The sequence below is a fragment of the Lygodium microphyllum genome, chromosome 1, assembly GCF_053477565.2.
Source record: "Lygodium microphyllum isolate KBCC chromosome 1, Lygodium_microphyllum_v1.1.10, whole genome shotgun sequence".
NCBI classification, from domain to species: domain Eukaryota; kingdom Viridiplantae; phylum Streptophyta; class Polypodiopsida; order Schizaeales; family Lygodiaceae; genus Lygodium; species Lygodium microphyllum.
In genome coordinates, this window is record NC_141135.1 from 31137758 (window position 1) to 31281936 (window position 144179).

General features: G+C 41.2%; 1 protein-coding gene across 2 annotated transcripts; it reads right to left on the minus strand.

The window, feature by feature from the left end:
- Window positions 1-16348: 16348 nt before the first annotated feature.
- On the minus strand, window positions 16349-98947 carry LOC148040964 (uncharacterized). 2 transcript variants are annotated; one of them, XM_087675229.1, is made up of 8 exons: window positions 98197-98947; window positions 81216-81286; window positions 80857-81113; window positions 60834-60885; window positions 60643-60710; window positions 38327-39298; window positions 37841-38059; window positions 16349-16770 (listed from the first exon to the last, which is right to left on the minus strand). In XM_087675229.1, exons 3-8 carry the CDS (start codon window positions 81034-81036, stop codon window positions 16606-16608), a joined length of 1656 nt encoding a protein of 551 aa, XP_087531355.1. In that variant the 5' UTR covers window positions 81037-81113; window positions 81216-81286; window positions 98197-98947; the 3' UTR covers window positions 16349-16605. The 2 variants fall into 2 exon arrangements, with proteins under 2 accessions (XP_087531355.1, XP_087531352.1); XM_087675226.1 differs by lacking the exon at window positions 81216-81286.
- Window positions 98948-144179: the final 45232 nt, after the last annotated feature.

Here is a 144179-nt window from a genome sequence, read left to right on the forward strand (position 1 = left end):
TATTTCATTCACGTATCTTGTCTTGTCTTCGACCACCTATTTATCTTATAAGCATCACAAGCCAAACCAAGAATATGCTTATAAGAAACTATTTATTCTCACGAGCAAGGCTTACAAATATCAGGTATCACACTTTTCTTAATATTTTTCTTTGCAATCCTCAATTTTGAGGCATTGTTAATGTTAGTTGTTTTAAAAGGAGAAGGATACATCATGGACTAAGAAATTCTATAATGGTTTTACTTTGTTTTTCTAGCAATATTGATTTGGCAAACATGTAAAACAATGGGATTTTATGTTCTTGAGGCATTGTTTTGTTCAAATTTTTCAAATGTATAAAACGCGAATTCATCAAGTTTTTTTTATGAGTGACGTGTGAAACGCAATTTTGTGAAGTGTGAGGCGGTCTAAATCATTGTTTTCGTGTTTCATGAGTCGAAAATGTTAAACAAAGTTTGATCAATGAGACTTGGAATTTCATGCTTTCTCTCTTGCATAAATTTTTACTTCATTTCTTTCATCTTGAATTTCTTAAATTTTCTTAGCAATATTTCTTTAGTCCACTGTATATGAGCAAATGCGGATTTGTATATTATGACCCTTATTTTTGTTTTTTGGATTTTCTTTTGTGAGTAACCAGGATAACTAAAAGGAAGTTTTCTTTAGAGGGAATGGAGGAGGAGGATCTGGAGGTCACCTGTGATGAAAAGCTATTTAATTTTCTTCATGCAATTGGAAATTCATCTAGATTTATTTACATCAGAGATATGCTCAATGTTCCCTTTGATTTGTAAGAGCTTTTGAAAGATCTTGAAGATAAACTAAAAGATTTTAAGGTGTTTTATGATAGACATGTGGAAGGCCTAGAGATTGAGGGATTTGTCCATTATAGTGATGTAATGGAAGCTTCTAATGCTGCTAGAACAACTTTGCAAACAAGGTTTAGTCTTATTGATGAAGAATTCAGGAAGTGGAACGTGGATTTCCCTTTTCATCAGAATCAATAACAATGTCTTCTTGTACAGAAGGATGTTGGATTTCTTGTATATCTTCAATATATTGATAGTTGTTCTTTAGATACAATACAAGAGAAGAAGATGGAGGATATTGCATGCAAAGACAAAGAAGTTGAAGAGAAGGGTGAAATGTTTCAGGAGGACATTATGAACCACTTAGTGCAGGGATTTGATGTTGCTTTGTTTAAAAGTGAGAACATTACAAAAGTGGAATAAAAGGAGATAGAGTTGAGTGCAGAGATTGAAACAGGTCCTTTTGAATGTGTCCCAACATTTCCCAGTTATCTCATCAACAAAAAGAGATATGTATTGCTAAATGATATTCAATACCTCTTTTGATCTTAGAGAAGATTAGTGCTTGGCAATCCTTGCTGCATGGGGTCAAAATGACAAGAATTTGATAGGTTATGAAGAGAAATTGCTAACAACTCTTGATGTTGAGGGAGAGAATTTTCAAGACAGTTCTGTAGCCTTGCATTCTTGTATTAATCAGATCGTGGAATATGAAAAAGGGGGGATACCTTCAGAGAAAGAGTACTTACAAATTGAACAAAGACTTGGTATTGATAACATGGGGTATGAAGAGAAACTGAAGTCTCCATTAGAGGGGAAACCAAAAAGTTCAATAAATCTATATGATGATAGTCTTCTTGAAGAAGATGAAAACCCTAAGGTATGAAAGATAATTCTAAGATATCCGTTATGATTTATATTAGAGTATGTTATGCATTATAAAAAAATATTTTTAGATATTTATCTACTGATATCTTATACTATTTGTGGTTTATTGTGTAGCTAGAAATTAAAGATGCAGACAACTTTCTTGGAAGATCAAAGGGCTCAAGGCCATTAAAGCCTGGCAAAAGTCAAGGCCTTGGTCATTATATTGGAAGCTTAAATAATCAAACAATTACAATTTATCATAGCAGGTTGTCAAGCTCTCCAAGCTTACCAATAATGGCTTTGAAAGCTATCTCCAAGGTGATTGGATCCCAAGCTTTCAATAGAGGTTCAGACAAGATAATTTTGGTGGAGAAGGAAGAACCTGTAAGAGTTTTTGGATTCATGCCTGGATACAGTGGATCTAGGGCAAGATAATTTGGAGTTCTTGCCTCTTATTTGCTCTCCCATATAGGAGATGCCAAGAATTTGAAGCCCCTTCCTAGCTATAGGAAACAAGATTTTCTGAAATGTAGAGGTCTCATCGAGTGGGATGAAACAAAAGATTCCCTTAGAGGACCCAATGAATTTCGTGAAACTAAAGACTCTTCTGCAACAAAGTCAAACTGAAAGATGTAAGGGTTTCTTGAAACCCATCTTTTTCCATCTCTTTGTCTAGTTTGTAACCATTTAGAATATCTTTGCTTTGCATAAGAGTTTAAATATCCCTCTTTTCTTCGTTGGGTAATAGTGGATATAGTCCTTGCCAAAGATGATGTATTACATGATGCGATTGTGTCTTTCAGCTTGAATTTGTGCCAAATTTTTTTGTAGGACCATTGAAAGACCTCTAATAAACTATTTGCTTTGTATCTTCCACCTCCATGTCTTGTGTGCCTAAAGTATTTTGATCTTGCTTGATAATGTGATTTTTCCATACCTTGGGTTGACCAAATAGATAGAGATCCATATTTCTTGATAAAATAGGAAGCATGGTTGTATAAAATATACTGCATAGTTAATAAATAAAGAAATTCAATTAGAAAATCCTATATGAGTCAGACAATAAAGAGATATACGTATGCAAACTTCTTACCATATAGTGAGTGAAGTGTTGATTACCCCAAGCTTCTGTCATTGCCTTTTTAAAAAGGTTCAATTGGTTTTTGAAGTCTTTGAGATCATCATCATTTCACTCTATTTTATCACAATAAAAGAATACTTTGTCTAGTGTTTCCCAAACATTGGTTATTCTATTCCGAGCTTGTCCATTATCAGCATGATCCTTAACTGCATTATGTAGGCACTTCCATTGATTGTATCTAATAGTTGAGCCACCATTCCTAGAGTTTATCTTACCAAGTCTCCCATGAAAGTCTAGGAACCTTCTAGCCTTCACTCCACCAATAGATGGCTTTTTGGGGACACAATTGTCATCCTTAGACTTTTGAAGATTTGGTTCAATAACAACATTACCACCATGCAAACCAATTGCAGATAAGACTTTTTCAATCTTTGTTATAGCATTTGTTCTACCTGATAATGGCTTCAACTTCCATGCAAATCCTACATAAAGATGAACAAGCTTTTCAATTATCCTACAAAGCGCATGAAGTGTACAAATATGGGCATTCACTAAAGCAATATTTAGGATTGGCTTAAACTATGGATCCTTGTTGTGCCTAGAGGGAGCTCTATTCCAATTGCTTGAGTTCAACTCTCTGGCTGCTGGGGACATGCAATATAGGCAAGGAGATCTAGAGTTGACTCCCTTTGATACATTATACATACATTTAAGTGTCTTTAAGTCACCAGCTATGTGTCACTCAATCTTATAGTTCCCAAATCCTTCAACAATAGCTCTTCTCCTGCTTGTTGTCTCTTAATAACATTAAGTATTGGTGTTCGATGAAAAACCCAATATAATATATCAAAATCCTCTGTATCTACTTCGAATACTCCTAGCCCCACTAGATATTGTGTTCCGATTGAACACTGAATGACATTGAGTGATTGTAATGATATGATGAAAGTGCTCTATTCATCAAGGTAATAGAGACCCTCTCTAGTTTTGTACATTTTAGAATCTCACATTCATCAAGTTTAACCACAAATCTAGCTACTCCTTGTGCCTCTTCTAGTAACAAGTCATAGAATCTAATCATTAAGCATTGTAGGGTGGGCAAGTCAAGGAAAATATTATTAAATTCATTGAATACAACTTCCTTTTTCTTGCCCTTGAAGCTAGCCTTGATATGGAAAGGCTCACCCATAATCTCCATTACCTTGTTATTCACTCTCTGTCTAATAGTTCTAATCACAGATGGCCTTGGAAGTATGCAATTACGTACTTGTCTTTGCTTCATATTTGAATGTAAAAGCTAGAAAAGTTGTATATAAGCATCTCGACTGATACCAATATTATCTAGTGTCTTCTGCACTAACTCAGTATCCAAAGAGAAATCCTTTATAAATGATACCAAGCATTATTTCTTTGCCTTTTTAAAATTCTTCTTCTCCAAAATATCTTTTGAAACTACTGAAGGAAGAATATGATAATAAAACTAAGATACTTTGAAAGAATCTCTTTCACTTGCATTCGGTTGAAGAAGAAAATCAACATCACAAATCAATAAAATTAATTATAAACAAAGTCATATTTCATATTTTTTAAGTGAAAAAAAATGTACCTGTACTGCTTGGATTATTTTACTACAACCATCTCCTCCTCATCTGAGACTCTCAATATTTGTAAGAGTCTTTTGTCAATTTTGAATTCCTAAAATAGTTTGCTTTCGTTGATAAGATTTGATACGTTTCTCCAACAAATGAATCCTCTATTGATAGCCTTCTAGCTTCTATAATAACTCGTTGTTATGTTTTGATAAAAGATAGTTATGCAATTTGAGAACATCCTTTTCTGCAACCAAGTTAAGTGTATAGCCTAGAAACCCATTATAACCATCACCAATGCACCTCAACAATGAAGAGCTATTGTAGAAAGGCAGAGTGCTATTTTTGCTAGGATCTTTGGGATATAGCCTACCATCTAACCAAAGATCAAGACTCTTCTTTCCTTCAAACTTGAGTATATGTTTTGTAGACTCTATAACAGTAATGGGTTTTGTTATGTTCATTATTGGTTCATACTCACTATCCAGCTCAATATGAAGATGATAGAGAGACCTTTTACTAGAGCCACAGATATCACTGGATGACTAATCCATAGCTAAGGATGTGATTAGAAGATTGGATTGAAAAAAAAATGCAAATTAGAAAAAAGAATGAAAATGAAGAAGAAATTAATAAGGATGGGAAAGAGAGAAGAGAGTGAGAATGGAGGGAAGTAATCAAACGTTGAAAAAAATTCAAATTGAATATTAGTTTTCACTTTAATGAGGATGAGTAAGATAATGATTATGACAATCATTGTCACCTTAATGGTGGCCTAGATTTCTAGGTTTCATGTGACCACGAGAATATCGCGACAATGACTTATTAACAATTTTTTATATATTTACTTACCAAAATATAAAAAATTTTAAAAATAAAAAATAATAATTTTATTTCTTAAAATATTTTCTCTCTCTAAGATCGCTTACAAGGCATTTTCATGACCTCAAAACTCCCCTAATGCAAGTATGCTCCTCGTATCTCCTCAAAACAACAATTCACTCACTTTTGTCAAGGCCTTAATCTACCCCTTTATTCTTTCCTTAGAGTGATGATGCATATCTCTTTGGTTGATTTCCTTATTATAGCCAAACAAGCCTCTAGTAAAGAAGATCTCTAAATCTAGATAAGAAGAAAGATTATTTTCAACACAAAATTAGTGGAAGAAACTACTCTTAGAGAACAACTCGCCCTAAATTATCAAGGTTTATATCCCAAACATCAAAATACTTGTGCACATGCAACTACACCATATTAAAGAATGTTTCTAGTGTAACAAAGTGGGTTATTTGAAGGCACAAAGCTCAAATCAAGCTAAGTCTATCAGTCTCAATACTTCTATCATAGCTCAAGGAATAGGAAATCCAACAAATAGTGAAGGATGAAGAAAGAAAGGACACTATAGATGTAGAGCAAATATAGCTCAAACTCAAGCCATGATTGGATAACCTATAGTGGATCCAACCTTAGGGGGAGTAGAGTACACACTACACATGTTGTACTAGATCACAAAAGAGTTGATTGACCATTTTTAGAAAGTTGATCTTTGGCCCATTACTAGAGTAAGCCATTCCAAATTCTACTTACTCATATGTATCCTCATCTCCAACTTGGTGGTCTAACTCAAGAAGGCTACATCACATAGACTATATCCCTACCTAATCTCCTTAGATCCCACTATAATCTATATAGGGGCCTCCTTTGATAGGCTCATTGCCTCCATCCATTAATCAGGAAAGTACATGGGTCTAAATCTACATATCATCTCCTCTAGTGTGCAACTATTTGATACTCTATGTGGATCCCTCTCTCTAAATTTGGTGGTCATCCTCGATCATGAGAATAAAAATCCTATCTCTAGTAGTCACAAAAATGCCAAGTAGGATGTTCCATCTCTAGAGAAGAGACATATCCAAGTCTAAGAGGTGAATGTACTTGTTCTCTACTTGGAAGGGACTCCCTCCATCACTATCTCTACCATAAGTCTTGCATATCTAATACCTTAAAATCTTTACCTCTACATCTCCTCTGGTAGCTCCTAAAAAGTAAACTAGTCCCCCCTAAGGACACAATCTCGTGGAGGACACAATCTCGTGGAGAATCTCCCCCAAGAAAGATGGGCCCTCTATCTATGGGTGTGGATTGACTCTAACCTCAAGTAATGATTTAAAATAAGAGATGCCCCCCCTTCTCTTGAATTGTGGCTTGTTGTAGCTAATGACAGCCAAGAAAATAAGATTTCTAAGCTCTATTCTTGATCTCCTATAAATTTTGATGAATGCTTGGTTGCCACAAATCTCAAACTATAGGTCTAGTAGATTATAACCTCCATATCAATAGGATCTTCCAAGACTCCTTGCTTGGAAGAAGACTCCTAACAATTAGACTCCTATCTCCTTCTAACCAACTAATTTCATGATGGCTTTGGTTTGATTGCCTATAGTGTCAAATATCCAAAAACCATAAGACTTGTGTTGATTGTGATGAGAGCACTAGAAGCTCCATTGAAGGTTTGCATAACTATAACAAAGTCCATAAAGGTGATCTCATCCTTATCTAACTATTACTGCTTTGTCATCTGCAAACTCCAAATGAAGGATCTTCTCAAACACTGGAATGGGCAATAGAATGCCTTTAATACCAATGAACCTATCGGTCAAAAAGAAACTCATTACCCCTCTACTATAAATAGAAATAGGAAGAGAGCTATTTAGTAGAGACTCTTTTCACACATTGCTTTAGAAATCCATCCTTCACATGGTACCCTCCAAGAACTCCTATGCCTTCTCAAAATTAAAGAGAAGCACAATGACATCCTAATTCTTGGATTAGAAGTTCAAGACATTATCCAAGGTACTACACTCTCAAAGAAAAGTTGTTTGAGTGAGATAAATAATGTATAGCATTAAGAAGGCCAATCTAAGGCTGATCACCTTCAAGGATCTTATAAGAAATTTCAAGCAAATGGATCGATCTCCACTATGTATTCTTCAATTTGCCCCTACAATGCCACTTACCAACAAAGCATTTGCACCTTTACAAGTTTTGTATGAAAAAGAGTATTTGTTTCCCTTAAATTTCTCAAATCCAAGCCTAAGAGTAGAAGCCCCTTGGGTGATGCTTTACAAAATGGATGGCAAGTGAAGGCCATTTGTGAAGACATTAAAGTAGCTCAAGAGCAATAGAAAAGCTACGCCAACACATTGAGATCAAATTAAGGATTCTAGCAAGGAGAAAAAGTATTTCTCAAAGTCAAGCCTAAGCATAACTCACTTTCATTAGGGAATTTTGAGAAACTTATCCCTAGGTATTGTCACTCTTATGAAATTTTTGAGCACCTACATAAGCAAGCTTACAAGTTGAAGCTACCTAGTTATCTCAAAATTCATATCAACTTATTATAATCTTACATGCCCAAATCCTAATTATTTTTTTAAAGAATAAGAAAATGGCTATGCCTACTCAATGAGTATTTAAAATGCAACCTGATGGAATTTTAAACACTCATCAATAGAGCCTCTTAAAGCCCATGTACTTTATGAACTCCTAGTCAGATGAAAAGATTCTCATCATGAAGATGTGACATGGATAGATGAGATGAGGACATCTCAATTTTTCTAAGGGTAAAGGATGGAACATACTCCCTTCACAGGCAAACCCCCTTAGTTTCTACATTTGTAAATGAATAAATTTAAATTTTAAAGCTTTTCTCCCTCTATCCCTTTAAGTAGCCATGGTTGAGATATATATATATATAATAAACTCTAAAAGGCATAACATGTTTGGGACTTGTTTTTTGAGCTTTCAACTTTCATACTATTGCCATTAAATTGTATGTCATCAATTGCCAATGAATCAAATTTGTAGGCCTTATGGAGGACGGTGAGGCAATTATGAAGCAATCAAGAAGGGAAAGTGAATGGACTATCTATTTAAAGAAAAAAGTGGACTTTAAATTTTATTGTGTATTCCTCTTCATATAGGCAAATGAGTACGTCTAATACATTGTATTTAGTCTAGTTCAACCTAGCAACTTGAATTCATATCCATCCAATGCACCATCCTTATCTCTCCACACTCTAAAGCCTAGTTTCTATTAGATTTGTATACAAAGAAGACACCACCCTTAGATACACACAACAAATGTTTCAACACCCCCCTTTGTGTCTTATTTAGCTACTAAAAGGTGGTCATGTGAATTACAAGATTGGTTTCACAATGATCAATTGTCCTCCCCCCCCCCCCCCCTACGTGCATTCTATGGCTACTGCTAGTGGTTTGTCAAGCTCTTTGTCTTCTTGTCTTTAGAAAAGCTGCCCTTCTGCCTTTTTGTCTTTGTTCTTTTCCTCCATGAAATTTCATTGTCTTTTGAATCTACATGCATCTTCATGATTTCCAATATTCTTAAAGTGATTGCATTTGGGTAAGTATTTTAGTATGCATTCTATGTTGATGTGTCCTTTCTTCTACAATGGTAACATTCCTTAATATCCTTCTTCATAAAGAACACATTATCCTTCCTTGTAGATAGCTCAACCTGTCCTTTAAGTTCTTTCTCTTTCAAAAGAATTGAAGATATATGGCCTTCAAGGTTAAGTGTTTCATGCATAGGGAGTGAATCTTTCAAGGATGCATATTCTCTAGATAGGCTTATAAGTAGCATTGTTATTGCGTCTCTCTTGAGAATTTGACTTGAATTTCTTCGATTTGCTTGATTAAGCTTTTTTATACATGCTCTACACGTGAATCCTTGTATTCATGATGCAAACTATAGAGATCCATCTTCAAATACATCTCTTGAGTGTTAACTTTAGCACTAAAAATTTTACTCAACTCCACCCATTCTTTCTTTGTTGTTCCTTTGATATTAATGTGCTTGATAAGGCCCAAAGCAAGATGTAGACCAATTAATGCAAGTGTTTTGTTCATCCTTTTCCTACCCACTATATTCAATTATCTGTGATGATGCATTATCCCGAGTTACCATCCATATTTTTTTGTGCAATTGAGTTGCCTAAGTGTGATACTTCTTACCTTGAAAGGGGTTTGAAGGCGAGCAAGGGGTTTATGATCTTTAATAAGCTCTTTATTTTTTTGGTTTTCTTGAAAGGTCATGTGTGCAACTACCACCAACTGAATGGGCATGGTGGACAAATCAAGGCGCAAGCCTCGATCTTCAGGCATGTTGTTGATCGTGTCGATGATGGAGTCGCTTGATGCTGTAGTTGTGAGTGTCAGTACAATTGGACTTGTACATGAAGCTGTGCCTCTCATCCCACATGAAGCAACCAAGGAGGATAAGCGAATGAACCATTCATTTTAAGGAAAATGTGGATTTTCAAATTGTATTGCTTCTGCCTCTTCATATACGCAAATAAGTATGTCATCCAATACTTTGTTTTTGGTCTAGTTTTCCTTGCCGACTTGGATTCTTATCCACCCAACTTATCATCCTCATCTCTCCACACTCTAAAGCCTAGTTCATATTACATTTGCATATAACAAAGGCACCACCCATACATATGCACGACAAATGTTTCAGAACATTCCACATGACAATGCTGGTGGATAACGTCTAGTGGGTTAACCTTCAATGTTGATCTACAACCTAAATAGTTGCTACAATGGACTTCTTAAAAGTTGGAAGCTAAGTTTCTTCATCCGAAATCTTACGCTTTGCATTTCCATGTGCACCTCAAAGTGGCACAAACTATAGTGCCCCTTATGATTACTTATTACTGGCCTCTTTTGCCTTGATTCAAGAGCAGTTTGAATGCCATTACACAACATATATTTTTCATGCTATGGGAAAAAGATTCTATGCATGCTGGTATTTCTTGGATTTCATGGAGCCATGTCTATACTCCAAAAAGCACTTATATGGTTGATCTCCATTCTTCATTATCACAAGCCATGTGTGATGCTCAACATCCCTAAGTCTCTATTGTTTGTTTTCTCTTAAAGTTTAGGGAGTGGTGCATGGAAATACTAAAATTTAGGGTTTGTAGTGGCACATGCTCAACAATGGCTCCTAGCTCTTTCTCTTGACCTATTTGATATGCTCATGGAAGGTTGTCCTTCAAAAAGTGAATTAGCACCCAATGGAGGATAGATTGCATGCTAATTCTTTATGGGCCAAGTTGTCAACTGTGTCTTGGTTACTCTCATGGGAAAGAAAACAAGGTGATTGCTCTAGGTTCAATTACATGGCATGTTTGGGCTTGGTTTCCATTTCCAATCCAACTCTATCAACCCATAGTGTGCTCTTTTTATTCACATAGTCACGTGGGTTTTTCGGATTCCTCACAAGTACCATGATTTTTAAGATGATCTAAACGAAATTGTGAGATCAATGGCACTTCCCCACCCTTCATTGTGATCATCATTGATAGGATTGGAGACTTGTGGGTCGATTGTGTTTGGAGTGTACTTCGATTAACCAAATCTACCATATTTTGGTTATAGACCATACTTTGGGGGCTCCATCAAAGTAAGGCCTGGTAGAAAGTGACAATGATGGAAGGATGGATCAATAAGACATGTATTTTTCCCACCTGCTAACCTTTTCTTTTCACCTCCCATTTCTGTTAAGTATTCACTTTTGAACCCTCCCCAAAGTTATTCCTAAATATCTCCCCCTCAGGACATATTCATCCACCCCATCCCAGAAACTTAAATCACTTGTCCCTTCTTGCAACCCTAGTTCATCAAGATTTGTCCTCAAAAGCACAACTAGTACACCATCTAACAATGACCCTATTAGGCATTCAAGGATTTGACCATTTTTAAAACTCATGGAAGACCTTATGTCTCCTATCCACTTGTATTAGTTGATGCCACAATGGAAAGGTGCCAATGGTCAAGGATGTCATGAGTAAACGTACAAACAACAAAATGTTCAATCATACCCTTTATTTACAAGCATATAAAACAAGCAACAATAACCAAAGGTATCTCTTTCAATTTTGATAAATAAATAAATCTCTCATTTGATATAAGCATAAATCCTAATTTGGTAAAACCACTTTATCTAGTTTTCTTTTAGTTTAGTACTAATGTTAATGCTATTGTAATTTAGTACAATTGCTTTTTCTACAAATGCTATCACATAAAAAATCCACAAGAAGTTGACTTGGCTTGATCAAACATTTTGTTATTTGTAGGTTCACTCATGACATCCTTGACCATTGGGACTTTCCCATTGTTGTGGTTTCTTTAAGGTCTTCTATTGCAATTTAGTCCAATTTCTTTTACTACAAATGCTATCACATAAAAAATTTGGACGAAGTTGACTTGACTTGTTCTAATGCCTAATTCCACATATGAGAAATTAGAATGTGGTATTTAATAAAAGACAAACAAATAATAGTTGGTGCCCCAAATTAATAGTCTCTTGTTCACGTGGAGAGGTGATGGGAAATTTTAATTTCTCGATATCAATGGACACAAACAAAGTGGTAGGATAGGCTAGCATGCATTTTCAATTATGTATGAGGGCCTTAAAGGAGCTTTGAGCTAGTAAATCCCTCATATGGCCCTATGATAAGAGTGTGACCATACATGTTCTAACTTAGACTTGGTTAGAAGGCCTTATTCTAGATGAAGGTAGGATGGCCAATCAATAAAGATCTTGTGAAGACTCTTAATAAATGAGCTTATATATTTGATTAGCAATCTATTGTTTGTTGAGGGATCACCTTCAAAGAAACAATACATAAAGGATTAAGTAAAGGAAGCTATTTTTATATGTCTTGGACCATGGTAGTATATGATCATGTTTTGTGGATGAGTAAACTTCATACGTGAGATAGCTTATAATTAATAAAGACCTAGACGTTAGGTCTAACACCTAATCCACTCCATTTTAGGAAATGCTTTGATGAATCTGTCTCACCCCTCAAGTAAAAGCATTTACAACCTTGAACAAAGTGCAAAGTTGGTTTGCCCTAATAGCACTTGCAAAGTGTCAAGTGATTTAGCTTGAGATATGGGTTGAATGATACTAAAAATGTGTATATTTCCATGCAACATTTGCCTCATCAATTAAGTTTGTAACTTTGACAATTCTGATAGTTGTAAATCAAGAATTCAAGCTTCAACCCCTACGAAGAGGCACTCTTTTTGCATAATCAAGGCAGTACATCATCAAACAATCTATCCATTAAAGCGTCAAGGTCACGAGTCATTAGCTATTCAAGGATCAAAATTGCACCTCCTAATACATAAGTATTATGCCCAAAATAGCTTAAGTGTTACATCTTTAAAGGTAAAACCTTGGATTTGAAGTTTAGTCCTTGTATAAAGAAAATGCTTCATAAAATATAATAAATAGGTCACAATGTAGGTATGAAAATTTCATAACCACAATACCTCTCATATCACCCATAAACCTCTTAGGTCTCATGTATCTAGAATCTAGTGGAGAACAATATGAAGTAATGGGTTCTGCTATGCTTTAAATGCCCTCTCAAAACAATGGAGAATGACATCAATACTGGTGTAATTAGACTAGAGAAAAATATTGATTTCCATGTAGAAATCAAAAAGCGCAAATATCAATTTTCATATCGCAATCGGAACGTGGGTTCCCAATTAAGAAAAGGTTCTAAGCTATTGTAATCTCTATTATAGGTTGTAAGCGCCTAACTTTGCTTTTACAACCCTAACTAAGTCATTCCTCTTTCAAATGTAACTCCTACTACTACAAAAATTCAAACTCATTGATTGGTAGTGTTATGCAAACTCAAAGGAAGTTTGTTCAACATTCGTTCTGTATTCGAGTCTATGCATCAAGCATCTACTTGTTCCAAATACCACAATAGACATTTCCTTGAGATTGATCTTCTATTTTGCACATGTTTTTATTAGAGAAGATTTCTTATCAATCATGATAGCATGCCAAATGCATTCATGATTGTATGACTTAACTAACTCCTCATACTAGTATAGAGGACATATGTATGTCAACAAGTGTTCTATATCCCTAGTCAACACATCTATTTGTTGTGTAAGTAAATCCAATAATTTTTAATGTGTATGGTATAGGATTACAAAAAGAATATTGGTTGTCGAGACTCAACTTGTTCCTTGATCCTTGGTGCATTGGTGGTAAGAGTTTAATCAAAATCACCTAATCACTTTACAAACACACATGCATGTATGCATGTAATGGGTAATGAATTTATATAACACTTACTGCTTTTTTATCAATTCACCAAATTTAAATGCATGATTATGTTGATTTCAATGCACAAGAAGTACATGATCCAAAAACCCCTTTGACAACTTTTGAGCTCACTAACACAACAAACCATATAAATATCACGATTGTCAATGCTAAGATTCATTTAATAGTTTTGAGTCTTACTTGATTATTAGTTGTTGCTTATCCTAATAAGTTGATTGTAGGACCTAAGATTCATGTCAACTTCATGGGAATGACTAGTGAGCCTATTATGAAAAAAAAGCCATGACAAAAATATACTGCAAATAAACATAGCATTTAGTTCCTACATCAAAGATAGCAAATTGCATGTTCTGTTCAACAAGGGCTTATGGACTATGTGACTAATGTGCACATTTATTAAGAAGGCCCTCAAGTGCATTGTTATATACCATGGCAATTAACCATTGCATGTAGTAAATGAGTTGTCATATCAATACCATGCGCGTGAAAAAATATGCAATTTAACACTTAGATCAATCAAGATCAATCTCCTAAATATATTTATCATTCAACTTCAATATGTAATACTATTAGCATAGTAGATAGCCATCAAAATCAACAATTACCATGCTCAAATTCTATGATCAAGTTAAAGATATATAATCTTGAACACTAAGAGGCCAAAACATGTGCTTAAGCCCTAGAAAGATGAACTGTGCCTACTTATGCAACTCTCCAATTGTTCGAAAAAACACCAAAGTTCAAAATCACTCCAAAATATGATTCGCATAGTACCCTATGGCCATCCATACATTAAATTATTAAAAATCCAAGATTTCCAAGGTGACTATGACTCAACACATTGCTTAAAGCATGCAATCAATCAAAGCAACTTACATTTGTTTTTTCTTGTATTGAGTCTTACAACCACCTCATTTATGCCTACATAGATAGAAATACCAAAACTAATCAAGACAACTTTTTGCTGAATGTGTGGATAGATATACATACTAAATGCAAGGATGTGTACAAACTGACTCCTTTTTATTGGATAAGATCATCACGTGAACACTCCTACCTCTTTGTCGATTATTAATTGGAAACAAGCTGCATGGGTTTTTGCAACAATGACAAACCACAAGTATTGGAGGCATACAAAAAGACAGTAAAGAATTGATTAGGAGTTCAACTGTTTTGAGCTCCAATATACAAGGTATTATATATGAAATCTAGTACCCCTAAATTACCCCAAGAAATATCGAGTATTGAACCATAAATAGCACAATTTTTTTCAATAAGAAATTGCCTTTAAAATCCTATATACACAATGAGGACATCCTTGATACATCTAGCTTAAGGGTAGCTAACACATCTATTTTCAAGAAAATTGAGATCCGTAAGTGTATAATCAAATGCAACCCTATTTTATGTGTCTAGATATACTAGCAAACTATTGCCCTAGACAAAGAAGAGACATTGTCTTCTATATACTAGAAAGTATGGATAGTTTCGAGTTTTGTGATTTACCTCCCAACTTTAAGGATGCCCACACCATTTTATGTAGTTCACAATGTGTAATAAATTTGATCAAATGTACCAAATCAAATACGTTACAACTTTCTTAGAAACTCTTAGAAGACCACGAAAGTGTCTTGTTCTACTACAATCTTAATCTTCATGTCTTTATGACAACAATATTTTAACTAGGTTTTACCACTTTGTACATTTGGGTTGCCATGTGCAGCCATGCCATAGATATCCAAGATGTCTTCACTACACAAACTCTTTCAATGATTCGAACAAAGATCATCCATATTGTTCGTAAGAGATGGGAGAGGCTACAAGGTGGCTTTGCAACGATGAGCAAGAGAGATGCCTTCTTGTGAACCTCAAACTCTCGCACCTCATTTCACACAGTACCTCAAATGATTTGCCATTAAAGCCCCCCAAATTGGCTAGTCACCCCACATTATACTTATAATGTACTTATCTACTCTTCACATGGTTTTTTGTACTTTGTATTTTACCTCAGGGGGGATTTTCTTCAAGGTGCTACTAGTAGAATTTTCTTTTCTTTGGAAGAAAAAGCTTGCTCAGTTCAACTTCCAAAACTCGCTTAAAGTTGGCAAGCTCGCTTTGATCAAGTCAATGTAACCGTGAAGGTTATCAAATAAGGATTATCAAGATAATTTTTTTCACAAGTCATAAACTCAATGCAAACTAAACTTACCAAATTGGTCATTTCTTTGACCTAAGAAAGACACACATACAATCTTGTAAAAAGATGATATGATGGAAACAAAGACTTCAAGAAATGAAAACATGTCCCACATGTGTCCTCATACCAAAGATGTGAAGTGCATAATCCTTATACCGGCAATAGAAGTTATTAGTCAAAATAAGTTGAGGTTCTTTATAGCTAATAGCTAGATTTCTTGTAAAAACTTTCTCCTCCAACTTTTAGGTTTCTAGAAATCTGAGATCAAAGGCAATATGCATGCTTTTTCACATGGACTTGCTTCTACTTCTTAGTTAGCTGAGCATAAGATCAACATCATCTATTTCTGCACTATATTGTGTGCTAGGATATAACACTCCTATCACAATGGGACACTCCTCAAATAGATTGTTCCTTTGTATAAAGTAACAGGACATTGCACTAATATCCATAAATACAACTACAAATATACAACTCAAAAGAGACCTTTCTTTTCTTAACACTTAAAATTAAAAACTATAGGGAACAAACCCCCCCCCCCCCCCCCCCCCCCAAAAAAAAAGAAAAACAATACAGGGAATGAGAAAAAGAAAAGAAAACTGAGAGATTATGGCCATCAAGTTTCATCCACGTGTCCAACGGTCTACCTAAATCTCCACTCCTCTTACATCCCACCAAACTACGTGATTTCTTAGTTTCATGGATTGAAAATGTTGTGTGTTTCCCAAACTAAAAGTAACTTACAAATACAAAACAATATATCCAAGAAAAGCAAGGAAATATGTACAAACTGCAACCTTTCAACCAAACAATATTGGAGTCAAAACAAAACTATACAGACTAGTATGGCCAAAATTAGTATGTACAACAGGCTACAATGGAATCCTGCAATGAGCTGTAGGTGTTGTCAGCATGCTCTCAAAAGATTCACTTTCAATTCGCATATTGTAACCATGACGCATGCGATCCAGACTTACAGCCACTGACTTTGTTTCTTCCCGAAGTCGCTCCAATGTTTTTAGCAACTGTTCTGATTTCTGGAAAGGACAAACAAATCTCCTTTTTTTTCATGGAGGGTAACAAACAAATCTCTCTTTTTTTTTTTTCAAAATGAGTAATTATACTAATCACAAACATCTCTCTCTCTCTCTCTTTTTTTTTTCGTAAAATCTCTCTCTCTCTCTCTCTCTCTCTCTCTCTCTCTCTCTCTCTCTCTCCTACCTATTGCGCCACTAATATTAGGGTTTGTACTTAGATATAATTATGATGCATTTATTCCTAGTTTAGTCTACTTAAAACAGCCCCAAAAAGCAATTAATGAAAAATTACCAAAAAAAGGCTTTATTTTTTACAATAGAACAAATGCACCCCCAATCCTCTATAAATAGGAATCTTGTATTTGTATAGGGTTTGTACTTAGATATAATTATGATGCATTTATTCCTAGTTTAGTCTACTTAAAACAGCCCCAAAAAGCAATTAATGAAAAATTACCAAAAAAAGGCTTTATTTTTTACAATAGAACAAATGCACCCCCAATCCTCTATAAATAGGAATCTTGTATTTGTCCATATTTCATCCCTACCCATTACCACCCTTAGCCATCAGCAACCAGCCTCTCCTCTTCATTTGGCTACCCACAGCGCTTACAAAGCATAGCACCCCAAATCAGTGTTTCAGACCCTTGTTTCAGAAACGCCGTTTCAGGAACATTTCCAAAGCTTTGAAATGCATTTCTGGAACAACTTTTTTTTCCTTTTTTTTGGTGGGCTAGGGGGGGAGGGGGTTGGATTGGTGGGTGAAAAAAGGTTTTTGTTTGGGGGGGGAGGCCTTGAAATTTACACACCTATGTTTCAGTTTTTGGCTAATTGTCAATGTGTTTTAATTCTCAGCTTTCAAGTCTAGCCTTCAATTACACTATTATTGCATGTGTTTGCATGCCTATTTCTCTTTAGTAAAGCCATCTATAGAGGATGCAAGCAGCCACACAGATTTGTGTTCCTAAGAAGGCCGCACATGCAGCAGAGACAGCCATAGTCAAAGCATGAGTCAAAGGCTGAGGTAGAGGCTGCTTCATTACCCTCTCAATCAAGGAGGGAGTCCTTGGATAAAGAGATAATGCACGGATACTCAAATGATGCTTAGAGTCTAGTGTGGGTGACGTGTCATAGTGCCATAATCCATCATCCAGATTCCATGTTCCTATCATTCTATGATGGCAGGTGGCGCAAATGCACATGTGACATTGCACATAGACTATAGCTTTTTGATTACATGATCGTTGATGTTGACACTTAGCACTGGAGTCTGGGCAAATATATGTACCTGGATTTTACTTAGTACTATTATGTGTCTTGGTTCTTGATGTCAATCTTCAAATGCTTCATGAGTCGTAACTCATAACTCATAATTCATCTTGTTGTTTTGAAAATTGAGTCTTAATTTTAACATTTTGTTGTTTTGAGTTTTAACTTGTAAATGGTGAGTCAATGATAAATATTTTATGTTCTTCAATCATGTAGTGATTGTGTTTGATATAAGTTGTAACATGTTCAACTTCAAACTTCATGAATTCAATCATGTGACATGAAGACTTGAAAATTTGCGTGAAATTTGGGTAGATATTGCTGTAAGCATTGATTTACTTAGATACCTATGCATTCATTTTAGAGTAAAATCCAAAACTCCTTCCCCCGTTTCCAAAGCTGTCCAAAATTCCAAAACTCTGTTTTTTGCCATTTCTGTTTCCCCCATTTGCAAAACTCCCTTGTGCTATGTTATAGAGGACATTGCCAGACAATGGACCTTCACCAGCTACTACCACACATCTAGGAGTTGTCCAGCCTGCCACTACCTTTCAAAGGGCTGGCTACAGCAGGCAACATCATTCCTCAGCTGGCTACTTTATCCAGAGTGCTCCAGCTGCTATGTTTGATAAGTCTTCTGGCCGCCCTTCCGTTATTGATCATTTCCTACCTATTGATTTTTTTTTTTGCAAATAAAAAGTGGCTAATTATATTACTTCAAAAAAACCCTTGAATACAAGGAACTGCTTGTGCTCAACAGACTAGCTGGAGCTGATGCAGAGTCGCAAATATATCAGATGTACAAGCCTCTCAGGGTGGTCTAGGGGGGATGGGAGAAGAAGCCATGGAGGGGGGTGTAACGCCATTTGGGGCTGCCTACCTGCATCTTGAAAAACAGGTCCTAGCCGCCCCAAGTGTGCATGAAAATGAAAACGGAGCTCTTGACGAGCCCTGGACTCACCTTGCACCTGATCCCATCGGCCGCAAAGGGAGTGGATGATGGAGGTCCAAAGCTCTGCTAAGGTCTCTTGTAATGAAAGTCTCTCTCCGCCAAAAACCTCCTGACACCATGCCTTCCAGATATGCCATCCAGTAAGACTCCCTATGATCTCCCATACTTCAAAGCGGTCTATTGTGGGCTCCAATACTTTGCGGATGGGTAGAGCCTCCAAACCAACCACTGCACACGACCCTGCCTCGATAATGAATATCGTGTCCTACATCCCAGCCTCATACAGAAGATGACGGCCCTGGCTAACTGCCTACTAGCAGAAAGTTCCCCTCGAGATCCATCCAAGGCTGGGAGCCATGCAGCGAAGGATGCGGCATGCTCCTCTCCACACTAGCTGCGCCGACTCGCACGACCAAAGGTAGTGTTTTGGGGTTTCCAAAGGCTGCCCTGTGCAGCGCTTACAACCTCCCTCTTGCATCTAGGCAAGCCAACTTCCCACCGCCCAGCTTCCATGTGCCACCAGCCATAAGAAATACGATACCCTCCTCGGTCTCCAGCTATCCCATAGGCCGCGCCAGAAGGTCTGTCGGAAAGGCTTCGTGATGCCGTACTCCGCCTAGTGCCTGCTACGTGACGGCGCCCAATCCATATCCTCTTGCATCAGTACATGTCTTCCAATCCTGGCAGTCTACTCCAGGAGCCTCAGTAGCTTCTTGGCGACTACAGTGGCCGGCCATAGCCACTCCCCTGGATCCCACTCCAGCTCATCAAGTGGCCTACCCTCCCAGATCCAAAGGAAAGAACAGCAATCCCCTCATCCTACTGCCCCTTGTCAAGAGCCAGCCGCCCCCCCTCCTACACAGTGAAAAAGGTCCCAGGTGGAGTGCAGCCCACTCTACCTGCCACCTGGAGGGGATGCCTGCTAGTGAAAACCTAGCGGCCCATACCTCCCCAAGCTCTATCGGCTCTTATATCGGGGGAGCAAGCCACTCCTGAGGTATTGTTGCATCTATCTTCCTTCTCCTCGGCTCCACTTCTCTCTGGCAGCTTGATACTCGCTGCAGCACCTCATGGAAGGCCTCCTCTAGTTCCTTCTTTGTGAAGAGGGCTAGGAGGTAGCGTCCCATCCCGTCTGTGACGAGGGACAAGATATGATCCCAAACCTGCTGTCTACATAGTTGTCCTCTGGCTGAGGTTGTATCCTACTAGAATAGGCACCTGTAGTAGTCAGTGGCAATCTCCATCACCTCGTATGGGCTAGAAAGAGTCCTCCCATATTGATCTCGAAGACGGCATATCTGCTCTCCTAAGGTGCGATGCTAGTGCACTTGGAAAAACTCCATGCACATGTGTCCCCTTTCTGTGCCCAAAAAGCTGTTGAGGTGCGAAAAGAGAACTCCAAGCGCTTGTCCTCAAGGCCAGCAATAGCTGCTCATGCGCGCACCTCTTGTGCATGGAGCATGGAATCCCCTAGTGCCTCCTGTAATAATCTCTGCATGGCTACAAGGTCCCGCCGAAGTGCTCTCTCCTCCTCATTCTGCTGCCTGGCCTGTATGATTGCCTCTTGTTGACAGATACTGCTCAACTCAGTTAGGACCTCTGCAACCTCCTCTGCGATCCGGTCCCTCCTGCCCCACTCCCTGGTCCAAATCTGCTCAATCTGTCTCGTCACCTCCTCCCTCCTATAGATTGAGTCCAAGATCCGACAGGATCATGCGTCAAGGGCAGATGCTGGAGAATCAAGTGTCAGGAGAACCGGGCAATGATCGGACAACATGGTGCCCACCAACTGCCCAATCTAGCCTCCTTGAGAGCATCCCCACTCTCCCACATAAAACCTATCCAACCGCTCCAACAAGGCTCCACCTAGCCGCTTGTATTCCTAAGAGAAATCCAGCGACCTCTCCTCTTATGGAAGGCATGATCTCTCCATGCATCGCGTGCTCCTACTACCAATAGGAAGACCTCCCATGCCTCCTGCTCCTCCCCAGTCATACCCTAGTAGTTTCTACCTTTGCCCTATTGGTTCTCTAAAGCCTCCAAGTTTTTGAAGTCTCCTCCAACGATCCAAGAGTCCACCTCTAGGAGTCCATCCGCGATCTCCACCCAGAACCTGCTGCGTGCCCTAACCTCAATAGGGGCATAGACATTGAGGACTCCAAGGCATGAGTCCCCAATATCCAGTCTGATCCATAAAACCCTCCCTGGCACTATCGTCCCATGGTCTTACGCAGGCGGTGAGACTCGAGCCAATAGAGGTGGATACGCCTCCGCTCCTACCGTGGGCACTGATGGCGTGGTCCCAATAAGTGTGCGAGCTGCCTAAGAGTACCTTCCCTACCCTATGGACTTGGGTGGGAGTGAGCTTGAGCTCTTGTAGAAGTAAGATGTTGATCCGTCCAGCAAGGGCAGACTGCAGCTCCTACCGAACAATCAACTTCCTGAAACAATGCAAGGTACACAAGTTTCTACTTTTGTCCCTTCATCTTTTTTTTTTTCTTCATCGCCTTTGTAGCATGTTGATAAAGAACAAGTTCAAGCAAGAGTGCCATATGTTGATCACAGTAAATCTCCCATTGAAGATCCACTCATGTACATTAATATAAGGTGTGATGTGACTATAGGAAAAAGTCGAGTATCTCTTCTTCTTCCCTTCTTTCTTTTCATTATGCTTCTCAAAGTCAAAACAAGTCTCTTACATTCACATTCCAATGCCTCCACCATCGGCACCATATGGATACTCACAATCTATTTTTGCCTACCCACCTCCTATTCCTTCTTATCCCTCTCTCTCCTATCCACCTTATCCTACTTACCCATCTTATCCGACACTTCAAGGTTCATATCCCTCATCAATTAAGCACGTCTTTTCTAATAAGACTCGTTTCAACAAGTCTAATTACACCACTTGGTCAAACTTGATGAGCCATGTACTTGACTCTCAAAAACCTATGGGACCTTGTCAAGGGTTGGAATCCCAACCCAATCCCGCACTTGTTCCATATGAGGTTGTCTACTCATGGAAGGCTATGAATGCCTCCGCCATAGACGGTTTGATGCAAGGTTCTCTCTTTAAGCTTTACTCCTAGTTACCGTAGTTCTCAACCTAGCATCCAAGCAATGGGCACACTTAACTAACCACTATGCAGCTTGGGATAGGACCCATTATACCACACTTGACCATGAACACCAAAACTTCAAAATCACTGACCAGGATAACCTTAAGGTCAAGTTGGTTGACTATCGGCAACTTCTCATTGAGTTCTCTACCACAAGAGCTCCTAAGTCCTCTGATGACCAGGCCACATTGTCTCTAAACAAACTGCCGAGGAAATACTTCTATTTTTCACAACATGTGATCTCACAACCTACTACCATGTCCACTTTCTACGAACTCAAGTATCAACTCTTCTATTAGGCTCAGCTATTTGATCAAATTCATAGTCCATCTTTAGAGGAAGCCCTCATACCATCTTCTGAGAAGGGCCAACAAGGGAAGAGCAGACAAAACCAATAGTACGGTCAAACCCACATTGCCACCTATCAGCCATCATAGTCAACTTCCTTCTCAATTCCAAAGGGCTTCTCTAGTTGGTCTACTGAGGCTCGCCTTGTCTTTTTAAAGACATCCAAGGATACAAGTCTCATCCACATCTGCAAGTTATCTCCCAACAAGGTGACTGCAAAGGCCCACTCTTCACAACCACACAATGCTTGTCCTGTTTGGATTGTGGACAATGAAGCTATACATCACATGACTCCCATCCAAGACATTTTTCTAACCTAAGCCTCTATAGCCACACATATCCGAGTTAGAAATCCTTAGTCAAGATTCAAACTCATGGTCGCATCAGTTTTGCCAATGATCAGGGTCTAGATCTCGCTACATTAGACGATGGCTACCATGTCCCCCAGCTTGGGATGAGCATGTTATCCATTCAATATCTTTGCCAATTGGGGTAAGTGGTTCTCTTCACAGCGACTATAGTCAAGGTCCTTCACTCTCAAATTGGTTTGGTGATTGCTTGTAGTGAGACATAGCCTAGTGGCCTTTACCACATGACCCAGTTTCTTTCCAAGCCTTAGCCACCACACGGGAGCCTAAGAACAATGACCATCTTTGGCATTTCTGATTGGGGCATCTTGGATACAACTCTCTCTATGCATAGCAACATGGAACGGGAAATGGGAACAGGGAACGAGAATGGGGAATACCATAATTTTCCATTCCATATGGCTATATAATCACATGGAATAGATATGGAACAAGGAATAGGGACTGGGAATAAGAATAGGGAACCCAAAACTAGTCGTTTCATGTTGCTATGTCTCAATGAGTTGTTCCATTTACAAATGGTTGAGGGCCTTCCACGCATGAAACTGTCTAGAGATGTCTCTAAAGCCTATTAGCTAAGAAAACACTATACTCCATTCCCTCACCAATCTACACATAGAGTTAACGCACCGCTTAGATTGATCTATATTGATCTTTCGGCTAACATCCACTATCGCCTTGAACAGCATATTATACTTCTTTTCAATCATGGGTGATTCCTTTAGATACATGAGGGTAGACTTCTTAACGCATAAATCTGAGCATTCACCTACTTCTTTGCTTGGGTATTCTTGGTACATAACTAGACTAGTCATCCTGTAGGTTGTGTGAGGAGTGACAATGGTGGAGAGTTTCTCTCCCATGAGTTCACGAAGTTTTTACCTTTATATAGGAGCATGTTATTTCTTGCCAACTCACCTCTACCAACTAGTCTTTCTAGAATGGAGTTGTAGAGTGTAGGTACTGAACAGTCATGAATATGGTACGCTCTATGCTATTCGCAACAAATCTTCCTTAGCACCTTTGGGTCAAGGCTATTAACACTTTGGTCTATATCCTCAATCAGTGCCCCACTGTGGTGGTCTCTTAAATAACCCCATATCAAGCATTTTTGGGCTCTCGGCCTGTAGTTTTCCACTCTAGAGTCTTCGCGTATCATGCTTACACACATACTCCTGATGGTAAGATAGGAAAGCTCACTCCTCGAGCTGATCTCCTTGTTTTTGTAGGATACTCTTCCCGAGGCAAAAGCCTATCATTTGTTCAATCCTTGGACAAACAAGATGATCGTGGGGAGAGATGTCATTTTTTTATAGGAGGGACATTATGCAATCTTCTACGCCAAACTCCGAGCCGGTTCCTCAAGATATACCATCGGAGATAGTGCCGTATAAGCCACGTCTACTACTAGCTCCTAATCTTCCCGCAAATTCTTCAACCCCCAAGCCCCCTTCACGACACTTGTTACCTCACTAGTACCAGCTGAGGTAACAGTGAGTCTATTGGAGGCATCTCTATTTACAATAGACTATATAGCGCATTCCAAGCCAGAAAATTGGCAAGAGGCTCTTCAACACCCCCAATGGTAAGAGGCCATCGCAAAGGAGCTAGAGAGTATTGACCAAAATGAAATTTAGACCTTGGTGATGGTCCGAGTGACAAGAAAGTTATTGAGACCAAGTGGATTTTTAGAACCAAGTTAAAAGCTTATGGGACTTTAGACAAGTACAAGGCTCACCTTGTAGTACAAGGGTTTTGACCATAATCACCAGAAACATTTTGTCATGTTTCATGTTTCGAGGTTTCGAAGTTTCGTTTCACATTTTGTTTCATTAGCTACCTTGAGGTTTCAAGGTTTCGAAAATATTGTTTATAATAATTAAAATGGTTATATATAGTATTCATATCTTACTACTATATTATTTTTGTTGTAGGTTCAAAAAGCCCCGAACCTCCAGAGGGCTTCCCGAAACTACCCCCTCGTCGATGTAGACTACCGCTGAAGGAGCTCCTCACGATCCTGGAAAGCCCCCTCTAAAACACTAGGGGCCAGGGAATCCACAGCCGCATCACCGAGATCGTCCCCCTCTGAAAGGGATGGGGGGTACGAGGGAACCACCGGAGGAGAGGGTGGGGGATGGGAAGGAACCTGTGGAATAGAAGGTGCACAAGCGGGAACGGGTGTAGCAATAGACTGCCTCGGAGGACCCTGCATCAAAGAAGGGGAATGGAGCCTGTAAAGCCCGCTCTCCTGCCAACCTGTAAATAAGACAGCTCCGGTAAAAGAATCCTCAATAACAATAGCATGCTCGGTGAAGATCGCTCGTGTGCCAAGCCTCGTAAGGCCATAAACTGAGAGGAGGGGAAGGCCCAAATCCGGAACATGCAGGGCCTGTGAAAAGGAGCTCGAAGGTCGGTCGGTAAACAAAGGCAATGTGCCAACACCACTAATAGGCACCGATAAAATGTCACCAACAGTGACTGAACCCTCGGATGGACGGAGATCCTGTAACAAATCACCTCGGGGAGTCATATGACTCGAAGCACCACTGTCCACTAACCAAGGCTGCGCAGAAGACACTGCAGCCACGGAAGAAGAAGGATCCTCCTCCAAAGCATGGATATGAAGGAACACTAACTCATGGGTAACAGCTGGTGTAGAGGTAGAAGAAGGCTCCGAGGTAGATCCACCCTTCGCTCCCGAACGAAGGTGAGGGTACTTCTTCCAGCATTTCTCCTCGGGATGTGTCCCTTTCCCACAGTGTGGGCACTTCGGTCTCTCTGAATCTGAGTCAGAGCCTGAAGAACTGTCCTTCTTCTTAGCCTTTGACTTCTTCTTCTTCTTCTGTCCTCCCGAACCTGCAACAAAGGCTCTAGTGGAGGCGGATCCACTAGCACTGACCTCTCTGAGTCGCTCGTCATGCTCCAAGACAAGCGGGGATAGCTCCTCCCATAGAAGCTTCTCACGGGTCCTCGATATAAGAAGGCTGGTGTAGAAGACATCAAACCGAGGCGATGGCAGTTGAGTCAAGAGAATCATAGCCATGTCTTCAGAAGATATCGTCCGACCGAGGGATGCAAGCTCATCCCTCATATCCTGTAATATGTTGATGTGGTCCTTCATGGAAGGACTATCATCAATAGCGAGCATCCACAACTTCTTTTCGAGAGATATCCGGTGGGCAAACGTCTTCTGCTGATAGAGAGACGCTAGCTTCTGCCACACATCCACTGCAGTCTTCAACCTGTGAACATGAACAAGGACAGAATCCTGCAAACTCAGAAAGAGGAAAGATCGGGCTCTAGAATTGGGCCGATCCCATAAGGCTGCGCGATCCATAGATGTCCCATCTGCGGGATCCACCTTAGGCCGGGGAATAGGAACAGAAACAAGCTCCCAAAGATCGAAGGAGTCCAAGATACACTCCACCTTACAGGACCATAGAGAAAAGTTGAAGCCATCCAACCGGTCCTCTTTGGGCAGCTGAGGAAGTACGGGTACCTGTACAGGGGGTACCAAAGGCTGCATCTTCGGCCCACTGGAAGGGGCTCGCCGAGATACATGAATAGAAGGGGGACGGGAAAGAGGAATAGACTCCGGATGACGATCCTCGCGATAGAAATCACGCCTCCGTTCAGATGAATGTTGAGACAACAGCTCATCATCTGAGTCATCAAAACCTGTAAACTGATGATAAGACATCTTCCAATCTGCAAAATACGAAACACCAAGGAAAACTGTGTCGATGCCGAAGTTTGACCACCAGAAGGGTCCAGGAAATCAGGTCGCCTATCACTAGGAGGTGAAAATGCAGCTGTATAGGGCACAAAATCCGGAGGAAAAGTTGCCAGGCACCAAAACGCAGCCAAGAAAAGAAGCGCCAGCTGGAGATGAGCCGCCAGGAGGGAATACTACCACCTTGGATGCAAAACGCAGCCTGTAGTGGAGTCGCCCAGCTGAAGAGAAGGCCACCCAGCTGAAAACGCAAGGAGACAGGGCTGGTTGATGACGTGGCAGCCTCTGGAAGGGGCTGATGCAGCAAACGCAAATATTCAGACCACCTATGCAGCAAACGCAAATATTCAGACCACCTGGAGGGGCCGCCTGGCTGTTGGAGAGAAGGGGGGCAGCAACAGATAATAGGTGTGGTGTCTCTCCAGTCGATGAAGACCTCCGTGCTCTCAGTTTGGCGATGATACCATGTGAGAGTGCGCAACGGAAGAGGAAATACGAACACGGAGGGAGAGAGAGAGAGAGAGAGAAAGCAGAAAATAAGGAAGAGAAATCTGCACTGACTGAAATGAATGCTGAATACACTGAAATGGACTGATCAGTCCCTGCACGCAGCCCACAGCGTCATTGAGGGCACCAGATCAGGCTGATGATGATGGCAGCACCACCACAGGGGAGAAGGAGTGTCGAAATCTGCAAGAAGACAACTGACCAAGTGGGGAGGGGGGCTGCCTATAAATAGGCAATGGACAAACCCTAACCCTAACCCTAAAATGGGCGCAAACCCTAAAAATGGCCTAAAATGGGCGCCCCACAACAGTGACCAAAAAGGTGGCCGGGCAGCCAGTGGCTGCCCACTAAAAGAGGCCAAAAAGAAATACACAACCTAAGATAGCCAGTCGAGAGTGACTAGCTTCCCCCATCATAACACATGACAGACATGTCAGAGCTCCTAATGTCCTCGTCTGACTCAGACTGAGCCTCACAGGCAGGAGATGACAAGGCATGACAAACATGACTGCTAACATTTCCAAACCTCGCTTTTTCAATCAAAACCCTCTCCCCTCCCCTCTTTCTCACGTGTAATCTCTCCTTTTCTCTTCCCCCTCCCTTTTTTTTTATTAAAAGGTCCCCCCCCCCCCCTTCTATATGTAAAAATTGTGTAAAATTGGTATTGAAAAAGTCCATCCTTTTGAACCCACATGATATACTTACATATCTATGAGTAACCCCTTGAGGGTCAATTGCAAGTCTCTTTATCAAATTATTTTTGCTAACTCTCAAGTCTCTTGATTTAAAAATTCAAACTTGAAAGACAAGATGAGCCTTTTAGTAGGCAAATCTTGATATGCCTAGGATTTGATTTCCTTGAGCCTTTGGCATAGGTATCATTTGTGTGTATTATGGCTAATGCATAAGCACCTTCATATAACTACATGCTTGCACATCATTTCAATAATTCTTTTGATATGGAAACAATGTTTTGCTTTATTGTTATATGTTTAAAAAAAGAATGTTGTTTTTTAATTGGTTGTATAGCTATGTAAAATATTGTCGAATGGCAACAATGTCACATATTGGTTGTACACTTCATGCAGATGCAAGGTTCCACATGTTGATTTAATGGTGTATACTTAATCAAATGATAAGTTAGTTTGCATTTATGACTGCATAGTTATGAAAAGACATGCCTTTGGAGTGATCTTCCACTAAAAGTATGGCAATACTTAAATGTATATGATTGAGATGTTCAAATTTGTAAATAATGCAACGAGAATCAAAACATTTAAAGTTAAAACTACGTTCGTTATTCTCTTTGATAAGCTACTTGGTACTCTCAAAAGTATTAATTAGTTAATTGATATGATTTAGCAAGTTACACGCATGAGCAATCGACCCAACAACATGGGTGAGAGAACATTAATTTTTCTTCAATCAATTGAGAGAGGTAACATGGACCTTGAGTGCCCTGGTAGCTCACAAAAGGTTTCTTCTTGTTCACTTGTTTTATAGTTTTTTGTTGCTTGGTTACAAGAAGGCAAATTGGTTGACCTAGTGCGAACAATGCTAAGAGGGCACCCTATTGTACCTCAGAAATGTGAAGCCTTTAATCTAGGATTATAGAAATGCTACTCAGTGAGGCTAAATAGCTTTCTTATTTTATGTCACGTGTAGTATTGATTTTTGACTTTTTGGACAATGCTCATGGAAACCAAGGTATAATCTAAAATGGATTGCAATATGCCAGAGGTAGCCTCTCGAACCTGAGTAGTCGAGGGTGGGAAAGGGTGGGGCTCAAAATGAGCAAGAGGTGGGCAACAATCGCCGTCTCTCAGTAGAGCCGAATGGGTAGCCAAAGAAGATGAAGGAGTTGAGCAGCCAGTGTCTCTCAAAGGAGCGGACTGACGAGGAGACGGTATCAAACAATCATTATCTCTCAATGGAGCGGACTGCAGAGCCGTAGGTCGTGGAAGCCACTATACCTAAAAATAAGGGGGAGAAGACTGCCATTGGCATTGCGACAATCTCCAAGAGGTCATAGCGTCAATCAATCCTCCATGTGCTCGAAAGGACTTAGTGCGCATCGGATGCATCTTATTGCCTTGAGCATAGTATTTTGATAGCCGATACACAATGATCTCTGTGGCCCAAAAAAGAGAGGTGGCACAAGGAGTGCTTGGTGGAAAACGCATATACTCCAGGGGGATGGGAAGCAAAGGTGAAATTCGGCAAGCATCGGTGGTGTGTTCGGTGATGCCACAGTAGGAGCACCCAATAGTCTAGTCATCTGTTGGTAAAGAAGCCATGGATACCACTGTGCCTTGATGAAGAAGGAAGAGGTTAACCACCATGAACCACGAACCGCAATGTCCGCCTCAAGGGGTATGAGGGCAATGTGAAGTACGAACCGCAATGTATGCCTCAAGGGATGGGAAGGCAGTGGAAGGGCTGGAGGTGAGCTGCTAGTGAAAGGAGGATGCGACCAGCAATAAGAGGTTGCAACCAGTAGAAAAACGCAGGTGAGGAGAGAGAAAGACTAAAAACGTAGGCAAGACAGCTTGTAGGAGAGAGAAATACTAAAAACGTAGGCAGCAGGTGAGAGAAAGACTAAAAACGCAGACAGGATAGCTTGCAAGAGAGAGAAAGACTAAAAACGTAGGCAGCAGGACTGTGATGACGTGGCAAGCTGTACGGCAACAGGTCTGTACAGAAACAACAGTCGCCTCGCTAGAATCAGTCCCAAACTGCGTGAAGAGGGTTGGAAATAAGGCGCCAACTAATGGAGACATCAATGGACAGCTTCGGCTGAGGTGTCCTCCACGAACAGGGTGTGAGCAGCAAGCCGAAACACCTAAAATCTGCAAAAACGAGATTTTGATGTAACGGAAGAAGAAGAGAAGTGGATGCCGAACCCGCCACCGGTCTTTGCCTTCACTAGAGTGGAGGATCTTTGCCACTGTCTAAGTAGAACCGGCTCTAATACCATGTCAAAAGATGACGTACCAGCGAGATAGTAGGGTTTGCAAAGAGGAACACGGAGTGAACTTGGCAAACATGAAGAAGAGAAGATAAGAGAGAAGAAACTCTAATGAATGGAAGGATGAAGTTATGAATCATGGAGTGAATGTGATACGAGGGAACAAGGGTGCCGTAGCACAAGAAAGATGATGAAGACAGCCACGAATCACGAACCGCATGTCAAGATTGTGGGAGAGAAGGAAGGAGTCTCACTTGTAGCTTTCTTGCTTGCACAATGGGGGAATACACACAAAGGTGAAGGCTGAAAACAGTTTTTCTCTTCTTAGTTGTGTAAGCCAAAAAGAACACTAGTACAAAGAAATAGAAGAACCCTATATATGGGTCTCAAACCAAACTCAACTAACTAAGGTGGCATACTAACTGAGCCACGAACTAGAGTAGATAAGGATAGCTGTCATCTAGCTATTATTCATGGGCGGTGTACCAACCGCATCTGCAGCTAACAAGTCGGTGACATAAATGCACAACGGTCACCCTGGCATATCACGAGTGGAGCTCGATATCTCAACACTCCCCCTCGAGCTCGACCCCAATTCCTGCACACCAAGCAGGTCTCTGAACTTGCGCAGCTTCTCTGCGCCCAATGCCTTCGTGAATATGTCAGCTACCTGATCCTCTGTGTTGACATAAACTAGATCAATAAGACCTAGTAAAACCCTCTCCCGCACATAGTGATAATGCACCTCAATGTGCTTTGTTCTAGCATGATAGACTGGGTTATTTGCCAAGTGTATACTACTCATGTTGTCACAATAAATGACAACTGGCCCATCTGTAGGCTGATGCATATCATAAAGTAGCTTATGCAACCAAGCTACCTCACATGCAACCATTGCTGCACCCCTGTACTCAGCCTCTATGCTCAACAAGGCAACTGTAGGCTGTTTCTTGCTGCTCCAAGTGACAGTAGTACTCCCAAAAGAAAACACATATCCACTGGTAGATCGTCTATCAGAAATACTACCAGCCTAATCAGCATCAGTGTATCCATGCAACCGTATCTGAACCCCAGTCTCATAAAATAGTCCATACTGCAATGTGGACTTCACATACCTGAGTATGCGTCTAGCCGCATCCAAATGCGGTTTCCTTGGAGCCTGCATAAATTGACTTACCAATCCAACAGCATAGCTCAAATCTGGCCTAGTAATAGTCATATAAATCAAACTTCCTACTATGCGTCTGTACATAGTAGGGTCTTCGATAAGCTCACCTGCATCTGCGCTCAGCTTCACATTCTGCTCCAAAGGAACTGAAATAGGCTTACAGCCTGTCATCCCATATTTGGACAACATGTCCAATCCATACTGCCTCTGCAAGAGCCGTATCCCACTTGGTGATCTAATCACCTCAACGCCCAAGAAATAACGCAGCTCTCCCAAATCCTTCATCTCAAACTTCTGCTTCAATAGCATTTTCACATGAAGGATATCTTCATCACTATCACCTGTGATAATCAAATCATTAACATAAATGACAAGCAGCATAATACCTTTCTCTGTTTTTCTCACATAAAGTGAGAAATCTGCCTTGGAAATTTGAGAGCCAATAGTGATAAGATACTGTCCTATCTTGTCAGACCATGCTCTAGGTGCTTGCTTCAAGCCATACAAGGCTTTCTTCAACCTGCAAACAAACTCAGGATGAACAGCATGCACATAACCTGGTGGCTGCTCCATATAGACCTCTTCTTGCAAATCACCATGCAAGAAGGCATTCTTTACATCCATCTGATGTAAAGACCATCCCTTTGATGCAGCCATAGCAATGACTGCTCTTACGGTTGCCATCCTTGCAACCGGACTGAATGTTTTTTCATAATCAATGCCATATATTTGTGAATATCCCTTGAGTACTAATATTGCCTTGTATCTGTTCACAGAACCATCTGCATTGTGCTTTACCTTATAAACCCACTTACAACCAATTGTATTCTTATCTTTAGGCAAAGATACCAATTCCCATGTAGCATTTGCTTCCAAGGCATCCATTTCTTCATCCATGGCTTTCTCCCATTTTTCTTTTCCCATGGCTTGCTCAAAAGAAGTGGGTTCTGGTTCCTATATCACTTTGACCATATAGGCATAGTGAATGGCTGTAAATCCATCATATTTCAGCCTATCCACAGGATACCTAGCTCTGGTAGACCTGCGCAAAGTAGGCTCACTCCCAGATGCTCTCAAAACATCCCTGGTCTTCCTTACTCCAGGTGTAACAATAGAAGGAATACCCAACTCATCATCAATGCTCTGTTCTGAGCCACTGGATTCACCATCCACATAAGAGTGACCTGCATTCACATCAAACATGGGCTGATCTACCTTCTCTTTTCCTTTTCGTGATACCTGCATACCACTATCTGCATTGCTTTGAGAGGATTCTCCTGATCTCAATCTGCCTGTCCATAGCGAAGAATGTGAACCACTGATAGAGGACGCTCCAGGTCCACTAATATCTTGTGACTGCTGCTGTGAATTCTGTGCAGCATTACCATTTTGTGCATCTACATTATCAATCACATTTACTAGTTTATACCAACTACTCATCTCATCAAAAACATCTCTGCTCACTGTAAACTTACGAGTAGAAGGGTTATAGCATCTATACCCTTTTTGCTGCAGAGAATAACCAATAAAGATGCACTTCTCAGCTTTTGGATCCAACTTGGATCTCAACTCATCTGGCACATGAACATAGGCAATGCAACCAAAAATTTTCAAATGAGAAATATCTCGTTTCCTACCAGTATACCTCTCCTCTGGAGTCATGCCATGTATTGCTGCAGTGGGAGTCCTGTTCATTATATAGACTGCTATAGCAACTGCCTCAGCCCAGTAAAAATCTAATAGGTCTTTTTCATTGAGCATGGCACGAGATACCTCTCCAATATGCCTGTTTTTTCTTTCTGCAATTCCATTTTGCTGTGGGGTATGACTACATGAATATTGCTGTTTTATGCCATGCTCCTGCAAGAACCTTGCAAACTCATTTGAGAGGTACTCTCCCCCTCCATCTGACCTTAGGCATTTTTATTTCCAAGCCTGTTTCTTTTTCAACCATAGCTTTAAGAGTTTTGAAATGCCCAAACACTTCACTTTTCTTTTTCATAAAATACATCCAAACTTTTCTGCTATAGTCATCAATAAAAGTGACAAAATAATGACAGCCTCCAAGAGATGTAGCTTTAGTAGTCCACACATCAGAGTGGATTAATTCCAATGGCTTCTTTTTCTCTTGAACATGTCTAGGAAATGGTTTCCTTGCCTGTTTTCCAAATTGACAAGCTTCACATACCTTATGCATTTCTACAACCTTGAATTTAGGCAATCTTGCAACAATATTTTAGGCTTGCATTGATTTAAGTCGCTGTACATTAACATGACCAATGCGTTTATGCTAGATATCAATATCTGCAACACCGGTCCCATGTGCAAATATTATTGCACTCAATTCAGGCATGTCTGCATCCAACGTAAACATTCTGTCCTTCTTCTTTTCTTTTGCTATCAAGCGACCTTTATTTTTCATATCCTCAACAAAGCATCCATGAGAATTAAATCTGACCTGCAAGCCCTGCTCAACCATTTGACCAACAGAAACTAGGTTCTTAGTGATATTCGGGACATGAAATACATCCGACAGGTATTTCTTTTTCCCATCCTGCATAGACAAAGTAATTTTTCCAATCTGCACAATAGGATGTGCAGTATCATCACCAGTCTCCACAAATCCTGGTTTTTCCATTTTCCTTGCATCCTGCATTCATTCTGCATGACCTATCATGTGGTTTGATACACCTGAGTCAACATACCACACATCGTTTCTTTCTTCTGCACTTGTCACAGAATTGGTCATGTGCTGCACCATAAACAAATGCTCATTTCTGTCATCACCCTGTCTACTAGAAGATGCATAATTCCCTTGTTGTAATTTTCCATTCATGATGTCATTCTGTTTTTTATAGCAGTTTTTAGCCATATGACCCATTTTACCACAGTAGTAGCATTCAACATTGTTGTTTGCATTTTGGCCTCTTTGCCATCCACCACGACCTCTTTGGCTCCCCCTGCCTCTAGAGTTACCACGTCCTCCTCCATAGGACTGGTTTTCTTGAGTTTACTGCATATTCTGATTTCTACCACAGCCTCCAGATCGGCCTCCTCTACCTCTGCCTCTACCTCTTCCAGCATTTGAGTAGAAGACAGCTTCTTTTGAAGTTCCTCCTGAAAAAGATGTACCACCATTTCTCTGTTCCTCAGAAATTAGAAGAGCAATCAACTCCTCAAAATCAGAAAATCTTTCACGGACGGAAATGGATGTTCGGAACTGTGCATAATCCTTTCCTAGACCATTCAAGGTCACAGAAACTAAATCATCATCTTCCACTAGCGACCCAATGGAAGCAAGTACATCTGCAATCTTCTTCACCTTCATGTGGTAGTCATTGATGCTCATACTTTCTCTTTGCACATTGTGCAACTCTTGCTTGAGCTGCATTTTCTTGGCTTGTGTATTTGTGCTATACATTTTTGACAAAGTATCCAATGCCTCCTTTGGCGTACTTGCATCTTGAATATGCACAATCATAGAGTTTGAAATGCTGATAGACAGCCAGTACATAACTTTCTTGGCTCTCTCATGCCATGCTTTAAATGCCTGCATTTGCTGTTGATTGGGAACATCAGGAAGAACTGGTTCTTCTTCATTTCCTATAACGAATTCCCAATATCCTTTTCCCATAAGGAAATTCGTCATTCTGAACTTTCATGCTTGGAAGTTGTTCTTGTCAAGCTTTTCAGTGACAATCTGTGAAAGAGAATCAGACGTCATTACAGAACACTGCAAAAAATGCTGTCACTGCAAAGAACACAGCTTCAGCCTCACAAGGACAAATCTGGCAAACTGACGAAAGTGGTATTTGACCACACAGTCACTTCCTAGTGACGATTTTGCATCAACAGGCAACAAGGATGATTCTGTAACTCCCAATGTCTCTGCGCACAGGCATACGATGCAATTTCTACAGTAACTTTTCACCGACTTGTAGAACAGTGGTCGCACAGCATAAACAGGGACTTTTCTTGAGTGCGTACAGAAAACTTCCGTCTCCAAAACAGGCCTCGAAATGGCCTCAAATCAAAAAAACACAGCAACCAAGGGCTAAAGTCATTTCCCGTAGCATATACTCCCTCTTGCTACACCGCAAAGGGCGTCTCAATCTGAGACAATGCACTCTTGCACTTTCCGACTGTGCTACCTGCTCCCAAACAGAAAAATGAAAGCAACACTGGTCCTCTTACTAGAACACCGCGAACTTGGTTTGCTTTCTTGAGCTCCTTACCACGAACAAGGCTCTGATACCATGTCAAGATTGTGGGAGAGAAGGAAGGAGTCTCACTTGTAGCTTTCTTGCGTGCACAATGGGGGAATACACACAAAGGTGGAGGCTGAAAACAGTTTTTCTCTTCTTAGTTGTGTAAGCCAAAAAGAACACTAGTACAAAGAAATAGAAGAACCCTATATATGGGTCTCAAACCAAACTCAACTAACTAAGGTGGCATACTAACTGAGCCACGAACTAGAGTAGATAAGGATAGCTGTCATCTAGCTATTATTCATGGGCAGTGTACCAACCGCATCTGCAGCTAACAAGTCAGTGACATAAATGCACAACGGTCACCCTGGCATATCACGAGTGGAGCTCAATATCTCAACACCGCAATGTCCTCTTAAAGGGGTGTGAGGGTACTGGAGAGGCTAGAGAGAAGAGGTGACGGACTGAATGAATCAGCCCGTAAGGAATGAATGAGAGAGTGGCCTATAAATAGGCATAGTTAGTCTAGGATGGAGCCTCTTTTTGAGGCTGCAAACCCTAAATGCAAAACACAGAAACACAAAAACGCAAACTGCAGGTGAAGGGTAAAGGGTTTCTCAACAAACTCCTCCAAAACGCAATCTACATATGAAGAGACATGGCGCCTAGCAACAAACAACAAGGAAGAATACTCCACAAACTATAATGTCCCCCAAGTCAGGATGCAAACAGCAATGGAGAGGCTGAGGAGTAAAGAGAAGAATGATGGATGACGACATTGATCTGATGGATGTAAGTTAGTGAATGTGTCTAAGAAAGAGAGTCTGTGCCCTATTTGTAGACACTAGGGTGTCTCGGGAGGCACCCCAAAATGTGGACGCCCAGCCTTTTTTCCAGCTGTGAGTGTGAAACCAAAAAAATTTAACGAAAGAAATGAACTCAATGAATGGGTTTCTCAACACACCCCCCCCAAAAGGGAAAGGCCTTGCCACTATCGAAACCAACAACAAGGCTTTCCCCTTGAGAGCAATACCTACTAGATATGGTCTAGTGGCTACAACAAGAAAGCAAAACATTAAAGGAGGAGCTGAAGGAAACAAGGAAGAAAGTTCAAGAGCTGGAAGAGCACAATAGCTACAAGACAAGACTATCCATCACGTACAATAATCTAAACCACAAAAGAGATTCCAGTAAAGGAAGTAATAACACATATTTAAGAAAAACAATAGCAAATTTGGCTTGCCAAGGAAATCAGGGTAGGAGGCTTTGGATGATGGATGGGACAAGGTCAAGGTCTTGGAAGATAACGAGATCGTGAAAGATATTTTAGTTTCAAAAATATGAAATCATACAAAGAAAGGTGTGTAGAGACATCCCTTTCATTAACATTGGGGATCCTTCAATCATGGTCAAAGGAAAGCATTTGGTTCTGAGATACACAATCATGCAAGAAAAAATAGGAGTAATGAGGCAGACTAGATCCTTGCAAGGAACCAAGATATGGATGGTAGATGAGCTCACACCCACCCAATTCAAGAATAAGAAACAAGAACTAACTAAAGTACATGAAGCCCAAGGATGGGGAGAACATGCAGTCTACAAACAAGGCAAAGCCATCATTGCAGCATTCCGAACATCCAAAATAGAAAGGAATTGACCATCTGAAAATGTTTACGTGGACCTTTTGACACATTGTACACCTATCTTACAATGATAGGCTGATTGTAGAGTTCACTTTTACTTTTTCCTTTTAATTTCCAGTTGATTATGCCTTTTTGACACCCAAAGTGGAATGTATAAAAGATGATTGATGTAGTTGATTGTGTCTTTTAGGTCAGTTTTGGCCTCCACAGGACATTGATATAACTTTCTTCCTTTCTTACTTTCTTTCTCTCCCCCCCCCTTCCCCAACAACCATCTAAATGGGTTGTGCCTCTTGGCTGTCAACCCATAGATGTAGATTCAAATCTCCCACTTTTTCTTATCTTTTTCTACATTGTAGACAACCCAGATACATGAATTCACCCAAAGACCTGCAGATGATTATGCATTTAGACTAACCAGCTGAGCCATACCCCTTTGCTCCCGCTTCCTCCCTCCTCTCAAAAAGTTAATTCTTGTCAGGGCTTAGAATGAGTTACTTTTGCTGCACACAGGTTATCTTCTTTCATCTTTGCCAAGTTCACAAGTCCCATCATTTCTCCATTTCTTCCTCCTTATGAGAAATGATTCAAAAATTCTAAGTCACTCTGCAACTTATCATTCCTAAGCACAAAACTGTGATCATCTTTCATACTATTGAATTCATCAGCCCCTACCCCACCTATGTTCATATACAAGAGAAAGAGCATCACTCTTTCAGCTGTGGGCATAATCAATCCAAACACTACTCATCTAAAAAAACCAATATTCAAAGAAGGCACAGACCTCTTTTTGTGTCTGCAGGATTTTCTCCTCCATGTCAAGACTGTCTCCTCTACAAGAACGCCTTTGTGACATTGGTTTTTCAGAAAGAACTCCCTCATAATTCTCTGTAATCCCATGAGAATCTAAGACATTAATGTTTCGCCTTAAAGATCGGGTAAGCTTCCCTTCTGCTTTTTCTCTGCTGTTATTGAATGCAGAGGCAACACTGCCATCCTGTACCTGCATAGTTCAGTAGCATGAGAAGGAATAACAGGTAAGGGAGCATGATGAAGCCAGGCAATACATGCACATATGCATGTATACATGTATGTACATGCATGCACATGGACTGGAGACTCTGCATCCCTGAGAAGCAAACTTAATGAAACTTCGAAAAAATTTGTTCTCTAGTGAATACAATTCAACCAGTTCTACTTGACAAAAACATGTCCATCTGGATTCCTCTTTAGAGCTCAGCATCTCCAAAATCTAGAAGATGAGAAGTACCTGCAAAAGCTTCCAGCTTTCAAAATCGGTTGAAGGGATATTATCCTTTGATTCAAGAGGACACTGAACTGCTGAATCATTGAGATGCAAATGCCCCTCTGAGCCACATAAATGGCTTTCTCTGTCAGGTGCACATGATGCCTCTTGTTTCATAATAGTTTGAAGTTTATCAGTGCTCTTGTGTGTGACTCCTAATAAACCTCTTGTGTCTTTAACAGAAGTGTTTTCTGCAACTTCAGTCTTTTCTTGTGTATGTCCCAATCTTGAGCTGCTATCTGGCACAGCATTTTTCAAATTTCTGAGAGACTTTCTCTTGGACTTAGCATAAGCAGACTTATCCTGCCATTGGTCATGATCACTTGGTTTGCCTACACTTGGAACCAAACGTGCCCGCAAATCCCTTATTAAAGTGTCTAAGGTTTTGCAGGGACTTGCCAATTGTCTAGAGTGAGATGAGCTTTGCTTGTCAGAACTTAAACTCCAAGATATGTTTTGAGGCTTTTTCATCAATTTGTAAAAAGCTTGGGGATTCAAATCAGATTTGGTCTGATTATTCTTCACATTCCTGCTGCTACTTTCATTAGCATTTATCCTTTGTCGATGGTGCTTGAGATCCTTCCCTTCCCAGTCCCATGTCCTTTTATTGGACTCACTTCCTTCATCAAACTCTTCTAAACCTTTTGACATCCTCTCTTTCCATACCTTAGCCAAATTACCAAGTACCCTGGCACGTGCCCGCTCTCTGAAAGTCTTCAATTTCTCCTGATCTGACAGCCAAGCAGCCCGGTTCAAATCAGGAACACTGTCAGCCCTCTGGAAAGCTGCTTTTTGTATGCCAAAAAGATCATGAGTGGTCCAACGTTCAGAACCTAAAGGAAATGAACCATCATGTAAACACCATCGACATTGGATCACTGCTCTTTCAGTGTTGAAAGTTCCACGCTTTTTCTCATCACCAAGGCACGCATAAGCCTGCAAGCAGAAGATGAATAGATTATCTTCATTACAATCTGATTGCAAATGGAATCAAAGCAAAGAAAATGCCATGCATGACAGTGATGAAGCACAAAACATGCTCTAAACATGAACGATCAAGTTATTATAGAATTCATGAGTTTCATTGTCCTGGCTGCAATTCTACCATAGTCAACTGAAAAATGTAGCTTTCAGACAAAGACCTTTTCTCTTGTTCAGTTTCCAATCCATGCATCTTCCACTTCTATTGAGCATCCAATGTAAGATCAATATGAATTTCAAGCATCCCACATGCAGAGTAAAATTTCAACATAAGCCATCACATGCTTGTGCTAATCCCAAATCTTTAAACTGCTAGAAAACCTCCCATACATTGGGATCATGCCCAGCAGATACCTCAGTTGTAGTGCATCCCTAAGTAGTGCCTCACAGTCCTACAGCCTGGCAACCTGATTCGGGGAGCTTCCTTTGCATCTTCGGCATCAAAGAGACATCGCCCAGCTGTCCATCTGTTCCAAGACAGGTAACCTGTTTCAGCACCCACATCAGGCTGCTTTTTTATCTTCTGATTTGCTGCCACAGCTGTGTTTCTGCTCCTCCAGGCCACCCAGCATAGTTGGACATTCCCGCAGCCATCGCGTACAGTTTCAAAACTAGTGAAAAAGCTCAAGAATACCAAACAGCTGCAAAAAATCTGTAAAAAGTATCAAAGTATGCGACAATAGAGAGACAATAGGGTTTGCGAGCAAAAACACAGTGTGTGTATGGCAAACACTGAGAGAGAAGAAAAACTCAGAAACACAAGAACACAGTGATGATACACTGAATCATGCTATGAGAAGAAAAGCCGAAACAATGCATCCGAAGCTCAAAAGATGACTACATTGTCCTGTCTGAATCACACGGTAGCACCTATGGGAATTTGCACAACGAAAGGAGCAAAATGCAGTCCTCCAGGCAATGAGCTATTGAAATAATCACTAGAAGGTGAATGACAGTTACTGAGGGAGAGAACCGCAATCCTCTAATGCCATCAAAAATGAAGAAGATGATCAACGGCTGTCAAGGGAGCGAACCATAGTCCTCAAATGTCAGGGAGTGAGCCTAGGTAGCAAAACGCAAATCCCAAAGTGTGTCGGAGCTGTCAAACATAGGGAGAGATAAGCCCAAATGTTGATGAATGAGGATGGTCGCCAAGGTGGAAGAAGCGTCCCAAACAATCAAACGCAAAAAAGTAATGACGCCTGGAGAAAGAGAAGCTAATGCCAGGGTGTGGGTGCTGCCGCAAAAAGGGGGCCTCCAAACAACAAAACGCAAATCCAAAAATAGTCTGATTGAAGAAGTTGACACCAATGCTCGAGCAAAGGACGCCAGGCTGGGAGAGCTCCAAACACAAGACCTGAGTAATGGAACACGATACTTGAAGGAGAAGGGGAAGCGTGACCACAAACTACGATGTCCTTCACTAGGGGTATGGGTAGAAGTGGAGAGAAGAGTGTTGGAGTGACGAAGAAAGAGGGGGTGAAGAATGACTGAAGTGGTATAGAATGAATGAAGTGGCTGCCTATTTATAGGCATAAACTATCTAGGGTGGCACACCACTAAGTGGGTGCCCACTAAAAAGGTGACCAAAATGTGGACACCAACCCTTCATGGGGTTGTCAGTGTGAAACCCTAAACGAAGAGTATAAACTAAAGAAGTGGTCTCTCAAAACTCCCTCTCAAGCCCAAAAAGGGATGAAGAAAGAGGAGCGAAGAGAGATACGATGAAGATGTATAGGATCTTGGAGGTCCAAGATGTCCACTTGAAAGGTAACTTGTAGTTAGGAACGGTAGATGGGATGAACTATAGAACCTAGCTCCACCTTGGAAGAGAAGCCACTAGCTTCATAACTCCATGCTGGAAGGAATTCCAAGGCCTCATCACCAAGTCGCAGCTAAATCTTCAAGGCCCCGATCTAAGAGTGGTACCTAAGGATCCTAGGTATCAATAGGAGAAATGATTGCTCGAAGACAGCCATCCCCAAAGAGTAAATGGTGGGCGACGAACTTCATGAAAGGTGAGAAGGATTGAAGCTTGCTTAGAAGAGCTATGGTGGGAGAGCAAGAGCAAGAAAGAGAGAGACACAAAATAGGAACTCCAACAATCACAATGTGTGACCGGCGGGCCTTCCTTTATTCAAACTATCACTAAAAGAATAAAGAATAAAGTGATGGTGACGGGCACTTGCCACCTGCAGTGTGCAATGGCGGATACTATTAGTGTAGTAACACACGAGCGGCTAGGTGAAGGCGCCTTTACTCCCAACAACCTCCCACTTAAAGGCGAATCTGCCCTAGTAAGAAGTGAAAAGAAAAAAAAAAGACAATATAATGTACACATGTACAACAGGACGAGGAAAAAAAACGCCATGTCATCCAACGCCCATCAATCTCCTGAGGAAGGCAAAGCGCTCAATAGTGAGGCTTTTCGTGAGCAGATCTGCAAGATTTTCGTCAGTGGAGATCTTGACAAGGTCAACAGACTTGTCCTCCACAACTCCACGTATGAAGTGATGCCTCACCTCAATGTGTTTCGTCTTTGCATGGAAGACAGGATTCTTGGCTAGCTGAATAGTACTCATAGAATCCGAATGCAGCGTAGGTATAGTATTAATCCCAAGGTCATGAACCAAACGGCCCAACCATATGGCCTCCTTGCAAGCCTCAGTGGTTGCAACATGCTCGGCCTCAATGGTTGCAACATACTCGGCCTCAATGGTAGAGAGAGTCGTACACTTCTGAACCTTGGACATCCAAGAGACAGCACCTCCAACACAGGTGAATACATAGCCAAAAGTGGACTTCCTACTATCTGTATGTCTTGCATAATCAGAGTCTGTGTATCCCACAACTCCAGTATCTTGGCTGCCATTGCAAATACACATATTTGCTATGCCTTTCAGGTATCTCATGATACCCTTCACCACATTCCAATGTTTCTTGTGAGGTGTAGCCATACGTACCACAACACCAACTACAAAGGAAATATCTGGACGAGTGGCTATCATGGCATACATCAAACTGTCCACATCTGATGCATAAGGGATCTTGGCCATCTCGGCCCTCTGCTTATCTGTCTATGGACAATCGGCCTATGAGACCTTCACATAAGAAGGTAATGGACAACCAATAGACTTCACATCCTGCATGCGGAAACGCTCAAGGATCAAGGACTTTATGACTGTACTCCCTCTGTAAGAGGTAGACCCCGATGCCTGTCGCACTTAATGGGCATACCAAGAATGTGAGAGGCCTGTTTCAAATCCTTCATCTCAAAGCTCATCATGAGTTTTTCCTGCTATCAACATATCATCCACATAAAGTACCAAAATAAGCAAAGAGCCATCACGTGCTTTCTTCGTGTAAAGACACGAATCCATAGCACTCTTGTTGTAGCCATGTGACTGCATAAAGGCATCGAACTTATAATATCGTTCCCTAGATGCCTGCTTCAAGCCGCCACAAAGACTTTTCTTCAACTTGCGCACTAGGTGCTCCCTGCCAAGTTCTGCAAAGCCCTTAGACTGCTCCATGTAAATCTCATCATACAAATCCCCGTACAAGAATGCAATCTTGACATCTATCTAATACATATCCAAGTCAAGTTGCGCAACTAAGGCCAAAACCAAGCATAGGGTGGTCATCTTAACCACATGAGAAAAGACTTCATCAAAGTCAACTCCATGCTCCTGTTTAAAACCCTTAGCAACAAGTATTGCCTTATAGGCTGGCTTGGGGTTTCCAGGGGGTACTTTTTAGCTTATACACCCATTTGCACGGCAAAGCCTTCTTGCCCTTAGGCAATGCAACCAAATCCCAAGTCATATTCTTATGCAAGGAGTCCATCTCAGACTACATAGCCCTCTCCTAAGAGTGATTGTCACCCCTGCGCATAGCCTCATCATAGGTGAGAGGCTCTCCTGCATTTATAGCCAAGACATAATGCATTGAGGGCTCAAATCTATCAAGCGGATGTCTAGCTCTAGTAGATTGTCGCACTACAGGCTCTGCTACATGTCCAGCATCCTATCCAACACCTTGGCCATGTGTACCAACTGTTGTTGCAGGCTATCCAACTAGTTGTGCAGGAGCACGTGGCTCCTCCTAGAATATAACCCTACATATCTCTACCACCTTCTCAGGCTGTCAATGCATCTTGTCTTCATGGAAGACAACATCATGGCTGCAGATAACTTTCCGCGTCTGCGGATCCCAAAGGCAGTAACCCATCTTGCATGCATCTCCATAGCCAAGGAAAATGCATTTGACACTCTTAGGATGCAGCTTACTATGCTTATCCTTGGACACATGGCAGTATGCCTCACATCCAAAGACACGTAGATGCGCATAACACAGAGGTTTCCAAGTCCATATCTTCTCTGCAACCTTAAAATCCAAACCACTGGAAGGTGTCCTATTTATGATATGCACAGTTGTACTGACTACCTCAACCCAAAAGCTCTGTGGTAGGCCTGCATAACTACGCATACTGCATACACGCTCTTGGATGGTTCTATTCATCCGCCAAGCCAAACCATTCTGAGGTGGGATATGTGGGGCGGTGAGCTGATGCTTAATACCCCTCTCGTCACATGGCTGCTCAAAGGAACGTGACACATATTCTCCCCCATTGTCAGTCCTAAGGCATTTCAACCTATGCCCAGTCTCGTTCTCAACCAATGCAAGCCATCTCTAAAACACATTCAAGACATCTGACTTAAGCTTAATGGGATAAGCCCAGACTTTACACAAAAAATCGTCAATAAACGTCACAAAATACTTTGCACTGACAAAGCATGGACCCATAGACATCCAAATATACCAATGCCAAGGGCTCACTCATGCATGTCCTACCAGACTTATTATGCGTATTCCTAGTCTGTCTATCATAAAGACAATGCTCACATGAATCAAAACATACATAGTCAAGGGGCGGTAAGTACTGCAAACCAAAAAGCATTTTCATTCCCTTCAAGGACATATGGCCCAAACGGACATGCCAAAGAGATACATGTGGGATGGAACCCACAGACAAAATATGATCAACAGAGGAGCCATCAACAGAGAGTCGGCTATGACTGCCGGGAGGAAAACCCAATGAGTGTAGGTAATCAATAGGAAGTTGAAGAAGCCACGAACCAAGTCGAAATGCTCGAGCAACCATGCTCTAATATCAGTTGAAAGGTGAGAAGAATCAAAGCTTGATTGGAAGAGCTATGGTGGGAGAGCAAGAATAAGAAAGAGAGAGACACAAAATGGAAACTCCAACAGTCACAATGTGTGACCGGGCCTTCCTTTATTCAAATTGTCACTAAAAGAATAAAGAATAAAGTGACAGTGACGGGCGCCCGCCACCTGCAATGTGCAATGGCGGGTATTGTCAGTGTAGTAATACACGGGCGGCTAGGCGGAGGCACCTTTACTCCCAACACTTCATGATGAGTAGGTGCCCCCCTTGAGGTGGAGACGCAAGGGCCTCCTCTAAAGCTGAAAAAGTAGAAGCCCGCTCCAAGGGGAAAAAGAGTACATTCCCCTCTAAATCCCACTTTGTGAGAGAGGAAATCTAAAAACTCATGGATTGCGGAATCCGAATCATCTGATGACAAAGAAAGTGCCATTGGTCATACCAAAGAAGGTATCTGGGGTATCAAAGATGTCGAAGAACTCCCAAAGGTCACCTCTCAAACCTGAGTAGTTGAGGGTAAGGAAAGGTGAGGCTAAAGTGGAGCCAAGGACCAATCTCTCTCAATGGAGTGGACTATGGAGCCAAACCACTATCTCACGAAAAAGCAGACTACTGAGGGGATGGTAGCCAACAATCCTTGTCTCTCGGTGGAGCAAACTAGAAAATCAAGGATTGTCAAGGAGGCATTCCCGAAACCCTAGAAGAAGAAGAAGAAGCAACCTCCCTAGCGCATTGCAACAGTCGCGAGGAGCTTGTGGCACCAAACGATCCTCCTTTTGCTCGGAGGACTTAGTGCGCATTGGATACGTCTTATTCCCTTGAGCATAAAAATCTAAATGCCGATGTAGAATAAACTCCGTGGCCTAGAAGGGAGAGGTGGCACAACGAGTGCTTGGGGGTAAATGCATATACTCCGGTGGTGTAGGGAGCAAAGGTCCATGTCGGCAAGCATCGGTGTGAGGTCCGATGATGCTGAAAGAGGAACATCCAATGATCCGTCCATTTGCCTGTGGAGAAGTCATAGCACAAAAGTGTCAACTTGTAAAAGGGAGGGTGGGTGGGAGAGGAAGATAAGGGTATCTTTCTCTCCTAGTGATGTAGCAAAAGTGAAGGGGAAAATCAATAGATAATGCCTCACCCACAACCTATCTTTGCCTTCTCTAAAGAACAAGGTCTTTAACTCTCTGAGCTCCTACACTCTAGTACCATGTCAAAATATGTGACAGTGCAGAGAGACAATAGGGTTTGGGGGAAGAAACACAAAGTGTGTACAACAAGCACTGAGAGAGAAGAAAAACTCAAAGACACAAGAAGAACACGATGATGATACACAAAATCATGCTATGAGAAGAAAAGCTGATATAGCACAGCAAAAGTTCAATAGATGACTGCATTGTCTTGTCTAAATTAGACAACAGCACCTATTGAAATTTGCACAGTGAAGGAAGCGAAACACAATGCTCCAAGCAATGGAATATCGAAGTAATCACATGAAGGTGGAGAACAGTTGTTGAGGGAGCGACCACAATCCTCTAATGCCGTCGGAAATGAAGATGATCACCAACTGTCAAGGTAGTGAACCACAATCCTCAAATACAGGGAAGTGAGCCTAGACAACAAAACGCAAATCGAGAGTGTGTTGGAGCTGTTAAACGCAGGAAGAGATCAACCCACATACTGATGACTAATGCCAAGGATGGTCGCCAAGGTGGAAGAAGCCTCACAGACAATCAAACGCGGAAAAGTGATGACGCCTAAAGGAAGAGAAGCTAATGCCGAGGTGTGGGTGTTGTTGCAGAGTGAAGACTGCTGACACCAGACTGCACGAGGAGATGCCAAACAAGAAGAAGGCCTCAAGACAACAAAACGCAAATCCAAAGAGAGCCTTGATGAAAGAAGTTGACGTCAATGCTAGAGAAGATGACATCAGGCTAGGAGAGCTCCAAATGCAAGACTTAAGTGATGGAACAAGGTGCCTGAAGGAGAAGGGGAAGGGTGATCACGAACTACGATGTCCTCCAATACAGGTATGGGTAGTAGTGGAGAGAAGAGGGAAGAGAGTCACACTGACGGAGGAAGAGGGGTGAAGGATGACTGAAGTGGTATAGAATGAATGAAGTGACTATCTATTTATAGGCATAAGCTATCCAGGGTGGCACACCACTGAAAAAGTAACCAAAATGTGAACATCAGCCCTTTTTGGGATTGTCACTGCAAAACCCTAAATGAAGTATGTAAACTGAAGAAGTCGTTTCTCAACAAAAAGGATACCAGACACGTCAATGAGAGGCATCTTGATTTGGATGCAACTCATCCTCTCATATTCTATGGATCTCTTCTTAATAGAAATTGTGTAGTTGCTTCTATGGAAAGATTCTACTTCTTGAACCTTGTGGAAACTTAAGTCTCAATATGGAAAATTACAATGAGACCTCTTTCATAGAAGGAGATTTCTTATCTTTGTTTGGCATTGGATTGAAACTTCTAGTAAGAAGCTACTTTATGTTTTGTCCTAAATGACCAAATAAAGGTTGAAATTCACTAACATGTTTTCTCATCCTTGTCTTGTTTCTCCATTAATTGGTATGAAGATGTTTGTTAAGATTTTTCCCTTAAAAGTTCTAGAAGACCCTACAAAATCTTGACTCGTCCATACAGTTCTAGGAAATACTAAAAGCCTTGGCATTCCTATGAGATCCCACCTTATTTCTAAAGTGATTACCTTTAATACCTCAAATTTAGGAAAGGACAGGTTTGCTTCATCTAGAGTCAATTCAAGTCCCAATGAAGCCTTCTAAAATTTGTGTGGAAAAGACAAATGCTTTCCAAAAGTAGCTAGTTCCAAATATATGAAGAACTTCAACTCTACAAAGTCCTCCTTTGTGTGACATGAGATGCACTTATATATGCCTCAACAAACCACATTTCTGAAACCCTTCTCTGCAGCATAGTTCAGCTAACAAGGCAACAAACTAGAGTGCTTATCGTCTTATCTTACCTTGGAGTCACCCTCTTCGAACCCATATCTTCTATGAGGACAGTTATAGATGCTACTCACATAGAGGACAGCAAGAGTTCAAAGCCCTTGCCGCCATAGAAAGAGAGTGCAAAAAGGACAAAGCCACAATCTAGTAACCCCATCCCTAATGTATGGAGTTGCTCTCTAGGGATACAGACCTCACAATCACTGGTGATAAATGGAGACGTTAGCAGTAAGAATCTCATTCGTGTCCTTTCTATGTATCATCAAGCCTGAGTCTAACTCAAACAGGGACATTTGGAGCTCTAGTAGTGTCTCTCTTTGTCTAGTGTATCCTTTCTATCTATTGTGTTCAAGTAGAGTGGGAGGAAATAATAAAAGAGAGGGTAGGAAATGACAAAGCATAGACACAATTTGCATGTAAGTCTACCTCGCTTAAGCGAGAGTAAAATGGATGGTACAAACTCTAAAGTATATAAGCTACAGCCAAACTAGGACTACAAAAGATGTAACAAATCCCCTTGAAGTAAATTCTGTGAACATGAACAAGTATTTAGTGGATCAATCCCCAAATAATAGTAGGCCCAAAGCCTTGCAAAAGACTTAAACCTTGTCTCTAGATAGAGCTTTTATCAATATACCACAACCATGGAATACTGAATTTCTTGCAATTGCCAATACACTTTGATTGTTAGTGAAAACATGTGTAGAAGACTTGTATTCAATGTACAACTCAGCTACAAGTTGTTTGACTTAAACACATTACTATGGTTGCGCACGCTGCCTCTTATTCAACTTCATAGCTTGAGGTGGACTCCAATGTTTGAGTGCCTTTCAAGTAATGGAGACATGTTTGACCCCTTGTCAATGCCATGAACCCAGATGCATAAATCTGCTAAACTAGGAAACTTACATACTGGATATTCGACCTTCTATTGCATTTAAAAATCAAACATCAGACAGCATGTTGATGGAGCAAAGCATCAAAGGGATATCCAGCGTCCCTAATGGAAGAGTGAAAACCAGTTTTCACACATGTAGAAATACATTTGCTGTCCTCAACTGATACCGCTGAACTAATTGTCCAATGTACCTAGATTGTTGCATAGCAGTACCCCCTCAACAGCAGCAAACTAAATGCCAAGCAAATAAAGCAAATGACCAAGATATATGGAAGCAAAGGCTTGATGTAAATCATCTTAAAAAGCTGCAATTTTCTGCTCATTCCCCTAGTATCATCAACGTACAATATGAGAATGACAAGGCCCTTTCCATCATGTGTGATGTAGAGGGTGTTCTCCATCAGACTATTTTCAAAAGCCAAGGGTAATCAAAAGGTATCTTTTTGTATCAAAATCACAGAGCCCATTTTAGGCCATACAAAGCCATATCAATTGACACACTTTTCTTGTTTGACCTTTTTGAATGAAACCAAGTGGTTGAGCAACATAAGCCTCTTCAAACCATTTCCAACTGATACACATGTCATCCATAGTGTGCAACTAGAGCAATGATCATGTGTATGGTCATCATATGTGAAGTGGGTGTGCAGACATTTCTTTGTAGTCAATCCCTTGTTATTGGACATACCAGTTTGCAACCAATCAAGCTTTGCAACGATCAATGCTACCATCTGCAATATGCTTCAGCTTGAAAACCTGCTTTGTGCTGATGGAAGACTTGTGCTGTGGCAAATCACATAACTTCCTAGTATAACCATGCATGTTGTCTAGCTTCGACTTCATGGCAGCCAACTTTCATCCTTGAATGCACCTTCAACGCACAATGCTCTTTATTACATGCAAAGGCAATGAAAATTACCCTAATGCATTATGAGTTCCTCCTCTTTTTCTTCCAAGAAGTGGAGCAAGTTGTTATTTGCCCTAAAAAGTGTATAATAGACATCTAGGCACTATTTTTGCTTCCCAGATAGTAGCCCTCTCTTTAGTTTTTGCATTGTAATGTTCAGCCTGATCAACTAGTGACCAATCTTGTCGTAGTGAGACGAACTTGGCGGCCCATGAAGAGATATTCCTAAGTGACACCACCCAGTACTCCTTAGAATAAAATGGGGTCTATCACCTAAGTTCGCTTAAGTCCACTTCACAACAGAAGGTTCTGCCCATAACTACAAGGATCAACCTGAATCTACATTCTGAGGCGGATTACAATTGCTAGTTCCTATTAACATGTGTCCCGAGCCAACATTTTCACAAAAATTCAGTGTAAGGTATAAATTTCTTCAATTTCTTTAAAATTTTGGGAAGAAATTTGGACCTTTTGCTCGGCATGCATTCCAAGGCAGACAATAGGTGTTGCAACAGCATTATCTTGTTGCACCAGTCAAATCTAGTAGTGAATTTTGGGGATTTCAGTAAAATTTGGGGAGATTCAGCATTAAATTGCTGTAAATTGTCTTTTTGGACACTCATTTCAAGGCAAAAGCGGTACAACAATGTATCACTGTAAATTGCAGGCTGACTGTTGATGTGTGCAACCTTGGGCACAATTTGGGACTTGCATTTTAATCCCATGTGGGGATTTTTGGTACTTAGCAAAGTACATTCTATACTTCAGCATGAAGTATTTGGCTGCTGATTTTTGTGCATCACAGGTAGCATAGCATATCAAGGGCATAATGACCAGAGTAACATATTTAGTGTCCCCACTCAATAGGACAAGCTTGATGGCACCAACTACCCTCTGTGGAGTTTTATGGTGCGTAATCTTCTTGTGACAAAGGATTTGTGAAACTATGTCACTGGTGATTTGTAGCGACCAGGTGGTCTTGCACCTCAGACACCTAAGCGTAATGATAGAGGACAGGCTACTGCTGCTGCTACTACATGCCCTCCCCCTCCTACCAAGAATCAACAAAGGTGGGACTCGAAGGATGCACACGCCCTATCTTTGATTGCCTTGTCATGTGCATCTATCTTTGATTGCCTTGTCAGTAAAAAGAGCTATTATTCTGCATATTTTGACAACAAGGCATCCGGGCATATCACTTCTAGGAAGTGTTTCTTCACATATTTGCATTCAGCCCCACCAAGGAAGCATGTTACATGTGCCAATAGCAATAGTTATCGTGTATATGGCACTAGTTCAATCATGATACTACTACAGATGGTTCCACTTTCATACTTTTAAATATTGTGTTTGTGCCTAGCATCACAAAAAATCTATTGTCTATATCTGCCTTCAATAAGCATGGCTTTTGGGCCACCTTTGAAGATGACAAATGCATTGTGAAAGACACAGAGATGGATTATACACTTTGGCTATCCGGCACCCTGTATAAGGGTCTCTTCTTGTTGGATACGTATGACAGACGGTCTCATGATGCTCTCACAGTTAGTACTCTTTCACCCACAATGCAGAATGTAGAGCTATGGCATGCCCACTATAGACATATGAGTTATGGCAAGACTGATGACCCTTAAATGGTGTCAGATGGTAGATACATTGCCTCTAGTGGAGACCCCACCTCCCCATGCATGTGAGGGATGTATTTTGGGCAAAATGCACAAGTTTGCTTTCAAGAAGGATAGTGCAATGCATGCTGTCTGGAAAATGCAACTTATTCACTCCGATGTTTGTGGTCCCATGAGGACGCGCGCTTCGGGGCCATCTTTATTTTCACTTTTATTGATGGCTACTCAAGGTATACATGGATGTATGGGCTGAAAGCAAAGTCTAATGTGTTTATGCATTTTAAACATCTTGTTGCAAAGCTTGAGGCTGAAACTGGCTTGAAAGTGCACACACTTCACATCGATAGAGAGAAGGAATACATGTCTCGTGCTTTTTGAGACATTTTTGCTTAAAAATGGCATTATGCATCAAGCCACAATTAGAATGACACCTTAGCAAAATGGTATTGCTGAAAGGAAAAATTAAACACTTATGCAAATAACTCGTCGTATACTTAACAGCAAGGGGTTACCACGCAAATTTTGGTTTGAAGGCCTTTAGTGTGTGAATCATGTCTTAAATCATACACCCATCAAAGCACTAAAGATGATCACACCATTTGAAGTTTGGCATGGCAAGAAGCCCAAGGTTGATTACTTTCCAGTGTTTGGATGCATAACCTATGTATACACGTGTTCCGAAAGAGCTTTGTAGAAAGCTCCATGACAAAGCTATAAAATGTATTTTTATTGGCTACAGTTCTAGAGAGCAAAGATAATCGTTTGTATGATCCACGCACAAAGAAAGTATTTGTTAGTCAGGATATTATATTTGCTGAAAATGTTGCATCTTCACATGATCTATTGAGATGCCAACCACCCATGACATTGGTGATGTCTTTGAGGGTCTTATGCCACTTTCTTTGGAGTCCATACCAGCTGGAAATGGCCGAACAAAATACTACAGCAAGCCATTGCTACACCACATGCTCTTGAACACCATGCACTTGATCTTCGATTGCCTCATGCAATGGAAAATGCAATACGGCATAAAAGGGCTGCTATGAATGCAGCTCAAAGAGTCCCTAAATGGTTGTTAAGAACTCTCCAAGAGAGTAGGATGGATGCTTCCTTGCCTCGGCCCTCAGCACACTAGAAGGGCTACTAGGCATGTAGCACATGATGTGGGGGGGCACATTTGGCTAATTTTATGGAAGTAGATGATGTCTGTGATGAGCATATGTTCATGAGCTCACTGTTGGATCATGATGAGCCTACTTCCTTGGACGAAGCTCAACAAATGTACATTGGATGCAAGCCATGCAGGAAGAGTTGGACTCTGTTGCCACTAACTCTACATGGGATCTTATGGATTTACCTTGTAAAAAGGCTATTGGCATAAAATGGGTTTTTAAACTCAAACGAAGGTTGATAGCACCATTGACAGAGAAGAAAACCTTTGCTCCTACATCTCGTATGTGTACAATCAGATATGTCATTGCTATGGCTACAAATTATGGCTTGAAAGTACATCAGTTGGACATAAAGACAGCATTCTTGAATGGGGATCTACATGAGAATGTTTGTGTGTCACAATCTCTAGAGTTTATGGTTAAGGAAAAAGAGTTCAAAAATAGTCCAACTGCTCCCACTCTATACATTAAGAATAAAGGGGGAGGCTTGTTGATTATCATTCTTTATGTGGATGACATGCTACTCATTGGACCTAAAGAGGATAAATTGCAAATTTCAAAGATGAATTGAAACATGCATTTGATATGTCAGATATGAGCTCTCTACACTACTATTTGGGGATTCAATTCACCCAAAATCAGCACGGTATCATCATGTCACAATCACAATATGTGGGCAAGCTTTTACATAGGTCTAACATGCAAGGCTGCAAACCTATGTGCACTCCTATGGAGCCAAGTCTAAAGTTGTATATGGATGATGGTGAAGAGATGTTTGATGTTGTAATTTACAACAAGGCTATTAGTTGTCTTGTTTATCTTTGCAATACACGCCCCAACATGCAATATACCATATCTCAAGTGAGGAGGTATTGTTAGCAGTCATGTTTGTCATGCCTTGTCATCTCCTGCCTGTGAGCCTCAATCTGAGTCAGACGAGGACATTAGGAGCTCTGACATGTCTGTCATGTGTTATGATGGGGGAGGCTAGTCACTCTCGACTGGCTATCTTAGGTTGTGTATTTCTTTTTGGCCTCTTTTAGTGGGCAGCCACTGGCTGCCCGGCCACTTTTTGGTCACTGTTGTGGGGCGCCCATTTTAGGGCATTTTTAGGGTTTGCGCCCATTTTAGGGTTTGTGCCCATTTTAGGGTTAGGGTTAGGGTTTGTCCTTTGCCTATTTATAGGCAGCCCCCCTCCCCACTTGATCACTTGTCTTCTTGCAGATTCCGACACTCCTCCCCCGTGGTGGTGCTGCCATCATCATCAGCCTGATCTGGTGCCCTCACTGACGCTTCGGGCTGCGTGCAGGGACTGATCAGTCCATTTCAGTGTATTCAGCATTCATTTCAGTCAGTGCAGATTTCTCTTCCTTATTTTCTGCTTTCTCTCTCTCTCCCCCTCCGTGTTCGTATTTCCTCTTCCGCAGCGCACTCTCACATGGTATCAGAGCCGAAGGCGAGTACACGGAGCTGAGTTTTACGCGGGAGAACACCCACAACTTTGTGTTTGCTGGTCAAGACGTCTCCAACAGCTGAGGCGTCACCTTTTGCACCATCTCCTTGATCAAGGCGGCCTGTTTTGGTGTCACATATTTGCGTTTGCTGCTGGCGCCTTCTCCAGTGGCTGCCACGTCATCACCAACCTCTTCCTGCTTGCGTTTTCAGCCTGGGCGGCCCTCCTCCAGCTGGGCGACACTCCTCCAGCCTGCGCCTTGCTGTTCTGGCCGTTGTTCCATCTTCAGGCGGCTCTTTTCCTGCTGGCGACCTATTCCCAGGCTGCGTTTTGAGGCAGGAGCCTGTTTTTCTGTGGTGACTGCATCGTTAGCATTTGCGTTTGACATCATCCTTGCGTTCTGTGCAAGGCGGCCAGCTCAGGAGCCTTTGGTGTTTGTGTTTCGGCACCAGCAACCTTCCCTTGTTGTGTTTTGGTGTTTGCAGATTGGAAGATGTCTTCTCATCAGTTTACGGGCTTTGATGACTCAGATGACGAGCTTTTGTCTCGACACTCATCTGAACGGAGGCGTGATTTCTATCACGAGGACCGTCGTCCGGAGTCTATTCCTCTTTCCCGTCCCCCTTCTATTCATGTATCTCGGCGATTCCCTTCCAGTGGGCCGAAGATGCAGCCTTTGGTACCCCCTGTACAGGTACCCGTACTTCCTCAGCTGCCCAAAGAGGACCGGTTGGATGGCTCCAACTTTTCTCTATGGTCCTGCAAGGTGGAGTGTATCTTGGACTCCTTCGATCTTTGGGAGCTTGTTTCTGTTCCTATTCCCCGGCCTCAGGTGGATCCTGCAGATGGGACATCTATGGATCGTGCAGCATTATGGGATCGGCTCAATTCTAGAGCCAGATCTTTCCTCTTTCTGAGTTTGCAGGATTCTATCCTTGTTCATGTTCACAGGTTGAAGACTGCAGCAGATCTGTGGAGAAAGCTTGCGTCTCTCTATCAACAGAAGACGTTTGCCCACCGGATATCTCTCGAAAAGAAGTTGCGGATGCTCGCTATTGATGATAGTCCTTCCCTGAAGGACCACATCAACAGATTACAGGATATGAGGGATGAACTTGCATCCCTCGGTCGGACGATATCTTCTGAAGACATGGCTATGATTCTTTTGACTCAGCTGCAATCGCCACGGATTGATGTCTTCTACACCAGCCTACTTACATCGAGGACCCGTGAGAAGCTTCTATGGGAGGAGCTATCCCCGCTTGTCTTGGAGCATGACGAGCGACTCAGAGAGGTCAGTGCTAGTGGATCCCACTCCACTAGAGCCTTTGTTGCAGGTTCGAGAGGACAGAAGAAGAAGAAGAAGTCAAAGGCTAAGAAGAAGGACAGTTCTTCAGGCTCTGACTCAGATTCAGAGAGACCGAAGTGCCCACACTGTGGGAAAGGGACACATCCCGAGGAGAAACGCTGAAAGAAGTACCCTCACCTTCGTCCGGGAGCGAAGGGTGGATCTACATCGGAGCCTTCTTCTACCTCTACACCAGCTGTTACCCATGAGTCAGTGTTCCTTCATATCCATGCTTTGGAGGAGGATCCTTCTTCCGTGGCTGCAGTGTCTTCTGCGCAGCCTTGGTTAATGGACAGTGGTGCTTCGAGTCATATGACTCCCCGAGGTGATTTGTTACAGGATCTCCGTCCATCAAAGGGTTCAGTCACTGTTGGTGACATTTTATCGGTGCCTATTAGTGGTGTTGGCACATTGCCTTTGTTTACCGACCGACCTTCGAGCTCCTTTTCACAGGCCCTACATGTTCCGGATTTGGGCCTTCCCCTCCTCTCACTTTATGGCCTTACGAGGCTTGGCACACGAGTGATCTTCACCGAGCATGCTATTGTTATTGAGGATTCTTTTACCGGAGCTGTCTTATTTACAGGTTGGCAGGAGAGCGGGCTTTACAGGCTCCATTCCCCTTCTTTGATGCAGGGTCCTCCGAGGCAGTCTATTGCTACACCCGTTCCCGCTTGTGCACCTTCTATTCCACAGGTTCCTTCCCATCCCCCACCTTCTCCTCCGGTGGTTCCCTCGTACCCCCCATCCCTTTCAGAGGGGGACGATCTCGGTGATGCGGCTGTGGATTCCCTGGCCCCTAGTGTTTTAGAGGGGGATTCCCAGGATTGTGAGGAGCTCCTTCAGCAGCAGTCTACATCGACGGACTTCATCGACCTTGGCATTCCTCTTGCCACCCTAGGATCCGTTTCTCCCTTGGCCTTCAGCCACATCCAGGATCTGAGAGGGGGTGTTAGCAGTCATGTTTGTCATGCCTTGTCACCTCCTGCCTGTGAGCCTCAATCTGAGTCAGACGAGGACATTAGAAGCTCTGACATGTCTGTCATGTGTTATGATGGGGGAGGCTAGTCACTCTCGACTGGCTATCTTAGGTTGTGTATTTCTTTTTGGCCTCTTTTAGTGGGCAGCCACTGGCTGCCTGGCCACTTTTTGGTCACTGTTGTGGGACGCCCATTTTAGGGCATTTTTAGGGTTTGCGCCCATTTTAGGGTTTGTGCCCATTTTAGGGTTAGGGTTAGGGTTTGTCCTTTGCCTATTTATAGGCAGCCCCCCTCCCCACTTGATCACTTGTCTTCTTGCAGATTCCGACACTCCTTCTCCCCCGTGGTGGTGCTGCCATCATCATCAGCCTGATCTGGTGCCCTCACTAACGCTTCGGGCTACGTGCAGGGACTGATCAGTCCATTTCAGTGTATTCAGCATTCATTTCAGTCAGTGCAGATTTCTCTTCCTTATTTTCTGCTTTCAATGGAATGTGTATGCCTACATAGATTGTTGGCTGAACTACATATACCATTGGAGGGTCCCACGCCCATTCTTTCTGATAGTCAAAGTACTATTGCACTGGCACAAAATCTTGTGTTTCATGCTCGCACAAAATACATTGAACTGCATTACCATTATGTCAGAGAGAGATGTATGCAAGAGAGATCAGCTTGATGTATGTATCCACACAAGAAAATGTTGTAGACGTTTTCACCAAAGCACTACCACGTGAAAAGTTTCAGGCTTTTAGAAAGTCCTTAAACTTATTACCCTTTAATGAAGGATCATCCTTGTACTTCATCACATTGACATTGCAAGGGGGTGTTAGAATTTGTCAATTCTAGGCAAACCCAAGAAAAGCTTATTTTATTGCCAAAAAAGGCATTTATCATATTGATGATTTTGTTGACAACTAGGGTCATGTGCTTTGCTTTGAAGCTACTTCAGCTAAATATGATCTAGGGATGCACTATCAGCTAGTTAGAATGGAATATCTTCTATGTTTGTTAGAGCCCATCCTACCTTGCATCAATATTTCACGCTCTCAGATTGGAGTTTCTCCAAACCTTTACCTCTTTCTAATTGGTATAACTTCTTGTCCTTTCTCCACCATGGATCCCTAACCATGTCAAGGCTTTGTGGCAAGTAGATAAAACATTAACATAGTGGCACAAACATCTTCACTGGATCTGCAAAGGCAAGCTTTCTCTCCAATCAAGATTTTGCTTTGGCACTCTTTAGTAGGTGCCTTGCCAATGGGCAGTTTCCTTGCTAAGCATAATTTGGGGGATCACATTGTGCATGTGCATGGCAGTTCACAGAAAAATCCAACATGTTTTTTGGCATTGCCCTATCTCTTGGTCCCTCCTTGATCACGTCTCAGCATACTTGAGAGCTCCCTCTACCACTTTTGGGAAGTTCTTCCAGCTCCCTGGCATTGTTCCTGTTGCCTTACTTTCTCACTTGTACTTTTTTCATTGAGTTAGATATGGGGCTTCATGGATGGTTTGGCATCTTGCAATCATGTTGTTTTTGGTATCACCTACCATTGGGCACTTAACAATTTCATTCACAGATCCCTTCAACATCCTTTGTTTGATTGTCTCTCTTCATGAGCTTGGCCACCATATGTATTCACTTTTTTCAGAGTGTTTTGATCTATTGGATCTTGACTAAATGCAACACCTGTTGTACATCAATATAATAGATCAACTTGTTTCACCAAGAAGAATGCCCACACATGTGATTCATGGATCTTGACTAAATGCAACACTTGTTGTACATCAATATAATAGATCAACTTGTTTCACCAAGAAAAAAAGAATGCCCACACATGTGATTCATCATTTGGAACAAGGCAAATATTGATAAATTTGTGTGTATGGCCATGGATATTTAATGAAATATTAAAAAGTCACAAGAAGGGACTCAAATTGACCGCTCTTGCTAAAGTGTGTTCTCCCACAGTGCATGGTGACTTGAACATCCTGAGTATTCAGGATCATATATTGGTAAGAAAAGCTACAATAGTCTTGAAAATTGTGCTAGTTAAACAACCTTGGTCTATCATGTTTGCCGCATTGGTCTACAATAGTCTTGAAAATTGTGCAAGTTAAACAACCTTGGTCTATCATGTTTGCCGCATTGTGCACACAAATCTCATTTTTGTCTTTAGCCATTGGACAATCACTCATTGGAAAGCTATTTTTAGCCACTTTGAGAGAGAGTCCCTAGTTATCCATTTTCCACAAAGCTCATTGTCAATTGGAGAGAGTTTCGGATGTATAAAAATGGATTCCTCAACAAATGTAGCAAGGAAATTCCATGCACCTAGAATGCATTCATTGGAGTAGACTTTAGGACAGCATAGTTCATTGCAAAGAAAGGTATTGCCACCATAAAAGATGTTATGCAAGGTATACGGTTTGGGCATGCATTATAAGCCACCATGGCATGAGATTAAAGATCTTTTGCTTTCCTTCCAACCAGTTCTGCCACTTGGTTCACAATTAGATTGGCTGATTGGAGTTAGTAGTATCCTTTGCCAAATACCAAACTCTTATCTTCATTTTCTATGATTGGCAAAGTGGTGTATCTACGTGTTTTTCCTTTGTCATGGACAAAAGATCAACCTAATTCTCTCTAGCATTTGTCAAAAGATATCCTAGTGGAGGAAAATTTTATGAAGCTTTAGGGTTTAGTTTCATTGCACACCAGAGTCTATGGTTGTGACTTGGGGGACAGTCGGGTGGGTCACGGACAAAGATCCAGCCTGTGGATATGAGGATATACAAGGGAGTCACACCTATCTCATCTCAGGGAAGCTCTTGAGCAAGATTGCCACATCATATTTTTCACAAGTAGCGTGTACCCAAGGACTCTGCTATAGATGTGAGCTCATAGCTAGCATCATTGTTTGGTATATTTGGAACCACCAGAAGCCATGCTATAGACCTATTGGATGCATCCACTGTTGGAGAAAGTACTTCCATACTGTCCACTGGAGATGGGAGAGAATATAGCACAACTTTGTTTTGGAAGTCCCTTACAAGGCTACTTTTAACTCTCATTTGGGATACTTTTCTCTGAGAAAAAACATTGGAAAGTTTATGGAAAAATAAGCTTCCTCTTAAATTGAGACTTTTCCTCTGGAGATGCCTAGTGGTTGTGTTGGCTTTTGGAGTGCTTCTTGCAAGGACAAGCATTGTTGGTTCAGCATGTCAATGATGTGGTGTACCAATGGAAATAATCCCTCACATGTTGTGGTTTTGGCCTGCAGCCCGTGGCTTTCTAGATAGTTTGTCACCATATTTGAGGGTGTCAGAGTGAAGCAATGCGGAAGCGAATGACCATGACAAAGAGTGAATGGAGAGAGAAGAGAGAGAGACAAAAAGACAGTGAAACACAGAAAATCTGCAGTGAAGAATGCTGTATAAGAATGCAGAATTATACATGGGTGTAGAGAGAATATCTGCGTATGTCTCCGCCTTGAGGACCTTGATCTCCGTCACCCCAATTGCTATCTCCGTCACCAGCAGGCTGTAATCTGTCAGATACAAGTGATAGACAAGGTGCTGGAGGGCTGCTATAAATAGCAGAAAAGAAATGCCAAATAATGACCAGGTTGGCTGCATTAAATGCAGCCGACTGGTGCAGAACTGTCCAACTGCACCTGGCCGACTGCAGACTGCCACATGTGGCATCTGCCCTGGCAGCGATGACATGGCTGCTGACGTGGCTGCTGCTCTGTCCTGCTCTGCACACTGTAACACTCCTGGCTGTCCAGGGAATGACAATCTCTAACAGAGGGATCATCCCTGCCCACAGATTCTGCATGTTGGGTCTTGCTTCTGTTTTGAGGAGCTACTTTTACTTTTCTTTTGGGCCAGATTTTGGGCTCTCGAACCATTTAAAAATCTCAACATTGTATGATCTTCAATGACTTTGCTATTGATCCTCTTACCTTTTTAAGGAGATCTCTGCAACAGTCTTTATATGACTCCCTTAGACTTCATGATATTGATCAGGATCAGTACTCCCTTTTGTCAATGTTTTTTATATTAGCATATTTTTTTATATAATATTATTCAGTTGACTAAAATGTGTATGTGTGTGTTTGTATGTGCACGCACACATGGCGTGTGGTATCTCTGCAAACAATGTTCATTAAAAACCTGTTGCTGAAAGTCCCATTTATGTGGCTGCTGAAAAAGGCCGAATCCTTCGTTATCATGTGTTGAAAACCTTCACCCCCTGATTTTCACACTTTCCAAAAAACAATGTGATGTCCCAACAGACGGTTGCCACTTAGTTTTGACCATTCAAGATTCATATTCATCTCCTGAAAACTGGATGTATACCATATTGGTAGACAACCAGAATTCCCCTTTCAGGAAGACAAAACCAGTAACATATTCCAATTTGCTACATTATCATCATAAATCCAAAGAACTAGACTTAAGAAAGAAACCAGCAACAGTGTCACTTCAACACAAATAAGAAAGGCGTTCTTTTCCAGCCAAGATTTTCTTCCTGACAACCACCCAATTGTGGCATTTTGAAGCATCTCCCTCTTCTATGATAAATTGTACCTTTTGTGTAGGTCATCATGGGAACAAAATTCAGGGTATTATACCACTGTCAAGCTTTATAGCACATAGGCATAATGCACAAAAATCTGTTCCTGGGTAGACATAACATTTTATACAGCTAAGAAATCATAACTACAGCTAAATTCCAAACCTCAGATACAAGCTTGAAAGCAGCCTCTGCCTTCACGTGCTTATTTTTATCAGGATGAAGTAATAACGCTGTTGCACGACAGAAAAAACAAAGTATTCAGTTCAAATGCATGACTTCCAGTAAACTGCAAGCATGAAGGTTTACATATGTCCAACCTTTGTTTTATTATATGTAAAACCATGCATCCTTACCGAGGTGACGGTATCGTTTTTTAATGGTATCAAAATCTGCTCTTTCATCAACCTGAAACAATGTTTGATTAGAGAAACCATTTTGTCATCATTTTCAAAATCACTAGCTAGTACAAAATCTAGATCACAATCCATAATCAGATTTACCTCGTGTGATGGGAACACACAAACGTATGACAGATCTTGACATCCATTTTGTCATCATTTTCAAAATCACTAGCTAGTACAAAATCTAGATCACAATCCATAATCAGATTTACCTCGTGTGATGGGAACACAGAAACTTATGACAGATCTTGACATCCACCCATGACAGTTTTGTAACCTGGCAGGTATTACTTCATCCTAAAGAAGTCTCCATCATAATTAAGTAGCATGAAGTCTAGCCATACATTTCATCAAGGGATAGAGGGATCAAGGTCCACTATCTCATTTTACATCATTAATGCAGTGTATAGTGCAAGTTGCATGAAGATACATACAACTTTAAACACTCTTTATGTCTCTTATAAAGCAACCCAAAATCAAAGATCCATGAGAAGAGAATTATTCCTACTTAATGACCAAAATCAAAGATCCAAGGCAAGCTTGAATTGTTCCTAATTCGATCAGAAATTACTCAGCAATTCTCATAAGTGTTGGTTGGATGCCAAAGTTGGACCATCAATTTTATCAGGCATGAGACTGCCCTAAGAGACTTGTATACATCAGTGGATTTTGATTTGTAGACAGATCAAGCTAGACTTTTGAGCATTTGTACTCGTATTTTCTTCTAAGTAATATAACTAGCCAGAATTTTTTTTGCAAACAAAAAAAGACCACCTTCTAGACTGTTTGTCATAGCCCTCAAACTCAACTTGATTAATGAATTTTAGCCATTTCTTTTAAGCCAGAAGCAGTTCAAGAGAGTTCCGTGTCCCACATGTTAACCCTAATTGGGAGGCCCCAAACTTTCTATAAATAGACACCCTGCCCTCCCACTCAGTTCAATCTCGTTTTTGGAGGTTTCAAGTGCTAGAGCTTTGCTGCCCACGCCCCATTCATAGAGGACATCTCAACAGAAGCTGCCCGACACTATCTACACCCATCTAGCGTCTATTTCCAGCCTCTCCTATGCACTTCTCACACTCTCTTGCTATTACCAGCTGTTGCCGACCCTCTTGGTGGCTGCGTTTTAGCCTGGCATTTGCATACTCTGCATTTGCTGCTCCTCAGTCCTCTCGAACTAGCAACATCATCCTCAAGCTGTGTTTGTCATCAGAACGCTGTGTTTATCAAATATTTCAGCATTTTTGTCTCCCTAGTGCTCTTTTGCCTATTGCCCGTCTCTTGAAGGCTGCATTTGCAGTCTCCCTCTCTCTCCTTTTCCTGTCTAACACTGATTCAGCATCTACACTGCTGCATTTGCTATTGCCAGATGACTTCAAAGGTTGGCTTGCTGCATTTTGGGATCCAATGTGGAGGGGGATATTTATCAAGCCACAAACCAAAGGGGTTCAAAAGAATAGACAAGATGAAGGAAGAATCAAGAGAACCAAAAATACTATATCTATTACTCTGCAAAACACTTTATACACTATACACACCCTCTTAGATCACAACCACTCTTTTGATAGCCCAAGGCATCCATCAACAGTAGGCAAGTAGAAACTTTAAGGAAGAAATATCAAAACCCTGAGGATAGAAGTCATGTCCTAAACTAACTCAGAATATGGTCGTCTAGGTACTCAAATCAACCCCAACAAATCTTTCTACAAGCCAACGCAAGCAAAATTGCAAAAATCGTCTCAAAATAGTCGAAAAATCCACTTTTCATAAGACATGTTGCCTTTTTGTATTTTTAAGCCTAGATGCTCTGTAGCACTGAAGATAACTCCTTGCATTTGTTTTTCATTAAGTTATATTAGAACTCAATTGTCATTAAGCTATTTGAACTCAATAATGAATATTAAATCTATCAAGTTTATGAGGAAGTATCCCATAGATATATATATCTTCAATATTTATATGGATGTCTTTTTCTCATTCTTTACTTCATCAAACATGCAACCACACACATCCACCCCCCTCCAAACCTACACATCCTCCGGCATGTGCCAACCTATGCATCCTTCCGAGATCAAAAAGCGATCTCATCTTCACTCAAAGTATCATGCCCATAATTATACTACTGCCAAGATTATAAATCCAAATCACGGTCATCCTAAGAAACACATAGATATCCGAAGCACTCATGTTCAGATCATAAGACATTGAAAGCTCATACATCCCAAATAACATGCAACCCTCAGTATCCAACTCCACAAAACCAATAGACCCTCTAGGATCAAATGGTAGCGATAGCACATCAAACCTTGTAGCATTCCAAAACATATAAATCTACCTAGATTGTATGGCAACATTGCAGCATTCCATATCCCTTTGACTAGTAGCAACCCACTTGATTTTGATCCATCCAACATATTCACTTTTGTCCCAATATCATATATAAAAAAACATATATCTACATGTATCTTGTTATCGTGCATAGAAAAACATATGCTCCTAGATTCAAAGCTCCATAATGATACATCCTCAATGATAGATATCTCTTGGCTAACATCTTTTTTCACATGCAGATATTGTGGCATCTCTATAACTCAAACAAACAGAAGTAGTGATGCCCTCTTGATAACATCTGCATCTATCCCATCAACAACATCATCAAAAGCATCTAGTTCTTCTTCATCCTAAATCCCTAGATCACCTACATGTACTTCTAATATAGGAATAGCATTACTACTAACTAGGCATTGTTTCATCCTCAATGAATTATCTATTGAGCTAAAAATGCATTAGCTTTACTTAAACAGCCCCAAAACTTGCTTAATTAATGAAGAAACCTTGTTTATTTAAAAGAAACGCAATCCTAGAGAGTTTCTGTGTCCCATAAGCACAAACCCACTTGGGAGGGCCCAAACTTTCTATAAATAAGTATGCTGCCCTCCATTCAGCTCTCAATCTCATTTTTGCACATTTCACATGTTTCAACTTGCTGCCCACACCCCATTCACGGAGGACATCTCAACCGAAGCTGTCCGTTGTTGTCTACATCAGCTGGCCCCTGTATTCCAGCCTTCTTCACACACTTTGGAGCTAGTCATCTGCTGTTCTTGCACCGCTTTCGTACAGCCTGCCACGTCATCACAGCCCTTGTGTTTGCTGCTACAGCTGTTGTACTAACAGTTTTCTCTCTCCTCCAGCTGCCGCCATCTCCTCCAGACTGTCACGAAACTCTCCTGCCCTGCGTTTGAAAGATTTTCTCTCTCCTCTACTGTTGCCCACCATCTACTGCCTGCATTTGGCAGTTTTCTCTCTCATCAGCCTGCGTTTACTGCACATTCTCTCTCCTCACTGCCCTCTACATCAGATCCATCTTCTCACTGCTACGTTTGCTGGTGTTCGACATCCAAAGGCTGCCTTGCTACGATTCGGGATCCGTTTGAAGTACGACACACTCTCCAGCTCATTACCCTTGCCCTGATCCTTAAGATACAAGAGTTCGAGGTTCAGTATTTATTCACTGCATAGTGTGTTTGTTGCATGAGCATTGTATATTCAGCAATTATATCACTTCAGTTATTTTTCTGAGTTACCCTAACTGTATTCTTTTATCAGTCTGAGATTTGTCATACAATTGTTATTCGTGCTTTTGTGTTAGAGTATTTTTTTATATGGAATCAGAGCCTAGTACTCTCTAAGAAACTTAGGCCTTTGATCTAAAAGCTCTCCGCAAGAAGCAAGAACAAAAATAGGTTCAAATGACTTCGAACACATCAACACCTTTTCAGTCTCCAAAACAACCTATACTGAGAACCGAGCGAGAGTGGGCAGAACAGCTTGCTCCACAAAGTTTCGACATAGTGGAAGACACTTCTGACAACACGAAGAAAGGCTATACAAGCTTTCGATTGAAGAATATCATGTGATCATGGACTATAGACGAAAGAAGATTGAGGAGCTCGATCGAAGGATTGCCCTTCAAGAGAAGCTACTCAATGAAGGCATGCATGAATTTCTCTCTTCAGATGTTGCGCATAAATCTGATGATATTGCAGGGCCGTCGAGACCTCCCTCATGGATGGGCCCTCCTGTTGAAGAAAGAGATTTGGAGTATGTTCCATTCTTTCATCCGCTCTAGTGCAAGGTACTTTAAATTCGTCTTTTGTTCCTTCATCTTTTACCTCTTCTGCTTTGCAATATACTAATAGAAATCATGAGGAAGATAGAGTACATTCCATTGACTACAAAAAAGGTTCTCTTGAGAACCAATTCTTGTATGCTAACACACGTCGTGGGGATTATAAGAAAAAGTCAAGTACCTCTTCTTCTACCCTTCCTCCTTCTCAGTTGTCTTCTCAAAATCACAATGAATTTGATGTTTCTATTTCTACATTGCATGGTACATCATCATCATTATCATTTCATTTTCAATCATTAAATGGTAAAAATGAACAAAATGCATCTACACCTTTCACACCACAAATTCAAAACCCACCACATTCTTTCGTTGCTTCTCCACTTACTTTTACACCATTTACATTCCCCTTTCAAACACCTCATGTTACACATCACACCACACCGAGGGGTTATGGAAACATAGGCACCACCTTTAGGATCTCATCCTTTCCTCAATCGGGTGGTGTTCCACCTTCTTCTCACATACTTACGGGATCATTACAACCTAGGTATCCCCCCCAATCTCTCCCAAGTGTGGATCAGTTGGTACCATAGCTTGCCGCTATAGCATTACCTAGTGGACCTTCTGGTCATTCTATTGTGCCCCTGCCGAGCTTTGGACAGGGCTTTTGTGTCCCAGTGCCTCCACCTTCATCGGCACCTTATGGAAACCTTCATGTTCCAGTGCCTCCGCATCAATCGGCACTCACTAGACACTCCCAGCCTATTTCTATCTACCCACCTTTCCCCCTCATTCTTCCTATCAGACATACCCACCACCACCATCTTACCCTCCACCTCCATCTTATCCCACTCTCTCCACACCTCATGGTTCCACCTTATCTTCTGCTAAGCATACTTTCAATGATAAGACTCATTTTAACAGGTCAAATTTTTTACCACCTGGTCAAACTTGATGAGACATGTCCTTGACTCCCAAAATCTATGGGATCTTGTGCAGGGGTTGGAACTCCAACCCGATCCCGCACTTGTTCCATACGAGGTTGTCCACTCATGGAAGGCTAGGAATGCCTCCGCTATTGTAGAGCTGATGCAGGGCTTATTGCCTAAGTTTCATTCTCGTCTTCAGCATTTTGACTTAGCGTCAGAACGATGGGCACACTTGACTGACCGCGATGTGGCTCGGGGTAGGACCCATCATATAAATCTTAACCATGAGCTCCAACTCTTTAAAATCACTAATCGGAATGACTTGAAAGTCAAGTTGGCTAAATATCGGCGACTTCTTGCTGAATTCTCCAGTACGGGGACTCCCAAGACCTCTAACGATCAAGTTACATTGTTTCTGAACAAACTTCCCAAGAAATACTTCAATTTTATGAAAGATATAGTTTCAAAGCCTACCATGCCTACTTTCTATGAATTTGAGTGTCAATTGTTGCGTTGCGCACGATTGTTTGATCAATTTCATATGAACTCTTCCTCAGAGAGGACTCTCGTTGCTCATTCTCAGAAGGGGCAACACGAGAAGGGCAAACAAAATCAAACCTCCACTCAAAATCAATCCAGGGAATCACAAGGAAACTCCCGGTCACAACTCAAACCAAGGTCGCAAAATGTACCTAAAAAGAATAAGTATTATCAACATTGTCAAAAGGCTGGTCATTTTAACGACGAGTGACAATCAAAGGCAAGAGACACAACACCCAAATCTAAGTCTCAAACCCCCGCCTCTCAGTCAGGCAACCCCCAACAAGGGAGGTAGGGTGATGGCAACGGGCAGTTTAAAGGTCAGACTCATACTGCCACCGCTTAGCCATCTCAGTCGACAACATTCTCAACTCCCGAGGGCTTGTCTAATTGGTCTGCAGAGGCCCACATCATCTCCATAGAGACAATCGATACGAGTCTCATCCACATCTGTGAGTTGCCTCCTGACGAGGTTACCACGGAGGCCCACTCGTCACAGTTGAGCACTCTAGCTCTTGTTTGAATTGTGGAAAATGGAGCTACACATCCCATGACTCCTATAGAGGACATTTTCCGTACCTGAGCCCCCGCAACCAGGGGGCCCGCATAGGAAACAACTCCTCGATCAAGATTCAAACTCAAAGTAGCGCTAGTTTTGACATTGACAAGGGTTGGGATCTCGCTTTGTTGAACAATGTATACCATGTCCCCCGGCTTGGGGTGAACTTATTATCTGTTCAGCAGCTTTGCTGGTTGGGGCGAGCAGTTTTCTTTACAATAACCACAGTCGAGATCCTTGACTCTTAGAGTGGTTTAGTGATTGCTCACAATGAGGCACAGCCTAATGGCCTTTACCACATGACTCGCTTTCTAACCAAGCTGACAATCAAAGGCTCCGTGTTCCACAACTTACAGGCATTAGCCACATCTCAAGAGCCTACGAACAATGAGCATCTTTGGCACTTTTGCTTAGGGCATATTGGTTATGACTCTCTTTATGAGTTATCCCACCGTGAGCTGGTTGAGGGTCTTCCCCGCCTAAAACTAGCTCATGATGTCTATAAAGCTTGTCAGCTCAGAAAGCAGCACTGTACCCCATTCCCTCAACAGTCCACACATCGTGCTGAGGAGCCTCTTAGATTGATTCATGTTGATCTTTGTGGGCCGACGTCCACTGCCGCCTTGAATGGCGTGTTATACTTCTTTTTTATAGTGGATGATCATTCTAGATACCTGTGGGTGTACTTCCTCAAGCATAAGTACGATACTTTTATCTATTTTTCTGCTTGGGTACTGCCGGTTTATAATGAGACTAGTCATCGTGAGTGCCTTTGGGTAGAGGCTATTAAGATTTCAGTGTGCATCCTCAACCCGTACCTGCCTATGGCTCTTCTTAACAAGACCTCATATGAGGCATTTTTTGGATCTCGGCCTATCATATCCCTCTTCAGAGTCTTCGGGTGCCGTGCCTACACACACACGCCTGATGATAAGATAGGAAAGCTCACTCCCCAAGCTGATCTCCTTATTTTGTTGGATATTCCTCTGAAGCAAAAGCCTATCGTTTGTTCAATCCTCAGACAAACAAGGTGATCGTTAGGAGGGACGTCATTTTTTACAAGAGCGATATCGTGCAATCCTCTGCACCGGATTCTGATCCTCTTCCTCCTTCCACATCATCGGAGATCCTGCCTCTCCTGAGCCTAGTCTAACATTCTTGCAAATTCTTCATCTCCCAAGCTCCCCTCCGCGAGACCCGTTACCTCCCTAGTACCAGCAAACCATGCGGGATTTGGAGATCCTACCATCGGGTTCCACTCTAGAGGGACCTAGAATATCTACCTGGTTTGCTCCTCAGGCTTCAATTGCGTCGTTGTTTACAATCGATTACATAGCACATTCTAAGCCAAATACATGGCAGGAGGCTCTTCAGCACCCTCCATGGCGAGAGGCCATGGAAAAGGAGCTAGAGAGTATTGACCGAAATGAGACTTGGACATTGTGGATCATCCAAGCCGCCTGAAAGTCATCGAGACAAAGTGAATTTCAGGACCAAGCTAAAAGCTAATGGGACTTTAGATAAGTACAAGGCTCGCCTTATCGTGTAAGGGTTTTGACAGAAGCATGGCATTGATTATGAAGAGATCTTTACTCCTACTGTGCGGTTGACATCTTTCCATTTGCTTCTCGTGCTAGCCGCTCACCACGGTTGGCCAATATATCAAATGGATGTCAAGAGTGCCTTCTTGAATGGTTATTTGAAGGAGGAAGTCTATGTGGAGCGGACATCAAGGCAAAGCTTAGTGCTACTTTTGAGATGATAGACCTTGGTTTGTTGACTTATTTTTTAAAGATGGAGGTAGTTCGTTCTGGGGGATGCATTTTTGTGTCACAGCAGAAGTACGCACTTTAGCTAGTGGAATAGCACACTTCGGATCAGACATGGTCAGTGGCCACACCTCTTGATCATATTGTCCACTTGTCGAAGGATACCCTAGGACAACCCTTTGATACACATATCTATCGCTCTGTTGTAGGAAAACTTCTTTGGTTAATTCACACTAGACCAGATTTAGCTTACTCAGTCAGTATTTCACAGCACCTAGGATGTCACATTGGATTGTCTATCTTCGTATGTTAAGTTATTTACGGTGTACTTATTCTTATGGCCTGACATATGGTTCTGGTTTATGTTTGTAGGGGTACACTAATTCTGATTGGGCACGAGATCCTGACACACGACGTTCCCATGGTGGCTACCTCTTTACCTTGGACATGGCTCCCATTTCTTGGTCTAGCCATAAGTAGGAGACGGTGACGGCTTCCATGACCGAGGTTGAGTAACGGGCTCTCTTCGATGGCACCACCAAGGCCATCTACCTAAGGAGTTTATTGGCAGCACTTCATTTCCCATGCGACTCTCCCACCGTTGTCTACTATAACAATCAAAGTGCCATTGCCCTTTCAAGCAATCCAATCATTACACCACGAACGCGGCATGTGGGAGTCCACTTCCATTTTTCTAGAGAGCAAGTTGAGCTAGGCACTATCAGCCTAGAATTTGTGCCTATATCCGATAATTTTGCAGATATTTTGACCAAAGCGGTCAACCGGCCGATTCTTCAGTACCTGTTACCCAAAATCGGTTTGGATATACCCTCCCCTACTTCTTCACCTTGATGGGGAGCGGGTGCTTCACTCATGCTTTCCCTTCCAATTTGAGAGGGAGCGGCTTCTACTCTTGCTAATGACAGTGATGATGCTTATAGTTTTTTAGACATTCATTCGTTTATTCTTCTGTAATGTATTATGGACATTTGTAACTTCATCCGCACCGTCAGGATGACATGATTGTAAAAGGGCACTTGGACAAGTGAACAATTCCCTTGTGAGGGCTCTGTCCAAGTCGTACCATTGCATTGCATCTTGCGTAAGCATGACATCTTGCATCACCCTTTGCATTACCCCATGCATTAGCATTCTGTTCATATAAACATGCATCTATGCGCATTTATCCCTTTTCGGTCTTTTGGAGTGGTCAACTCTGGATCCACCATATTCGTAGCATTGCCCATGGCAATCTTTAAGGCAGTTTTTTCCTTCGCTTGCTTGCTTGCTTTGCTTATCTTGCTTGCTTCACATATTTTCTAAATCCAAACCTTAGCCTTCTTTTTCTTCACCCACACCCAATAATGGTAGGGATGGTATGCTTATTCTGTGAAGGTCTTGGATCTAACCATCCTTTATCATTCTCTCGTTTGGAGCATGGATACTCAATAGGGCGAAAACTGCTTTGAACCCCACACCTAAATCTAGCTCTATCAAATCTAAAAACAAAAAGACCTCAAAAAAAAAGGAGCAATCCATAGTTGATTCCATCCGTCTTTGTAGGGCCTAGTAGGCCACTAGGCAGCCGGCACGCACCCTTTGTCCGATGCACTATTCTCTCTGGGGTGATCACTTGGGCTCCCTTGGTAAGATAGCCATCGCCTCTGTAGTCTTAATAGGCCACTGGACAACCACGCGCATCCTTTGTCCGATACTTTGGCTACTTTGGGGTGGGACGCCTTGGGGTAAAAGATCTTTCTCGTGGCATCGTTGTTGGGCCTGAGAGGGGATGTTGAACTAAAAATGCATTAGCTTTACTTAAACAGCCCCAAAACTTGCTTAATTAATGAAGAAACCTTGTTTATTTAAAAGAAACGAGATCTTAGAGAGTTTCAGTGTCCCATAAGCACAAACCCACTTGGGAGGGCCCAAACTTCCTATAAATAAGTATGTTGCCCTCCATTCAGCTCTCAATCTCGTTTTTGCACATTTCAGGTGTTTCAACTTGCTGCCCACACCCCGTTCACAGAGGACATCTCAGCCGAAGCTGTCCATTGCTATCTACATCAGCTGGCACCTGTTTTCCAGCCTTCTTCACACAGTTTGGAGCTAGGCATTTGCTGTTTAAAACCAGCCTTCCTTCTTGGAATGGGTGGTGATAACCTCATTTAAGAGTTAATTACAGCAATAAATAAATGCATATAGAATGAAATACACACTTTACCATAACATTCTTGGACAATAGACACCTTGTTGGCCCCAAAATTGGCGCCCCTTGCGGTATTTCTTTAGCTTTCATTCAATTGAAAGAAGTACAACTCGAGATTTTTCAATCTCCTCTTGCTAACCAATTGCTCTTGCTGTCATAGATGACCAGCAAGCCTTTTGGGTCATTTGCCCCTTGATTCACCCAAGACTTCTTCTCCAATTTGACCCTTGGCTGGCCAAATGCTACCCCAAATCAATTCGGGATGGGCTGGCTCCTGAAATCCCTTGATAATCTTCAATTATCAGCTGTTGATTTCAGTCCCTTGAGCCTTCAATCTCTGGCACGGATCCCAAGGTGTCTGTTGAACCCTAGTTTCTGCTGTAAATTAGGGTTTACTGCAGAAATTACAGATCAGCCCACCAAAAATGACTGAGATCTCCTCCGAATGGCTAAGAATTGTTGAGAATGGCTGAGCATAGGCTGAAGGAGATGAGAGAATGCTGTAGAGAGAGAAAATTCTGAGAAGAACTTATCAAAATTAGCTACTGCCCTGCTGTACCAGCCCCAAATGGATGCACCAACAACAATAGGAGCATCAAAGACTGTGATCTTCAGGAGAAAGTGCATCAGCAGCAATTGCCAGCTTCCCAAGGTCAAGAATATGCAATCTCCATCACCAAAATGGTCTCCAATGGCTGGCAAATGGCCCCAAAAGCTGGCAGCAACAGTCCAACACCTCTTTCCAACAGCTCCAAAATGAAAAAACGAGATTTCCCTCTCCCTTCAGCCCTATTTAGCCTTTCCCCCACTTGCATGGGAAAGTTTTGCCAAGTGGCAGCTTTCTTAATCCATTTTCAGCAATTTCCAATCATTTAATTAATTTTCAGAATTAATCAATTCTGAAAATTAATTCAGCCCTTAATCCATGCCCAGAAAATTGACCTTGCCCATCCAAAAATTAATTGCATCTTTTAATTGTACATTTGATTAATCCTTTAATCAAATGTCAATTAAACATAAGCAAAGCATCAAATTTTCACATCCTCGTGACACTGTTCTTGCACCGACCTGCTGTCGTACAGCCTGTCACATCATCACAGCCCTTGCATTTGCTGCTACAACTGTTGTACTAACAGTTTTCTCTCTCCTCCAGCTGCCACCATCTCCTACAGGCTATTGCCAAGCTGTTCTGCCCTACATTTGACAGATTTTCTCTCTCATCTGTTATTGCCCACCATCTACTGCCTGCGTTTGGCAGTTTTCTCTCTCATCAGCCTGCGTTCACTGCACATTCTCTCTCCTCACTGCCCTCTACATCAGATCCATCTTCTCATTGCTGCGTTTGCTAGTGTTTGACATCCAAAGGCTGCATTGCTACGATTCGGGATCCGTTCAGAGTACGACACACTCTCTAGCTCATTACCTCTGCCCTGATCCTTGACATACAGGAGTTCGAGGTTCAATATTCATTCACTGCATAGTATGTTTGCTACATGAGCATTGTATATTCAGCAGTTATATCACTTCAGTTATTTTCTGTGTTCGTTGTCTCTGAGTTACCCTTACCCTAACTGTGTTCTTTTATCAGTCTGTGCTTTGTCGTACGATTGTTATTTGTGCTTTTGTGTCAAAGTATTTCTTTACATTATCTACATGTACTATTGTTGTAGTATCTATCTTCTCAGTCAAAGCATCATTAGTAGACACTTTCACAATAACATCAATGGCTAGTTGATCCGCATTATCGAATACAACCTGTATATCATGTGCACCCTCCTCTAATACTGCATCTGCAACGACAGTCATTGCATTTGTATCATCGATACTAACCTCTATATCAAACAACATAGAAGCATTCCTATTGAGGTAAAACCACATTGTCATGACTTAAACAACCCCAAAACACCCTTATTTAATGAAGACACCTTATTATTTTTAAAGAGAAACGTGATCCTAAAGAGTTACTGTGTCCCACATGCAATACCCTAATTCAGGTGCCCAAACTTTCTATAAATAGGCATGCAACCCACCATTCTCCCTCAATCTCGTTTCTGCACGTTTTAGAAACCATATTTCTGCTGCCCATACCCCGTTCAAGGAGGACATCATGGTCAGAGCTTCCCACTGCTGTCTACTACCATCTAGCGTCGATTCCAATCTCTGACTCCACCTATGAGCTATTGCCTAGTATCTTGGAGCAGTCGCCTACAGTCTGCACCCTGTGTTTGCTACTGACATCATCATTTGGAGCTATCACCATCATCCAAAATCTGCATTTGCTGAGTTTCTCCTCCAGTTGTTGCCTACACTTCCTAGACAATCGTCTACCGTTTTCAACTATCGCCCAGTTTTTCTCTCTCCTCAAGTGCTTGCGTTTTTTGTCTTACTCTCTCCTCATTGCTTGTCTACATTAGATCCAACCTCTTTGGCTGCATTTGCTATTGTCTGACACACGAAGACTGCCTTGCTACATTTCAAGCTCCGTTTGGAGTACGAGACACTCTGCAGCTCATAACCTCTGCCTTGATCCCAAAGTTACAAGAGTTCGAAGTTCAGTATTTACTTCATAGTATGTTTGTTCTATGAGCATTGTATATTCAATAGTCAAACAATTCATTATTCATTGTGTTCATTGTCTCTAAGTTACCCTAACTCTAACTGTGTTCTATGTTTATCAATTTGCGCTTTGTCGTACAATTGGTTTTGTGTTTTCTGCATTTAGAGCATTTCTTCACAATCCCTAGTCAAGATCTTTGCATTATCAATACCCTTTGGTATTGCATTTGTACCATAGTACCCCGAAATGGCGTTTCGAGGCTGCCGAAACGGACCGGCCGTTTCGAACTGAAACGAAAACGGCAAACCGGTGTTTCGGCACCCTACAGTCCGTTTCGGGACACTCCAACTCCCACCGCCTCCGTCGCCTCCTCCACCGCCGCTATTGCCTAGTATCTTGGAGCTGTCACCTGCAATCTGCACCCTGTGTTTGCTACTGACATCATCATTTGGAGCTATCACCATCATCCAAAATCTGCATTTGTTGAGTTTCTCCTCCAGTTGTTGCCTACACTTCCTAGACAATCGTCTACCGTTTTCAACTATCGCCCAGTTTTTCTCTCTCCTCGGGTGCTTGCGTTTTTTGTCCTACTCTCTCCTCATTGCTTGTCTACATCAAATCCAACCTCTTTGGCTGCATTTGCTATTGTTTGACACACGAAGATTGCCTTGCTACATTTCAAGATCCGTTTGGAGTACGAGACACTCTCCAGCTCATAACCTCTGCCTTGATCCCAAAGTTACAAGAGTTCGAAGTTCAGTATTTACTTCATAGTATGTTTGTTCTATGAGCATTGTATATTCACTAGTCAACAATTCATTATTCATTGTGTTCATTGTCTTTAAGTTACCCTAACTCTAACTGTGTTCTATGTTTATCAGTTTGCGCTTTGTCGTACAATTGGTTTTGTGTTTTCTGCATTTAGAGCATTTATTCACAATCCCTAGTCAAGATCTTTGCATCATCAATACCCTTTGGTATTGCATTTGTACCATAGTACCCTGAAATGGCGTTTCGGGCTGCCAAAACGGACCGGCCGTTTCGAACTGAAACGAAAATGGCAGACCGGCGTTTCGGCATCCTACGGTCCGTTTCGGGGCACTCCAACTCCCACCGCCTCCGTCGCCTCCTCCACCGCCGCCGCTGTTGCCTAGTATCTTGGAGCTGTCGCCTACAGTCTGCACCCTGTGTTTGCTACTGACATCATCATTTGGAGCTATCACCATCATCCAAAATCTGCATTTGTTGAGTTTCTCCTCCAGTTGTTGCCTACACTTCCTAGACAATCGTCTACCGTTTTCAACTATCGCCTAGTTTTTCTCTCTCCTCAGGTACTTGCGTTTTTTGTCTTACTCTCTCCTCATTGCTTGTCTACATCAGATCCAACCTCTTTGGCTGCATTTGCTATTGTTTGACACACGAAGACTGCCTTGCTACATTTCAAGATCCGTTTGGAATACGAGACACTCTCCAGCTCATAACCTCTGCCTTGATCCCAAAGTTACAAGAGTTCGAAGTTCAGTATTTACTTCATAGTATGTTTGTTCTATGAGCATTGTATATTCACTAGTCAAACAATTCATTATTCATTGTGTTCATTGTCTCTAAGTTACCCTAACTCTAACTATGTTCTACGTTTATCAGTTTGCGCTTTGTCGTACAATTGGTTTTGTGTTTTCTGCATTTAGAGCATTTCTTCGCAATCCCTAGTCAAGATCTTTGCATTATCAATACCCTTTGGTATTGCATTTGTACCATAGTACCCTGAAATGGCGTCTCGGGGCTGCCAAAACGGACCGGCCGTTTCAAACCGAAACGAAAACAGCAGACCGGTGTTTCGGCATCCTACGGTCCGTTTCGGGGCACTCCAACTCCCACCGCCTCCGTCGCTGCCTTCACCGCCGCCGCCGCCTCCTCTTTTTCTTCTTCTTCTTCTTCCTCTTCCTCTTCCTCTTCCTCTTCCTCTTCAAGAGTCTAGAGACCAATACAGAGTACTCATTGCTCACTGGACTTTGGAGTTTTGACAAATTATTCACATGACATAGATACATGTATTATTGTATCTTGATTTCATCTTGATTCTTGTTGTTCTTGATGTCAGTCTCCACTATTCTTGATGTCAGTCTTTACTGCTCTTTAGATCATAGATGATTCATAAGTCATAAATTATAATTTATTTTGTTGCTGTAAGTTTTAAAATTGAGTCTTAATTGTGTTAAGCTGTCTTAAGTTTCAACCATTGAGTCTTAACTCTTCAATCTTCACTCGTGAGTCATGACATTTGTAATGAATCATGATTGCAATCATATGACATGGACTCAAAAGTTTGTATGAAATTTGGGTACATGTTATTGTAGACATTGATATATTTACATATCCACATAATATTGTATTTATTTTAGTGTACAATCCGAAACGCCGTTTCCTCGTTTCCAAAATTTGGCTGAAACTCCGAAACTCTTAACTCTTCAATCTTCACTCGTGAGTCATGACATTTGTAATGAATCATGATTGCAATCATATGACATGGACTCAAAAGTTTGTATGAAATTTGGGTACATGTTATTGTAGACATTGATATATTTACATATCCACATAATATTGTATTTATTTTAGTGTACAATCCGAAACGCCGTTTCCTCGTTTCCAAAATTTGGCTGAAACTCCGAAACTCTGGTTTTTCCCGTTTCCTTTTCCCCCGTTTCCGAAACTCCCTCGTACTATGATTTGTACTATGCTCTATCAAAGCATTTGTACCCTCCTCTGTCAAAGCATCTATACTCTCCTATACCTTCACTTTTGTATTCTAAGTTTTAGCCAAGCAAGCATAAACTGAGTAGCTATCAACGGGGGCATCCTATCCAATATGCATTCTAATAGTCTTACCTACACTAGCCAAATCTACTTAAGGCACCTTGCCCTTTTCTATAATTTGCAAGGCATAGATCCATAGCTCCATTTTTTCACCTTCAAGTTTCTTTTCAATCTACAAGCCATAGAATGTTGTATCTACAACAATATAGGCAATCTCCACAACCATATCCTCAAGGATCTTCTTCATGTCTCCTTTCTCGAAGTTCGTGGTTATAGCTTGTCTCGTTTCAGAATAGCAAATCTTCCCATCCTACTAGAAAATCAAATTCTACCTATGAGGCTCTTTAAAGGCCTCACAATCCCTCTGGTCATATTTGGTGCTATCGCACCATATGCATCAGTGCACAAAGGTTTCTCTTCCCAAACTCCTGGGTGCTATAGACGGACCTGTAGTCTTCACTTGTTCATCCACCCTTGACATCTTCAACTTTAGCTCCCTCATACTTTTGATTAACTCATCCATATCCTTATCCTTGGCAAGAGCAACCAAAGAAATAGGTGGCTTAACCATAGAAACAGGTAAAGGCATAGAAGTAGCTACTAGAGAAGATAAGAAAGTAGATACAAGCAAACGTATAAGAAAGTAGATACAAGCGAATGTATAGAAAAAGAGATTGAAGTAATAGAACCGATTTACAATCTGGTGTACCACATCTGTCTCTTATTCAACATAGAAACAGACTCCTTGGCATCCTCCCAATCTGTCTTTAGACCCATCACTTTGGTTTTATTTTCAAGTGACTGTACTATTCCATCTACAACAAATAGTCTGTTGCCTATAAAAATAGATCAATCTTCTTAGGCTCCAAAACTACCTGCTCTGTAGCGTCTAACTAACTCAATTTAAGCTCAAACTCCCATAAAGCTCAAATATGGCTAGCCCTTTGTTGAGCTTATGAATCCACTCTTGAAAAGATTGATGGGTGACCACCCCTAAGTCTTCAAGAAAGTACTCTTCCTTCAAAGCTTTCTTACATTCTAACCATCCAAAATCTTGCACATAAATATCATTGATGCGTGACTTCAATACAGGAGTTACAAGTCATACAAAGTACTCACTCATCATGCGAGTAGAGACCCCAGAGAATTCCATCTTTGCTTCATACAACTCTAGATAACTCAAAATATTCCAGCCCCATCAAATAGCTTCATCTGGTTCTCTACAACCTCCCTTGCTTTGGTTGCTCCAACTTCATATTACGCATAAGACTGTAATTCAATTTGCTATTGTAAATATTGTTAATGGTGTAATTGTTGTTGTTGTTGTTGTTGTTGTTGTTGTTGTTGTTGTTGTTGTTGTTGTTGTTGTTGTTGTTGTTGTATGTACATATTGAAAGCTTGTAACATCTATTTTACATCGTCAAAAGCATCTCCCAGTCCTAAAGGTCTTGTAGATCTTAAAGGTACTATTGAATCTTCCATCTTGTCGTAGCTTGGACATAGCTTTTCACATCGGAGTTACCAAATGTCAAGGGGGTATGTGTCAAGCCACAAACCACAGGGATTCAAAAGAATAGACAAGATGGAAGGAAGAATCAAGTGAATCAAAAATACTTTGTATATTACTCTACAAAAGACTTTGTAAATTGTAGACACCCTCTTGGATCACAAATACTCTTTTGATAGCCCAAAGCATCCACCAATAGTAGGCAAGTAGAAGCTTTAAGAAAGAAACCCTATATCAAAACCTTGAGGACAACAATCCTGTCCTGAACTTGCTACTTGTTGTCGCTCTAGCTTTCTCCCCCGAACTCAGAATATGATTGTCCAAGTACTCAAATCGAGCGGAACAAACCTGATTTACAAGCTAACACAGGTAAAATTACGAGAATCGTCTCAGAATAGTCAAAAGAGCTACTTTTCGTAGATCACATTGCTTTATTGTATTTTTAGGCTTGCACGCCCTGTAGCACTCAAGATAACTCCTTGCATGTGTTTTTATCCATCCAAATTTGTCATTAAGTTAATAGAACTCAATAATGAATATTCAACCAATTTTGAACCTAGAAAATCCACAAGATCACGAGGACGTATCTCATAGGCATATATCTGAAATATTTATATGGATGTATTTTTCTTGTTTTTCCTTCATTAAATGTGTAACCACACAACACCATCGAAGTACGGCACACTCTCCAACTCATTACCTCTACCTCATCCTCAAGACACAAGAGTTCGGGGTACAATATTCATTTACTACATAGTATGTTTGTTGTATAAGCATGTATTATTCAAATTCATTCATTCTAGATTATTTGTTGTGTTCATTGTCTCTAAGTTACCCTAACCCTAACTGTGTTTTGTTATCAATTTGTGCTTTATTTGTGTTTTTTGCGTTTAGGGCATTTCTTTATAGAACCCTATTGAATGAACACAACCTTAAAGAATGAGAAAACTGTGACAAATAACTACGTACAAGTAATGTTTCTTCAAATTCAAATGCATCAAGTGACAAATGGCTATGTTGTTGAGAGCCTACAAGATTCTCATAAGTCAACTAGCAACGCCACCATTTTGGGAACATCATGAGAGTCTACCCTTTGATTTAGCCAAGGAGTGGAGTGGAGATGGAGGAGTTTACAAAGCCATTTTATGAGGATACTCCCCAACAACACCCATCTTTGTAGAGTCCAAGATGGCTATACTAGTGAGAGAATATAAGATTGTCATATGTAAATCCACACCTCCATTGCCACCATTTTGAGCACATCATGAGACTCTACCCTTTGATTTGAGACAAGGAGTCCAGTGGAGATGGAGGAGTTTAGAAAGTCATTTCTTGCAGATACTCCCCAACAACAAGGACAAAAATATGCATGCACAAAGATCTGCAGGAAAAGGTGCGAGAGATCAATTATGTGAAGACCCACAAGAAGCTAGTAAAAGTAAGAAAGGTGGTGGACAAAAGTGGTATCCAAGCTCATATGAATGGCAGTCTAAATGAGATAGGAAGCAAAGGGAGCCCTCAAAGGAGAGGATTAAACCTGTGAGTGTGCAATGGAAGGGAAAGGAAGACGGAGAGAAGAGAAGAGCACATGAAACACAAAAGAAATAGAAGGAAAACACTGATCTGAACACTAATACAAGGCTACACACACTCAGCCCCTATACATACAGAGGTGCATTAGCGAGGGCACTAGACTAACGGCAACAGAGAAAAATCTGACTCAAGACAACGAGTGAGAATGATGGCCGGCTGACTGATGTGAAATGAAGTGTGGAGACATGCGAGTGGCGACCTATAAATAGGTAAGTGGCATGAAATAAGCTGACTTGATGCTAACAAAGATGGCATTTCAAGTTCATAGAGTCCCATGTAGCATATCAAAGGTTAGGCTTCAATCCCATCTTGGTAGCCATGACCATTAGTGGCACAAGGGAGCAGCTCAAAGAGCAAGGCCACTGCCTGAGTAAGGTGACGAAGAGCCATGGGACGCGGGAGCAGCCCTCCATTGGATCCATTCTGCTTTTATTGGCTAAACTTTAAAATCATTCATATAGTTGGAGGAGAGTTTGGGGGCAAGGGGAAAGTGTGTGTGTTCTACCCTGTTTAATGTCTCTATATGTGCATATAGCCTTGATAATAGTAATATTTATAAACCAAGAACAACACTTGTGATAGCCTTTTTGCTTTACATCAAAACACACAAGAATGCTGTTAAACATTTCCATGTATCTTTCAAACTGTCGATGCTGAAAACACTGAAACCGATGAACAACTTCAGTATTGGGTGGCTGGTGGGTGGGGGGGTGGGAATGGGTGGCTGGGTGTGGGTGTGTGTGTGTTCTACCCTGTTCAATGTCTCTATATGTACAGATAACCTTGATAATAGTAATATTTATAAAGCAAGCATAACACTTGTTACAGCCTTTTTGGTGTATATCAAAACGCACAAGAATGCTGTGAAACATTTCCACGTATCTTTCAAACTGTCAATGCTGGAAACACTGAAACTGATGAACAAGTTCAATATTTCAACTATTATTGAATGCATGCAGTTTGTTTTCCAGCCCAGACTAAACAAAATCAAGCCTCCTGATTCCCAAGGCACAAGAACTATCCCCTTCATAAACGGACAACAACTGGGTATCACTTGTAGATTATGATCCCAATTTGTAATTCGTGTTGAACATGATAATGTGAAGGACCCTATTTTCCTACTATAAGTTTCAACATGTTGTAAGTAAAGTTCCATATTGAGGGCCTTATCAAAATCACTAACAGTCATACATTTAAACTAAGCAACCCATATGAATCCCATAAAACAAATTGACCTAGGGGTGTTACTTATATTCAATTTTTACAGACCAACATGCATGTACATTGCGGCAACACTCCTTAATTCTGCTAGATGAAACAAAGTGACTGGCAAAGCTACTTAGCATAGAGAAAAGAAGCACCTCACCTTCAGAACTCTGTACCAGTCTGGGCTTCTATGCTTCCTTGCCAAGCATGCACAAGGCCTCTGAAGAGCAGCGTGACATACTTCTGCAACTGCCGTAAGCTCTGCAACTCCTTTGACAGCAGGGTAAAGCTGTGGAATTTTTTCTAGCAACCATAAAGCTCTTTCATATTTCCCTTCCATGACATCATCACTAGCTTGGTCCAAAGCCTTTCTTGAAGCCTCCTCATGATCACCAGAGTCTGAATTGTTGTCACCCCCTTTTGAAAATAGAACATTTACTAAAATCAGAATCGATTCACTACAGCCAACAAAAACAGCTAGAAGATCTCGCTCCTGATCAAGTTAAGAAGTATTATCACCTCTAATTAACTCTTATCTGACGTCCAGTGAACCATTTCTTGTCTCTACACTATCATGATGCACTGTAGCCCTACCATTGTACCAACAATGTTAGATGGGCCTAATCATAGAAGCCACATGTTGATATCATAAAAGCCACTTACCACAATAATAAATCCCATATGCAATTCATGCCAGACACTAAAGTAAAAGTAAAGTGTCTTCATAGTAAATCATGATCAGTTTGTAAATATCTCAAAATGGAATTCTGATGTACCAAGCACAGTTTTCCACTGATTCAATGATAGACACTCCAAAGTTCTATTCATCTCAATGAATAATGAAACAAGAGCAAAGTTTGGCTAGATGCTGCATTCTAAACAACACATATGAATGAAATATGAATGAAGATGTAAGGTTTGGGTACTTTTAACGTTACTCTTACAGAAAGAAAAATCCATATCAAACAAATCTACTATGCGTGTCATAGATTCATCTTTTTATTGTTGGTCAAAGAGGTAAAGGAAACGCCTTTACAAACAACAAACGGAAAGCTACATTGAGAAAGATAAGGGTAGCAAAAATCCTAAGAATAAAGGCAAGTGTAACAATTGTAGGAATGAAGTCATTTCATTGAATAATGTTTGAAGCTCTTGAGAACAAAGCAATTTGGGTGGGTGGTAACTCAAAGACAATGAACACTAAAGATGGATAATGAATATGAATATATGCAACACTCAATGCAGCAAACACACTATGCAAAGTGAATACTGGCCCCCGAACTCCTCTCTCTCTAAGACCAAGGTAGAGAGTATGAGCTAAGTGTATTGCACTTGTTAGCCTGCCTATGTTAGTCATAACAGTCTATCATCTCCTGATTGTGAGCTCCTTTCAGCATCTAACAGAGACATAGGAGCTCTAGCAATTTTAGGTGCATTTCCTTTAGTTGTCAGCTTCCTGCATGCATTCCTAGGTTAGTTTTTGCTTTTCACAATCTGTCTCTACCTGCCAAACATTGTCCTTGCCATCCAAGATTTTTTTATGTGGCCTTCCCCTATTTTTTTGCATTTCTTTTAGTGCGACCGGCATTTAAATGCTGGTCGACCAGCATTTATGGCACCTAATAGTGCAAGTTGGCCAGATTCTCGTATTGTTGGCTCTTTATAGCCTACCTCTCCCACTTACCAAACACACACTCTCTTCAGTCTTCAGTCCTTCATTTGCAAGTGCACACTCTGACACTCTGTGCTTGGTGCTACCATCATCATCAGCCTAATCTAGTGCTCACTAACCTTGTGGGCTGCTTGCATGAACTGATCAGTCCATCCCCTTTGTATCAACATTCTTCTTCACTCAATGCATTATTCCTCCTTCATCTTCTACTTCCTCCCTCTCTCTCTTTTTTTTTTTCGTAAAGGGCATGAACTAATCAGTCCATCCCCTTTGTATCAACATTCTTCTTCACTCAATGCATTATTCCTCCTTCATCTTCTACTTCCTCTCTCTCTCTCTCTCTCTCTCTCTCTCTCTCTCTCTCTCTCTGTGTGTTCATGTTTCTCTTCTGTTGCGCACTCTCACATGGTATCATCGCCTATGTGAGGACACAGTTTGGAGATTTCTCACTGAGGAGCACACAATCTTCCCAAGAGCAGCCTAGTCATCAAAATGCAGGTTTTCAGCCTGTGTTTGCTGCAATCACAGCCCTTATAGGAAGTTTTGTGCCCAGTCGACCCTCTCTAGCAGCCAGACAACATCAACTGGAGGCCAAGCAAACAAGATACAAGTGAAGGTGGCAGCCTTCTGCATCAAACAGCCCATCTTCCTCATTGTTTTGCTAAAAGGTAAATTTTCGGGCAATGATGTTCATTCCCTGGTGCAGGCAACAATCTCTTGGTGCAAATGACAACCTTCTGGTGGCAAGCAACAGCATTGTATGTGCAAGCGGCACATCTCTAAACATTGTAGCTAGCTGCTTCTTGCCTTCCATGTTTCCATCAAAACGTAGATTTTTGAGTGATTGCATAATCAAAGATGTCTTACTAGTTTATAGGCTTTGATGACTTAGAGGAGGATATTCTTTCCAAACACTCTTCTAAGTAGAGACGTTACTATCGCAACTATCGTCGGCGGGAGGAGTCTCCCATTGGCACCTGTCTCCTTCTATTCATCTATCACAAAAGGCACCAATCAAAGTGAAGATGCCATCCTTGATATCCTCAATGTAGGTGCTTGTTTTACCTTCCTTACCCAAAGAAGAAAAACTGGATGGTTCCAACTATTCGTTGTGGTTGTGTAAGGTGGAGTGCATACTCAATACTTTCGATCTTTGGGAGCTCATTTCTGACCCTATCTCCCATGCTAATGAGGATCCAACAGATGGGACGGCACAGGCCAAGGAAAAGAAGTAGCAAAACAAGAAAGATGAGAAAAAGGAGAAGCCCAAGTGCCCACACTATGTGAAGAGCACCCATCCTGAGGAGAAGTGTTGGCGAAAGTACCCCCATTTGAAGCCGAAGGAGAAGGATTTGAAGGATTCGAAGGCCACCCCAACTACAATAGAGTATGTCTTTGTGCATGTCTTTGCCGAGGAGGATACAACTCTGGCCTCTTATGCACAGGAGAAGCCATGGCTCATGGACAATGGGGTCTCTTCTCACATGACCTATCAACAAGATTGGCTTCAGAACATGAGTGCCAAAGGGGGCACAATTACCATTGATGACAACTCTTACCGTTTCCATTCGAGGAGTGGGAATTATTCCTTGATTGCCAAACAGGCTGTCTTCTTTCACCAAAGTTCTCTATGTACCGGATTTGGATTTTAACCTATTGTCTATTCATAGTCTTACCCGGCTTGGTACTCACATGATATTTACATAGGATGCACTAATTGTGGACAATGCTTCTACATGTGCAATTCTTTGGACAGGTCCCTAAGAGGGTGGGCTTTAAATACTCACAGCCTTAGCTATGAGGTCTTCCCACGAGCTTGGGCTCCTTTGGCATGCTCGTTATGGTCACCAAAACATTGATGCTTTCCAATGGGCTTCTTGAAAGAAAATGGTGAAGGGACTTCCTAATTTCCCTCACATTCACACTTTATGCCCTAGTTGCTTGAGGGGCAAGCAGCATAGGCAATCTCATCCATAGGTTGCTACTAGGAGGGCTTCTACACTGCTTAAGTTGGTCCATACCAACCTTTGTGGACCTATGGACACGGCCTCCCTTGGAAAGGCCAAGTATTTGATGCTAATTGTTCACTTCTGTTAGAAGGGGAGGAAGGCTACATTTTAGGCCTTCCATTGCAGATTTTACCTTTTCATCGTCTCCGGCAGGTGAAGAAGGTTTGGGCAGCAGAGGAACCAGCCCTAGAAGGCTGCGTTTTCACAGTCAGAGGGGGTTGATTTTGCATTTGTGCAAGCATTGCAAGTTAACATGTCTACATGTGACTAATTCAGAGTTCCAAGCGATCATGGACAAGAAGGTGCCTGTCCTACCGGCTCTTCCATCGAATCAGAAGCTTGATGGTGACAATTACCGCATCTGGCGGGTGATGATGTTGGCCATTTTGGAGTCTCATGATTTAGCGGAACTGGTGATGGAGGAGATTAATAGGCCCTCGGTGAGGATGAGTCCAAACTCTCTTCCAATGCTCGTGCGGAGTTGACCAAGGCCCAGTCTCATTGGGACAAACTGAATGCCCGAATTCGATATTTTCTGTTTGTTTTGCACTACAATCGTGATAGCTCACATCGAGCACTTGACGGTGGCTTGAAAGATATGGCTGGAGCTCGATCAGATGTACAACCGGATGACCCTGGATGAAGAGGGTTTCTTTGGAGGTGTAGATGCGGACCTTGTCCGTGAATAAGTCTTCTTCGCTTCGGGAACACATCAACAAGCTTTGGTAGCTTCAGGTGTAGATTCAAAATGCGGGGAAGCCTATTTCCTCCAAAGACATGGCAATCACTTTATTATCCCAGTCGCCGCCACGATTCAGTACCTTTTATTCTGCTCTTATTGCATCAGGGCGAGAGTCAACTCTTCAGTGGGAAGAGTTGGTTCGTATGGTCTTGGACCAGGAGGAACAATTGAAGGGACAGAATGCTTTCAAATCGGAGGCTTTCGTTGGTCAAGCCTCTCAAAAGAAGGGGAAGGACCAAAAGAAGAAAATTCTAGAAGGACAAGGAGAAGGAATTGACTTGCCATATTTGTGGTAAGACCGGTCACTAGAAGAAGGATTCCCCCGACAAAGACAAGATGGACCCCAAGAAGGACACGAAGGATTCTACAGCGGTGATTGCACCCTCATCAGCTGCTTTTCTACATTTAGCAGTCATCGAGGACTCTACACCGAAGACTTCTAATGCTGCGATGACGGCTCCCCAGGCTCGAGAATGGATTGTGGACAGTGGTCCTTCACGGCACATGACTCCTTCCGTTGGTGTTACCCATTTGCGACCTTCACGTGGGCAAATTCTCATTGGAGACAGATCTTCTGTGTCTATTGCTGCGCGGGGTGAGATGAAGCTTATTCCAAATGGACGTGGTGGTACCCACACTTCCAAGGTGTTGCATGTGCCAGGCTTGGGGTATCATTTACTTTCGGTCCATAAGATTTGTTCTCTTGGTCTCTTGGTGGAGTTTGACAGTGATTCTGTTCGCATCCTTGATCATGGATCGAGGAAGATTCTCTCAGAAGGGTATGAGGAGAATGGCATCTACAAATTGAAGTCTTCTACAACTCTTACCTTTCTTCTTCTTACTTCTCAAACACAGTCCGAGCTATGGCATGCTCAGTTTGGCCACCTGTGTAGTGGCGGGTTAGGCACGGAGATCGAGACAAACAGTCATTACGCGCAATGAGACACAGAGAATGAGATAGAGCAGAGTAGAGAGTGAGTACATTTTTTAGGTACAATGACGAGTGTACCTTTAGGTTTTTAGATAGATATATATATGTAAGTACAAGTGCTAAGGGTGTGTTCACACCCGAGCACATTTAAAGGCACGAGGCCATTAATCCCAACAACCTCCCACCTAAAGGCAATGTGCCTAAAGAGGAGAAAAGAATCAGCTAAGTCTAGGTATGTACAAAGCTGAAATACATATATCTATCCAACTCCCATCATCTGTCGGCAATGAGCAAACATCTCTGCTGGATGACCCTTTGTGAGAAGGTCTGCAAGATTATCATCTGTATGTACTTTGACAAGCTCAATGCTCTTGCTATCATGTACATCTCTAATGAAGTGGTACTTCACCTGTATGTGCTTTGTCTTCACCTGAAAGACAGGATTCTGTGCTAGCATGATAGCACTCTAACTATCACAATGAAGAATAGGTAACTCTGAGATGCCAAGCTCTCCTACCAGACGTGAAAGCCATAAAGCCTCCTTGCATGCCTCAGTGGCAGCCACATACTTTGCCTCTGTAGTAGACAATGCCACGCACTTTTGTAGCCTGGAGATCCAAGAGACTGCTCTTCCTGTGAAAGTAAACACATAACCACAATTGGACTTCCTGCATTCCGCATGACCAGCATAGTCTGCATCCGTAAAGCCAACAACAGATGCCTTCTGCTTTCCAAAGCAGATGCACGACTCCTTTGTGCCTTTGAGGTATCTCATAATATCTTTCACTGCATCCCAATGCTTCTTGCCAGGGGTTGCCATGTATCTACTAATCACTCCCACTGCAAAGGCAATGTCAGGACGTGTAGCAACCATAGCATACATCAAACTACCAACAGCTGAAGCATATGGTATCTTGGCCATTTCTGCCTTCTCATCATCAAATGTAGGGCTGTCCTCTGCACTGAGTTTCACATATGGAGGCAATGAAACCCCAATTGTTTTCTCCCCCTCCATATTGAAACGCTGCAAAACTTTGGAGATATACTCATGCTGAGATAGATAGAGTAAGCCTTTCGATCTATATTCGCGTGCCAAGAATGTGATTTGCATCACCAAGATCCTTGATGTCAAAGCTGCCATGAAGACTTTGCTTCAATGAATCCAAGGCATAAGTATCCCTACCAGCAATCAACATGTCATCAACATACAAAACCAAGATAATCAGGATGTCATCTGTTGCCTTCTTGGTGTACAAGCAGTGATCCACCTGACTTCTATGAAAGCCTTGGGACTGCATGAATGTATCAAACTTATGATACCATTCTCTTGGTGCTTGTTTCAGCCCATACAAACTCCTTTTGAGTTTACATACCATCTTTTCTTTTCCTTGTTCAACAAACCCTTCAGGCTGCTGCATATAGATGTCTTCATGCAGATCACCATGTAAGAATGCAGTCTTTACATCCATCTATGAGCTCCATATCTTCAGCTGCAGCCAAGCCCAAAATGGTTCTCAATGTAGTCATCTTGACTACAGGAGAGAAAATCTCATCAAAGTCAATTCCATGCTCCTGCTTGTACCCCTTTGCAACCAATCTTGCTTTATACTTTGGGGAGGAACCAAAAGTGACCATCTTGTAAACCCATTTGCATGGAAGTGTTTTCTGCCCCTTAGGCAACTGCACCAAGTCCCAAGTGCCATTTTTCTCAAGAGATTCCATCTCTGACAACATGACTTTATACCATTTGTGATCATCCTGTCTATCCATTGCTTCCTTGAAGCAAGACGGTTCACCACAGTCTGTCAACATGACATAATCCGCCACATTGTTTGCACCAGGAACAAATCTGCCAGGTTGTCTAGTAGTCCTAGACAATCTCCTAACCCAATGGTCATTGTTTGCTGGCTGTTCCTATAAATTTTCATTTTCAGCATGCTGTCCTGGCATTTCAGCCTGCAAATCAGCATTAACAGCTTGTTGTCCTGGCTGTTCCTGCACATGTAGTGGCTCATTATCATAGGCAATAGCTAGCTGATCATTTCCTGCATTTACACGTTCATTTACAATAGGTATTTGCTGCTGTACAGCAGGCACTTTTTGCTGTAGGGGAAAAAGTATCATGGAAATCAATACCTCGGCATTGAGCAAAACCTTTACCAACAAGGCGAGCCTTGTGCTTGTCCAAAGAGCCATCACTATGGTACTTGGTCTTGAAGACCCATTTGACACCAATCACCTTCTTATGAGAGGGATGAGGCACTAGGCTCTCTATCTTGCATAACACGGGACATCAAACAATAGTTAGAGCAAACAAGCTTAATAGAATGTGTTTAGTACCTCCGTGACCTCTGCGGTCCATCCTGCAATTGCCACTCCTCAGGGACCCCCTCAATCCTTGAATCTCGAAGTGTATCACGGGCCCAACGAGGAGGAGGCCGGAGCTCTCCATCTACAGAAGATTCTGGAAGGTACCCCCCGTGAAGAAATACCCTAACACAGAAACATAAACAAAAACCATATGACAAAGCACAGACTGATAAAAGAACACAGTTAGGGTTAGGGTAACTCAGAGACAATGAACACAGTGAATGATTAAAGTGATATGACTACCAAAAATACAATGCTCAGCAAACACACTATGCAGTAAATGAATACTAAACCTCGAACTCCTATATCTCAAGGATCAGGGCAGGGTAATGAGCTGGAGAGTGTGTCGTACTCTAAATAGATCCCGAATAGCAACAAGGCAGCCTCCGGATATCGAATACCAGAAAATGCAGCACTGAGAAGCTGGATTTGATGCAGACACTAATGAGGAGAGAGAAAGACTAAAAACGCAAACTACAGGAGAGAGACTAAAAACGCAAGGACAACCTATAGGAGAGACTAAAAACGCAGACAAGACAGCCTGCAAGAGAGAGAGAACTGCCAAACGCAGGCAAAATAGCCTGGCGACAGCTTGTAGGAGCTGATGACTACTAGAGGAGACAGAAAACTACCAGTCGACACCTGTAGCAGCTAGGCAACAGCCTGCAAGAAGCAAATGCATGGCTATGATGACGTGGCAGGCTGTACAACAACAAGTCTGCACAGGAACAGCAGTCGCCTAGCTGGAATCAGCTTCAAACTACGTGAAAAGGGTTGGAAATCAGGCGCCAACAGATGGAGACGGCAATGGATAGCTTTGGCTGAGATGTCCTCCACGAACGAGGTGTGGGCAACAAGCTGAAATACCTGAAATCTACAAAAACGAGATTGAGGGCTAAATGGAGAGCAGCATACCTATTTATAGAAAGTTTGGGCCCTCTTAAAAGGATTTGTACATGTGGGACACAGAAACTCTCTAGGATCGCGTTTCTTTTAAATAAACAAGGTTTCTTTATTAATTAAGCATGTTTTGGAGCTGTTTAAGTAAAGCTAATGCATTTTTAGCTCAACACCCCCTCTCAAGCCCAATCACGGTGCCACGAGAATAGAGTTCAACCAAGCCTTTTCTTTGGTTATCTTTTACCCCAAGGCATCCCACCCCAAAGTAGCCAGAGCATCGGACAAAGGGTGCGCGTTGGCTGCCCAATGACCTACTAAGACTATAGAGGTCAACTTGCCTAGCTTTTCTTCCATGTAATCAAAAGTGTCTTCTACCATGTCGGAACTTTGTGGAGCAAGTTGATCGGCCCACTCTCGCTCGGTTCTCGACATAGTTCTAGAGACTGAATTGGTGGTGTTATGTTCGAAGTCATTTGAACCTACTGTTGTTCTTGCTTCTTGTGTAGAGCTTTCACATCAAAAGCCTAGGTTTTCCAAAGAGAACCAAGCTCTGATACCGTATGAAGAAATACCCTAACACAGAAATATAAATAGAAACCATACGACAAAGCACAAACTGATAAAAAAACACGGTTAGAGTTAGGGTAACTCAAAGACAATGAACACAGTGAATGAATGAAGTGATATAACTACTGAAAATACAATGCTCATGCAGCAAACACACTATGCAGTGAATGAATACTGAATCTCAAACTCCTGTATCTCAAGGATCACGACAGGGGTAATGAGCTAGAGAGTGTTTCGTACTCTGAATGGATCCCGAATCGCAGCAAGGCGGCCTCTGGATATCAAACACTAGCAAACGCAGTAGTGAGAAGTTGGATCTGATGCAAACAGCAATAAGGAGAGAGAAAGACTAAAAACGCAAACTGCGGGAGAGAAATACTAAAAACGCGGGCACGACAGCCTGCAGGAGAGAGAGAACTGCCAGACACAAGCAGAACAGCCTAGCGACTGCTGGAGGAGAAAGAAAACTACCAGTCAAGACCTGCATAGGATAACATGGCAAGCTATACGGCAACAGATCTGCATAGGAACAGCAGTCGGCTGGCTGGAATCGGCTCCAAACTGCGTGAAGAGGGTTGGAAATCACACAACAACTGATGGAGACAACAATGGACAGCTTTGGCTAAGATGTCCTTCGTGAACGGGGTGTGGGCAACAAGCTAAAACACCTAAAATCTACAAAAACGAGATTGAGGGCTAAATGGAGAGCAACATACATATTTATAGAAAGCTTGGACCCTCCCAAAAGAGTTTGTGCATGTGGGACACAGAAACTCTCTACAATCGCGTTTCTTTTAAATAAACAAGGTTTCTTTATTAATTAAGCATGTTTTGGGGCTGTTTAAGTAAAGCTAATGCAATTTAACTCAACACCCCCAACAACGGAGGACCAATCGGTGAATCCAGTGGCTAGGAACTAGGCTCCTCATCCGAAAAAGAGTCCTCAAGAGACACAGGCTCGAGAGGAACAATGGTTAGGGCCCAACTATCACCGAGATCTCCAAGAATAGGGTGGTCCTCACCTCCCTTTGGCACTAGAATCTCCACGAACCGAACGTCACGGCTCGTGTAGACATCCCACTTAACAGGATCAAACAATCGGTAGCCTTGAGACTGTGAGCTATAGCCCACAAACACGTGTCTTTTGGAAGCCACTTTAAATTTGTCACGCTGTGTCTTTGGGATGTAAATATAGGCATCACACCCAAAAACCCTGAAATAAGAAACATCGGTCTTTGACTCGAAGTATGCCTCATAAGGAGTCATACAAACAATAGTAAAAGTAGAGGAACGATTTAGGATGTGAACTGCACTAGCCACAACCTCAGCCCATAGACACTGAGGTTCTGACGATACTCCATCATGGTACGGGCCATCTCAATCACACTACGATTCTTTTGCTCCAAGATGCCATTCTCCTGAGGGATGTTCATATTGGAAAACTCCTGGTGAATACCATGATCTGCACAAAAACGAGCAAACTCATTAGAAACGAATTCTCCGCTCTTATCCGATTGTAAGGTCTTCAACTTTCGCCCCAATTGGTTCTCCTCAAAGAGCAACCAATCCTTAAAGTTGGAGAAAGCCTCCAACTTCAACTTCAAGAAGTAGACCCATGTCATCTTGCTATAATCATCTATAATGAGCATGAAATACAAGCTCCCTCAAAGGACTTCTGTGCTCATCGGTCCACAAAGATCGGTAGAAACAAGCTCCAAGGGTATTGAAGACCGCCTCGAATCCTTGCTGGGAACAACATTACAAGTCTGCTTCACGGACGAAGGATACACAAGGCTGCTAGCTCACCACAATATCCGACAAACCTCGAACAAATTGGTCCTTAGATGCCTTCTGAAGGTAATCATAATTGAGATGGCCAAACCGAGCATGCCAAAGCTCGGACTGAGTTTCAAAGGTAAGAAGAAGAGAAGTCGAGGCAGAAAAAGATCGCAACTTGTAGACTCCGTTCTCCTCATAACCTAAAGAAAAAACATGTCTCGATCCTTGATCAAGAATCCACATCAAATTCGACCAAAAGGCCGAGGACACAAATCTTGTGTATCGAGAGAAGATGATACCCCCAAAGCCGACACATAAAGTACCTCGAATGCATGGGCACCACTGCGGCCATCTGAAATAAGATGCATGTTGCCCCGTCCCTAAATAGAAATAGACGAACTATCACCAATGAGAATATGACCATGAGAAGGCCACAAATGAGTAACACTTGCGGAAAAAGGAGTTGTGCCAAGAGGCACCACTATCAACAATCCACTCCCGAGTGAATGGGGCCGTCGACGCAGCATCAAGAGCTGTCAGGGTCGAATCCTCAACCACCTCCAAATGGAGAAAAGCAACTGATGAGGAAGCAACCACCACTCCGGAATCCTTTGAAGATTTCTCCTTCTTCTCCTTCTCAAGGCAATCCTTCTTCCCATTACCTATTTTGCCACAAATGTGACAAGTAGACTCCTTGTCTTTGTCCATAGATTTATCCTCCTTCTTCTTTTGGTCCTTTCCCTTCTTCCGAGAGGATCAACCAACCAAAGCCTCTGTTTCGAAGCATTGGTTCCTTTAAGTTGCTTCTCTTGGTCCAAGACCATAGGAACCAACTCTTCCCACCGAAATCGCCATGTCTTCAGAAGTGATCACCTTCCCTATGTTTTGAACCTGCATCTGAAGCTGCCTTAGCTTGTTGATATGCTCCCGCATAAGTGATAAGTTGTTAACACTCATGGTCCGCATTTGCACTTCCAAAGAGACTCACTTCATGATGGTCATCTGATTATACATCTGATCCAACTCCAGCCATATCTCCCTAGCCACCATCAAATGCTCTATATGAGAGATAATAGCTATAGTACATGAGAGAATTAATAACGAGCGAATGCAAGCATTGAGTTTATCCCAATGTGCCTGAGCCTTTGCCAACTCCACCTTCTCACTGGAAGAGAGTCAAGAATCATCACGCGAAGGACGATTGATAGCCTCCGTAACAAGCTACGCCAGATCATAGGACTCCAATATAGCAAGCATCATGACCCGCCAAATGCGTAGGTCTCACCATCAAGCTTTTGATCTGAAGGAAGAGCCAGTAGGATGGCCCGAGCACTTTCCGGTCCATGATCGCCTGAAACTCTGTCTCACCTACAATGCCTACACAAAACACAAAGAGCAGCCCCCCTGACTATGAAAATACAACCTACAAAGGCTATGGTTCACTCGTCTTGCTTCTTCTTCACCCATCGGAGGCGATGAAAAGGTCAAATCTGCACTTAAAGGCCCAAAACGCAACCTTCTTCCTTCTTTGGCAGCAAAAAAATAATAGTAACTTTAGCAAATCTTCTCTTTTCTCACACGCCCATGCTCGCCTCAGCCTTATTTTGATGCACAACCTACCTACTCACACTTGAATGCTGAAAACGCAATCTTGTGTCGCACTAAAATCTCCTCTTCAGATGGGTCCACCCTAGTCTTTCAGTGCTCTGATACCATGCCAGAGTGAAGCCATGCTGAAGCAAATGACCAAGACAAAGAGCGAACAAAGAGAGAGAGAGAGAGAGAGAGAGAGAGAGAGAGAGAGTGAAACACAGAAAATCTGCAATGAAGAATCCTGTATAAGGATGCAGAATTATACAAGGGTGCAGAGAGAATATCTACGTATGACTCCCCCTCGAAGATCTCGGTCTCCATCAGCCCTGAGGGCAGTCTCCATGGTCTGCAACCTGAAATCTATGGGACACAACTGACTGAGGCTGCTGAAAACAAAGCCTATAAATAGGCTGAAAATAATAGCCAAGAAAATCCAGGTCGGCTGCAATTAATGCAGCCGACTGCTGCCGTGTGGCACCTGGCCGACTACCTGCCACGTGGCCCTACCTGTCTAGGTGATGACTAGCTAACATGTTAGTCATGTCAGTTTGTCATCTCTTGATTGTGAGCTCCTATCAGAGTCTTACAAAGACGAGCTCTAGCAATTTTAGGTACATTTTCTTCAATTGTCAGCTTCATGTGTGCATTTCTAGGTCAATTTCTAATTTTCACTGTCTATCTCTACCTATCAAACATAGTCCTTGCCATTCAGGATTTTTTATGTGGCCTTCCTCTATTGTTCTGGTATTTCTTTCAATGCACCTAGCATTAATTATGGCACCTACTAGCACAAATCGGCCAGATTTTGGTATTGTTGGCTATTTATAACCTGCCTCTCCCACTTGGCAGACACGCACTCTCCAGTCTTTAGTCCTTCATTTGCAAGTGCACACTCCAACACTCCGTGATCAGTGTTGCCATTGTCATCAACATGATCTGGTGCCCTCACTAATGTTGTGGTGGGCTGCATGCAGGGACTGATCAGTCCATCCCCTTTGTATCAACATTCTTCTTCAGTCAATGTAGTAGTCTTCCTTCATCTTCTCCTTCCTCTCTCTCTCTCTCTCTATGTTTCTCTATGTGTTCATGTTTCTCTTCCATTGCACACACTCACAATACTTTGATAGATCCTAAAACATAGCAGACAACGTCTAAATTGTGGACAAAAAGTTGAAATCTAACCTACGCAATGGACTGCTGTTGTAGCAAGACACAACAGTCAAGATGACGTGGCAGGCTAACATGGCAGATAGACCAGCAAACACATCTGCTGTAAATGAGACAGCAGTCAGCCAGCTGCACTGATTAGCAAATGCAAGCTGGATAATGACATGTCAGCAAAATGCAACTGTCTGAAGTCACCAGGTAGTAGGAGATAGCTAGGATCTGTCAGCTGAAGACTGAACAGCAAGCGGCACCAGTAAACACAGGCCTGGACAGCAGCAAACTGACGCCTGATGGCTGGTGATGGGGCTGGATGTAGGCACTTGGCTGTAGATAGCAATTCGAACTGAGATGTCCTCCAGAAGACAAGGTGTGGACAGCAAAGACAAGGCGCCAACAAACTGTAAAACAGGAATGGGCTTGAGTGGTCGGCAGCCTAACTATTTATAGAAGTGTGGATCCTCCCAAATTAGAGTTTGGCTTATGGGACACAAGCACTCTCCAGGAAGCATTTATTTTTTTAATTAAAGTTCGGCAATTTAAGTTTTGGGGTTGTAATCAAGAGGTACTCAATTTATTGAGCATTTTTTAGCTTAACAGTACATGCCAAACAACAAGGTCGGGAAATCAGGTTGAGAAGAAGGGCAAGGAAGGGAGCATGGCAACACCCTAGCACATACATATGCTCTCACTTTGCAGTTTGCCTTTCCTAGCTTTCAAGTTAGCTTTTAATGTATGAACCAAACAATGAGTCCTCTTTATACATAAACTCTACCCAACCCTCCTTTACAATTGACATCCTTATCCCATTGCCAACTTGCCCTGATAGGTGGCATCCCCTTTTCCACATCTATTACATGGTTGCTAATAATCCCTTACTTTTCATTGACTTTTCATTTTCTCTCTCACAATCTTAGATTGACCGATACATATTTATCTAGAAAGGACAGTGTTTTACACACTAACGACTCACCTCCCATCCCTAACACTCACTTTTGGGTGTCAAGAAGACTAGGTTCCCTCCTAACCTTTCCCAATCAAGATGGCTACTAGATTTTCTTCCTTTAGACAAAAAGGCCCAAAAGAATCGCAAGGGACAGAAAATACAAGATTGTTCGAAATAATGACTGCAGCATGCATATAATCGATTCCACTTTGAGCACCAACTTGCTCGAGCAAAACCACCCATCGGTCCTTGTGAACACTTCATGTGTGTAGGTTGGACACAACCCAAAAATTGTGACATCTATAGGCTACATGTGCACACATCAATGCTCACCACACATAACCATTGTGAGCATCCAAGGGTTCGAGCAAGGGACCCTCATTAATATGAGAATACAAATTCCATTTTACATATTAACGAGTAAGGGCAGCCTATCGGGGTGATCAAAATCATACAAGCTTTACAAGTTTATATTGCTTGAATTTTATAGCACCTTGTGAACGAGGAATAAATTTTACCGTACCATATATTATAAAAGCTAAGTTGTAGATGGAGGCCAGATGTTCAACTAATGGATAAGAATCTCAAAAAAAACTTGGACAACTTTACCTTCTTCAGTTCAAATGCTTGATGTGCCCTCTTCTTCAATTGTTGAGATAGCATTGTATTTTGTCCTTTTACTAGTCATGATAGTATCAAAACATGGACCTTGCAACCCACATTAATAGACTATAGATAGCCCTTGGTTTCCTCACCAACCACCTACACCTTCCAATAAGTAACTTCCTGGCCTACTTGGCGCTATCTTCCTAATATGTTACATTTTCAGCTAATGCAGCCCTTCAGCTCAAGAAACAGCGCTTCAATGTTGTCAAAATGGATCGTTTTCTCTTTCAACTTTCACGTTTGCATGCAAGATAGCTACAAAATCAATTAAAGTCATTCCTTCTTTTTAGGACTGCTAACCTTAGTGCAATATGACTAGCACAACTCTGTAAGCAGAATAGTCAGCTCACCAACAAGTCTGAGTGTGCTTTAGTGGGCTAGGTACAATAATTTACTTATGCAGCCAAAGCTATGAGGTTTGAGCTATTATTGAGCTCGCCAACCTAATAATTTATTCATTTATTGCTAGCTAACTTTGAGAGACACCAATTGTTGGGTACCATTTGCTCATCAATCTGCTCCTTCAAGAGATAGTGGTTGTTTGACACCTTCCATTACTTCGGCTCTGCAGTCCGCTCCACTGAGAAATAGCAACTATCACCTACCCTTGGCTCAACGTGACCTCTCCTTTCCCCACCCTTGACTACTCACGTTCAAGAAGCAACCTCCTCTAGGAGTTCTTTGACATGTTTGACACCCCAGATACCTTCTTCGGCACAATCGGCAGTACTTCCTCACCATTAGATGATTTAAAGTCCGTGGTCCATGAGTTTTTAGGTTCCCTAGGGAATGTTCTTTCTTTTCCCCATGAACAAGCTTTTACTTCTTCTTCGACTTCAGAGGGGGCCCCTACATCTCCACCCTTAGAGGGGGTACCTACTCATCATGAAGTTCTTTCCCCACCATTTACTCTTTGGGGGTGGTTGTCTTCGAGCATTCATTTCTCTTATTGATACCCAAGATCTTTAGGTACCACCTAGATTGGGGCCTTGAAGGTTGGTGTCAAGGCCTTCAAATTCCTTCTAGCATGGAGTTACAGAGCTAGTGGCTTGTCTCCTAAGGTGGAGTCCAGTATCTCCGATCCTTCTTACATACAATCTTGATCCACGCCTTTGGAACAATCTTGCATGCGAGGTGCCACTAAATGAGAGCATCAATGTGACCATGTCACAAATGCATGATGCTCCTGATGCAAATACATGTGAACTCCCTTCAATCCACCATTTTAGTTGCGGTCACTTGACAAGCATGTGCCTCCACACTTGCTTCCCATGCTTTGGCAAGACTCAAGAGCCACAAGACTCATATATCCCACCAAACAGCAACCCTTCTCACATTAGATACTTCTTGGAGTTTCTCCAAGCCCCACAATTACTTCATGCTTGCCTACAAACAAACTTGATGTTAACTTTTACATAAAAGCATAAATGTTGCCTTCAACTGACCTTAAGAAAGTTGAAATAGAGAAATGGATGGTGACCTTAAGAATGTGGGAACAAAGACGTGTGTGGTAGCAACTACCTGGCAATTAAGGCTTGAAAACGTACTTAAAATACCCATGCATGATGTTCCAAGTAGAGTACAATGAGTAATGTGTTGAGAGTAAATAGGCACGAGATCTTCATTTTCAACATTAAGTTGCCTTCAGGAATTGAGGGCATAATGTGTGTGTTGCATATTTGCTTTGCATGTTGTGATATAAAGTTTGTGTATTAACTTGGGGCCATGTCAAGCATGTGGTTTTTCTGAACCCCTATCTAAGAGTCGTAATATTTGCTATCCTTGAAATTTCTATTGGCGCTCAGGTATGCAATTGAAATTTGATTGCTGATCATTTATTGGCAAAAACATAGCATAAAGGTTGAGGGCAACCATGCAAGTTATCCCCTCGACTTTGTGACCCATTTAGAAACAGAATTAGAAACTTTCTTAGTGGCCTACAAAAGAAAGTGGATGAAAGTCATTGACAATCACTGCAAACTCTGCATCTATTCTGCTAAGCTGCAATGGACAACAGACAGCGCTTCCAAAATTTTCAGGCTTGCAAATACTCTTCAGCCCTTTTGTTGTGAACAAATTTCCTACTGGCATCTGCATCAGTATACCTTAAAGTTATTGATAAACAATTATCATGTCACGGAGATTTCCATGTTATGCGTACCATTTGCATTTGCTGATCTACTTGACAGCCTCCGGAGAAAAAACATGCTGCCAGGAAACTGGACGCCGTCGAGCCACAGACTCTGCGCACCTTCATAAGGCTTGCAAAAACACATCTAAACAAACGATATCAAGCAACCGGATAGTTGTCCATCATCCCATTCTTCTGCCTCTCTATTTTTATCTGAACTGCTGTGACACCTCCGGATAATGCCAACGTGCCTTTGCGCGCTTTCTCTAAAACCCTTTCTGCTGCCTCCATGTATCCCGCACTGTCTGTAATGTCATACTGCGAGCCTCTGGCGGACTAATCCTGCTTCGATAAAAACTTGCATGAAACCAAAGGAGAACTTCAATGGGGTCTACTGCCTGTAAAACCATCCTGCGAGCCTCTATCGGACTAATCCTGCTTCGATAAGCAGTTGTAGGTAATCGAAGGACAGCTTCAATGGAGACTGAATGCTCTGTAGAATGGAAAGACTCCAATGGCAGGAAAGCTAACGGCAGAGTGAAAGAATAAATGTTCTGTGGCACAAGGCTCCCATTGGATCGACATGGACATGTGAGGACACCTGCGTCGAGTAACCACAGGATCAATGCTGCGAGAATATGCCGCAAGGATGCATCAAGAAGCGCGGTCAGGAAGAGGCATTGGAAAAGCTTTTGGCTATGGCAGAAGACTTGCCATTCTTCTCTGGTTTCTTTTGCCTCTCTTTCTCTCCGCTGGGAGGTCCCATGGCCACCTTTCTCTTTTCTTTTTCAAAATTTCAGCTGATGATAACATTGAAAAGAAAAAATAAAATAAGGTCGCAATTGTTTTATTTTGTCTTCTTTACATTCACACCCACCCATGAGGTTGCCAAGAAAGCTTCCATACCATGTGAATTGCACTTGCTTGTTAGAGCTTTTCCCCTCCAACCACCATCACAACTATTCAGATCAATCAACTCTATGGAAATCTTGTCAAAACAGTGCTCATCGATACTGGGGTAAAGAGCCTCTCGTGTGACTCTTTGGACAAAGATGTGGACCTCTCAATGCGCCTTTCAAGGATGTCAACTTCGTCGCACATAGCAATGTGTCATCATCATTACACAAGTTACGAGGAGGCAACAACCACTGTTATATAACATGGAGGGGATTCACACATCAGAGGAAAACTTCACCTCTAACATTTATTGCTACCATAGCTACACAGGTTCACCCAATAAAACAAATCCTTCTTCCTCTAACTTTTTTTTTTGTAGTTAGAATTCCATAAGGTTCAAGATTTATAATAAACTATCAAATTCAACATCATGTGAATGGCCTCGTTCTTGTAATTCCTAACAAAAGTCACCACGCCAATACCGACCCCTTATAAGCCAATGTTGTGGCATGTTTGCACAAATCGCCTGTGTGATGTTAACTTAACATAACTTTCTTCTATCTTTTATTGGCCTTCACATAATAAGGATTCAATGTTCTGTTAGATAAGAGACTTCGAATGGCATGCGTGGCTCTTTGTTGCATCTAACAATCAAAAAACTATCGAGTGTCAATTCTATTGTGTCAATTGTCATATCTCAACTCCAAACCGCAAAAACATCTACTTTTTTCAATGCTACGATTATAAACATCGTTACTAAAGGCAGAAAGCTTTTTGCATAGACAAAATAAAGAATTATACTTGGCTTTATTAGATGGCACTAATGTATTATCTAATAAGCTAGAATACTATCAAAGTAAAGAAACACCTAATAATAATTTGATAACAAGATCAGCTACCAATTGGCTTAAGAATAGTCTAAAATACTAGAGCCCTAGCTTTTACTAGTATGAAAGTTGGCTCAAACCATGTCCTATGTAAAATGTATGAAATCTTTCATGTATAAGATACAACATGTGACCTAATCAAACTTCTATAATTGAATGGATCCTAAAAAAGGACACAAGTTCATATCAAATATTGTGCCATATATGAGTGTTGTTGAGTTGCATGCTTGAAAGTAATGAGGTTTTTGACTTTGATAACCCATTTTTCAATTTGCATTCATATTTTTAGTATACTAGTGTTCTTATTGCTTTCAAATGTAAAATGTTCTCAATAGCTTCGTTATTGTGATGTTAACTACTACAAGGATTTCAACACTAATTAATTCATGGAAACGTGAGCACCTACATTAAATTATGGAAACTACACAAAATAATAATTTTGCTTGTTTTATGTATTGTTAAATGTTATCAACTAATGAGGAAAGGGATGCAAACTTAAAGTAACAATGGATTTCAACAATATTGTTTGCACTTTGATACTTCTGTTATATATTTGTAAACTTATAGGTTGTGAAAGGTGCTTGTTTGTTGAAGAGAGTTCTTGCAACATTGCACTCATTAGCCTATCATCATCTCCACTATCAAAAATAAGAGACTAATTGTTATACTTTTCATGTATACTACTTCTTGAGGGAAGATGAAGCAAAAACCTTAGCTTTATGCAATTGCCTACTACTATAACAAGTCATATATCATGTGTTCTAATGTATGAGTGATTCTCCCTCATATTCCCTTTCACCAAAATAGTGTTTACAAACCTAGATACATTTGGAAAAAAGCGAGGAGAATGTTGGGAACTCACACGTTATGGTTGAAGTTTCATCGGGATTCTCTCATATTGATACAGACTGGGATCAAAGTTTGGAATTCTAGCTATTAGGACACCTAATGTGAGGAAGGCACAGGTAAAAAGCGAAGTACAAATCAAATGGATCTATTGAGTGCTACAAGGCATAAATTAGAACTATTGATGGGGCATAGTTGGTTGTTAAAGGATATGCACAAACGCATGGTATTGACTATGAGAATACCTTTTCTACAATGGCTAAAATGCCTAGTATGAGGGCTATCATAGTATTGGTTGCATAAAATGGTTGGATCATGCATTTGATGGATGTTTGAAATGATTTCTTGTATGGGGAGTTGCAAGAATAAGTTTATATGGAGCAACCACCTATTTATGTGGATGAGAGTTATCTCAATTATACATGCAAGCTTAGTAAGATCTCATATGGACTGAAGCAAGCACCTGAGGCATGGCATTAAGATTGTGGAATAACCTATCAACATTGGGTTTCGTGCATAACACGTTGATCTCTCGCTTTGTGTATATTAGAGTGATGCAAGTATGGACATCACTATATACATAAATGACTTGATCATTATGGGTGACAGTGAGATAAAGATTGATCACATGAAGGTTCTTCTAATTAAGTTTGGAAGGAAGGATTTGGAAAAGTTATGTTGTTTTTTTGGCATCGAGATAATCAAAACTATAGAGGGGATATGGCTATCACAAAGACAATATACCTTAGATATGCAAAGAAAGTATGGTATGGTTAATTGTAAACTAATTTCTATGTCTTTGGATGTTAATGTTAAGCTTAGGATTTCACTATGTTTAGAAAGATTGTGGGCAACCTTATCTATTTGACAATCACTAGGTCAAACCTAAACTATGCAATTGTTTTAGAGACTCAATTCATGTAGCTTCTATAGAAACCAAAGTGATAAATATTAACTTAGTTTATGTTAGTACAGATGATCAAACTGCAAATATTTTCACCAAGTCTTTGGGAGCTAAGAAGGTCCACTACTTCAAGACATACTTGGAGTTCGTTAGCTCATGCTAAGCTTAAGGGAGAGTGTTGAAATATCAAGCCTCACACTAGCTAAAGTCCACTACGCACCTTGGTGATGTAGTAGGACTTTACTCATTAGCATGTTGGGTGACTAACATGGATGATATGCCAGTGATTGTAGAGCTAGACTACACCCACAAAGTCCACTTGTGGTTATGACATATTCATTATACCATAATCACCTAATCTATCCTTAGCAGTTTCACATGCACTTAATGATGCATGTACATATGTTTTACTATTTTCATATTAATATTTTATCGTCTAAAATAAGTATTTTGTGTGGAGAAAGAAGAAAGAAGAAGAGAAAGATTTCAACCCTACTTCTCATTATGCTCAAGTCTCCATTGCGTGTGTGGTGGCTTTAACTCTCTCTTTCCTCTCATTTCTTTTCACCACACCTTTTGTTGAGGCATGTGAGTCATCCACCCTAACAATCATGCAATATGCATAGGATAGAGCCTTTGGTTGTGGAGGCGAGTTCCTTGATCTCAAGCATGAATTGAAGTAGAAATACTAGCTGTTGGTTATATGTGAAGTCTCAACTTACATTCATTCATGTTGTTGAGTGTAAACTTGATACATGCATGATAAGAAAGTAGGTCATTAATGATGACTATGTATCTCACTTCATCGTGTTGTCAATGATAACAAATCATTGTTATTAACTTTAAGGGGCAATGAAGGAAATAACAAAACTAAAGAAGAGAGAGGTAGCCTCACTTCCATGAGAATTATGATATCACCTAGAGTTACATTTAGAAGACCTTCAATCTTTGAGAGAAGGTTGCAAACAATCTCTATTCAATTTCACCTAAAAGCCAAATTGCACGCAAAAGGAAAAGGACTAGTCACAAGCCTACTACAAAACACATGGTAGTGCCCAAAAGTGGGAAACCCTAAACCTAACATCCATGCGTATAATATGTAAACTTGAATAGAGAGCTCTTTCTTATGCATGTAAACTTCCAGGGCACCTTCGACCCACTTCAAACTTGTTGGACTCACCTTAAGTTTGACAAGGCTACCCTAAGTCAATTACGATTACATGTGGGAGAGGATAGGGAGTTAGAGTGAGTAGCCTAGTAGCCTACCCTCTCCAAAGCATCACCCATGAAAGATGATACACCTAGCCACAATTATGAGGCACCCTATTGCTCACGACCACAAGTGCCATACTAGCTACTATTGAATCCAATTTAGTCACCCCATGATTGTATCAAGCCAAGAAAGCATATGACTCGTCTTAAGGAGTCCATCCCACAATCTATCCACTTGTCCATGCTAACTAGGCCACAACTCATCAGCTAATTCCTACTCCATGATCAACATTTCCAACCCAAAATTTGTTAGTATAGTTCGAGTAACGATTGCAATCAACCACCCCATGAGTAGCTTTAAGGCACCTTTGCACATTATTACCTAGGCCTTTTACTTTCCCATAGCTACCCAAGAGAGCAAGTTGAGACACAAATAGTAGGCATGCTACATGTACACTTGCCAAAAGCAATCAATAATAACATGCCACAATCTATAAAGCCATGACCTACATTGAGGTACTCATCCACACCTCCTTCAATCCATGAGAAAAAAGACACAATCAATAAGGAGTTCTCAACACCCTTTACAAGCTACCCATAACATCATAACTCCATAGCTTTTGGAGAAGCAACAAGTCATCTTGAGCTTACAAATCTTTTGTTGTGATAAGAAATCAAGCCTACTTGGGTAGCCACATTTTCCTTGAGTTTGCTACCTAGGTTTACCCCCAACTAAGCAAGCTTACTTAAAGCTCACCTTATTTGGCCTAATTTCCTAAGTATACCTACCCAATTTAGCTTAGCCAAGGTGAAGCAAGCTTGCTTTCTTGGTAGAACAGTTGCTTAAGCCTACTTATAACTGATAGAAACACTCCAAACTCCATCTAAGCTAAACTTCTATGCTTGTACTTAGGCTAGTTTGCCTTCATTCAAGCTATTTTTCATATACCTACACTCAAACTAGTGCATGGCTCTATTCTCAAGGTGGTTGTTGTATGGACTATGATGAGCCTTTATCATTGTTTGATTGTATTGTGTTAAATCACCCATGATCTAAGAGAGGGTGTTAGTAGTCTAATCAGCTCATGTGTGAGTCTCATCATGCCTGACATTACAAGGTATTTTAGGCATTTTATTGTGGTCATTACAACAAGTATTTAGGCATTTATTATTAGCTAACCTACTACCATTTATGGCATTATTTTGTTCTTTATCGAAGAGGGAGAGCCGGTGCCAATGCCTATGCGACCAGTTGTCTATCCAAGCACTTGGACTCCTAGGTCTATCAAACTTGCTTAGCCAAGTTCCCTAAAGACCCAAACAACCCTACCCACATGACCAAGCTATGCTCGATTCTTAACTTGGATTGGGCTCACTCTTGTTTAACTTCAATTGAGCTTGTCCACTTATTTTGACCTAAATTTGTAGTCTAAGTTTGCCACTTGGAGTTAACTTGCTTACATAGACTTTGATTTGAGCTCATTTACTTGTTTCATTTATAAGCTTGCATATGTGATTCTAGAAGAATACACAACTTAAGCTTGCTTGCATTGGGGACAAAGCCTAATTGCTTATAGCCAACTTACCTCTTTGAACCTAAACTCAAGTGAGATTGCTCGCTTGCTCATGTGACTTGACCTATGCCCACTTAAGCTTTAGTACTTATTAGCATTCTATTAGATTGCATACCTAGTCTCAACACAAGCATGATTGCTTGCTAGAGAGAGAGAGAGAGAGAGAGAGAGAGAGAGAGAGAGAGAGAGAGAGAGAGAGAGAGAGAGAGAGAGAGAGAGAGAGAGAGAGAGAGAGAGAGAGAGAGAGAGAGAGAGAGAGAATAGCAATGGCTTCTTCATTTGCAACCGCTTCTCAACCCTTTGAGTGGACTACACCAAGTATGTCTTCTGGAGAGAGAGAGAGAGAGAGAGAGAGAGAGAGAGAGAGAGAGAGAGAGAGAGAGAGAGAGAGAGAGAGAGAGAGAGAGAGAGAGAGAGAGAGAGAGAGAGAGAGAGAGAGAGAGAGAGAGAGAGAGAGAGAGAGAGAGAGAGAGAGAGAGCCTTAACATCCCAAACTTGAATATATGGGGGAGGAAGAAGCAAGGGAACCCTCGTGATACTAGTCTGCAGTGGTTAGCTTTGTTAATTTTTATGCACAATGAACATTAGTAAATTTATTATCCACTCACTAGTATATATGAAGAATGAGCATTGAGTAAGCAATGAGCATCTTGCATAAGGATTGCCCATTCCAAACCTCCAAATAATCTAGTTTATGATGACCCTCATACAAGATGAAGAAAACATGTAAGCAACTAGCAAACATGGATAACCTTACTTTTTTAACATCTAACTCTTTGATATATTTGCACCAACATATAACTAGCTTACACCATAGATTTTGTTGTAGTAATTACAAATTTTTATGCTAGCAAAGTGACATAAATTTTGAAATGCTAACCTTGTCAACAAGTCAAAGTAATCAATAGCAAAAGAGTTTGGTAATGTTGATTTGACTTGTATACACTTACCAACTCGTACAAGTAAAAATTAATACATTCTCCATTCGATTTGTGTGCTTTGGAAATTGCATAGGAAATGATGGTGAAGTGAGGTGCTTGGTTGTATAAATTTGCTATTTTCCAATGCATTTTTCTTCAAGTTGTTTACTCGCACGTCTCACGTCTTACAAAGAGCTTCAAGAGGTAAACTGAACTAGTTATGCAATGACCTTAATAAAACATGAACTCCTAAATACAAATGTCCTTCTCTTTGGAATAAAACCTACACTTATCACATAATGTACAAGAAAGGTGACTTTAATAATTATGAACATTGAATATGCTAGTAAATTAGCATAGTTTCAATACTCTTTGAGATGGCTAATGGAGGCTCAAGTAGTGTAAAAGGATAAACTAGCTAAACCACCTTTTATTTTAAGTGATTAGGTCCATCCAATTTATAAAGTTGGTCCAAAGTCAATGACAAAATGATGAAATTTTGATCAAGTTTCCTAAAAGGAGGGATTTATGAATCTTTCAATAATATTCTCCATAAAACTCCAATAAATCTAAAAGTTTCTTTCTAAGCAGAGCATGTTAAATAGAGCTTGTGAAGGGTTTCTTACTTAACTCATTATAGTCTTTTCAGGACATTATAATGTTATGTGAGATTATTACGTCCAATTGACACTTTGATACTAACAAGGCAAAGGGGGGCACCTCCCCTCCAAATATTAGACTGAAAAGGTGGGCAAGGGCCATGTTGGAATCGCTCTTAGGTTGAGTAGCTCCAAAGTTGAATGAAGAACATGTCATACTAGGGCTCCTCTACTCAATGATTCTACCATGGAGGAGAATTGTTGAAGGGTTTGAGTGGGAAGAAACATAGTTAACTTTCATGAACATAGATGTAAACGAGCTATCAAAACAAGTGATGCATCTAGCAAAACTTGAATCCATAACCTCACAATTATGCATGAAAGTTTCAATTGATATGCCATCACCTTTGGGACAACACTTCGCAAAAATTTTCATAGAGCTCAACTAAGAACTGCAAAATAGGGGAAAATCTACAATTGCCTCTATTGCAAAATTGCAATCCTTCTTGACCTAAAATTTGATGGCCAATAACAAATTTATACATTTTCTATGGATTGAAACTAAAACAAAATTGAATGAACTCATTAGTTATTGGCCATGATATTTGAAACTAGTGCTTAAAATTAACTATAAATTAAAAGCCAACACCAACAAGCATGATATGCAAATAACCTTTAAAAAAGGCTTATGCAAATAAGGATAATGAAGAATATAAGCTTTTTAAAGGTATACTTGATTATCTATCCTAAACTATTGAAGGTGGATAATTGAAACCATGTTTCTTGTATAAGGTGGTTCTCAACTTAAAGAGAGTCATGATACTAGTTCTCACACATTGTGAAACCATTTGCTTAGAAAATGTTACAATAGTATGTGTGCCTAATCGTTACATGATGATGGAGGAAATTTGATACATTTATTGATGATCATCCTTGCTATTACTAATCTATTGTGCTAATTAATGGCTAAATTTATGGCAAACCCACACATTGAGTACGCCTAAATGTATCATGAAGAAATTGATTATGGTGGCATGTTATAGTTTTAACGCATGAATCATGGTCAATCATCAAATTTTAGGTATAAAATGAGTATAATTACAACATAAAACTGTGAAGTAGGCTTCTAAACTTTTGCATAGCCACCTTCCATCATCATATTGAGCTAATTTTTCATCCCAATATTGAACCTAGATGGATGCAAGTGCATTGCATCTATCCTAGAAACATTGTTTGTTGGTTACAAAGTGTCTAGAATGTGCATTTTGATATGTTTACATGTTAAAATCTATGACAATCATCACCTCAAGCCATTGTGGTTGATGACCACTAGCTAAAAACTTGGTGTGCAAATAGCTCTTGAAGACAATGCTAACTACCCCCATCCATACTCAATAGTATTGTCATTCTAAGATCCTTCTCATAATCAAGGAAAGTGTTGAGGAGTCCCAAAAACTGTAAGACATACTCTCAAACCTCCATCTCAAGGTAAAAGTTTCACATCCAATGTGACAGAATTTCCCTTTGAAGTGTTTGCATGCACTTAGACATTGAAGATCTAGCATGGAATTGTGATGCACAAATGTGCAAAAGCAAGAAAACATCAAGCATTAACACCACATAATGAACAATAAGATACGATCACACGAACTTAGAATGAATCATGAACATGCAATGCAATCCATAACTCAAAGCATGAGGACAATAAATACAAGCCACATGAGTACCAACCCATGGGATGGCTAGCAATGTCTTTGTCTCCTTCTCTCTAGGTGATGACATGATACAATTGAGAGTGGAGGAGGAAAGCATGAGGACGATAAATACAAGCCACATGAGTACCAACCCATGGGATGGCTAGCAATGTCTTTGTCTCCTTCTCTCTAGGTGATGACATGATACAATTGAGAGTGGAGGAGGAGTGTGAATATAATGAGCTTGGAGAGCCAATTAACACAAATAGATTGTCCAATATATGGGCATTATATAGTGGGCAAGTTAGCTAAATGAATGAAGCAACCCAAGGCCAAAATGTGGTACCTTAGCTACCTAAAATTGTGCCCATCCTAACCTTGGTAAGGGTGCCCAATATCCATGAAATATATTGCTAAAACCCTCTTAAATCATGGGTCATCATTCCAATAATATATGCAATGATGGTAACATACAATCCCTAAGGACCATTGCCATGTACCATACCATAGTAGCGAGCCTGCAAGAAACTTATAAAATCACAGTACATACAAGCATGACAAATGAATGCACCATAGGTATTCCAACACCGCATATAGTGGTGGTAGATGCACCTTGAATAAAGGATTTATGTGGATATTGGCCATTCTCAAAACTTTATCATAAAAAGTTGAAATAGTATAATTTTATTACTTGTCACAAAGTGCCATCTAGAAGCACATCATGACCATGTATTCTCCTCCTTCAACCATCGTGCCAGAGTCTTTCCCCATGTGTGAATATACTTAGTAGCAATATAATACTCTTTGTCAAAACCTGCCATCATGAACTTGAAAGCCACATTAGCTTTAACAGTAGAACCACTAGGCTTCATAGATGCATGTACAAAGCCTCCCTCACAGTCTACCACATTGAGATTTGGTGATGCTAGCAAGGCCCACCTCCACCCTCTCATGATCCTCTTTGGCATGGGAGCTTGTGAGAAGTGCCACCACTACTATAGGTGAGGATGGAGGAGTTCCTCCAGTAATATAGGATAGAGGTATCCTCACTTTGTGCCAATACATGCATTAGATGAGAATCAAATTTTTTATAGAAAGGATCAAGGAAGTCCATTGTTGTCAAGAGCACCAAATGATCTAGGTGTCAATCAATCTTAGGCATGCTATTGATAGCCTCAAATTTTGGCACCAAAAAGGCTAAAAGAATATGGTTCTTTATCAACAAAACATCTTATTACATACAAAATGTTGGGAATAAAGGCCCACCATGCCCACACCCACATTGGGTGTGAATTTCCCTTTATGGGACATTGTACTATATACCTATCTGATGGAATGAGCGGTACATGTTGAAGTGCCCAAAAAGAAGATAATTGTGTGTGTGTGTGTGTGTGTGTGTGTGTGTGTGTGTGTGTCTCTCTCTCTCTCTCTCTATATATATATATATATATATATATATATATATATGCATTTCCATTGATACACTCTACAAGCTCCAAGAAGCATTGGTCTACATCAAACTGGTATTAGAGCCAAGCACTTTGGAGAAGGGTCTTCATACCCTTTTTCTTGAGAAGCAGTCAATGGATAAAGCCTGTCGTTTGACAACAATGGTAGCCCATCAATGAGGTATGTGTTGACCGATTGTGATTTATGCACAATGCCTTGCTTCAAGGCTTATTCAAGAGGTTATTAGTGATTGATCAGAACTTAACAAGCTCTCATTTCTAGCATGAGTACTCTACAGGCCTTCAAGACAACATCACGCTCAATGGCTATGACTGTTGGATGTCTACACATGTTTACATGATGTAAACACATTGGGAAATGGTATGCCTTAGATCTAAGGTGCTTTTGGCTTGATTTTAGTAGGGATTTTACTCCACTTATACCAAGTTTTGGGTGTTGTAATAATAGGGATAAATGCACTTGGTAGAGGTTTACATTGCACCTATTACTTGTTGGGACATCTCTCGAATGTTAGTAATGCAATGTACATGTACACCATGAATGATACATGTAAGAGACTTTGATTGATTTGTATGCTTCTGTTGAAGCTCTCTAGTACTGATTTGGCACTATCATAATAGCATTTGCTAAAACAGTGATTGTACATACTTTGTGCATCATATTTTGGCTAAAACAGATCAGTTTAGTCAGACTCTTTTGATGTTGTACACTATGAACAACGAGTACCATGCTATTTGGTGATGTATGCTATAAATTTGAAATGCCTTGGCTATGATGGAATATGATCAGTAATCAATACTACTAAACATAAGAATTTGGACACATCTTACTGGTAGGATTTTGCATCTCCCCTTGGTCAATTATTTGACACTTTGGACTTGCCTTTGGTGATATTTTCTATCATTTTTGGGTTGCAATCATGGTTGGAAGCAATGATAGCAGCAACCTACTGCATATCAAGAAGCTTGAGGGTGCACATAACTTTGCCATATGGCAAAAGCAATGCTACAATATCTTGGTGTAGAAGAATAGGTGAAGCCTATCAAGACAAAAGGGGTACGACCATCAAACATAAAGGAAGATGATTGGGATGTGCTTGATGAACTTGCATACTCTACTATTGAACTGTTGGTTTGCAGACTCACTGTTGTTCAACATAGATGGTATGTGGACTAGACTTAAGGAGTTGCATGCTCAAAATAATACTTCTAGTAAGGTTTATTGGTTGAAGAAGTTGATGGACCTTTGCATGAAGGAAGGTATAGCCATGTTTCTACATCTCAATGAGTTCAACTTGGTTTTTAGCTAGCTGGTTGCCTTGAAGTTTAATATTGATGATGAGTTTAAGGCCACTTTCCTGCTATGCACTTTGCCTGAAAGCTAGGATACATTTAGGACAGCTATGAGCAACTCAAATGTTATGCTTATGTACTCTGATGTGGAGAGCTCTTTGCTCATGGAAGAGTTGAATTGATGGAATATTGCATCAAACAAGTCATCCAGTGCATCGCATACTAGAGGCAGGCGTCAACAAAAGGGAAAATTTGAGAGTAAAGGATGTAGTAAATCTCATGAGAAAGATGTTGAGTATCATCATTGTGGCAAGAAAGGACACTTTAAGTAGGATTGCTATAAGTGGAAGAAAGAGAAGACAAAGGTAAGAAGACTGATGATAACATAGCCAACCTGCAAAGAACAATGTCAAGATAGAGGAAGTCAATGTGGTTAGCCATGAGAGTAATAGTGGTAGCAGTGATGTACTATTTGTTTCTTCTTGCTTTAGTTCACACTCATTGGTCTCACAGATTTTGATGATGACATGAATACTTGGATCTTGGATTTAGGTACTTCATTTCATGTCACACCCCATCATGAGTGGTTCTCTAACTATAGTGGTGGTAGACATGGTGTTGTCCACTTGGGAGACAACCATGCATGTGATATTGTAGGCATTGGCAGTGTGTGGATGAAATTTCAGCATGGTTTAGTGTTCATCATGTGAGGCATGTACTCCATCTCAAGAAGACCTTGATAAGCACAGGGTAGCTAAATGACGAAGACTATCACAGTACTTTGGAAGATGGCAAATGGAAGATATATAAGGGATCTAGAATAGTTTCTTATGGTTCTAAGAGTGATACACTCTATCCATTGCATGTATCTAGTATGCATGACCATGTTGTTGCCATTACTGAGCAGCTGAAAGTTTCCTTGTGGTATGGCTGGTTGGGATACATGAGAATGAAAGTGCTTTCTTGCTTGGATTATTTGCCATGTTTGAGATATACTAATTTTGATCATTGTCATCATTGTGTCTATGGTAAACATGCTCAAACCTCACATAAGAAGTCTTTTTTATTGAAATCTTCTCCCTTAGAGTTGGTATATTTAGATATACGTCAAATGGCAAGCTTGTCTCTAGGGGAAAGAAGTACTTTATTGCTATATGCAAAGTTTGGGTGTATCCTATCTATCGTAAGGACGAGGCTTCGGATAAATTTAAGAAATTCTTGGCATTGGCTAAAAATATAAGTAAGACAAGTGTCTTTGCTTTGACAATGGTAGGAAATATGTGTCTAAGGTCTTTCAGGACTTTTGTGATAGTAAAGGGATAAAGAGGGAGCTTACTACCCCTCATAATCCATGCCAAAGTGGATTCACAAAGCGTATGAATAGGACCATTCAAGAAAAGGCCTGTACTATGCTATCTAATGCTACATTAACCCATCGTTTTTGGGCAGAGGTTGTTATGATAGTTATTCATTTGATTAATAAATCACACAAAACAGGTTTTTTTGGGGGGGGGGGGGGGGGGGGGGGGGGGGGGGGGAAGTTCCTCAGGAAGTGTGATTGGGCAAGCCATCTTCATATGCTCATCTAAGAGTATTTGACAGCGAGGCTTTTGTGCATATTCGTAAGGAAGAACATAGCAAACTTGAGCCAAAGTCCTATAAATGTATTTTCCTAGGATATGGTGACGAGGGTGAAATGGGTATCAATTATGGGATCCCGATAAAATGAAAGTAGTACGCAATAATGATGTTATCTTCCAAGAAGATCGCATGCACAAACACCTTGAAAAGATAGAGAAGGTCAGAAGGGTTGTATACTGAGAAGATGTATCGATTGGACAATAGAGAATGCCCATTGGATAGCAAGAAATACATGCTATAAATGGCCTTGAAAATGCAAGAAATAATGCTGAAAATGATCAGCAACAAGCAGTTGCCCATGATGTCCCAAAGTCTCAGTAGGATAATACGTATTTAGTACAACCTGAACTATCTGGACAACATCTTGAAATTTCAGGACAGTAAGCTATAAATGCAGATTTGCAAGCCCAGCAGCCAACAAATGTGGAAGCATTGCTCCATAGGTCGACCTAACCTTCAAGGCTACTTGACAAGTTTGCTTCTAGTACTCAGTATGTTGCAGATTATGTTATGTTGATTGATTGTGGTGATCTGTCATGCTTCAAGGAAGAAATTGACATGAAGGATAGCCAAAAAGGCATATGGCTATGCTATCAGAGATGGAATCTCTAGAAAAGAATAGCACCTGGGACTTGGTGCATTTGCCTAAAGGGTAGAAGATATTACCATGCAAATGGGTTTATAAGATAAAAATCACTTCTAGTTCCTCACCAAAGTACAAAGCACAACTTGTTGCAAAGGGGTACAAGCAAGAACATAGAGTTGATTTTGATAAAATATTTTCTCATGTTCAAAAAGACTACTTTGTGGACCATCTTGGGCTTGGTTGCACCTGAGGGTATGGAATTTATGCAGATCGATATAAAGATTGTGTTCTTACATGGTGATCTACACGATGACATTTATATGCAGTAGTTGGAGGGTTTTGTGGCATAGGGAAAAGAGCACATGGTATGTAAACTCAAAAGGAGTTTGTACGGGTTGAAACAAGCACCTCGGGAGTGGTATCACAAGTTTGATACATTCATGTAGTCTTATAAGGTACAACATGAGTCAAGTGGATCACTCTTTGTACACCAAAGAAGGTAGCAGATGGCAACCTGATACTCTTGGTTTTGTATGTGAATGACATGTTGATTGCAAGGAGGAATATTCATGCCTTGGACACCCTAAAGCAAAGCCTACATAGCAACTTTGACATGAAGAATATTGGTGAGGCAAATCATATTCTTAGGATGAAGATAATCAGGGACATGTCAAAGGGCTTTCTTTATCTATCAAGAAAATGTATCCAATATTTTGCAGAGTTTCAATATGGAGGGGGGGGGGAGCGATTGGTGTTCCATTGCCTCCATATGTGAAACTCGATGTAGAGGACACCCCTACATTTGATGATGAAAAGGCTGAAATGGCCAGGATTTTGTATGCTTCAGTTGTTGGCAGATACTATGGTTGCTACACGTCGTGACATTGCATTTGCGGTGGGAGTGGTTAGTAGGTACATGGCACATCCTAGCAAGCATTGGGAAGCAATGAAGGGTATCATGAGATACCTTAAGGGCACAAAGGATTTGTGTACTTGCCTTGGGAAGTAGAAGGCATATGTGGTTGGATTTATAGATGCAGACTATGCTGGTCATTCAAACTACAGGAAGTCTACTTCAGGGTATGTATTCACCTTCATAAGAGGAGCAGTCCCTTGTATATCTAGGCTACAAAAGTCGTTCTAGGGGACCAGAATGGGACTATGCCCTACAAATAGAGAGGTTGAGCCGCTCATCCCTCTCGTTTTCCATTCTCTTTGAACCAAGTGTGGCATGGATTTGCTTCAGCTTGGGTATCTCTTTGTAAAGTAGGATATCCAAGACCCGAATGTTGTTAGGAGACCTTGTCCACTAGGAACCTAAATTTTAGGTCGATCCCAGTGGGTTCCCTGTAACATTCCATGGGAGTGCCGGGCAGCGTCGCTTAGATTTCTCTCTCGATGGATCGCTACAAACGTGCCTAGACCAGTCGATAGGCCGGCACGTTACATGGGTTGAAAGCCTAGGGTGTTGTCCCACACTTGAGAACCCAGTTTGTGTATGGGAAAAGTACGATGAGTGTAGCTTAGGGAGACATGTCTAACCATAGGTGAGTGTGACTTCCCTAGGTGTGTCATGCCCTTGATGTGCCCTAAGCATCAAGTGGGGACAAAAGGGCTAGGGGGTTAGGAATGAAGCTGATTGACCAAGGCCACTAGAGGTTCCACTTTCTAGTTAGGCACTCATCAAGTGAGGTGTGTTTTTCCACTTTCTATTTGATCTTCTTTTCTTTCTTTGCTCTTATCTTTCTTTTTTCTTTTTTCTTTTTTTTTCCCCTTTTTCTTGTTCCCTTTTCTTTCCTTTTTTTGTGCTTTTTTTCTCTCTTTTTTTTTTGAATGTGCACAATGAACTAGTCCTTGGATTCATGGTTGTGAGAGGAGGAGGCTGGGGGACAAGCAATTTACTAAGGAAGTTCCTACCCTATATTCCTTTAGATTCATGTGTACATTCAGAGGGGTTGTTAACAAAAATGGATGACTACACCTAGTGAATTGGCTATCATTCATGTCCTCTAATAAGGCCATACAAAAGGATGGGAAGAGGGTGGCTCTCATCATGAGCTTGGCCATAGCGCAACTATCTATGCCGTCATTCAAGTTAAAAAATAGGGATGGTAGGTAGTATTTGTGAGAGGCAGGTGATTGCTTAAGCAAAACCCTAAGTAGCCTAAGGTAGTTACAAGTTGTAATAAAAGGAGGATTGGGGCAGGGAGAGAATTCACTAAGGAAGCAGGAGATGGAGGGTCCTATGTCATTTTTGGAGAATACAATGGATTCTTCCAGCTTAGTAGCATTTACATTGTAGATTTTAGGGAAATTGTAACGACCATGGATGTCGGGGTTAAAGTCCACTCCTATCCTTCTTGGATATGGGATGTATACTACGTCGTTTCTTTTGTAGGGTAAAGTGCTGCAAAATGGCATCCATGCATTTACGTTCTCGTCCCAAATTCTCCACCTCCATTTCAACTGTGATTCATACCCTTTGACAATCTTAGGCACCTCCATGACCTTGACTTCCCAGTAGTCATGTGCCTCTGTCTCCACAGTGTTGGATTTGTCTGTCTTTCTACACTCCACCAACCCCCAAGCCTTCTACCCATGCTGATCACTTCCTCCATCACTTTAGGGGATAATAATTGGCTTAGCATGGGTGGGTATCAGAAGGTGAATTCAAAGGGCTTGCACTTGTTCTCCCACTCCTCCCACACTACGAATTCTAGGTTCCAATTGATTGGAAAACATTCCTTTTTTTTGTGGGATGGGAGCTTCCAGGATTGCTAAGGGTCGTGCCCTTAGTCTTTGCCATGCTTGCTCTAGCAGCTTCTTCTTTCTTTTCATGACCTCCTCTTTCCTTTTGGCCATCGCATCCTCGGGTGGCACCTCCTACTGTCGAGCTTCCTGTCTTAGAGAGGGTGGTTGGGGGACTTATTCCTCATCTTGTTGCCTCACTTCAAAATATTGCTTCTCTTCTAGTACCAGTACCTGTTGTTGTTCCTCTCTCATTGGCTCTTGTGGTCCCTCCTCATCCGCATACCCTAGCCATTCCATTTCTTGGACTATTAGTCTTGCCCTTAGCAAGTATTCCCTTTGCTCTCATAGGCTTAAGTTCAGTTTTGCTTCATGAGCTTGAATACACATGCCGTGCCATATGGCCATGCGAGTAATTTCTAGCTTCTTTTGTAAGGTTTCAATGGCCTTCTCCTCTTCTAGATGCGTGGCATCTAAGATTGTGCTAAGAAAGACACATTGCAAGCTTCCATGCTAATCTTTGTGGCCTTTTCCCTACTTTCTACCAACACTCTATTCCCTTTGGCATGGGCTAGATGGCATGCTAGTTCTCTCACTCTCCCCTCAGTTTTGGTGACCCATTCTTCTGCTCTTCGCTTCATTTCCTCTAGATTTTCATTTTGTCTTCATGCTAGGGCTGCCATCCTTGGTGTTCCAACTCTCTCCACCTTCAGGTTGCTTCTTTCTTTTCCTTCTCCATGTGCTCGATTTCCCTCTCTAGCCTTCCCTACTCTTGCAGCTTTGCCAGTAACCCGTACTCCATTTTTCCCATGTCTCTTCGGAGTTGTTCCTCTCTTTGGGCTTTTTCTACATCTGCTGCCTCAAGTTCCTCTGTTGCTTCTCTATCCTCTTCAATTGCTCTCTCAACTCTTCATGTTGCACAATGATGAGCTTGTACTCCCTTTGCAATCCTATGAGTTCTTGTCACTCTTCTTCAAGCCTTCCTTGCCAATCATCTTCTTTTTTCTTTCTAGCCTTGAGTTCCTTCTTTAGCTTGTAGATCTCTCTTTGATATCTTGCCACCTGGTGAGTCCTTTCCAACTGGAAGACTGCCATTGCTTCTCTTTCAACTTCCAGTTTAGCTACCATTGTTTTCTTCTCTTCCTTTCCCCTATTTGATTGTGTGAGAAGCTCTTTGACATATTCATCATAACCCATGGATGGCAACGATGCTGTCGGCATGGTTATTGTAGATGCCTCTATTCTTTGGCTCTTGGGATGTTGTCTAGATTCAACATCTATAGCTCTTGCTGGTCTCTTTGTCCTAGTTGTTGGAGCTCCCCCACTTGAATATGGGGCTATTTTTTGCACCTTGTTCACAAAGTATTGCACCTAGGCCATAAGGTTGCTTGCATCCACTGTGCTAGTGGCGCCTTGGGTGGCTGTGGGAGTTGTAGGTTGGGGCATTAGAGCAGGCGAGAGTGGATACATCAAGCCCTTGCCCTTGCCTTTTGCCATTGGTGGTGGTGGTTTTATCTTTGACACTTTGGTGCTAGTGCACGAGCCTTCGTCCCTTGGTGGATTCATTGCGGCTGGCTCCTCCTCCCTCGATGGTTGTTCCACCTCCTCCTCCCCCACAACCTCTTGGATTATGGTGATAAACACCCCACAAAACCCTAGGATGGATGCCTTTGATGATGACTTCTTCCTTGCTGTCCCTGCTATGGAAGTCGGAGACTCCCTACCTCCTGGTCTTGCCTCTATGGCTAGTGCCTTTGCCAAAGCTTCAATTGTTTTTCACAGGTAGCCATTCCAGTTTACCTCATCTAGGGACTTGGTTGCAAGGCTCTCTAGTAGGGGCACTCCAATTCTATTCATTGGGGCATTGTACCTTTGGCTAGAGAACAAGGCATGGATCACCTTTTCCTACAAACTAACTTCAGGATCTGAGATGTCAGCTAGGTTGATGATATCATTGGTGTGGACTAGGGCTTTATCCATCCCTAACATGCCTAGACATCCCTCTTGGGTTGCCTCTCAACCTTCTTGACTAGGCCCAATGCTTTTTCCACCACTTCCGGGCTCAACTCCACCTCGACCATGTGGGATTCTTCTCCTTGTATTGTTACGGTGTTGCGGTTCCTATTGGCATCGAAGGTCCGTAGGAACTCCGTGCACATGTTATAGTCTACAGCCTGTCCAACTTTCTCCATGTACTTTTCGAGGTTGCACTGTGGTCAATAAGCTACTTTACGATTGGTTCTTCCATGATCAAGTCATCCAAGTTAATGATGTTTCTGAACTTGAATTGGTTGGAGGCCCTGATCTCCACCATTAGACCGTACTTTGCCTGTTCTTGTTCTATGAATGGAAGCTTACCTTTGTCTTGACCCACCATCGTAGGTTCTTGTCACAATACCACAACTTACCATTAGTTTTCTCGAGATAACTCTTGCAAAACAATAAGCAGATAATGATTGTAAGCTATGGAGAGGCGAAATGCTTAAGTATAGAATAAAGACTTTGGCTTCAAACAGTCCACACAATCCAAAAGAAATTATGACACTTTTCTTCAATCATAAGTCAGGTTTTATTCCTTGAAACATTGGTTGAGATTTGAGACATGATTTACTTTCCACCTTACCCCCTTCCTCCCCGAGAAGGATACGAATCCTTCCTAGGATTGGAGAATGAAGAGTTAAGGGCATTAAGCACAAGGTTGCGATGGTTTACTGTTGCATTTGCTAGGCGTAGAAATGTGGGTTATATTGTAAGTAAGCATGATGGCCCATATCATGAGGTCTAATGCCTGCGTGTGTAATGTAGGTTAGGACATCACTGAGGAAGTCACTAGATCTGATCCTGCTAGCAATGTGTAGCTCTTCCTCGGTAAGGACTTGATTTAAATAGGGGTGGGCCATGCTATGATCTTCTAAGGGTCAATTGCAAGTGATGGCCAATACTCTAAAGAAAGTAGGAGCCACATAAGTCGGGATATACTCAGAGGTTTTGATGGTCCATCTCTGCTCAGCATTAGTTATAATTGGGTAGCCCGCCTATTCCCATTGAAGACAGAGAGTATACCATTTGCGTAGAAAGGAGGAGTCAATGACGGCCAGCCTTTTAAGTTCTTCTAGATCTTGGTCTCTTGGCAAATATTTTGCTCTTGCTATAGGAGGTGATTAGCCTTTGTCTAGGAGCTTCATGAGAAATATCAGTGGCAATAAATTCCTTGGCTACCATGGGAAATTTAATGAACATGAACTCAAATTATTCCCAAGTACATGGCATCGTCCATACATCAGTTGCTAAGGAGTTGTCTAGGAGGCCTAGGTCCCAACCGTTCGTAGCTTTTAGCAAGGATTGTGAAGGTAGCAACCAAGCATCTAATGCATGTGATTAAGTCATCCCTCATGTTCGCAACTAGATCACAAGCCAATGTAAAAATATATCTCCGCTCATAAGAGAGTTTAAGGCCTTTACGAGGTTGGATAGATTAGCAAGTGGTTCCTGTCTCTTCAATTGATCCTTAGGTTTTGACCGGGCTGGATAGCTTAGCAAGTGGTTCTTGCCTCTTTGATTAATTCTTCAAGTGTGGGCTACCCACTTGTGTGAGGGGCTTAGCTTGGGGCTCAGATGTTGTGCTGCTTGCTGGTTGTGAAGCCATTGGGGTGCTAGCATTGTTAAGTTGGGTTAGTTGAGGGGCAATTGTTGCGGTTTTGGTTGGTAGACCTATTGAAGTTTGACGAGTTTGGGCTTTGACTCAAGCAGTTTTGCCGATTTAGGTGGCTCGTCAGTATTTGGAGATGGGCTAGTAGTAAATGGTTGAGGGATCCATGTGCTACTCTTGGTCTTAGGCACCCAAATCCCGTTGTTGCCCTCATAGTAGCCTTGCGCATGCAATAGCGCCGTAGGTACCCATCATGACTTGATTGTTTGTCAGGAGCTCTAGAGTCCCAACTGTGTCTCCTAAACTTAGGATGTGCTGTTCAAGAGTTATGGGTCCTTGCGAGCCTGCTTTTAGATGGCAACGATTGGTGTTTAGGTACCCATTTTAGTTGTCACTTAGTAGTCTTGGTTGCATTCCCCTTGGGTTGTGATTGGTCAGTCGTCTTGGCAAGGTGGGACCTCATGACCCTCGTCCTTAGACTTCATGCTAGAAACTATTATTGGTGGCATGATGGGCTTGGGTGGAGCCATGCTGCCCTTAGTGAAAGCTGTTACTATCCTCACAGTGCCAATGGCGAGGTGAATGCACTACGAATCGTTGCAATGTACCTACTTCTTGAAAGCATGTCCTAATAGCGATCCTTACTTGTGGTTTTGGTATTAGATAGCACATAGAAAATCATGGGTAGGTTTTTAGTCTCGATAGAGACCGCCACTTTGCATTTCCCCAATAGAGGGTAGGGCTACTCCCCAAATGGGTTGAGCTTAACATTAGTGGGTTGCAGTTGGGACTAACCAATGAGAGTCCAATGCTCGTGAATAAGGATGTTGAAATCAACTCCCTTGTCAATGAGTGCATCAAAGGCACATGTCATGTGACCAGTGATCGATATGCAGGTGCCACTTCTTCCTCATCCTCTTACTCAATCTTAGTGTGATGGTGGCTACTCTTACACTTATAGGAAAGTTCAGTATTGGAGGCTCGTGTGATGGGCACATTGGGGTTGGTCGATTACTAGAGCTCCTAGCCATCATGCAAAGTGGTACCATGGTGGAACCCTACTCTTTGGCAGCAGTTGAGATGATGTGAATTTTTGGGACTCACCAACTGCCCTAGCAGCCTGTTTATAATTCTCCTCTTGATTTGAAAGTGGTAGATCAATGGTCTCTAGCACATGCATATAATCCCACTCATCGTCGAGGAAAGGGATATACTTTGTTAATGGCCTATAGGATTTGTTGACTGGTGAGTCTCCTTTTAGCATAATAGAGATGGCATCTAGGTTGACTGGAGTGGTCTTCCAAGTATCCATCTCGACTCTCATAGCCTCCAATCTGTTGCCTACACATATGAGACCATTGCCCCAATCTTCTATCACTCATGCATTCCTTATCCATGGTCTGCCTAGGAAGATATCATAATCTACCTCCTTCATAACGATGAAGTTCACCAAGAACTGGATCCTTGCTATCTTCAAGGGCCAGTCCTTCAATACTCCGAATGGCTTGACTTTCATGCCATTGCTTGCAGTTTCCACTGGTGGATTACCCCAAACCTGCAAAACTGCATGGCTAAGTATACTGACTCCCGTTCCTCTGTTGACGATCCAGTCTCTTGTGACATCTCCTAGTGCTGCAATTGGTAGGATTGCATGCATCTTTGTGCCTTCCCAAAAAGCATTCACATGCAAGGACTTAGGCATTGAGCTCAATGTAAGGATGAGTATTTGCGTGGCTATGCCATTCTTGTGCAAGTTAGCTACTTTTGGCCCATTAGATCCCTCTACCCATTGCTTTAATTCTCGCCATAATGAAGGGATTTGCCTAATGAGATTCCCCATCAGCAATGTTATAGGAGCCAATAGCAATGTTGTAAGTAGGCCATTGGCCACTTGTCTCTCATTTTTCCCTACACTCATTTGCCACTGGTCTTGATGAGAAGCTTGCGTATTGTTGGCATCTAAGCCTTGTCTTCATGGTTTTGCGTGAACTGTGGGTGCATCTCTTGAGTTTACGCATGTCAGCAAGATGAGTGTGCTCACGCTAGAGAACTCTCCAATCTCATCTTCTAAAATGGGCATGTCATCCCTTAGATGCTCTTGGGCTTCTCTCACCCACTCCTTAACCTCATCGACTATTTCCAATTGGCACTTTGGGTTAGGGTATTCCCCAACCTTGGCACTCTTCTTCTCTATGGTTTTAGGCAGCACTAAAGTCTCAACCTCTACATTTTCCACTTGCTTCCCTCTTGTTAGTGTGGTCACACTGTCCGTTTTTAGCATTACTTTGGCATTGACCCTCTTTTTCTTCCTTTGATAGTTCTTCTTTCCTATCAAGGCCGCATGTAGATTGTTGGATCCTAGCAATGAAATGCTCGGTCTGCTTTGTTTGTGTCCTAGCCATGATGTTCAACAAGATGGGAGTGGCCTCACCATCCATTGTTTCCACTCCAAACAGCCCCAAGGGCATCAAGGTACGATAGCTGAGCTGGTAGATGGTTTTCGCCTAAGATATTTGGCATATAAGTGAGTGATTCCACACTGGGGGCATCTCAAGTCGGCCTTTTCCCAGTTAGCTTACTCCCATTCAGGGCAACGAGATGAGATATGCCCTCAGTGGCCACAAGTCCAGTATGAGGTTTGGGTCCTAGCTCTGCCCTCCTAGGCCTCTACTGACCTAATGCCATCACTACTACTAGTCTAAAATCCATTAAGATGTGATTACCCTCATCGTCATACAAGACGTAAGGGTTTATGTATGCCTCATCCTCATTCCGCTCCTCCACATAATGTATTGGAGCATCACTTGGTAGATGGGTCATAAAGGGTCTAGGTGGTCTAACTATGCTTCTAGGGTTGATGTCCATTTTAGGGACAACTAGCTTGTCATCATCAGGTGTTGCGAGAGACAATGGAGCTCCCCTTCCAAATTGCAGCGGTCTATTCCCCAATTAGTATGGCTAGTTGTAAAGCTATGGATATGGTAATCGCCTTGGTAATTGGCAATGCATAGCATCATGACCAAACATACTACAGTTGGCACAAGGTCGGGATCCAGGATCCACACACTTGGCCAAGAGGTGGTTCCCTTCGCAATGGACACATTGTATGTGAGGTCACATAGGTCTTCTAATCGTTTCCTAGAGCTTTTGATGGCTCTAGCTTTACATCCATCAATTCTTGGCTAGGGTCAATGCTCTTCCCTTTCTCTTGTTACCCTGGCTAAATCTCTTGCTAGCGGCGGTAGCTCTCTCTGAGGTTCTAGAGGCTACACTATCTTTGCTCATGGTTATAGAGCTCCTCTCCTTGAGCAGATCATCTATATGTATGGCTTCCTCAAAGACCTTAGTTAGCACGTCCCTTTGCAGGTTTGAGTTGCCTACCAAGGCCTTGTAGAGCTCTTTGCTCCTAATTCCATTTATGGAGACGGTAGAGATAGCTCGCTCACTAGGTCACTCTGTGATTGGAATTCTCTTAAAGAGACTTTGCACGTGGGTGATGTAATCTCTAATATCCTCCTTGTCCTTTTGACTAACATTCATTAGTCGAACAATGAGGTTTTCTGAATACCTCACCTCAAAGAATCTCTTGACGAAGAGACTCTTGAGAGTATTGAAAGTGTTGCATTTGACGTCATCTAGATTGGTGTACCATGTCCATCCTTTATCTTCGAGACAAAGACTGAAGGCTTGCGCACATTGAGTAGGGTTTGCTAGGGGGTTCACCTCACACACCTACTCGAATTGCTCTATGAAGCTATATGGGTTATTGTCGGGTTGGTACTTATCGAGTTGCTTGGCAACTATAGGTATCTTTGGTTGGCTCCTTGAAATTGGCGTAATTTCTAGTCCCTCTAGCAACAAAGTTGCTTGGGCTACTCCGTTTTGCTCTGCAGCCATGTTGTCTATGAGTCACTTAGTGAGAAGCTCACTGAATGTGAGATTGGCTTCTAACCCTCTTTCCCTCTCTGCATAAGGTCCTATCCTATTCCCATTGGCAAGTGCTAAAATGTGGTAGACCTCTTTCATTTCTATTTCTTGCCTCAACTGTTGAGCTCATTGCTCTTGATTGTAAGTAGCTTTGCCCTGTAGCGCTCTCTTGGCCAATCTCCGCTCTTTCTCAAGGTCAGCTATAATATCCTTTACTAGTTTGCCATGATGCTCCATCTTGGTTTGTAAGTTGTAATGATTGATCATTTGTTGGATGTCAGTCAGGAATTCTCCCAAGTCGAGTTGGTCACTATCATGGCTATGGAGCCTGGTTGGGACATCTTGTTGACCTCTAGGTCCTCTAGGTTGTCGATCAAACTAGTAGACTAAGGCAAGGTTGAATCCCTGATCGCGTTGATCTTCTCACTCTTTTGTGGCCATTCGACGTGTCTAGATGCCCACAGGGGTGTTGCCTTACCTCGACTTGAGCTCCACCTAGCTTGGGTGTGTTGGATTGGTTAGTTTTTAGGTTTTGGTTAGTGTGTTTGATTCTTAGAGGTCTGATTCCCAAAATCAAACTATCCAAGCTTGGGCATGTTTGACTGTGAAAATTGGACGTGGTCCGTGTCCAAACCTGACGTCCGATCGGACGTAATATTATGGTGTCCGAGTGGATTGAATTGGAATGTTCGAGTTCGAGCATTTGACTCTCAGAATCGAAGTCCACAATGGATGTCCAATTCGGGCGGCACAAACGGCTTGGGAGGCATGTTTTCTCTTGATTTGACCTTCATAATTGATGTCCAATACTAGAACCTTCCAGAATCAATGCTTAGATTCAGAGAAAGGTTTATGTATACTTGGAATAGCTGGAAACCTCTGAATCAATGTGCTTGATCTCTTCTCTCCCTTGAAGCTCCAAAACACACACACACACACACACACACACACACACACTCTCTCTCTCTCTCTCTCTCTCTCTCTCTCTCTCTCTCTCTCTCTCTCTCTCTCTCTCTCTCTCTCTCTCTCTCTCTCTCTTAGCTAAGAAACTAAAAATGAGCTCACTTTCCCCTTCCTTAGGGTTTTGGACCCCCTCTCCAATACTCCTTGCATGTTTTTCCCTCTTCTTTTTTGGATTACAACCTCACTTTCCTTCGATTTAGACGTGTTGTGACACAAAACCCTATTGTGGTTTCCTTTCTCTTCCCCTATTTTTTCATACCTAAATGCCTACAGATCTCTACAAATCGTAAGCAAACACTAATGCTAATCAAAGCAACTCATTCAAACTTAAAAAATCCAAAAGACTTACTTGTAATGACGATTAAATGCTCTTTCTTCCTACCTATCTACCTCAAGCACTAGTTTGAGGGAAACCCTCCAATGCTCAATTTGGAGTGCATAAGCACTCAAGGCTCGAATCCATTGGTCCTAGAAAAACGGAATCAAAATGTGGGAGCTCTCACTTGATTGCCAAGACCCACGGACCGCTTATTGCTCAAGCATTTCAAGCTGAATGCTAATGGCTATCTCTCACATAGTTGTACACGCTCTCAAGCCTACAAGTGTAGTGAGCTTACCTCAATGCCTGATTGAGTACCCTCCTCTCTCATGCACATCGGTAGCTCCACAATTCGTGATGCAAGCTCAATTCTTCACCTCTAAGCTCCATACTCCATAGCCACATGCGCGAGACAAGACAATAGAAGAGAAGAGAAGAAGAGAGGAGAAGATGGAGAGCTTCTCCACCATGGTCCCTCACCCTTACAGACTCACTCCCTCACACTCTCACACTCCCTCTCTCAAGCACAAGCACAAGCAAGCAAGAAGAAGAAGAAGAAGAAGAAGAAGAAGAAGAGCCACTTTTGCCACACACCAAGAATGAGCTTCTCTACTTTTATACATGCCCTCATCCCCTTGGATACCCATTCCCTTTTTTACATGACTGGCCATTTTGCTAAGGTTCTCTTTTCCTATTCTCCTCTACTTACATTATGCCTTCACCTATGCACGTCTACTCTTTACAACTTGCACAGGAGGGAGCTTGGCACTCTTTTACAAAAATTTGGGGGTGCTTTTACATTTTAAAATGCGCCTTTGCTTTCGCCTTGATTTTCAAGGCCACCCTTGCACTTTTGGCATTTTCTTCTCTTATTCTTCAATCGGGCAGCCTTTTTCTGCCTTGCTCCGCATTTTTGAGTTTTCTTAAATTTTCTTTTGCTTCCTTTTTATTTGTCTTGTGGTGGGTTTAACAACCCTTCACCAACTGGGTCCTCAAGTGTGGGATAGTCCTAAGGAGTTTTGACTCTCTTAGCATAGACCTATCTCCCAATCGTACAAATCACCCACTCACCTCTCTACACAATATGCACTATTTCCTTCTAGGTATCTTAAAGTGCCAAGAAGAACTATCGATGACCACCTTTTCCTCGACATCACATGATCTCTTACTCTACCCACCACCATTTCATGCAAGTTCCAATCACCTTTACTAGTGCCATGGGACTGGTACTTAAATAGTGAGGGGGATAATGTTGATTGGTTATGAGCCCAAAGTGGAAAGAAGTAAGGAAAATGGCCAAGAAGCAAGAAAAAGAAGAGAAATGAGAGAAGAAAATTACAATTTAGAAAAAGACTTTGAGAATTGAGAAAACACAAATAGCGAAAAATGATAAAGGATCACATGGTGCGAACAATGAGAAATATGTTGACATTGAAATATTATATGGCATGATGGCATGAAATTTAAAATTAATTCTTTTTGAGTGTCGATATCACTCTCGTGTAAATTGTAAAATTAATGTGCATTTAATAGAATGTGAATACATGAGTTATATTTTTTTAGAAAAATAGATGACCGTGAGGGTAGCGCTTAAGAGGAATAGTCAATGGGTACTAATGGAAATTTAGGCCCTACCCAAGGTTCAAAATTAAAAGTTCAAACATAAGGTTGAAAAAACTTGTTGTAAATCATTCCACACAACTAAGAATTAAAGGCTTATCTCATTTCTCTATCTTTATGTTGACCATCTCTGTTGCTTCCACCATTACATGTGAGTTAGGCTGAGAAAACTGGGGAGCATTTCTTAGTTGAGCTTGTGAGCTTGTCCTCCTCCTTCCTATTTGCATCTCCTCCATCTCTTCTCTTCACCTTCTTAGGTTTTTTTCCCAATTTTATGAGGTAGAGAGATCAAGAAATTGTGATAGAGGTGGAGAGCTTGAGGGAACTTGGATGAGAGAGAGAGAGAGAGAGAGAGAGAGAGAGAGAGAGAGAGAGAGAGAGAGAGAGAGAGAGAGAGAGAGAGAGAGAGAGAGAGAGAGAGAGAGAGAGAGAGAGAGAGAGAGAGAGAGAGAGAGAGAGAGAGAGAGAGAGAGAGAGAGAGAGAGAGAGATGACTCTCTTTGGCTTGGATGAACAAGTAAAGCAGATCAAATTTTGCATGTGAAGGATAGGTCAAGAAGTGCGGAGCTTGCCAGCACCGTAGTTGGTGAGATCATCAGAGCGGTGGAGCTCTTCAACATATATCTAGACTACAATGTGGTGAGTTCTCTTGATTTGACTATTTCCTTATTTCTTTCTTCTTGCTTGAAGGGCTGCAAACAACTATCCATGGCTAGCCGATGAGTGAGATTAGATGGTATTGAAAGGTGAGAAGGATTAGAGCTTTCTTGGAAGAGCTATGGCAGGAGAGCAAGAGCAAGAAAGAGAGAGACACAAAATGGGAATTCCAACAGTCACAATGTGTGATCGGGCCTTCCTTTGTTCAAAATGTCACTAAAAGAATAAAGAATAAAGTGGCGATGACGGGCACCTGTCACCTATAGTGTGTAGTGGCGGGTATTGTCAGTGTAGTAATACAAGGGGGCAGTTAGGCGGAGGCACCTTTACTCCCAACAACCTCCCACTTAAAGGCGAATCTGCCTGAGTGAGGAGTGAAAAAAAAGAAGAAAAGATAGTACAATGTACACATGTACAACAGGATGAGGAAAAATGTCATCTCATCCAATGCCCATCAATCTCTTGAGGAAGGCAAAGCACTCAGTAGTGAGGCTTTTCATGAGCAGACCTACAGGATTTTCGTCAATGAAGATCTTGACAAGGTCAACAGACATGTCCTCCATGACCCCACAAATGAAGTGATACCTCACCTCAATGTGTTTCATCTTCACATGGAAGACCAGATTCTTGGCTAGCTGAATAACACTCATAAAATCTAAATGCAGTGTAAGTATAGCATCAATCCTAATGTCATAAACCAAATGGCCTAACCATATGGCCTCCTTGCAGGCCTCAGTGGCTGTAACATACTCAGTCTCAATGGTAGATAGAGCTGTGCACTTTTGAAACCTTGACATCCAAGAGACATCACCTCCAACATAGGTGAATACATAACCAGAAGTGGACTTTCTACTATATGCATGTCCTGCATAATGGGAGTTTGTGTACCCCACAACTCCTGTATCCTGGCTGCCATAGCAAATGCACATATCTACTGTGTCCTTTAGGTATCTCATGATACCCTTCACGGTATCCCAATGCTTCTTGCCAGGTGTAGCCATATAGTGTGCCACAACACCAACTACAAAGGTAAAATCTGGACGAGTGGCTATCATAGAATATATCAAATTGCCCACGACTGATGCATAAGGGATCTTGGCCATCTCGACCCTTTGCTCATCTGTTTGCAAACAACCAGCCTATGAGACCTTCACATAAGAAGGTAATGGACAGCCAATAGGCTTCACATCTTGCATGCAGAAATGCTCAAGGACTTTATGAATGTACTCCCTCTGTGAGAGGTAGAGTAGTCCCCCTAATGCATGTTGCACTTAATGCGCATACCAAGAATGTGAGAGGCCTGTCCCAAATCCTTCATCTCAAAGCTCTTCTTCAGCTGAGATTTAAGAGCATCCAACTCATTATGAGCTTTCCCTACTATCAACATATCATCCACATAAAGTACCAAAATAACCAATGAGCCATCACAGACTTTATTCGTGTAAAGACACGGATCCATAGCAGTCTTGTTGTAGCCCTGTGACTGCATAAAGGCATCAAACTTATGATACCACTCCCTAGGTGCCTACTTCAAGCCATAAAGACTTTTCTTCAACTTGCACACTAGGTGCTCCCTGCCAAGTTCTACAAAGCCCTTAGGCTGCTCCATGTAAATCTCATCACGCAAATCCCCATGCAAGAATGTAGTCTTAACATCCATTTGGTATAAATCCAAGTCAAGTTGTGAGACTAAGGCCAAAACCAACATAGGGTGGTCATCTTGACCATAGAAGAAAATACTTCCTCGAAGTCAACTCCATGCTCTTGTTTAAAACCCTTAGCAACAAGTCTTGCCTTATAGGCTGGTATGGGGTTTCCAGGGGTACTTTTCAACTTGTACACCCATTTGCACGGCAAAGCCTTCTTGCTCTTAGGCAATGCAACCAAATCCCAAGTCATATTCTTATGCAGGGCGTCCATCTCAGACTGCATAGCTCTCTCCTAGGAGTGACTATCACCCTTGAACATAGCCTCATCATAGGTGAGAGGCTCTCCTGCATCTATGACCAAGACATAATGCATCGAGGGCTCAAATCTATCAGGCAGACATCTATCTCTAGTATACCATCTCACTACAAGCTCTGCTACCAACTGGGTGTGCAGGCTATATTGAAGCACGTGGCTCCTCTTGGAATATAACTATGTGTATCTCTACCTGATGCCAGGAGGCATAGTCATAGTGGATTCTGTAAAATTTATTTGTTGATCGAGGCTCGTACATAAGGTGGATTCCTTGTGCGAGAAGTTGATGGGGATGCCTGTCTTTCTCGAGCGTTTTATTAATTAATGTGCACATGGGTGATTCCAGAATGCGTGATTCTGCAAAATCATATTAATTAATTAAGCTTTTACGAGGTTAGAGTGCACACTCGAATTAAAATAAGGTTAGGACAATGTTTCAGCCAACCTATTTTAATTATTTGTAGTTGAAGATTATTAGGTATTCACTATTGTTTGTTTATCTTATTTATAAACATTTGTGAATACTTCAGTTGATGTGTAGAGCAGGTAGCATTGGCTTTGGGTAGCCCTGGGCATTAGTGTAAGTCCAAGCGTAAATTTCATTATTAAAATTATTACTCTATTTGTAAGTTATAAGTTTATACTTCTTTAGTAATAATTAGATCATTGTCCTTAGTTCTATTTATTTATTTATTTTTAATATATATTATTTTAGAATATAATATTTAAGATATGATTTTATTGAAATAAGCTTTCTTTATAGAATAACTTGCTATTTTCTTAATGTGGTTAAGTTTTAAAGGCTTTTCTAGCTTTGTTTATAAAAGCAACATGATTGCGCGCAAAATAGAATAGGATGAAAACTGAGTTTTTCATTTGTCTCTCATCCGAAATAAATATTCAGAGCTTCAAGAGTCATTTCGGGGATTTTGGCATGGTCTGGATGCAATGTTGATATCAAAACATCAAGATTCAGAGCACATAATTTTCTACAACAACTGCAACATGTTACAGGATACCTCTTGACTCTTAAAACTCTGTATTTCAATTGATATTTGTACTTTATTTGTAATTATATGTAAGATATGAATGCAAATATCCATGTAAAACTATAATATATAATTAAGGATGGCAAATAATGACTTTTGCCATGGGGGAGGTTGGACCCAATTGTGCATTTTTCTCTTGTCTTTCTCAATCTATTGAGTTATTCAAATCCTCTTATGTATTATAATGTTGTTTGTATTTCATAGTTGAGATGTTTGATTTGTTAGATTTTTCCACTAAGTTCTATTATGTGTGTCATAAAGTTGTTTATGATTGAGATTTGATTTGCTAGATTTGCTACGTGTTCCACTTCGTAACACTACCACTTCTCAGACTGCCTATGTATCTTGTCTTCATGGAAGACTACATCATGGTTGTGGATGACTTTACGTGCTTGTGGATCCTAGAGGCGGTAACCCATCTTGCATGCATCTCCATAGCCAAGGAAAATGCATTTGACACTCTTAGGATCTAGCTTACTACGCTTGTCCTTGGACACATGACAGAATGCCTCACATCCAAAGACACGTAGATGCATATAAGACGGAGATTTCCCAGCCCATACCTCCTCTGCAACCTGGAAATCCAAACCACTGGAAGGTGATCTATTTATGATATGCACAGTTGTACTAACTGCCTCAGCCCAAAAGCTCTATGGGAGGCCTACATGGTTAAGCATAGTGCATACATGCTCCTAGATGGTTCTATTCATATGCTCAGCCAAACCATTCTGAGGTGGGGTGTAGGGGGTGGTCAATTGATGCTTAATACCCCTCTCATCACATAATTGCTCAAAGGCACGTGTCATGTATTCTCCCCCATTGTCAGCCCTAAGGCATTTAAGCCTATGCCCAGTCTAGTTTTCAACCAATGCAAGCCATCTCTGAAACACAGCCAAGTCATCTAACTTAAGCTTAATGGGATAAGCCCAGACTTTATGTGAAAAATCATCAAATAAACATCACAAAATACTTTGCACCACCCATAAAGTGATAGGGCATGGGTCCATAGACATTTGAATGTACCAATGCCAATGGCTCACTCATGCATATCCTAGCAGACTTCTTATGCGTATTCCTAGTTTGTTGTCTGCCATAAAGACAATGCTCACATGAATCAAAACATGCATAGTCAAGGGGCGATAAGTACTGCAAACCAAAAATCATTTTCATTCCCTTCATGGACATATGGCCCAATGGGTATGCCAAAGAGATACATGTGGGATGGAACCCACTAGCAAAACATGGTTAACAGAGGACCCATCAACTACAAGAGGATAGAGGTTACCAGCCTTGGCACCTCTAGCAAGCACAAGTCTGCAACACGTAATTTTCCAAGCAGAATCCCCAATTGAAACATGAAACCTAGTATCATCAAGCTACCTTGCAGATATAAGACTGTGTGTAAGCGCAGGTAGATGACGTACATCGTGTAACAGAAAACTAATGCCAGAAGAGAATTACAATCGTACATCCCTAATGCCAACAATAGCAAGTGACCTATCATCACCCAAGCGAATTGAACCAAAGACAGTGCAGTAGGAGTGGAACCACTCACGGTGTTAGGCGAGCGGTGATCGAGAGCAAACCTCACTCACAACCCTATAATGAGACATTAAGGAGTGTTGGTTGGGGTAATACACTCATCGGATGCACAGCACAACTCAAAAAAATTTAAATATTCGACAGAACACCACAAGTCACACACGAAACAAATGCCAAACAATGTCTCTTGTAGCTCAAGACAACTTAACATCACACAAGCCCAACACAACGTTTAAAAAAAATCATTGAAGATAAATCCAACAACATGAAAAATCTCGTACCTTGATAACCTTGGGCTGTCACTCGATGCTTTGACATCCAAATTCTCCGACTTCACAACTAGCACGACAAGAGATCACACTCCCGCATGCTACCCTCCTCTCTCCTCACTCACAAGGTACAATTGGAATTGAGGGGGAAGGCCCCTAAGACTCCTCTCACACCTCCTTATATAGTTTCTCATTCACTCTCACATACATTAGGCTCTTTGCTTTCAGCTTTCAGCTTTTGCTTTTCTACTGCTTTTCACTATTTTTGTTTTTTCTGCCCTATGCCTGTTTGCAACTTGTTTGGATCATAACTTTGTCATATGAACTCCGAATATAGTTTTTTGTGTTTCTCAAAACAATTTTATGGTCAACAAGTTTGCGTGGACATAATTGCAAAAATCCATAAAAAATGGGCAAAAATACCGATTTTCGTAAATCGCATCATTTTTCTCCATCTTTTATCTTGGATGACTTATTCCCTTCCTTGGCCTATTGTTCTTGTAAGTGCACACACTTTCAACATACATCTCCTATTTTCCTTCAAGAAATACTCATTGACAATGTAAAACTTATGACCTTTTCCTTTGATCTTTGAGTCTTCAAAATAAACATTCTCTAGATATGAACTTGTTTTTTATGCAGTGTGCCCTAGCAGGAATATGGTTTTATGAAATGAACTCCGTGTCCAATCATTCATGATTTGAAAAAAAATGCAATGTTGGATTGTGGTATGTAACCAGTCAATTGATGCTACACACAAAAATAATGTATGCATTGAAGAAATTGTGCCTAGCCTATCTACATGTGATCGTGTGTCATGCATAATGCAAACAAAGTTCTGTTTTAATTAAAGATCCTTATCCTCACCTCTCACTCAACAAAAGAAATATCAATCTCTACTTCACCCACCCATAATCTCACCGTCGCTCTAGAAATGATGGTCCTTAAGATGTTGACCAGATAAGAACAACCCATCTCACAATTGATGGCACCCTTCACGACCCTCTAACTCACCCAACCACCTTACACACTAATCTCGAGGTTCCTAACTTTGTGATGAACATCCCAAATATCATGCGTGCAAGAAATGTGCATGCTCAATGAAGGTGCTCTCTCATGTGCGTGTGCAACTAGGATTTACTGCATATAGCTGCAGCAGGCCTCATGCTGTGCTAGTGCTCAACGATGGTGCAAAACGTGCATAATCCCAAATCATGGCATGGAAGTATTTGGTAAGAACAGGAGATGACCCTCAAGTACAGTGTATCAACAAGTGCATTGTGAAGTACTTATGAACCCATAATCCCCGTAATGTGCAAGAGTCTCGATAAGAAAACATACCTTGTTCCATAATGTTTGGCAACTTTTGACAAACTCCAGCTTCAACCTGTCCAAAAAAATACCAAGCTCGACCAATAACTAAGCTAACAAAAATCAAACCTAACTATAGTTAGACTAAGGGTTTTGCATTTTCAGAAAAATGCTTGACAACAGCATGGTGTAACATGAAATGAAGCATCAAAATCCAAAAGCCACCACAGCGCATACATAGAGTGAACCTTGGTCAAATGCATAGCATCACAAGAACTACCTGCAAGTATGTAATCCCCATTGGAGTCCTCAGTCTGTATGACATTTATCTCCTTGATTTTCACATTGGATTTCACAGGCACAATGCTGGAATTAGCAGACTTTTCATGTACCTTGTCTTTCCCCTTCTCATTGAGCTTCTCATTGTGCAACTCATGACATTGTGGGCGTATATGACCCTTCTTGCCACAATGGTGACATGTCACATTAGCATTTCTCCCAGAAGACTTACTATGTGACTTGCCACACGATTTAGACCTAGACTTCTACGAGTCTCTACCACGGCCATTTCCACGGTTATTCTTTCCATTACCATTTTTGCCTCTAACAATCAAAGCATGTGACACACAATAGGCATCCAAGTTATTACGATTGATCTCTTCCTGCAGAAGAGCACTCTCTACATCAGGCAAGTTCAAAGTAGTAGCAGAAGCACATAAGGTAGTGCGGAGTACATCCCATGACTCACTTAGAGTCCCAAGCAAAAACAATGGAGTAACCTCATCATTGAAAGTAATACCCTGTGAAGTCAAGTTCTTGAGAATAGCATGGAGCTAGTTCAAATGAGCAGATATTGTCACATTCTCCTTCATGCGCAGGTCCTTAAGTTGCTTCAGCTAATATGTTTGACTTGCCCGACTTTTCTTATCATAGAGGTTCTTGATCTTATCCCAAAGCTTCCAAGCACTGTGTGCTTCCTCAACCACATATTGTAATGCACATGTTCAGTGAGAGACAAGATGATGGTGGACTTGGATAACTCATCAAGCTCCATCCATTCATCATTAGTCATAGTTTTAGGCTACTCTCCCCTCAACCTTAGTGGCTTTGTCAACAATCTTTGCACCAATACCTGCCAAACTTGGCTCTTGTAATAGGCATAATTCGTACCATCAAGCTTAGTGATGTTGAAGATAGTACTGTCAGTGGAAGAGGATGCCATACTGCAAGCTGAAACAATGCATACAGTTGAAAATTGCTTGTTGTTTTCTATTGTAAACAACCAAAATACCACCAAAACCAGGGCAAAAATGACTACGAACTGATAGCTAATGATGCTGCCCACCAAGTACCATCAAAAGTACATAAAATTAGGATGATTCAGCATCATGAAAAATACATCACAGTCCATACATAACTGCTTGTTGTAATGACTTACAACCAAGTACAATGAAAACAAATTGTAGGCAAAATGAATGCACCAAGTCAACCACTGAGTGTCAAAGCATAACCAGTATCAAGCGGGCATAAATTGTAGGAAAAATGAATGCACCAAGTCAACCACTGAGTGCCAAAGCATAACCAATATCAAGCGGGCATAAATTAGCATGTGATAGTCATATGGACATCGAGCAAACACCCAAGCATGTCAAATGAATCTATTGGTAAGTTGGCACACCCCTTGTGTAATAGGGCAAAGTGTACACAACACTTGCAAGACCTGACATAAATAGGTGTATGCTCAAGGAGAGGCCAAATCAGCCCAAGTATATATGTGAGGACCATGGCATATCAACCATGCAACATCCAAGTGAAGATCCTAGTCTCAAGTATCCGAATGCTCAAGTAGCATAAACCGCCTGCTTAATGTCTGTCAAGCATCCAAAGACACTCCCATTGGCACAAAAGCCATAAATATCAAGCACAGAAGCTCAGCAAGGGCATATGATAGCACCAGTAATAGAAGATCCAAGATCAAGCATCAATAAGACATCATGAGCATATAGGCCGTGTAGCATCCGTATATAGCATCCATAGACATTAAGTACATGCAAAGTGTAACTCTTGCAAGCCAAGAAATAGCCAAAGTAAGCTCCGATGATCAAATGTCAAGCTAAAGTAAGCCGCAATAACAATCAACTGCAAGACAATGTAACTAGCATGTATAGAGATGGCATAAGCCAAGCATGTCAAGATCAGTTAAACATAAGCAAAGTACATGCCATAAGTACATCAAAGATGGAGATCCAAATGCTATGCAAAGCGATTTCAAGCTCAACCAATGATCTGAGAGCAAATCCAAGCTTAATGTCGGATCCCTGAGAGTCGCTACATCAGTGTATATCTCCAAGACATATCCTATTTCCAATAGGCATAAGCAAACATAAGCAAATGAGCTTCAGCCCCCACTTGTGTACAACAATGATTCCCTACTAAAAACAGTCATAAGTGGAATGCCATCTACAAATAAAAAATGATAGTGAACCATAAAGTTGAGGTCTACTTCTTGCTCAAAAGTATTTTGGGAGAAAAAAAGAACCATGTGGCATCATCCAAAATACATCAATACATAACCCCAAGTAGCTGGGAGCACCTTGTGACCAATATGCATAGCCAAACATAGCATTAAATGGCTTCATCCTTGTAGTATCCAACAACATATAATAGTTCAAATTTGAGCTAAATAGTACTCAATCCAAGATTAAATCTACAGCCAAGTGATAGGCATAAATTTCCTGATATGTAGGCACCATCTGGGCATGATCGGGTATCAAATGATATGGGTAAATAAGCATAGGCATGAAATGTTGGTTGCTGCCCTGTTTTGGACAGATCCTGGGACTCTTATATAGTCCATGGCTGAAGTAAAATTAGCTCAAATGCAAATGCCAAGTATAAATACAAGTGCCGTGCCTTCAAGCCAAGTGCTCGGGGCTTCAATAAGGCATGATTAAGTGCCTTTTTGAAGAGGGGAGCTGGAGGGTTGCTACCATGGAGGACACATGATGTCTAGAGGCTGTTTAGAGGTCTATTGTGAACTGCGCAAACTGCGCCTGCTACCTGAAGGGTGTGGTCGGGATGATTTAAGTCTCTGCCAAGGTTGGGGGGGTCATGAGAGCCCAAAGAAGGTTGGCAACAGGCTCAACCAAGTAGGGAAACTTCAAGCTTCAAGGGGGGAGCTCAACAATGGTTGCCCTCTCTTCCAAACCCTGATGAGAATGAAGAATGGCTGAAATGAAGATCTCATACCTCGTATGATTGCTGGGAAAGATCGAGAAGAGCTTGCGAAGGACCTGCTCTGATATCGGTTGAAAGGTGAGAAGGATCGAAGCTTGCTTGGAAGAGCTATGACCGTAGAGCAAGAGCAAAAAAGAGAGAGACACAAAATGGAAACTCCAACTGTCACAATGTGTGACGGGCCTTCCTTTATTCAAACCGTCATTAAAAGAATAAAGAATAAAGTGATGGTGATGGGTGCTTGCCACATGTAGTGTGCAGTGGCGGGTATTGTCAGTGTAGTAATATACGGGCGCCTAGGCGGAGGCACTTTTACCCCCAATAGGTATAAGAGCTTGTGGGTGAGAAACTGCAAGATTAGCTTGAGAGGATGCATGACCAATATGCATGTTTCCATCTAGATCTAGCACATAGGTGAAGTGGTCTTATAGTCATTTAGGCATGAGTAAAAGTTTTTCTAATGAAATTTTAGATATAGATCACAATCAAGTTTCAACCCAAGGTAGTAATCGGTTAGTCCTTCTTACATAGTATCTTATTTATTTATAATTTATCTAATGAGCAAAAAGATATTCATACAGTTTTCAAGACTTGGCATTTTCAATTTGTGATTGTAGTAAGGCAAATCCAAAGTCTCACTACTCAATTTTTTTGATCAATTCGCTAATGTCCCATTGGCTAGAATTACAAGCTTTTACCATTGTTTGCACATTCTCATGTATAAAAAATTTTGACTTTTGTATAGGCTCTCTATTGTAAGGGATTTGATTAGTTTTAGATTGTTTAGACCTCATTTTGTTTAAATAATGGATGGACCCAGCCATTTATCCTTTTTGCATTGTATCAAATTTGTATCCATAAGATTTAGACTTATAAGGTTGCCTTTCTTTAGTTGCTATCTACGAGTAATAAATTTTTAAAAATATATCAGGTTATGAATTAATCAGAACAAAAATTAATATTTGTTCTATTCACCATTCCTTATGTTTAATGCATGCTATTTTTATGAGTAATTGGATAAGTAACTAGAGATCTATGGATTCTACATCTTTTGTCAATTTTAATGCTCTTTAAATTATTATTATATATTAAAAATAAATAAAAAATATTCTAGAAATTATTAATAGTGATGTAGCTATTCTTTTTTGAAGATGAAGAGATATAAAGTGAATCTTTTGCTCATCCGTCTTGGGGTAGAGATCAAAGTCAAATTCCAACTTGGCTATCCACCCCTTTAGATTTGATGGGATGAAGATTGACCATTGTATTTGGTGAGGATGATCTTGTCCTTGATCTCCTGATCATAAGTACCTTGTTGCCTATTTAAGCCATGTTGGCCATTGCAGTGCATTATTTTAGAACTCAAGTATAATCATTTCTATTTTCATTAATGCAAATGTATCAAGTAGATAATAAAAGGAAAATACATGGTTATGAGCATTTGAGGCATTAGTATCGTTAATTGTGTTTGATCCCACCTTAAGAGTTGTTGAAGATGGGCCCACCATGTGGAATAACCTTTTTTCATTCAAAGGACTAGCCACATTTGAAGGTCTCACTTCATTGGATGGTTTTGGCCATGTGGAGCCTCTTTCTTGGGGCATTGTAGTTAGAGAAAGGAGAAAGGGGTTGGATATAAGAGAAAGAGAATGGGTTTGGAAGTGGGTCACAATTGTTCGACTTGGCAAGGATGAGAGAGTCTTCATCTTCACTCTCTTTACATTCTCACTCTTGCAAACTCATTTACTATTATTTTTTTCATGCCTCTCTTATGTCATGAATTGCATGGGGAGGGGACTTGCTCCAGCTACTGTACCAAACACACACTATACACTCAAAAGAAAGCTTGCTCAATAACACAAGAAGAGAGATGGAGACCAAAATTTTTTCTTATTGGATTCTTATTCTTCTTTCACACAATGCAATGTAGAGATACAACATAAAAGAAATTATCCTATTAAGTCAAATCGTGCATAATTGGCTATACTAATTGACTAGGGCTATAACTATGCCAACTATAGGTGAGTGCAACAAACTAAATATAATAATTGATAAGTCAGTGGCTATGTGAGGATCATAATGACCACTAATGTGCTAAGTGTATATGTATAGTCCCATCTAGCCAGGTGATCCATCATCAATGTCTACACGTGTTGAGCTTGCTATCTCAACACTCCCTCTCAAGCTCAACTATAGGTCTATAACTCCAAGTAAGATTCAAAATTTTCGAAGCTTCTCTACACCCAATGCCTTTATGAAAATGTCAGCTATTTAATCCTATGTGCTAATGAGTCAACCTCCCTTGTAAGTACTTTCTCTCACACACAAGGTGATAACGGACTTGTGTCGGGATCCAAAATGGGCTTGACAACTGACTTTCTAGGCACTACCTGGGCCTCTCTACACTCAAAGAGCACATCCTCTCGGCCTCGCGGTCAAGACCATATAAGGGACACACTGCCCTAACTTCTATTGTAAATTTTGAGTTTGTTTTGGATTGTAATCCAACAGTTAAGCCTTCTCCATACTCCTTGGAGGGAGTCCTTACACATATCAGTGTAAAGCACCACGTAAGCACATACAGAGGAGGCACCCCTCAGAGCTGAATGCCGCGAGCCCACTGCAGCTCTCCTACACATCGGAGATTGGCTTCTCGATGCACCACTAACAAAAATAGCATGTGCGTCACAAACTCCACTCTTGTTTTCAAGCGTTTTAGGAGATATAGATATTTCCCTCACTAAATAGTCCCCAAGGAAACCGATCATCTAAACCTATAACTTAGGATATCTCATATACTTACGTAGGTCATATGCATGAATACAATTGCAATGCATCCAATAATGATATCGTGAGTTGCGTGCAATGCAATTGTGTACAAACCATAGTGCTCAATCATTTTATCATTTAGAAATCAACATTGTGAGGTGCAAAGACATTTCTTTCAATGATCTTAATTTACACGTAATGCTACGTTGTGCTGAGGATCAGCATTGAGCATTTTCGTGCTACTAGATCCTCTTAAACTTAAACCATAAACATCCTATGTGCCATGCATCAGCAAAAGATCAAAATTTAGAATCTTATTAGCAATTAGTCACCCTCAAAACCCTTCTCCCTACCACTTACATTTATGCATGTGTTGATATGTGTAGGAAGCATTTTTAATGTGATTTTCTTTATAAAAGCAATAAAGACTCCACTTTAACACAAAGACAAGGCTAAACTGAGGCTCATCCCTCATGCTCTAGCCATGTCACACATCCACACACATAAAGCTTATTTCTTATTTTTTAAATATAAAAAATCTTATTTTTCTTAAGTTTTCTTATTTATTTATGCATAAAATATGATATTTTCTAATTTTATGATTTGGACTAATCATGTGTATAGAAAATTAATTTTATATCATTTTTTATTCCACACAAACCCCATAAACACCACAAAAACTCCAAAATTGACCATTTCCCTTAAAACTGCATAGTCATGGGTTTTGCGGGTTTATGTATAAATTATTATGTGACTGAATTTTCTTATTTTATTCATCATCTCTGATAGATTACAATATTTACAACCAAAGACAACCATTTCCAAATAATTTCAACCAAAATCTATCATAAAACAAGTAGAATGATTGCTTACGCATAAAAACACGCTTTTTGAGACTCGTATTTCAAGGTTGGGAGGTTGTTGATGCTCTTCCTTGGCCATTGATGCTCTTTCACAGTCCGATCTATGATTCTTTGTGCTCTAGAACCATCACTCCATTAGCATCTTTCATCAAACCCCAACTCCTTCTCTCGTAGAATCAAGCATATGAACATGCAACAAGAGAAGAGAGGAGAGAGGAGAGAGAGCTGTTGATGCTCTTCCTTGTCCATTGATGCTCTTTTAGAGTCTGATCTATGATTCTTTGCACTCCAGAACCATCACTCCATTAGCATCTTTCATCAAACCCCACCTCCTTCTCTCGTAGAATCAAGCATATGAACGGGCAACAAGAGAAGAGAGGAGAGAGGAGAGAGAAAGACTAAGAAATCAAAATTTTATTTCCTTGATCTTATTTCACATGCTTATAGTCAAAATCTTGCTCTTGGCATGTAGATCAGGCTTCCATCTCTCTCTCTCTCTCTCTCTCTCTCTCTCTCTCTCTCTCTCTCTCTCTTTATTAGGGTGTATTTGAAGAGGCACAAAACCATCCAAAAATGGGGTATAAAACAAAAAACGTCCCCTCCTCCTGTCGAGAAAAAAATTACACATTTTTTTTTCATCTACACTTTATTTTGTGTCATTTATTAAATGTCCACTTTGAAAAAACCACTTTCACACTACTTCGCGATGGTTTTCGGCCTATTTGGAGGGGCAAACAGACTCAGAATTGTGATCTAACTAGATGGCTAGCTTCATGATGTCAAAATTTACAAACTTTTATCATGTGGTGCCACTTTCTAGCTCTCGAATCACATAGCTTCTTTAGAGCACTAAACCTTGCACGGATTAAATGGGGTGTCCAACGACCTTCGATCGACGAACAGAGACTTGCATTATTTGATTCATGGTGTCAAAACCGACTTAGGAAAACTCTATCAGACCATCCGTCACCATTCAATTTTGCATGAAAATTTGGTTCTTGATGCCTCCTGACCACTTTTCCGCTCTAAGAATGAGCTCAAACACTTCATAAATGGGTCCCAAAATCCATCTCTCAACCTCAATGTGTTTTTCCTAGCATGGAATAATGGGTTCCTAACTAATTATATGTTTCTCATATTGTCATAGTGAATGACAAATGGACCATCTATCTACATATCCGAAACACCCAATAACTTTTGCAACCATACTACCTCACATACTGTAATAGTAGCACCTTTGTACTCAAGCTCTATACTCAATAAATCAAATGTAGGTTGCTTTTTGTTGCTCCACATAACTGTTGCACTACCAAGGCAAAACATGAATTCATTGGTAGATCTTCTATCTAATATGCTAATAGCCCAATTTGCATTTGTGTATCCAAATACATGTATATCTTTACCTGCCTTATAAAAAAGTCCATAATACAAAGTGGACTTCACATACCTAAATATACATCTAACTGCATCCAAATGAGGCTTTTTAGGTATAAGCATAAATTGATTGACAAGGCTATTATAGTAGTCATGTAAATCAGACTCTCTACTATCCTCCTGAATATAGTAGGGTATTTTATCTCGTATCCAACATCAACACTCAAGTTTACATTTTGCTTCAATGGTGTTGAAAGAGCCTTACATGCTATCATACCATACCATGGATAACAAATCCAAGCCATATTGCCTTTGGGATAGCTATATACCATTATCACATTTGATCACCTCAATACTGAGAAAGTACCTTAGCTCACCCAAGTCCTTTATTTCAAACTCTTATTCAAAAAGTCCTTAAAACTACGGTAATCCCAATATCATTGTTACTTGTAATAATCGAGCCATCCATATAGATGACTATGATAACCAAACTTGCATCTCTCTTTCTTACATAAAGTGAGTAATCAACATAAAAAACAGAAAAGCCAATGTTGACAAGATACTCTCTGATATTTTCAAACCATGCTCTAGGTGCTTACTTCATCCCATAGAGCACCTTCTTTAACTTGCACACATATGTAGGATGCTCTAAATCCTCATAACTTGTTGGCTACTCCATATGCACCTCTTTTTGTAATTTATCATGCAAAAAGAAATTCTTTACATCCATTTGCTATAAATTCTAACTATTGGCTACTAGCAAAGTAGTCATACATCTAACAGTTGCCATCCTCGCAACTAGACTAAATGTCTCTTCATAATCTATGCCATATGTTTGAGCATAACCTTTTGCAATTAGCCTAGTCTTATACCTATAATAGAGCCATCTATGTTATGCTTAATTTTGGAAATGTTATTAGATCCTAAGTCTTAATGGATTCTAGTGCACCCAGCTTCTCATCCATTGCTACATCCCAATAAGCATGACCAATAATATCCTCAAAGTAAGTGGGTTCAACATCCTCAACCACCTTTACCATATAAGCACAATGGTGAGTTGTATAACCTTGAAAACCAAATCTTTTAATAAGGCATGTGTCTTTGCTAGACCTGCATACCATTGGATCACTTAGTGGTGTTGAGATATTTGCAATCACACCTAGTATAGCCTCTTTGTATGAGGCAGTCTAGGCTTAGGACATGCAGGCTGCAGTAATCCCATATGCACAGAGAGGGAAGATTGCTACCCATCCAACAACTATAGAGCATTGTACTTGACTACCACTTTTCACATAGAATGAATACAATGTCATGATGCTTTGTACCTTTAGTTAAGTGTCTTGTCATTGTCATTCATACACAAGATTGTGTTTATGAGTCCAAGTCTCAATCTTGGAACCTAATTCACTTGTGTTACAAACAATGTCTTTGTCTCTATCATCATGAGTTCACTCTATGCCTACAAGCCGCCATAGCCATGCTCTAGATCCATGCATTTCAACATGGTATCAGAGCCATGGTGAGCATTGCTTAGCTCCCTTCCCTGCTCTTCTAGCTCCTCTTCATCATTGCTCAGCTCAAGTAGCTCAGTGGTTGCTCATGACTTTATATTCAACCTCATTTTCATTTTCCACCTTGGGGCAGCCAGAGCTAGCCTGCACCCTGCCTCCTTGGAGCTTCTAGATCTCTCTCTACAAGCCTTACCTCTCTGAGCATCCTTCTGGAGTTATCCCCCTTGACTCCCTTCGCAACTCTCTATCACATTGCAGCACGACATTGCTGCTTCCTCTGCCAAGCATTGTGGATTTTTGTGCTTGCTGGAAATTTTGCGCTTGTATCAGTTTGTACAGCTTGATCTTTGTCTACGCACTGCGATTCTCTCTCTTGGCATAGGGCATTTGAAGAAAGACTCCTAAGCTTCATCTCCATCAAATATGCGACGGAATGATCCATTGTAGTTGCTGAATTATCAGAAAAATCAGACACCTGCACCTCAAACCCTAACAGTCCTCCATAGCTTTTTAACTCAAGCTCTTAAAAAACTCATGATTTTCTTGGACTAAGACTTTGCCACTCTAATTCATTGACTTACTCAGTGATAAACATCAAGGTGAAGACATTTGTGGAGTTTTTTGGAAGACTTGGAATATTCAATCAAATATCATCATCAAGGTCCTCTTCCATCTCACTCTTCTCACTCCATTGGAAGCTTTTGCCACTCTGATCTATTTCACTACCCCATTCAAATCAGCAAGATAAGAAAGAAATCCATCTCACTCTTCTCACTCCATTGGAAGCTTTTGTCACTCTGATCTATTTCACTGCCCCATTCAAATCAGCAAGATAAGAAAGAAATCAAGCTGCTTGAGCCAAGCAAAGAGTCAACATCAACATCAAACATCAAAAGTTTAAACTTGCTAGTATCTCTTGATACTCACATAGTGTTTCTCGGCACTGATATCTCTTGTGTCTTTTGACACATTAAGTTTCAACTCTTTTGCTGGTCAAAAAATCAGAGATTTGGAGCTGTTTTTTCAATAACAAACATGAGTTTTTTCATGAAGATACACTTCATAAAGAGTAGCATGACTCATGTTGCTTATCAACACTATATGGAAGACTTGTTTGTCTTACTTGCAGAGAATGATGGAGTTGAGAGCATTCAAGTGCTATCCTTATTTGTAGAAATTCCTCCTACCTTGAAGATAGTGCAAGATTTTGAAGTCATTTCCGCTGCCTCAAAGACAGTGATACCTTTGCTTGAGGGGGACATGGACATAAAGATTGATGCAACTATTGCAAGCAAAGTCAATGAAGAAGCAGATCAAGAAGACCAAAAGAACAAGAATAAGAAGAAGAAGCAGAAAAATCATGAAGACCTTGAAGTGGCAAACAAAGTGAAGTACAAGTACAGGAAGCTAGACAAGAAGACCTACAATGAATTGAAGATCTATGTCAAAAGTAATGTTGAAAACTGCAAGGGCCTACCGGTCCTTGATCCTATTTTTTACTGACTTTTTTAGCCTTGTATTGCCTAGCCCAAATGTCATGCTTTGTCAAAGTGGATATCATCCTTATTAGACAAAATAGTGATGATATTGTCATAAAAAGGATCTTTGATGGTATGAGTGGGACTTCTCATTAGTCTCCCATACCCAGGGCTAACTATAGATGTAGTACTAGATGATGTTTATGGTCAATTGGTACTAGTAAATTTAGGAATTTACTGTTGT

What these genes read in the sequence shown, in the direction of transcription:
- LOC148040964 (XM_087675226.1), bottom strand. Translation starts at nt 98,311, where the DNA reads ATGTGTTTTTGCAAGCCTTATGAAGGTGCGCAGAGTCTGTGGCTCGAC. An exon ending in TAGATCAGCAAATGCAAATG is followed by an intron (nt 81,114 to 98,196) that starts GTACGCATAACA and finishes TATTTTCAAAAG; the next exon opens with GGGGTGACAACAATTCAGAC. An exon ending in AAAACGATACCGTCACCTCG is followed by an intron (nt 60,711 to 60,833) that starts GTAAGGATGCAT and finishes GTCGTGCAACAG; the next exon opens with CGTTATTACTTCATCCTGAT.